This window comes from Pipistrellus kuhlii, unplaced genomic scaffold, assembly GCF_014108245.1.
Source record: "Pipistrellus kuhlii isolate mPipKuh1 unplaced genomic scaffold, mPipKuh1.p scaffold_m20_p_6, whole genome shotgun sequence".
In the NCBI taxonomy this organism is placed as follows: Eukaryota; Metazoa; Chordata; class Mammalia; order Chiroptera; family Vespertilionidae; genus Pipistrellus; species Pipistrellus kuhlii.
This window is the reverse complement of record NW_023425562.1, coordinates 46329840-46474018: the sequence shown is the minus strand read 5'-3', so window position 1 is coordinate 46474018 and position 144179 is coordinate 46329840. Positions and strand designations below refer to the sequence as shown.

Below are 144179 nucleotides of genomic sequence, written 5' to 3'. Positions count from 1 at the left end.
TGAGAGTAACAAACGATCTCTTCAACAGCAGTCATCTCCTCATCTTTTGGCCTCATCACCCCTCAATAACAACATCTACATTTTAAAAACATCAACACTGCTCTCAGGCATACTCCTAGGAAGTAAGAAAGAAAGAGAAAGAAGACTAAGACCTGTGTCTACCCCTTCAATCCAGAAGACAGTGAGATAGAGGAGAAACTGTGAAGGAAAAGGGTAGGTGCCATCACTTCCTGGCATTATCCACATCAGTTTCATCAAGATCTTAGAAAGTATAGTAAGCCAACCTCATTTTGCTGGTGGACAACTAAGACTCCAAGAAGTTAGATCATTTTTCCAAGGCCACAAAACCACAGGAGGAGGCAATAAGGCCAAAATTAAAACTCAATTTTGTTTCATTAATACCCAATGCCAATGTCAACCCAACTCTAATATTTTTGCCTCGATCCCTATCATGTACATTTCTCAACTCATGTGGAAGCTTCCCCCGGGTTCTATTCCAAAATAGCACCCAACCCCTTAAAATATCGGATATAAAGGTGTAGGGGCATTGTGCTTAAAGGTACTTTAGAGTCAATCAGTGGTTTTTCCTGAGCACCAGCCAACATCTCTTCTCTGGGCTACATGCAATGGAGAAGTACCTACACCTGGGGACTCTACTGTGTTTTCCCGAAAATAAGACATCCTCCGAAAATAAGATCTAGCGCATGGAAAGATAAGACATCCCCTGAAAATAAGACCTAGCGCAACTTTGGGAGAAAAAATTAATATAAGACACTGTCTTATTTTTGGGGAAACAGGGTACAATCTTATGTGGGACGTATACCTAACAGGGGGAGCAAGACCAGATAACATGGTCAGTATGTAACCACCGCCAAATTGTGTGGTGCAAAACATACAAGTAGAAAGAGTGGAGAAGCCCATGGAAGACATCTTGGAATAGATAGGACTTGATTAGGACCTCGAAGGATGAGGAGCCATTGAGTAAAGAAAAAGATAAAACAGTATGGCACTTCCATAAAAATTAAAAGTAGAATGAACATATATTCTAGAATCCCACTTCTGGGCATATATCCCCCAAAATGAAAGCAGATGCTTAGGGATATTTGCATATCCATGTTCATAATGACATTATTCACAATAGCCAAAAGGTAAAAGCAACCCAAGTGTCCACTGATAGTTGAATGTGATCTGTGTATACATATTTATTATTCAGGAAGGAAATTCTGACATATTCCGCAATATGGATAAAGCTTGAGGACATTATGCTAAGTAAAGTAGCCAGTCACAACGAGATAAATATTGTATGATTCCATTAATATGAGCTACCTAGAGGAGTCTAACTCATAAAAACAGAAAATGGGATGGCAATTGCCAGAGGCTAAGAAGAGGAGAAAATGGAAAATAGTGGTGTTTTATTTTTAATAGGTACAATGTTTTTTGTTTGGGATGATGAAAAAAGTTCTGGAAATAGTGGTTATGGTTATACAACCTTGTGAATATCTTCATGCCAGTGAATTGTATTCCCTTAAAATGGGAAAAATGATAAATTTCATGTTACTAGTATGTGTATTTTACCACCACAAAATGATTAATTAAAAAACATCTTTTTGCTCTATCCCTTTAAGTGCCAAACCTTGACACTATTTGTTTTTAGTGGAAATTTTCTCAAAGCTATGACACATGCCCCTGCCTTCTTAAGTAGAGCATAGCACATCTCCTGAGGGTCGGCAGTACCAGCTGCTTGGCAGTCTACTGCTTTAGTCTGTTTTCCAGTTTTTCTCCTTAGTTCCCTGCATCCAGCAGGCCAGCATTTCTCTTCAAGCAGCTGTTTTATTTTGGAAATCTACTGAGAACTGAGAAAGCAGAGAAACAAGTGTATTCAAATTGGGTGCAATGTAAGAATCACACAGACTCCTCAGAGAGATGTCTTCCATGCAGGCTCTGTACCTGTGTATGTAATTTCTTACTGTCTTCTCTCTTTTTGGGTGGTCCATGAACACTTGAGACTCAACATGACCAAAACCAAAATAATTACTTTTCCCCTCAAGCTTGCTTCTTCTCCAGGGCTCCCTCACTCTGCTGTCTTTGTGGCCATCACAACTTCACATTTGGAAGTGAACCCCTACCTCATAGTTTTATGGTGTCCCATTATTGACTTCTTCCCATTTTTGAAACTCTGATGAAGCCCTCATCACTGCTTTTCAAAATTATTACAATAGCTTAACTGCTTGTCCAGATTTTAATCTTGTTTCCTTGCACCTCATAGCTACAGACTATAATCCTTCCTTGTTATGGACACTAGACTTTTCTTTCAAAAGCATATCATGTTAGTCTCATGCCTGCAAAGCATCGATGACTCCTTATTGCGATGGAATAAGCCTAAATTCATTTCATAATCTGACCCCCTAGCTATTCTATTCTTTCAGTTCACCAGACATCCCACTTTTGGCAGGACAGTCCCGATTTTTAACAATTTGTCCCGCATCTCGCGGTGTTTTTAAAAAAAAGTTCAAAAGATTTAAAAGAATCTTTCCAAAAATCGGGACTTTTTTAAAACACCTCAGGACGCAGGACAAATTGTTAAAAATCGGGACTGTCCCACCAAAAGCTGGACGTCTGGTCACCTTACCTTCATCTCTAACCCCCTGCTCGCAAACCCTTACATGAGAGTCATAATCATTTTCATGAGCAGCGTACCTCCAAATTCTAACAAATATTTCTTTCTTTGTAGCATGTCTTTATGGATTCCACATTCCTCAACTCCAAATTCACATATCACCTTGGTGGATCCCACATTAACCTCTACCCCAAACTCTCTCCCTACCCTAAATTAACCACTCCCTCCTCGGACTTCCAACTGGTCACGCATACCTGGGGTGACTGCATTAGGAACTGCCTGCTTGCTCGGAAGGATGCCCTGGGCCGAAGGGCACATTGAATTCTGGTGAATTGCCTGACTCTTTCCCGATATGAAACAATGTCTTACTTAGTTTTGTACCCCAGTGCCTAGCACAGCGCCTTGAACAGAGAGATAGTAACTATTTGCTAAATTGAAATGAATTATTGAGACTGTATTATAAATTAAGCACCTGAATTGGGGATTACAAGAAAAAAAGAGGAAAGAAATTGCCTTGGAACTAGTAATAAACTAAATCTAGTTCATATTTTTGGCCCTTGCCAATGGTTAGTGTCTTGGGTTCAGGTCACGGGCATGTACTTGGGTTGCAGATTCCCTCCCTAGCCCTAGTCAGGGCACATACAGGAGGAAACCAATTGATATCTCTCTCTCACTCTCTCTCTCTCTCTCTCTCTCTCTCTCTCTCTCTCTCTCTCTCTCCCTCCTTTCTACTCTCTAAATGGAAAAAATATGGAGTGAGGATCACCAATAAAAATAATTAAATATTTATCTGAATTGGGGAGATATTTTCAGGCAGAGATCCTTTACCTATTGTTGGCATGTCCCCTCTTCCATGTATAATAACTACACCCTTGTACCTGTCCCAGGTAGGAAAACAGTGTCAGTAAACTTGCATTTCTCTATCCATGAGTTTTTTCACTATTACATCTTTGGAAGTTTCAGGGAAGCCCAAAGACAGGCAGACCTCAGCGACAGCGTGGGTTGGGTTCCACACCACCACAGCAAAGCAAGTCGTCTTTTTGCTGTGGAGGGTCTTGTCTTCAATTTGTAAAAAAAAAAAAAAAAAAAAGGCAACATTTTTAGCTGAAGCTTCACTTCAATAGAGTGAAGTTCAATAAAACAAGGTATGCCTATATTTAAGAAAGCAAAGTATTGTATGGTAGTCCTCACCACCTTGGATTACTATTGTTATTGGTTAGAATTTTTCTCCCCAGCTTGACTGAGCTCCTTAAGATCAGAAGCACTGTGCCTGCCACATATTAAGTGCTAAGCATATGTTTTACTGAAGTGCTGCATGGATGGGTGGATGAGTGGATGGATAAATATTTTACTTTCAACAATTGATATGAACGATTGCCTTTCTTACCTCCCCCACAGTCAGAATGGCGTGGCTCCATTTCTAAGCTAACCGGGAAGGACAGGCCTGCCTGAAAGCTGATACTCTTTCTCTTTTGTGGTCGCTTTCTCTATGCATCTTCCTCCTAAACTGCTTCAGTCTTTGAGGCTGGAAGATAAAGGGGAGACCATTTTGCTCACTTTTCAAGTTGGCATTTATGAAGAGGATTTCTAAAACTTAATGTCATTTATGTTTTGAAGGAGGTAATCTGCTCATGAAATTCAAATGGTAGAAAGGAACACAAATGAACGTATGCCCAGTTCCCATCTGCAGTGTAACCACTGGCGCCATCTTCTTGGGCTGCCTTCTAGAGATAATCTTACTTATAAAAGCAAACCCATATTTTTTTAAGCAAATGGAAATATATCCTTTACCAGCTTTCATCCCCGTGGGCTGCACATTATAATTATTGGGGGAGCTTTCCAGAAAATGCAAATCAGAATCTTTGGGGGAGGAACCCAGCCATCAGAATTTTTTTTAATTTACCAGGTGTTTCTAATATACATCCAGAGTCAAGAACCACTAAACACATAGTGTTTTGCAGCCTGATTTTTGTTCTTACATGTCTTCAAGATCCTTCCATACCATTATATGAGAATGAATTAAAACAACAACAACAGCCCAAGCTGGTTTGGCTCAGTGGATGGAGCATCGGCCTGTGAAGGGTCCCAGATTCAATTCCGGTCAAGGGCACATGCCTGGTTTGCAGGCTGGATCCCCAGTGGGCGGCGTGCAGGAGGCAGCCAATCAATGATTCTCTCTCATCTTTGATGTTTCTATTCCTCCTCTTTCCTATCTGAAATCAATAAAAATACAGCAACAACAACAACAAAACAGCTGCATAGTATTCCACTAGCTAGATAGAATATGAGGGGCATTTATGAACACCAGGTTGGTTCCAATATTTTGTTATTACAAAAAGTGCTGCAACAAATAACCTTTCACATCTGCCATTTTGCATATATGCATATGTATAATACAAATTACACATGTATCCGTATGTCGGATAAAGTCCTACAAGTGACATTGCTGAATCAAAGAACAAGAACATTTGTAATTTGCTAAATAGTTGTGATTTTGCTAACCAGCATGCTAAGTATATGATAGGTATTACTAAACTGGCCCGTGGGCTTCATTATTAATCTGGACTCACAAGGCGTTTTTAAAGTGGAAAAGTGTGACTCCATTTTGGAGATGTATATGCTAGGACATGATTACTGACTCTGGGCTTAAATTTCAAAAAGGGATCACAGGCACAGCTCCTTTGTCAGGGCCAGGGTTCCCGGGGTCTCTCCGGAGAGGGCTGGCTGGCCGCTCCGTTTCTTGTTCTCTCTTGTCATTAAAGCGTTTTGTTCTCAGAGAGGAAACAATCTGTGCTCTTTGATGTGGTTCAGAAAAAAGAGACCAACACCGCGTTTTAAAGTGCTTTGTGGAGGAGCTTCCAGAGGCAGCTCTTCAGAAGAAAGCGCCGAGAGAGAGCAGGGCTCAGATGCGAGAAGTCGTGAGTGCATTTGGAGCAGATCTGACTCCGGAGGAATTCTCTCCGTTCCGAAGAAAGCACAAAAGCCAATATAGAAAATGCAGACACAATTATTCTCACTCTGATGGGAATAACTTTCCAACCCAAGTAAATCTTTACTATGAGGAGATGCCAGAGGCTGCAGACAGTAAATCAGGCCCGGAATTAGAAACACACGCTGTACAAAGGCGTGCGTTCCTAGGAACAAAAAACAGATTCTCTTCTAGAAGTTTCTGCTTTGTAACATTTATCTCTTCTGACTTCTTCTTTAATCTTCCTTTCTCCTCCTCTGTGTGACACAAACAGAAACAGAGACATAAAGGCAGAGACATAGAAACAGATTTTTCTTCAGTATGACTTTTTGTTAGTTTGTTTTTTAACTATTTATTTGAGAGGGGAAGAGAGAGAGGGAGAGAGAGGGGGAGAGAGAGGGAGGGAGGGAGGGGGGGAGAGAGAGAGAGAGAGAGAGAGAGAGAGAGAGAGAGAGAGAGAGAGAGAGAGAAACATCAATTTGTTGTTCTACTTATTTATGCATTCACTGGTTGATTCTTGTATGTGCCCTGACCAGGGACTGAACCTATAACCTTGGTGTATAAAGACAACGTTCTAACCAACTGAGCTACCTAGCCAGGGCAGGTTTTTATTTTTTATCTTTATTTATTTTTATTACTTTTAAAAAATATATATTTTTATTGATTTTTCACAGAGAGGAAGGGAGAGGGATAGAGAGCTAGAAACATCGATGAGAGAGAAACATCCATCAGCTGCCTCCTGTACACCCCCTATTGGGGATGTGCCCGCAACCAAGGTGCATGCCCTTGACCGAAATCGAACCTGGGACCCTTTAGTCTTAAGGCCACCATTGATCCATTGATCCAATCTGGCCAGGGCCAGGGCATGTTTTTAAAATAGCTATCAGAATGTGCTGAGAAAAATGAGCCTTAGTAAAATACAATACATCATTTTCATGTCGAATGGAGCTTTATGGTATTCTTATATTTCTTGAAGAAATTCAAGCATCAGTCTTTAAATAGTTTGTTAGCTCAGGTTCTTTGATAAAAACGCAATAGAAATTAACTCATGAACTTCAGGCAAAAAAGGAGGATGTTATTTGAATGATACTGGGCAACTCACAGAATTAAAAACAGGAAGCAGGACCGATCTGGGGACCACAATAGCAGAGGCTCAAAAGGGCTTCCATTGGAGATCTTGCCATCTGGTGATTTTTTTTTTTCTTCAAATTCCCACGAAAAAAGAATCTGGTTGGTTTGGCTTCATCACCTGCCCACCTCCTGTGGTGAGAGACAGCTGGGTCTGATATAAAAAAGGGGTGTGGGAAATTGGGGAATAGGCCAGAAGGAGTGCAGTGGCTACTCCCAAAACACCCAGTAATTGATAATCATGTGTATTTGATCTGGGCTATCACAGTTTATGATTTCACTCTTCACGAAAATGGGTAGAAGTCCGATTCGGATTAGGACTCTACAAAAAGTTTTCAAAAGTCCCTTGTGAGGCTGAGAGGGTGTTGAACACGTTTCAGTTTCCTGGACAATGGCTATCATTTGTGTGTGTTTTTTTCAAGCGGGCATTTAAAAAGCAGCGTGCCCAATTTTTGTAAACCCAAGTCCATAGCACCATTAATTACAATAGCCAAAAGGTGGGTGCCACTCAAGGGTCCATCGGTGGATGAATGATTAACAAGATGTGGTATCCACATATTTTGGAATATTATTCAACCTTAAAAACAAGGAAATTCTGACATAGGCTATAACATGGATGAAACTTGAGGCCGTTACAGTAAGTGAAATGAGTCAGACACAAAAGGACTAACATTGTACACTCCTTCTTACATATTGTACTTAGTCAAGTTCATAGCGACAGAAAGTAGCATGATGGTTGTCAGGGGCCGAGGAGGGGTAGATGGGGAATTGCTGTTTTATGGGTACATAGTTTCAGTTTTGCAGATGAGAAATGTTTTGGAAATGGATGGAGGTGATGGCAGTAACACAATGTGAATGTGCTCAATGCCACTGAATTGTACAGTGTTTAAAATAGGAAATTTAATGTGTAAAGTGTATCACAATTTTAAAAAAGATAGAAAGCATGGCTGAGGGCAGAGATGCCTGCAGCAGAAGTGGGGAGAATAAAAGGAGAGGTGAAATGAAAGACTATTTCTCCCTTTTCTGTGACTTTCTACAACATGGTCGACTTGGCTGGTTCCAAGCATTGCACTATTAAAAAAAAAAAAAAAAAAGTGCAATTTGCAGAATTTAAAAAATGCATACATTCTAAAGAAAGATTTCAAAGGCAGCAAATTACTTCTTTTTTATATATGTTACCAATCTAGCTAGTAACCTGAACCCCTTGCATTGACCCAGGCGTGTCTCCCAGGAGCACTATTTCATTTCCTTTCTGAACTAACCCTCTGGGAGGCCATCCCTGCAGGCGGGTGCAGACCTGAGGAGGAGAGCAGCACTGAGGCAGCCAGATTTCTACTTCCTCTGTGTTGCAAAAGCAAAACAAAAGCACAAAGCAACAATGCATATGATTTAAATAAGTAACAACTGCTGGTTTTCATCGGAATAATTTACAGCTGGTCACGTGGTGAGGTTATCAGTAGTCTGTCATGGAGTTAGCTTCATACTGTGATTTATTACCCTCCCAGAGCGTGGTTTCTGGTTTGTCCAGCTGACCTCCCCACTTATGTGGCCTCTTTTCTGCACAGAGGCCCCCAGCCCTGTGCTGTTCTGTAACCACTCACATCTGTTAAGATCTCTTCTGGGACATCTTTCTATAAAGTCTTCTCTATAAAGTTTTCCTGGACCCCTTCAGCTCTCTTCCTTCAGTGAATTGCTACCACACTACTTACATTTTTGTTTTCATGATGCATAGGGGCTATCAAAGTATAAATTTCAAAAAGTTAAAATCCTGACTCTCAGATAAATCTGCATGTAAACCACTTGCGAGGGTGCCAAGAGGGAAGTGAAGCTGGTTCAAAGAAGTTCTGTGGGCAGAGGCCTGCGCAGGCAGCCAGGAAAAGAACCCTGAAATAACTTTTCCAAGTTACAGACAAACTGGCTAGTGTCCAGGAGAGAAATAAAACTAGACCTTGACGTGATCTTCACTAGTTTTGGAAATCTCCAAGTTAACATGTAACCTCAGAGACTTCTAGACCACAGTCATTAGTAACTAGAAAGAAAAACAAAAGTATATCTTCTAGAGAATGAAATAAACTTTAGAGGGGCCTTGGACTAGACAATACTCCCATATGATTTTTTTTCTATTTTTCAAAAGATTTTTTATTGCTTTTTAGAGAGAAAGAGAAAGGGAGAGGGAGAGAGAGATAAAAACATCAATGAGAGAGAATCATTGATCAGCTGCCTCTTGCACACTCCCTACTGGGGATGTGCCCACAACTAAGGAATCAAACCTGGGACCTTTCAGTCCGCAGGCCGATGCTCTATCCACTGAGCCAAACCGGTTTCAGCTATTTATCATTTTTAAAAATAAATCTTTATTGTTCAGATTATTAAAGTTGTTCCTCTCCCCCCCCCCATAACTCCCCTCCACCTGGTTCCCATCCCACCCTCTACCCTTATCTCCCCCTCCCCACTGTCCTCAACCATAGATGTACAATTTTTGTCCAGTTTCTTCCTGTACCCCCAAACCTCTTTCCCCCTGAGATTTGTCAGTCCACTCTCTTTCTATGCCCCTGATTCTATTATATTCACCAGTCTATTCTGTTCATCGGATTTTTTATTGACTTGATTTTTAGATTCACTTGTTGATAGATATGTACTTGTTCATAATTTTTATTTTTACCTTTTTCTTCTTCTTCCTCTTCTTAAAGAATACCTTTCAGCATTTCATATAATAGTGGTTTGGTGTTAATGAACTCCTTTAGCTTCTTCTTATTTGTGAAGCTCTTTAGCTGACCATTCAATTCTGAATGTCAGCTTGGCTGGATAGAGTATTCTTGGTTGTAGGTTTCTGCTAATCATCACTTTGACTATTTCTTGCCACTCCCATCTGGCCTGCATAGTTTCTGTTGAGAAATCGGCTGACAATCGTATGGGTGCTCCCTTGTAGGTAATTAACTGTTTTTCTCTTGCTGCTTTTAATATTTTCTCTTTGTTTTTTGCTCTTGGCATTTTAATTATTATGTGTCTTGGTGTGGTTCTCTTTGGATTCCTTTTGTTTGGGGTTCTGTGTGCTTCCTGGACTTCTAGGAAATTCATGAAAAACCTTATAACCATGGTTTTGAACTCTATCTCCAGTTGTTTGTTTTCCTCCATTTCTTTCATTTGTGATCTATTTTTTTGTCTCTGCATTTTCACTGCTTTCCTGAGTTGGTAGGGTAGCTTTATGTGCTAGGTGTCCTATATGGGCCAGTAGCTCGGCCTTCCCAGTTTCCTGAGGTGGACACTCTTGGTGCCATCTTTGTGGACTGTGTGTACAGCCTTGTTGTAGTTAAGTCTTGACTGTTGTTGGTATCAGTGGGAGGAGTTGACCTCCAGGCCAATTGACTGTGAGGATCAGCTGTGTTTATGCCAGGAGATAGCCTTATTCCATTAGACTTGCAAAATTGCAAAAGCCTCTGTGCTCAGCTTGGATGGGGCAGAGTTTCAGCGTGGAGCCTACAGCCTTGGCTTCCTGTCAGCCCCGCCCTATCTCTACAAGCACCTTTGAGAGAAAGGCGCCCTCGAGTTTTGCCCACTGCCAGACAGGCTAGTCTCTCCCACACTGAATCTGGATTCCCAGATTCTTGCCCAGAACATGGGTTCAGCACAGTCCGGAGCTTTAGTCTCTTTCCCACTAGGGCAATCCAGAGGCACAGTCAACAGTCCGTCCTCTGTGCGCATTCACGTGCATGCCTCCGGAGTTCTGCCTTTCATTGCTTCCTGAGTTTCCACCTTACAGCCCAGATTCCCCCCATATGAGCCTGAGTCCCCAGGGTCTCGCCCAGAACTGGGGTTCAGTGCAGTGGGAACTAGGGTTCAGCGCAGTCCAGAGCTTTTATCTCCTTTCCGCTAGAGAACGCCAGCCAGGCACTCAGTTGCCCCATCCTCTCCTGCTCCATCTTCCCCACATGCACACATCCCTGTCTTCGTACCTCAGGCTTTTATAGCTCCTTTGATTTTCCTTGTGGTTTTCTCTTTCCTTCTAGTTGTAGAATTTCCAGTCAGTCAGCTTTCCTGTGGTTCTGGATGATGTCCGTTTTGTCTTTTAGTTGTATTTTTGAAATTGTTGTGCGTTTAGGTGTTTACCTATGCCGCCATCTTGGTTTCTCTAAATTTTTATTTATCTTTACTAGAGGCCTGTTGCATGAAGATTCGTGCAAGAATAGGCCTTCCTTCCCCTGGCTGCCAGCATCAGTTTTTCTCTGGCACCCAGGATCCAGGCCTTTGCTCTGGCTGGAGCCTTCAGTCTTTGCTCCAGCCGGAGTGCCACTCCTGTAGCTCCCTCCACCCCCTACCCCTTCCCCTCATAGCCTGCATCCTTCCTTGCCTGCTCTGCACCTTCCTATGCAAATTAACCTGCCATATTTCTTGGGTTAATTTTCATACTCCTGATTGGCTAGTGGGCATCATGGAGATATGGTAAATTTGTATATTTCTCTTTTATTAGTGCAGATTGTTTAACGTATTACAGATATCCCACTTTTTTTCCCATTGATCTCTCTTCTCCCCACTCCTATCCCCTCCCAAAACCATCACCACACTATTGTCTGTGTCCATGGTTTATGATATGCTATATAATAAAAGGGTAATGTGCAAATTGTCCCCTTGACCAGGAGTTCAACCAGAGTTCAACCAGGGCATGGAGCTGTTTCACCAGCAGCCAGGGCTCCTCCCTAATTGGCCCCTCCCACCAACCACTCATGACCCCTCCCCCCTGCTGGCCTGGCTCAGTCTGCCCTGATCGGGTCAGGCCAGCCAGACCCCCACCTGTTCACAAATTCATGCACTGGGCCTCTAGAATGTTTATAAGTTCTTTGGTTGATCTCTTCCCCCTACCCCCCAACCCCTTTCCTCTGAGAAGCATTGATTGGCTGCCTCCTGCCTGACCCTTACTGGGGATTGAGCCCACAACCCAGGTATTTGCCCTGACCGATGACTCCTGGTTCATGGGTCCACGCTCAACCACTGAGCCACAGAGTCCTGGCTCCCACAGCTTTTTGAGTTTTCCAGCTGAAGCCCAGACACTGTAGAGCAGAGAGCAATTATTCCTGCTATGCCGTCTGAATTTCTAACCCACAGAAACCAAGAGTATTTTGTTTTGTTTTGTTTCAAGCTACTAAGTTTTGGAGTAATGTCTTCTGCAGTAATAGATAATTAATATACTATGTTCCTGGCACTATGGCATTGATAATTTCACATTTCCATCGGTGACTCAAATGTAAATGATATGGATGGCGTTCTTCCCAACTTCCCATCTTTTAACTGAGGGTAGTGCCCTGTCTTCCCTGGCCTTGAAGGAGCCTCCCAGCGCCCATATCTCAGTCATGGTGGTCCTTACTTGTAATTGGATGTGCCACAGCTTATACTCATAGCTCTGATAAAAGCCAAGTGTTTGTCCTGGAAATGAAGAGAAATTAGGGATGTTGAAGTAATGACTCTTTTATTATTATTATTATTATTATTATTATTATTATTATATTTTTATTGATTTCAGAGAGGAAGGGAGAGGGAGAGAGGGAGAGAAACATCAATGATAAGAGAGAATCATTGATTGGCTGCCTACTGCACACCCCCCACTGAAGATCAAACCCACAACCCAGGCATGTGCTCTGACAGGTAATCGAACCGTAACCTCCTGGTTCATAGGTCCACGCTCAATCGCTGAGCCGTGCCGGCCGGGCAAGAAAGTAATGATTCTTACTCTGACCAGTTTGGATCAGTGTATAGAGCATCAGCCTATGGACTGAGAGGTCCCAGGTTCAATTCTGGTCAAAGGCATGTACCTTGGTTGGGAGTATATCCCCAGTAGGAAGTGTGCAGGAGGCAGCAGGTTGATGTTTCTCTCATTGATGTTCCTAACTCTCCATCCCTCTTCCTTCCTCTCTGTAAAAAATCAATAAAATATATATATATTTTAAAAAGTAGTGATTCTTAGGAGGGTGGGGTGGGTGAGGAGATTGGACTAGGCCCGTGGTTGGCAATCTTCGGCTCACGAGCCACATGTGCTCTTTGGCCCCTTGAGTGTGCCTCTTCCACAAAATACCACGGCTTGGGTGAGTCTATTTTGAAGAAGTGGAATTAGAAGAAGTTTAAGTTTTAAAAATTTGGCTCTCAAAAGAAATTTCAATTGTACTGTTGATACTTACTTGCTCTGTTGACTAATGAGTTTGCTGCTCACTGGGCTAGGCTAAGGAGTAAAATTCAGTGGAGGATCAGATTAGATGAGACACATCCTTGTCTTGTCCGCAACATTGTCTAGGCCAGTGTTTTTCAACCTTTTTTGGGCAAAGGCACACTTGTTTCATGAAAAAAATCACGAGGCACACCACCATTAGAAAATGTTAAAAAATTTAACTCTGTGCCTATATTGACTATATATAAAGTAATTCTCTTGAATAGGAATCAAATAAACACAAAGAAAGTATTTTATAATTACTTTATTATGAAATATTAAGTAAACAAAATAGTGAAAAATTATAAAATTCTTGTCTTGTCTGCACCTACGGCACACCAGGCAACATCTCGCGGCACACTAGTGTGCCACGGAACAGCGGTTGAAAAACGCTGGTCTAGGCCACAATGTTTCAGCCAGTGCTCCATCCAATGCACGATTACATTTTAGGGGGAAATGCTTTGCTGTAGTGGAGGCATGTAGCATTATGAAGGTCTCTGCCTGAATTCCCCTAACCTCTCAATGGTCAATTGGACTTCTTTGTTTTCCAGCTCCTAGCTAAGAAGTTCCCAACTTGTGAGGTATGAGATTTCCCAAGCCCTCTGCCAAAGAACCTCAGTTCAGAAGAAAAATAAACTAAATAGACCTCTGATTAAGCCACTCATTAGAGCAGGCTGACTCGGAGCTTCTGGCTTCAGGGACACAGAAGCTGATTAAGTAGTCTTCCCAGAAATAGGCTTAATTTAGGTAAAGTGTACTTTCAGGAAGATTCTTAAGAGCATGTGCACAATCAGTTACTACAAAGAGCTGCATTTTAAGGATTCCATGATTAATATAATTTTACTCCTATTACCTGGAGCTGTATTTTTTTTTTTTAAGAGACAGAAAACAAAGGGCAACATAACATTGTTCTAAGAACATAGAGTCTGGTTTCTGCCATTACTAGCATTGTAATTTCTCTGAGTCTCAGTTTCCTTACCTGTAATATGGGGATGATGATAACCTGCCTTATAGGGTTATCCTGAGGATTACATAGGAAGATGCATGAAAACTCTTCACAAATGACTGTCACACAGTGAGAGAATAAGAGTGGTATTCATGCTGAAACCGGTTTGGCTCAGTGCGTCGGCCTGCGGACTGAAAGGTCCCAGGTTCGATTCTGGTCAAGGGCACATACATTGGTTGTGGGCAGATCCCCAGTGGGAGGTGTTCAGGAGGCAGCTGGTCGATGTGTCTCTCTCATTGATGTTTCTAGTTCTCTATCCCTCTCTCTTCCTCTCTGTAAAAAATCAATAGAATATATTATTAAAAAAAAAAAAAGAGTGGTATTCATGACTATTCTATATCCCCTTGCATTTACTCATCCCTGTATTTATTACTTGTTTTCCCACTAGAATGTAAAAACAGCAGGGACCTCTGTCTGTCTGGTCAGTTAGCTCTCTCTAGGGCCTAGACTAGTGGCTGTCACAGAATAGGTGCTGAGTAAATAAATGACTGATTGTCGGCGTACTTCTAGATCATTGTGTAATCAAACTGTTGCCAGTGATAGTGTCAATAATAACAACAGTTCAATTAATTAAACAAGAAGACAATGCAACTGAAGGGCTCTAACATCATGGTGACTTCTGTAAGCAAATCAAAATCTAAGCCTCTAAATGCCCCAACATAACAAATTTGAAACCTAAAGACATTCACTCACAGCCAACTAGCCTTTACACTACAGCCAATCAGTAAGTTCCTTGCTTTGCTTCTACCTTTTCTCTATAAAAGACTCTTCCCCAGCTCCTGTTCTTGGAGGCCCCCTAACCACTCTGGTTGGTATTGTCTGATTCAGATCAATTTTTCTCAAACTCTGGAATATTTTAATATGCCTCAGTTTGTCTTTTAAAACAGCTAATAACTTGGGGTGGTGAACACACAATATAGTGTACAGATGATGATTGTAGAACTGTCCACCTGAAACCTGCATAATTTTGTTAACCAGTGTCATCCAATGAAATTAATTAAATAAAAAAAAAAAAAAAAAAAAAAAAAAAGCCCTGGCCAGGTAGCTCAGTTGGTTAAGTGTCATCCTGTGCACCAAAAGGTCATCGATTTGATTCCCAGATAGGGCACATACCCAGGTTAGGGGATCAATACTCAATCAAGATATATGTGGGAGGCAACTAATTGATGTTTCTGCCCCACATTTCACATCAATGTTTCATATATATATATATATATTTTAATTGATTTTCCACAAAGAAGAAGGAAGAGGGATAGAGAGCTAGAAACGTCAATGAGAGAGAAACATCAACCAGCTGCTTCCTGTACACCTCCTACCAGAGATGTGCCCGCAACCAAGGTACATGCCCTTGACTGAAATTGAACCTGGGACCCTTCAGTCCGCAGACTGATGCTCTATCCACTGAGCCAAACCGGTTTTGGTGACATCAATGTTTCTTTATCTCTTTCTCTCCCTTTCTCTCTCTCAAAAAAGAAAAAAAAAAAACCCACAACTAGATACTAAGCTAAGACTTTACATTTACACACATGATCTCATTTAATTCTGACAATTCTATATAGATAGTCTGTCCATCCATATATATAAAAGCCTAAAAAACCGTCTGACCATCTGACGGGTGGCTAAGACACACAATGACCACCAGGGGGTAGACGATCTGACCAATAGCTATGACACACACTGGGGGCAAATGCTCAATGCAGGAGCTGCTAAGCTGCGATGGCTTGGCAGCTGCGATGACTTGGCAGCTGCGGTTCTCAGGTGACTCAATAGGAACTGGAGAGGAGGAAGCCCAATTTTGGGGTGCATCACCCAAGAACCACCCTCTTACAGTCCGGGACCCCTCAGGGGATGTTGGAGAGCCAGTTTTGGCCTGATTTTCCCCAGGCCAGGCTGAGGGACCCCACTGGTTCATGAATCCATGCACCAGGGTTCTAGTTCTGTATATAAAGAAACTGAGCTTTAAAGGCAGCTTTTTGTAATTAATTTTCATTTAAGTTTTATTGATTTGAGAGAGAGGAGGGGGAGATCAAATCCACAACCTTGGAAAATCGAGATGATGCTCTAACCAACTGAGTTATCCTGCCAGGGTAGAGGTAGTTTTTCCTATTCTCTAAGTCATAGGTCTACACGTTGATCTAAATTCAGGCCTGACTGCAGCACCTGTTTTCTTAAAGCTGTACAAGACTGTTTCTCTATCTAGAAGACAGTTTGGAAATCAATGTCCTAGACAGAGCAGCCCCTAATCTCTATTGTTGATGGAAAATCATGAATCCTGGTGATGGGAATTCCTTTGTTCTACTTCTAACTGCATAATTATGTTTTTCACCTTTTGTATCTAACAATGTTTTCACATCTTGAGAATAAGGGGGCTTACAGGTTCAGGGAGACACTACCCTTCCCAGAGTTAGTTAATTCCTAAAGACAATAGCAATTTACCTCAAAGTACAGCTTTCATATACAAACCAACTAATCTTGAGTCTATAGCCCCAGTGACTTTCTTATCTAACTCTTACACACCAAGTCAATATTTTCCTTGCCCTAATTCACCCCAGGGCTAGGTATCAGGCAACTAAAAACCACCACTATAGCCCACAGCCTGCTGGAATGATTCAAATTATAAATCCTACACAGTTTATCCTGTCCTGCCTCACCTTTCTTTTTCTTTCTTTCTTTCTTTCTTCCTTCCTTCCTTCCTTCCTTCCTTCCTTCCTTCCTTCCTTCCTTCCTTCCTTCCTTCCTTCCTTCCTTCCTTTTCTTTCTTTTAAAAAACACAATAGCTCTTCCGCCATGCTGCCGGCATGAGTGGGACAGGGCCCATGCTAGCATAGAGATGGCTCTTTTGTTTATTGCATCGGACTCGGCTCCCTGGTGGTCCTTGGGGATCATGACTGGAATCCCCAGCCAGGACCATGAGGGACCCCCATTCCGAAGAGCCTGACTGGCCGCGGTAGGTGTGTGTTTGTCTGTGTTTTTGTGTGAGCGCTCTGGAGGGACTGCCCCTCCATCGGGGCTCTTACCTGGGTGTTTACCGGCTGCTGCGTCAGCCATGGTTTGAGTCCAGATTCGAATCTGTAATAAATTCTAGCATGCTTAATCAAAAAAAAAAAAAAAAAAACACAATAATGGCACTGGCTTCACCTTTCCCCTTCATCCATTTGACCAAAACCTGGTGTTTCCCCTGTGCCCCTGAATGGCATGGCATGCCCTCTTCTCTCAGGAAATGCAAATAACAAAAATCTTCTTTCATTGGTGTTGGCCTCTATGGTCACTCAGTCCCCTCTATAAATTAAAATTCTGCAAGCACAAATTTTAAAACATTGGCACTCTGACTTGATTCAGGGGGGAATTGATTTAGGAAGGGGATACCTACAGACCTGAATCAATGCCTTTCAAAACTCCTTTTTTAATTTTCATAGTTATATGCACAAGTTTTTCTGTTTCAGCTCATTTCGAAGCCCATGACTATGAAGCAAATTATTAAAATCAGTTTTTTAATATAAAACTGCACCCATCAAAGTATTTCCTACTATATTTCTTTGATTATTTAAGAGTGTCTTTATTGAGTCATGTAACTGCTGAAGTCCAGAGAATTGGAGGATGGGGCAGAGGATGGGGATGGGCTAGAAGAAGTCAACTGGAGGAAAAGGGGACACTGTAAGGCAGAGTCTCCTAGTTTCCTGCTATATCTGTTTTTCTCATCTTTCCTAGTAATACAAATTTTATCTGGGGACATGGCCACCCAGGATAGGTTATCTTTGCTGACCTCCTTTGCAGCCAGATGTGGCCAATAACTAAGTTCTGGCTAATGGGAAAGATGGATAAGGTTGTATGGCTCACAACCCTCTTCTCTCTTCCTCATCATCCCTTCTAGCATCCTGATGTTTGGAATGCTGATGCCACCATTTTGGACCATAAGAACTGGTCACTGAAGACTTCTTAAAGCAGATTGCTTACTTGTCCAATTTGTCTATGTTGCTAAGCAACTGTTATTGGGGGTTTTCTCTCGCTCCCAGCCAAGCTGAATCATAATGGATTCAGTGGTGAGTTACCCAAGGAAGTGGCATTTAGTGATAAAATTGATAACTACATACATAGTTTAGCTGAGATTCCATTCTGTAAACAAGAAAGGTAATAATAATAATGGCTTGCTTTTCATTGTGTTTTATCATTTCAAAGCATTTTCTTTTTTTGTAGTTGATATACCCTCCACCCACTTCCCCTTTTCCCCAGGATTATTTTTAAAGCAAAGCCCAGATAACATATCATCTGCAAATGTTTTCACATGTATCTCTTAAAGATAAGGACAATTTTTGTAGCTATCTGCTTACATCTCTTTGACCTCAGTTGATGAGTTCTGTGAAAACCAGACTTCACCCTTTTCCTTGTTGTCTTCCCAGAGCCAGAACCAGCACTGTGACACCTGGGTAGTTTCACTCAGGAGGGCCCTGTGTTTGGTTTAATGCTCAGTGGTCGCAATCTTAAAATCCTTAATCATTTTTGAACAAGGGTCGCACATTTTCCTTTTGCCCTGGGCCCACAGATTATGTAACCAGTCCTGGCTATGGCTTAACCAACCAATAAACATCTGATGATGCAAGATAGGTGCAGCGCTGGGCTCTGCAAGGAATGCAGCACACTCAGGATCTTTACCCTGACCCGATCCTTCTTTGGCATTCCTTAGCTCCATGCACAGCTTGCAAGCCTAACAACAACTAGGTGTTATCTTTGCCTTCTCAAAGTTATCTTTGCCTCTCCCTCAACCTGCCATCCCCCACCATGCAAACTATCACCAGATCCTAACATTGGCAACTCCAGAAATTCAGTATAGGACAGGAAAGAAAGAGAAAGCTAGTTCTGAGCTGTAACTTTGCAGGTTGAGGAATTTTATCAAGTTATCTGAGGGTGACCAGATGTCCCCCCTGCCAAATCTCATGAGACCCATTCATAGACCAGAATGCCGAAGAATTCATATCCAGTAACAGCTCAAGTGGTCAAGCGGTTAATGGTCTGTGTTACGAAGCGAGTCCCCAAGAGATGGACCACCGGAGCCAATTTGATTAAGCATGCTAGAATTTATTACAGATTCGAATCTGGACTCAAACCATGGCTGACGCAACAGCCAGTAAACACCCAGGTAAGAGCCCTGATGGAGGGGCAGTCCCTCCAGAGCGCTCACACAAAAACACAGACAAACACACACCTACCGCGGCCAGTCAGGCTCTTCGGAATGGGGGTCCCTCATGGTCCTGGCTGGGGATTCCAGTCATGATCCCCAAGGACCACCAGGGAGCCGAGTCCGATGCAATAAACAAAAGAGCCATCTCCATGCTAGCATGGGCTATCCCACTCATGCCGGCAGCATGGCGGAAGAGAGCGAATATCGCCCAGTCCAGGAGTTTTATTCAGGTCGGTGATGTCACTGCCTCAGCTAACCCTGATTGGCCCCTCAGGACTAAATTCTAAAGACAGGGGACGGCCTGCAGGGTTGGTTCCCAGTCACACTCTGCTTGATGTGGCCCTATCTTGCCCATAATACAAAAGCAGAACTAAAGGTTATCTACAGTTTCTACCCCTGAAGCTACTGAGTCAGTGGGAGTCAATCTCCTGTAACTACCCTATTGTTTAAGCAAGCAATCGAAGGTAGAAGTCAGATAGCAAGGTTAAAATTCAAACAGCAGTTTTTACCCAAGTATGAGTGCTACCATATTTCAGTCTGCTGGCCAACCCATCAGTCTATTAAAATGGTAGACGCACAGGGAGGTGTTCTCCCTTCAGAGAGTCCATGGGGACTACCCCTTTTTTTCTACAAATCATTTTTTTTTTCTTTTTGGAGGCACATCCCAGCATAGGTATCTGTGTTTCATGCTGACCATGAGGGCACTCAGGGCCTGAGGATAGTGGCCTGGAGCTCCACAAACAAAACTTATATGAAATTCCACAAGGGCTCATTTCCTCCAGTGACTTTTATTGCATAGGATCATTTATTTTTTATTTTCATTTTTATTGATTTCAGAGAGGAAGGAAGAGGGAGAGATAGAAACATCCATGGTGAGAGAGAATCATGGATTAGCTGCTTCCTGCAAGTCCCCCACTGGGGATCAAGCCCACAACCAGGGCATTTGCCCTTGACTGAAATCAAACTTGGGACCTTTCAGTTCGCAGGCCCACGCTCTATCCGCTGAGCCAAACCAGCTAGGGCCATAGATAGGATCAATTTAAATCTGAGGGAGGGGCAAGTACTAGATAACCAACTCCTAAACCTGCTAACATTATTCAACCTGCGACCCATAGGTTGAGAACCGCTAGCAAGGTCGCCTAAGACCATCAGAAAACACAGATATTTACATTACGATTCTTTTTTAAAAAAAATATATTTTATTGATTTTTTACAGAGAGGAAGGGAGAGAGATAGAGAGCTAGAAACGTCGAGAGAGAAACATCGACCAGCTGCCTCTTGCACACCCCCTACCGGGGATGTGCCCGCAACCAATGTACATGCCCTTGACCGGAATCGAACCTGGGACCCTTCAGTCCGCAGATCAATGCTCTACCACTGAGCCAAACCGGCTTCAGCTACATTACGATTCTAATCAGTAGCAAAATTAAAGTTATGTAGTAGCAATGAAAATAATTTTATGGTTGGGGGTCACCACCACATGAGGAACTGTATTAAAGGGTCGCGGTGGTTGAGAACCACTGTTCTAGGGCTTTGGGACAACCTAGGGTGTGAGAGAGCTCCTCCCACAGGCTCTTCATACTCCTGGGCTAGGTTAAGGTCTCTGTCATAAAATTTGACAGCCATCGCCCTAGCCAGTTTGGCTCAGTGGATAGAGCATCAGCCTGTGAACTGAAAGGTCCCTGGTTCAATTCCAGTCAAGGGCACATTCCTGGGTTGTGGGCTTGATCCCCAGTGGGGACTTGCAGGAGGCAACCTATCTATGATTCTCTCTCATCATGGATATTTCTCTCCCTCTTCCCTCCTATCTGAAATCAATAAAATATATTTAAAAATAAAATTTGACAGTTATAGCAACAAACTGTGCTTCTGGAAAGATGTCAACTGGGCCTGCTATTATCTTAAGGCTTAACTGGGGCTGGGCAACCTGCTCTCAAGATGATCCATGTCCTAGCTGGTGTAGCTCAGTGGATAGAGCATCGGACTGTGGACTGAGGGCCTCAGGAATATGGGGAATCGATTCCAGTCAAGGGCAGATACCTCAGTTGCAGGTTCCTCCCTCAGAATGATGTCCACTGCTGAATTCAGGCTTGAGGTGAGAGATTAAATTAGAGATGGGCTGCAACTACCTACAACTGTTAAAAACAACTCAGCTTTTACCCAGCTGGTATGGCTCACTGGTTGACCTATGAACCAGGAGGTGCTGGTTTGATTCTGAGAGGGGGTATGTGCTCAGGTTGGAGGATTGGTCCCAGTGGAGGTCTTGCAGTAGGCAACCAATCAAAGATTCCCTCTTATCATTGATGTTTCTATCTCTCTTCCTCTCCCTTCCTCTCTGAAGTAAAAAAATATATAGACTTTAAAAAAAAAACACCACAAAACATCCCAGCTCCTGTGCTGGTTAATCAGGAGGCTGGGGCCAAGGCTTCATAAGCTTCAAAGCCACGCCGGTCATGTTGCCTGGGCCTGCTGATGCTGGGCCTGGCCGTCTGGGACTACGCTGATACCTCCAGGACCTCTGTCTTGAAGAGATATTTCAACGCTTTGAACTGTCCTCTGCTGAACCTTCCTCTACTCCCCCAGGCCCTCAAAGCTCTATTTTAAGAGCTTGCAATTTAAAGAAGTGAAGAACCAGCACATACAGAGGTTGCAAAGGAAAAAAAAAACGTTTTCTCCAGGGTTAAGCCACAGCCCGAGGTTGAGACTTGTTAGGGAGCCCACCTGCCATCCTTTTAAATAGATGAAAGAGTTTTCAGCCTCTAGCAGTGAAACGCTACATCCACGCCCTCCACCCCTTCCGCTCCCTCGCTTACACCCAGCTTCCCCAGCCCCCAAACCCTGTAATTAAAAAGGCTCTTTTCAGACTGGAATACAATCCAAGCACAATCATTATGAAAACCCTGCCCTGTTTCTGTGGTTACTGACAACTCTCTTTGTGTAAATATCATTAAATCAACCGGGGACTCCCGATTGTGGGACAATTCCTAGGAAGAGAAAGCTATGTTGATTTTAGAAATAATATTGCAAATCTCAGGTATGAGACCTCTTTGGATTAGAAAATAATATTCTTTACCTCTCTGAAACCACTAACAAGTCGACCGTGAACAATTGATAATGGCTTTTGTCACCAGCATCCTTTTTCTCTTATGGTAGCCTTCACTGTATGTCCCCTTCCAAAGAGAAGCAGAAGGCTTTCTTTGACAAGCTGTCTTATTTTCATGCCTTTGAGAAGACAAATGTAATTACTCTGAATCTTGCTCTAGAAACTATTTTCAATTCATTTTTATTGTATACATTTTTGCTACTTAGAAGCAATTTGCTTCTCATTTGAAGAGTAAAATGATTCTTATTCAAACTGTAAGCAATAGTGGGTTTTCCTCATTCCCTAAAAAGCTTGAAAAGTAAAATGATTCTGATGCAAAATTAAAGACAAGAGTGAGATTTCCCTGCATCTTAGAGTAGCATACAATCTAGAGTACGTAAACGTTTTATCTGGGCCTAGGAGTTGTGTTAGCTGCTGTTATCTTATTTTGCCCTTTAATTATATTATTTCTATTCTCATCCCAGAATTTCCAAAGTCCTTAACTGTGTCTCTTCCCTTGTGTCTTTTAAAAAATATATATTTTATTGACTTTTTGTTGTTGTTGTTCTGTCAACAACTCTTTTTATTGATGCCTATTCCAGGCTGGGTCGGGCCAAGAAAAATACAAGAGGAGAATGAGATTCAGTCCATGCCTGAAAGTCAGTCTAGAGGCAGGGATATTTTATTGACTTTTTACAGAGAGGAAGGAAGAGGGATAGAGAGTTAGAAACATCAGTGAGAGAGAAACATCGATCAGCTGCCTTCTGCCCCCCCCCCCTGCCCCCGAGGATGTGCCCGCAACCAAGCTACATGCCCTTGATTGGAATCGAACCTGGGACCCTTCAGTTTGCAGGCTGACACTGTATTCACTGAGCCAAACCGGTTTCGGCCCCTTGTGTCTTTTAACATCAAAGGATATAAATGGCTTAGACACTTACCGACCGTCAAATGCACAAGACCATATGGGTAATACCAGAAAAGGACGCTCTTATGACCACTCCTCTGTTCTGCTCTCGGAGCTTATGTCACTGTATGCCTTTCTTCGAGTGAATTAGGGCTCTTCCTGGTCACTGTGCCAAGTCCCAGGGACTGAAAACACGCTCCTCGGGAGCTTCATTTAGAGCACATGTGTCAAACACAAGGCCCGCGGGCCAAATCCGTCCCGCCAGGCCTTGCAATGTGGCCCGCACCGTGATGACTGCACTCCGCTGCGTTTCCATCACAATGACAGTTTATGACTGTTCAGTAAACCATTCGGCCCGCGATTTAGGCTGGATTTTAGATTTTGGCCCCTTCTCTGATTGAGTTTGACACCCCTAATTTAGAGGATTAACTTCCACTGAGTCATAGAGGGACCTCCCTCATGCTCCACCATGCTGGAATTCACACTTATATCCTAACTTTGCACATGGTTGCTGCAATCACTAACAGATGGTCAGGTCAGGAAGGTGGCAAACATCGAGATGAGGATAAGAGATCCTGTGTGTCACTGCCCAGGTACATCGCTGGAGTGGAGACTCTGAGCACCACTCAGCCCTGAGTTGCCCCCTCTCTCCCGGCTCCTCCTGCTCTCACCCAGGTGCTACCAAGAGCTAGCTTCTGCCTTGCAGTACTTCTATTGGGCCCTTTTCCTCCCGCAATTATTACAGAGTGTTGTTTCGTTGTCCTTTTTTTTTTTTTTTTTAAGCTGTGACTCCAGACAGGATCCAGTTTTACCATCTCTTCTCTGGGTTTTATGGAGACTTAGTTTACCCTTCTGTGTTAGCCTCTTAAGGCATTGCGTCAGTAAAGGGCGTGTTTCTTTGTCCTTATCCTGCACCAGACTCCAAGGTGTTATGGTCCTGGGGGTCCCCAGTGCCGGGATGCTGCTCCCCCCGGGGTGCCCATTTGTAAAGGTGAAGAGCAGCTCTCTCATCCGGGAGATCCTGGGTCCTCCCGGATCCAGGGAGAATCCGGGAACACTGATGCTGCTGAGCCTCCATTGGACCTGCTTTACAGGAAACAGCAAGCCTTCTGGTAGAATAATCTTCAGATAGAGATATCGATAGATGAAGAGTGCCTTAGATCTGAACCAGCAATATCTTCACCCTGAGTGAGAGCCGGGAGACCTAGGAAGGCCTCAGGAGGCTTAGGAGAGGGGAAGAGTATCAGACAAAGGGAGGAGAGAGGAGAGGGCAAAAGGGAAGAGGATTACAGAGGCACACCCTCTTGGGAGATTACACAGTGATTAGCACAGTGGACATGAATATTTATGAAGACAGCGCTGGTTATATTATGGAGGATCATTTAAATAATCATGAATATGTTTCCATGCATTTGGGCTAATGGACGGGTTTCTGTCTTTAATGAGGCATGGGTGTCTGAAGAGCCAGGGAGAGCAGAGAGAAGGGGATGAACAGAACAGAACAGGTCAGAGGGTTTCGGCGCCTGTTTTTCTCACTGTACCGCTCTCCCGCCCCTGAAGGCCTGTCTATTACAGACCTGAGGAAATGTCTCATCTGGCACCACTGCCTGCCCGTGCTTGCGCTAACATGGTTTGCTGATTCTTCTAAACCTGCCCTTCAAAGACGAGGTGGGGGGGGGGGGGTTGTGTGTGTGTGTGACATGATCTATTGTTCTCAGCCCCATCTACAGAGTGACTCCCAAGTACACAGGACATATGTCTTCTTGGCCTGGTCAGTTCTGGGTTATACCTACCATCTGCCCTTATTACTAAAAGATTGTCCCTTTCATTTGGAAAATGAACAGTTGGACATTAAAGCGTTTGAGGAAAGCACTCCCCTTATTTCTTTTACCTTCCGTCCCTAGCAGGAAGCCAGGTTCCTCGAAATGCTGGTGGTGATTTTGAAGGGAGGGAGCAATCAAAGGCAGGCAGGTGGCGGGTGGCAGCAGAGGCCTAGAGGCTGGGAGCCTTTGTGTTCCTGGGAATTGTTTCGTGGGCGGAGGAGGAGAGCGGGGGAGGAGGAGGGCTGCGGAAGGTTCAATCTCAAGAAACTGACGTGAACTCGCTTCTCAGGGAAGACGTCACTGGAAGCAGCCCGGCACTAGGTAGGGCATAAGCCAGAATGCCAGTTGTTTTCTACAAAGAGAACAGAGCTCCGTGGTCCAGACATGCTCCTGTGGGCGGTACAGGCAAGGGAGAGGAGAGGTAATATTGTGGACTCAAACCAGCTCTTCTTTTCCCCTCTGGTATCTGCTGTGTGGCCTTTGGCAAGGCCTTTAATCCTCCCAGACCCAGGATGCTGGGCTGGAGGCTGAGCTGTGAGGTCTAAGTGCAATAAGGAGCTACCCTAAGTGCCTGGCACAGGCAGCGCAGCCAGCCCGGGAGCTATTACTAGGTTCCCAAGCGGAAGCCCAATCATACTCAGTTGCTGGCTAGGCAGGAACTCTTTGGGGGAGGTGAGCATGATTAAGCTGGGCATCCTCTCCTGGCAGGGCTGCACCTTCCACATTAGCTGGTCCCTCCTGCGGGGAAGGTTCTGGGTTCGGCACCAGCAAAGCAGGCTTCCCGCTGGAGTTTATTTTCCCAAGGTTCTAAGCTAACCACTCGCCCCCTTTGATAGACATATTCTTTCTTTAGACATGCTAATACCTCCAATTAGATTACAGCGTAGTCTTGCTTTGTCTCTTAAGAGACTGGTGCTTATTTCAGGTCTTTTATATTACATGTTTTAATAATTCACCTCTAAGGAGGCACTTGTACCCTACTTCCTAGTTGTTTCAGGGGTATCCCAGTCTGGATACCTCCAATCTGGGCCAGTGCCCATTCATTTATCCACCCATGTGTCAATTCAACAAAGATATACAGAGTGGCCAGATTACTATGTGTTCAGAGATCATAATAATCTGGCCACTTGGTGTACTTTGCTTATAATTATGAAGTAGGATTAAGGCACAGCCAAGCTTAAGGAATCAGCAAGATTGCTCTGCTGGGTAACTCAGTTGCTTAGAACACCATCCTGATATGCCAAGGTTGCAGGTTCAATCCTGGTCAAAGTACATACAAGAAGCAACCAAAGAATGCATCAATAAGTAGAACAACAAATCAATGAATCTCCCCTGCCCCATCACGCCCCTCCCCCCACTCCTCACCCCTGCCACTCTCTTAGTCTTTCATTCTAAAATCAATCTTTTAAAAAGATATAAAGGAAATTAGCAAGATGGTGATGGAAGGAGACTTGACTTGGGGCAGTGAACACACAATATAATATATAGATGATTTATTATAGAATTGTATACCTGAAACCTATATAATTTTATTTAACAATGTCACTCCAATAAATTCAATTAAAAAAGGAATTAGCAAGAAAAAGCACGGTAACTTATTTGTGTAAAGGTAGATGTTTTCTAGTTATTTTGTTTATTTCTTTCAGCTAGGTGGTATGAGGGACAGGCAGAATAATATGAAAATTTGGCTTCCTTTTGGATGAAAACAAAATCCACACCATGACAAGAAGCATTTATTTTCTGCTTGCTGGGTAAAAGTTGTGCTTTCTGAGCTTCCAACCACCTTTCTGGCTTCCTGCCTCTGGAAAAGACCCATAAGAGGAATGCCATGGGTCACAAGAGTTACTTAGCTGAGTAAATACACATGAGTGATTGGGGGAGAATTACAAAGTCTGCCCTAAGTAACCGAGTCAAAACTAACAATACTCAGTTGTCAGAACATCAGATGAAGCTACTCAAACTATCACCCTTGGCACGTCGTCCAAGTATTTTAAAGACTAGCTGTTGAGGACAATATATGATGGGTATAGTTTTGTTTTCTAACTTATGGGAACGGCAGCTTGGTAGAGGACTAACAGAGTGAATGCAGTTGGGAAAGAAAAGCTGGTGATTGTAGATGGGGGATATTGGGCAAGACAAGGAACGGACAGGGGTGTGCTTAAAAAAGGGGGATTCTGTTTCTACTGCCAAATGTATGGCTCAGTTCTGATTCATATCAGGATTTATAAGCTGTTCTTTGCCCCGGGTTTGCCAGTTTGGTATGTACTGGTGGTCTTAATCCAGTATCTGGACCAGAAAGCAAATGTTTTTATCCTTGGAATCCCCGTTATAATTGAAAATTTTCCAAGGAGACAGCAGAAGCCAGATGGGAATGTGGTATGTATTGCCCTGTTAACACTGAGCCCTCAGTTGGTGCTGTATTTGCTTTGTGCTTCCTTCTGAACACTTATGAGTGCCTACTATGTCCCAAGGCTGCATGCAGAAAACTAGATGTTGGGAGCAGTGAATGCAATAGAGCAGTGTTTTTCAACCTTTTTTGGGCAAAGGCACACTTGTTTCATGAAAAAAATCACGAGGCACACCACCATTAGAAAATGTTAAAAAATTTAACTCTGTGCCTATATTGACTATATATAAAGTAATTCTCTTGAATAGGAATCAAATAAACATAAAGAAAGTATTTTATAATTACTTTATTATGAAATATTAAGTAAACAAAATAGTGAAAAATTATAAAATTCTTGTCTTGTCTGCACCTACGGCACACCAGGCAACATCTGTGCCGAGGAACAGCGGTTGAAAAACGCTGCAATAGAGTATACCTTTGCCTCAGGGAGTTTCTGTTCCAATGGGAGGGAAAGGAATAGAATTGTTGTAGGTGGGGTCAGACCAAACCTGGGTTCAACCACTTTGGTACTTGAGTTCTTGCTAAGAAAAGAATTCAAAGTCAAGACTCAAACTTGGTAGAGGAAATTTATTTAGGCAAGGGAAGAGAAAGTGTACTGGAAGAGAAATTTTGAGCCCACTGCTCAAAGAGCTGCCTGGGGAGTGGACTAAGGCTACTTTCTTCTTAAAAATGACCTATCAGGGCCTGCCTTCTGTCCTGGCATGGAAGTGAGTGGGGCTTTATTCTTCTCTAAGAGTAGGGTCTATCACATGACTAACCACATGCCAGGGGAGCAAACATCAGGAGAATCTGACCTTCATGACCAGAGGCATTCTAGAGTGGAGTGGGGGTCTTAGAGGCAAGCTCTTGAATACCTCCAATATTTGCTCCACCAGTTCTTTTTCACTCGCAGGTGTCTGGAATGTTCCACCGTGGTGACCTTTTGTAACTGGTCCATCGCCCTTGCTCTGCTCATGTCTAATTGCCTACCACATAATCTCAGTTGCCAGATTTAGCAAATAAAAAATACAAGACACCCAGATAAATTTGAATTTCAGATGAACAATAAATAATTTTTTACTGTAAGTAGATTCTGAAGATGACGTGCATTAATTTAGCAATCTTAAATATAATGTAGTGGGACAGATGAAGCAGAGTAAAAGGCTAAATAGGGATGGATGGGTGCAATTTTAGTGAAGGTCATCAGGGAAGCTCTGACAGGTGACAATTGAGAAGAGACATGAATGAAGTGAGGGTGGGTACCAGGCAGGCAGGTAACTATGGAAAGCTCATCCAAGGGAGCAGGAACAGTAGAAATAGGTCCAGTTCCAGTGTCCAGAATTGGTCTCTGCACCAGCAAGCTTTTAATAACTGATACTGAAAAACAAAATTAAACAATAAATTTAAAGATCAAATTGGTTTATCCAATGACTCATGAAATGCCAGTAAGATCATCTAACAAACAGAAAGAAGCTCCAAGGAGCTGTACAAAATGGAAAGCAAAAGGGGGCGGAAAAAGGAAGTTACCAACACAGTGGATTGTTTCAAGAAAGGTCACTTTTCTTTGTGGGAGGTGGGGTGGGGGGCTGTGGGTTTGGGGGTGTCTGTCATGCAGATTGCTTCACTAGTGCTGACCAGGTAATTCCAGATTGGCTGATAAAAGGTCAGATTCCTGGGAGAGGCTGAAACTACAGTTAGGGTAGAAGTTCAGCCATGGTTTGCTGATATGGGGCTCAGCACAAGTGATTCCATGTTTGGCCTGTTGTCTCTTATTCTTTAACACTGAAATGGGCTGGTGTAACTCTGAGTCATTCCACATCTCTAATACCCCTTCATATTAGATGCCAATTCTACAATATGCTTATCAAAGTCTAAGTGGTCAGGGGTGAAAAAGAACAAAGAATGGGAAAGAAGCAGAGTAATATGGGGGAGTGTTGAATGGGACCTGAGAATGGACTTTAGCCTCAAAGGTCTATACCAGAAGTTTTGAGGGCTCTTTTGGGGCCTTATGCTAGTACATTGCTCTGTGCTAGAGAGTGCTGCTGGGGTCTCCAAAGGCAGGTTGGTAGGCTTGCTTTAAACCCAGTCATACCAGCATAATAGTTTGGTATGTGTGAGTGCCCCTATTATTTCCACGCTCGCATGTACACTTCATGGCCATGGCATCCATTGTCAGAAAGTGCCCTGGATCCCGTTAAGAATGTTTTATCAAATGCCATCTGGAGACCCTCAGCTCTAAGGCAAGGGGGACTTCCCTGGCTTTATATTTGTTCAAGGGATTTTGCTATTTAATTCTAAGTGCTTACATATTCACATCTTACCTAAGACAGTAATAAAAAAGGAAACTTTTTTCTTCTGTGACAAGTTTCCTCACAGAAACAATGGAAGTGTTTTAACAGAATAAACAAGAGAATAAAAATCAAAACAGGTTTTTTCCCCAGATCTGCCTTGTGTGCTCCTCAGATCCTGCCCATGTGACCATGGCGGATTCCTGCAATGGCCTTGGCTTTTCAGATGGCAAGAATTCCCTCCTCTTTTATGGCAAGACTTGCTAAGGATTTGCTAAGGATAAAGGGATCAGACATTTTTATTGATATTTTTCTTATTTATCCAAGAGCTTTATTATATAGTGGGTTCCAGAGAGGAAGGCTTTGGGCTACTTCTGTGTATGCCCTCATTTTTCTCTCCAGTCATGTGACATGGTGACCTTAGGCAGGATAGATGAGATGGAAGATGAGGCTGGAATCAAATGAGTAAGGCCTTGCCTGGCCAGCGTGGTTCAGTGATTGAGCATCAACCTATGAATCAGAAGGTCACAGTTTGATTCCCAGTTCAGGATTTCAGGCTTGATCCCCAGTAAAGGATGTGCAGAAAGGAGCCAATCAATGATTCTCTCTCATCATTGATGTTTTGATTCCTCTCTCCCTCTCCCTTCCTCTCTCTGAAATAAATAAAAACATTTAAAAAAAAATGAGCAAGGCCTTCAAAGGGGCAAAATTGAGACCCCAAACTGGATACCATCTTCCCACAGTGGGCGTAGAAAACCAAAACTACAATACATCTTAGAATCTATGTTAACATGACTTGGCTATCCTATTTTCTTAATTAACATTTTTTATTCTTCCAGAACTACCTGCCCAAGGAATTGGTTTGATTGTTTGTTGTTAGAGAAACTTCTCCAATAACCTGGTATCTCTTCAATTAAAAAACACAATAGTTAGTGCTCTAAGATTCTTTAAATCCTTCACCTCAATGTCCTCAGCTTCTTTGTCCACCAATCTTAAGCTCTTACATCTACCAGCTAATTTCACCTGAAACCAAGCTTCCAATTTCCAATAAATTATTTTTTTAAAATATATTTTATTGATTTTTTTACAGAGAAGAAGGGAGAAAGATAGAGAGTTAGAAACATCGAGAGTCATCGATCAGCTGCCTCCTGCACACCCCCCACTGGGGATGTGCCCACAACCCAAGGTACATGCCCTTGACCAGAATCAAACCCGGGACCCTTTAGTCCCCAAGCCGATGCTCTATCCCTTGAGCCATAACCGGTTTCGGCCCCATAATTTTTTTTTTAAATATATATTTTATTGACTTCAGAGAAGAAGGGAGAGAGAGTGAGATAGAAACATCAACTATGAGAGAGAATCATTGATTGGTGGCCTCCTGGACACCCCACACTGGGGATCGAGCCCACAACCCAATGCCCTGACCAGGAATCAAACCTTGACCTCCTAGACTGAGCCATTTAGATTGGGGTTCCAATAAATTCTGACCTTACCATCCTCCCTCTGAGACACTGCCCAAGTTTTTTGAGGTGGTGTTTTTTTTGTTTTGTTTTGTTTTTGTTAATCCTCACCTGAGGATATTTTTCCATTGATTTTTTTATTTATTTTTATTTATTTTTTTATTTTTATTTTTTTAAGAGAGAGTGGAAAGAAATGGGGAGAGATGGAGACAGGAAATATTGATGTGCGAGAGACACATCGATTGGTTACCTTCTGCATGCCCTGTCCAAGGCCTGGGATCGAGCCTGCAACCAGTATACATGTCCTTGACTGGAATTGAATGTGGGACCCTCCAGTCTGCGAGGGGACACTCTATCCACTGAGCCAAACTGGCTAGGGAGGTGGTATTCTTCCTCCTGGCCCTAGTAAGTTTTAAACACATAAAAATCATGATGGCCATGGTTGGGGAGGCAGCTTTTGAAAAGAGGGCCTTTTTTTCTTTCTTGTTTTGCTTTTGTTTGTTTGTTTGTTTGTTTGTTTTTTAATCCTTACCCAAGGATATTTTTCCATTGATTTTCAGAGAGGGTGGAAGAGAGAGGGAAAGACAGAAATATCGATGTGAGAGAAACATATGGATTGGGTGCCTACACATGCCCTGACCAGGGCCTGAAGGAGGGGTGGGGACCTGTAACTGAGGTACATGCCCCTGACTGGAATGGAACCTGGGACCCTTGGGTCCACAGGCTGATATTCTATCCACTGAGCCAAACTGGCTAGGACAAGAGGGCCTTTTTCTTAGGAAAGAAATAGCATAGTTTATGTGCATTGAATGTGCTCATCTGTTGCTCAAGGGCTGCTTAGTGAGGAGAAATTGGTTGATAGGTAGTTAGTGATTAGTTAAGAAGTCTCTTTAAGGAATCAGGTGGGAGATTACAGCTTAAACCAAGACATCAATGTGAACAGGAACAGAGGGCAAGTTTGCTGAAAAGGCTGTAGGACGAACTGGCAGCTGTTTCCTCTTGGGTGTGGAAGGAGTGTGGTGTGACTAGGGTTTGAGAAGGGAGTGTGGTGCCATGGTGTGACACGGCTGCAGTGGAGGATGGAACAGGAGGAGGTATGCTTTTATTTATTTTTTAAAAATATATATTTTATTGATTTTTTACAGAGAGGAAGGGAGAGGGATAGAAAGTTAGAAACATCAATAAGAGAGAAACATCGATCAGCTGCCTCCTAGACACTCCCCCACTGGGGATGTGCCCGCAATCGAGGTACATGCCTTTGACCAGAATCGAACTTGGGACCTTTCGGTCCGCAGGCCGATGCTCTATCCACTGAGCCAAACCGGTTTTGTTGGGAGGTATGCTTTTAGACCACTTGAGTGGGAATTAGTTGTCAGTCATTTGACAAATCATTTACATTTGGAATTAGGGGCAATACCAGGGTCAGAAACACAGATCTGGGAATCCAGAATAAAGAGATATTTGAAGCCCTGAGAGTTGAATGTGTTTTCCCAAGAAGTGAAGATTTAGAAAAGAGGGTCAAAGATGGAACATTGAGAAAAATCCCTGTTTTACACAGGAATGCAGAAAAGTCCTCTGAGAAGAAATGCTGAGAAGGAATGGTCTTTATGGAAAGGGGGAAGGTGTCCTGGAAGTTGAGGGAAGAGAGAACTTCAAGGAAGGGCTGGTGTGAGGAGCCTCATGCAGAATTCTCAAAATAGAGAAAACCTTTAAAGGGAGGCAGCAGCATAAAAAGGGGCCAGAGGGTTTATTTTATACCCCAAGAAAAAGAGTCTTGATTTCTCTTGACTTATTGTAATTTGTGTTTAGTGCTAAGAGTAGGATGGACCAGGTAAAAGAATCTAGACAGGTGGGTAGCACCTAGAGGGGCTTATGTGATGCTCTCTTTGCATAGCTGCTGAGTAGTGTGCCTACGGCCTGAGGTAGCTCAACTGGTCACGGTGTGATTTATGTTCTTAATTTCCCATGTGCTCCAATTGAGTTGGCATAAGCCTGTGTGTGATGGTCTGGTCTGGACAAGGTGGAGTAAGGTCCGAGAAGAGGTGCTGCTGGGAAGGGAAGACCAGGGGCTCCAGTTCACTGTAGATGATGCAGTCCAGTCAGTGTTTACATTTGGTGAGAGGCAGAGGCGGAAGCTCAAAAAGGGTGTTATGATGATTATTGACCCGATATTTGGAGTTGGTTTATTCATTTTATTTCCCCCAAAATAGACCATCTGGGAAGTGAAATGAAGGAATATCAGTTTCCACTGTGTCCAGCCAAAGTTGAACTCGCCCACCCAAGGACATTTTTCAAACTCAGTGGTTTTTGGATTCTTGGTCGATCACATCTATATATTCACTTATATAATAAATTAAATGCAGGGAGGACTATCCTAAGATCTTATGTACAGTACAAATTACATACAAAAATAGATGTCAAAGATATTGCAATAGTTGAGATTATGATGACATTAAGAAATGTCATTGAAATTTAATTTTCTTTATTAGCAGTATAAAGTATTATGCTCTCATTTAAATTCTTAATATTGAACATGCAAGTTTTGGGAGGGAAATCTAAATATAACATTGTGATAAAGTGATTTGAAGGTCTTGTTCTAATTTGAGTTTTTCAATCTTGGTTGTTTTAAATGCTGACATAATGGGAAAAGATGCTTCCCAAAGTTAAGAACCATTGGAAGAGATGGGTTATTTTCACTACTCACTTAATAATGCTAATTTCCCAGTCCCACCTACCAACTATGCAAAAGGTTTACTTGATATTTGGGTGAAGTATCTCAATTTACTTAAATGTCAGTCAATTGTTCCTGCAGTGTCAACTAGATTGGATTTACACAGGTTAAACAAATAGGTTCAAATACACTGAAAAGCTTCATATGTTTCTTTTTTTTGTAACAGTTTAGAAAATACTGTTTATGATATTTTAAGTGTACATATCTGATAATTATCAAAGGTAATATTCATACTTAATTTTTAGCACTAAATCATAAGTGGTTTCCCAACATCTGTTTCTCTCTCTTTTTTTTTTTAATCTTTATTGTTGAAAGTATTAAATATATCCCTCTTCCCCCATTGATCCCCTCCAGCCTGTCCCCACAACATCTGTTTCTAAATTGCTTTCTCCATAGCCTGACTTTCTTCCTAAAAGCAATCTCTTTTTTTGTGGTTAAATATTATCTTTACCTCAAAAAGACAAGCTACATATTTTTGTTCTAACAAAATATCTGCCAGATAGCATATTATAAACAGCATTTGCCAAAAGAAAAGGTCAGCAAGCTTGAAACTACTCTTTTTAAAAGGCAGTGAATAATGTTAAGCTCTTTGCCTTCACATAGCCAGCAAACCACTGTGTGACACAAAAGATTGTGATAGTCATGCCTCAGCTTTCAAAGTGCAGCCAAGAGTTCTCTTAAAGGGACTCTTGTGAAGTCCTTCTTGCACTACCTGCCCCTAAAAATAACATGAACCTCACGGATGATCGGTAGCAATCTGTGAACTCCTGGCTTCAGTTTCTTGACTGTGGTGGCTTATTTGTGAATGATTCATTGAGGATTTATTTTTTTGTGTTGGAATTTTTGTTATTTAATAGCAGAATTTTAAATTCTCGTATAAAAGCTGCTTCTTTAGCTATTATTGTCACACAGTTAAAAAAAAAAATAAAAAAAAGTTTAGCCCAACCAGCATGGTTCAGTGGTTGAGCATTGACCTATGAATCAAGAGGTCAAGGTTTGATTCCAAATCAGGGCACATGCCCAGGTTTCGGGCTTGATCTTCAGGGCGGTGGGAGGGGGTGCAGTAGCCAACCAATCAATGGTTCTCTCTTTTCATTGATGTTTCCATCTCTCTCTTCCTCTCCCTTCCTCTCTGAAATCAATAAAAATAAAAATAAATACTTAAAAAAATCTGAATCAGTCCAATCAACTTTGCTCAGTAATTAAGTATGGACCTATTGACCAGGAGGTCACAGTTCAATTCCCAGTCAGGGCACATGCCCAGGTTGCAGGCTTGATCCCCAGTGTGGGGCGTGCAGGAGGCAGCTAATCCTTGATTCTCTCTCATCATGGATGTTTCTCTCTCTCTCTCTCCCTATCACTCTTTCTTCCTCTCTGAAATCAATAAAAATATATTTTAAAAAATCTATATTATTTTGGTTAAAGAAACCATTTACTGTTAAGAATATATAACTTCTCTGCTAACTATCTTATTTAGTGGTTCATAAAAAATAAGTTTTTTTCAGGTTTGTCATCATTGGAACAGGATCAAGCATATACTCTAAGAAATAGCATGTTAGAAATAGCTATACTTTTCTTTCAACAGTAGAGCAATCCTCCCACACTGTGTAATTTATTCTGATACATGTTCTTCAAATCTACAGCAATATTTTCTAAGCATCTTCCAACTGTTTGCTGACAAATGAATGTATTTTATTTTGCAGTCATATTTTCTGGTTGTTTTCATATTTTAACATTTGTTTGCTTCTATTTGTGTTTTCTACCTTTCTAGAATTAACCAATGTTTCCCCAGTGCTATGTGGATTTTGGTCTTTTGGCATTAAATATATCATTAAGTTTAGCAAACATTATAAAGTATTTCATCTTCTCATCTCTAAACATAATTGAAAGAAAAACCTGTAGGCATTTAATAAATTTTGATGTTCTGAACACCTAATTCCTTCCTTCCTTCCTTCCTTCCTTCCTTCCTTCCTTCCTTCCTTCCTTCCTTCCTTTCTTCCTTTCTTTTTTCTTTTTTTCTTCTTTCTTTCTTTCTTTCTTTCTTTCTTTCTTTCTTTCTTTCTTTCTTCTTTCTTTCTTTCTTTCTTCCTTCCTTCCTTCCTTCCTTCCTTCCTTCCTTCCTTCCTTCCTTCCTTCCTTCCTTTCTTTCTTTCTTTCTTTCTTTCTTTCAGTACATTTCCATTGATTTCAGAGAGGAAGGAAGAGATAGAAACATCCATGATGAGAGAGAATCATGGTGGATCAGCTGTCTCCTGCAAGTCCCACCCTGGGGATTGAGCCCACAACACAGGCATGTGCCCTTGTCTGAAATCCAACCTGGGACCTTTCAGTTCACAGGCCCATGCTCTATCCACTCAGCCAAACTGGCTAGGCGCTAGGGCATGAACACCTAATTTTCAAGTATGTCTGTGTGTGGTGGTGTTGGGGAGACTTCATTGAGCCAAAGTCCTTTATTGTCCTTGACCTCACAGGCTTTGTGTTTCATGGGGAATAAGCCAAATCAACCTTAAATGTCACATGGAAAGAGCAACTAGGGACACATGTCAGGGACACCCATAAGCAGCTTGTATAAGGTCAGGGAAGACTTTTCCAAGTTAGTGACATAAATTTAGACCTAGCGATAAATGGGAGTTAGATGAAGGGGATTGGAGAAGGGTGGGGAGAGTCTTCCAGAAAGAGAAAACAACAATATGAAGACCTGACAGTGAGAGCAATCAGGTCTCATTCAAAGAACAAAAAGTTCAACAAGACTGGATCTTGGAATGTTGCTGACCCCAAGCAATGGATGAACAGATTACTCCTACACAACGTTTTCTATGAAAGAGAGGCTAAGGGACAGCTTGGCCAAAGTGACCGGGCAGCCTCAATTGCCTGCCTCTTTGGGCTTTTATTAGATTTTTAAAAAAAAATATATTTTATTGATTTTGCACAGAGAGGAAGGGAAAGAGACAGAGAGCAAGAAACATCGATGAGGGAGAGTCATCGATCAGCTGCCTCTTGCACACCCCCTACTGGGGATATGCCCGCAGCCAAGGTACCTGCCCCTGACCGGAATCGAACCTGGGTCCCCTCAGTCCCCAAGCCAACGCTCTATCCATTGATCCAAACTGGTCTCGGCTTTATTGGATTTTTTTAAATCGTTAGTTACAATCAGTAGGGTGAGTAATCTTGGGAGGACACATGTGTTTACATTGTCCTCTAGACAAGGGCATCCAGGGATTAAGCATAAAGATTCCAGTAAACACCCTGGGGTCTGCACATGCACAGACTTGTGTGGAAAGGTCAAGGAATAATTAGGGGCTCCGCCTTCAACACTCCCTTAAATCTTCCCTAAGTCGGAATTCTGATAAACAGGCCTGGCGGCCTTCCACACACTTCTCGTTTACCAGAATGTCCTCCTTACAAACTTCCCAACCAAGTTTCCTGTGCTCCACAACAGTAGTGAAGAGGGAGAAGTAAGAGATGTGGGCAGGCAAATGGGTTGAATTATGGAGAGGCTTCTAAGTCACTTTTATTGATCTGGACTTTTTCTAAGAACAATAGAGAGATATGAAAAGGTTTGATCAGAGGGCTTACAAGAGGATATCTTTAGAAAGTTTCCTAGAGTTTTCAGTGTGGAGGATGTATTATAAGTTGACCAGGTTGGAGGCGTGGAGATCAGTTAGTGACCGGTTCCAAACTGAGATGATAGGCCAGAGGTTGAGTCAGGGTGATGGTCCTGGAGAGAAGGAATTCCAATCAACAGATAGTTGGGAGATAGAATCTACAGACATGGCGATGGAGTAGATGTGAGGGAGTAAATGCCACTAGACAGTGATGTCGATGGGACATGGTTTTTGCTTGATGGATGCCTGGGGCTGAGTTTCTTGGATATAGACTCTGGAAATCCACCCGTGAGAGAGGCAGAATGAGGCAGAAGGAAAAGTTGACTCACAATCCTATGGACACTGAGACCTCAGCTGATTTACTAGGAACTCTGGAGCTTGGGTGTCCATTCTGAATGGGTCCAAATTAAGGCAAAAGCACCTAGCCTTTGTATCTCTATATTATTTGTGCCTGCTCCCTGGGTGTAAACTTGGACAAGGGGTGTAAACTTGGACAAGACAGTTCCCAGGAACTGACACAAGACAATCTGCAGGGAGGGGCTCAGCTGTGAGCAGTCAGCAGCTAATATTCTTAGCAACTAGGGCTTGGGGTGTACACCCTGAAGAGAGGTTCTAGGCAAAGCACTACAGTATCTATGACATGGCAAAAGATCTTTCGTTTACTTTAGGACATGCTTTATTTTTGGGACCTATAGGTTTATTACCCATTCCTTAGTTCACACGTAACTAGTTAATTTCAACTATGAGATGTGCAAAGCATTGTGCTAACTGGTGCAGATGGTGGGTTTTAGGGGTAGATGCAAAGATGAAGATTCATGTACACAGTGCCCAGGTCACCTCTGTACTGCAGGGGCCCAATGAGATTCATTCTCGTGTGGAATTGAGTCCCATTTCCTGTGTATTCCCTTCTCCTTGAAAGATCAAGCCTGGTTGCCTTTCCTTTTCTCAGATACCTTTCTAGCTTTCTCTTCCCCTTTCTAGGTCTTGAAAGCGTAAGAAACAAGCCCTAATACCAGTTCCTTTCCAAGAAGCCCAGAGACAATGTGAAAGTCACAGAGGGTTAAGGAACTTGACACATTTTTCAACAGACCTTGTCCTTTGAACCATAGTTCCTACAGAATCCTTTGCTGGCCCACATTTTCTGGCTCTTGTCTGACTTTCTAGAGTTCAGAAAACAATTCATTCTTTTTTTAAAAATATATTTTATTGATTTTTTACAGAGAGGAAGGGAAAGGGATAGAGAGCTAGAAACATCGATGAGAGAGAGACACATCGATCAGCTGCCTCCAGAACACCCCCTACCGGAGATGTGCTCGCAACCTATATAAGATACCCTTGACCGGAACCGAACCTGGGACCTTTTAGTCCGTAGGCCAACGCTCTATCCACTGAGCCAAACCGGTTTCGGCAAACAATTCATTCTTAAACATTTTTTATTTGAGAGAGAGAGAACCACTGATTTGTTGTTCTACTTATTTATGCATTCATTGGTTGCTTCTTGTATGTGCTCTGACTGGGGATTGAACCCAAAACCTTGGTGTATCCGGATATTGCTCTAATCAGCCTAACTATCTAGCCATGGCTAAAACAGCACTTCCTTTGGTCCCTACCTTTCTCCTTCATTGGGCAAGGCTGCCTTTCCAGCATTTAGGCTTAAAGAGACAGTAGGAGATAAAGAATTGTGGATCTATCCCATAGCCAGGACTTAGGATATCATCGAGATAGGCCCAACGTTAAATAGCTAAATTAATGAAACAAGGAGGTCATTAAACTGAGGTGGCTCTGATACTGTGGTGACCTCCACAAACAAACCCAAATCTAAGTCTCTAAATACCTCTGTTGTAGAAGACCGAAGAAACCCAAGCAACACTTAGAGAAATGGAGTTACACAGCTTTATTATTCCGGTGGCCTGAGAGGAGTTGCCTCCAAAGTCTGAGAAAACCAATATGGTGGAAGCCCTTCTTTTATCCCCTTTTGGTTTCTTTGGCCCCCAATTATGGATGGGGACTTTCGGACTTTTCATGGGCTTTGCAGAAAGCCCCTTGGGTTGGGATGGGGGTCTTGAGGTCAACTCTAAGGGCCTGGTCTGGCGCCAGCGCTGATAACCTCCGGGGGGCGGGGGGGTTGTATTTGTTCCTGGTTTATGGCCTCTGTAAAATGTGAGCATTTAGGTAACAGGTCTTGCAAGACCAGATTGTGGGAAAGAGGCAGTGACTTAATTATAGGTTATAAGAATGTACATTAGGTTTCTGGCACAGATTCAGATGCTAGCCCCCCCAGAACATCAGGGTTACATTGGAATTAGCCTTTCGCCTCAAGATTACAAAATCAAAACAACTAAGGACAGCCAATCACAAACAGCCAACTAGGATTCCGCTGCAGCCAATCAAATAATGACTTTCCTTTGTTTCTGCTCCTTCCCTACGCCATTCATTCCATGGCTTCTTGTGGGTGGAGCGCCCCTAACCACTTCTCGGCATCTCCCGATTAGCATAGATTTTTGTTCAAATAAAACTCTTAATTTTTTTTTTAAACAGGACACAACCCCCATCCCTTCCAATATCTGGGTGAAATCAACTAACAAAGGATAAGGGAAATCCTTCCCCAGACCTCCCCTCAGTTTATTTGTTAGGCAAATAGTTGTTCAAATCTGGTTATTATTTCTTTCAAGAGTATGTTTTTAGAAAATACAATATATATATATATATATATATATATATATATATATATATATATATATATATATACTGCTCCTACTACTAGTTTGATGTTAAATACAAAAGATCCATTTTCTTTCCCTGTCCCCTCCTCACCCCCCGTGTTTTTTTTTTATTTATTTTTTATTCTGCTGGCTCTTCAGCTAGAGATCTTTAAATTATAATTCTAGTGTCACACAGTATAATAATTCCTTTAAAAACATGCCAAACAATTGAACATAATGAACTCTATAAATGTGTAGGCCTCGCTTAGTTTTGAGCTAAAAAATGTGTAGCTCAAGTCACAAGGCTGTGGGTGAGGAGGGTCTGCAAGGACTTTTGATGGTGAGATAAAGAAAAGGCTTTTCTTGTTGTTTTTCTACTCCTTCCCCTCAAGGAACACACCTTTGTGTGCTCTGCCTAACAAAGGAATTTCCCAATTTCATAGTGGAATTTGGTGGGGGATGGGCTGGCGGGAGAATGTGTGGACTGATAACGATATACGCCTGCAAAGCTGGCTTCAAACCACACAAGGATTAAAAATAAAGCTGTGATTTTGCAGTACACTGATTGGAGGAAAAACTCTGACATTGAGCATCAGCAATAAAAACAGCAACAACCAAATCCGAAAGGGTTTGGGATTCCTTTAGTTTCTATTTGGTTTCTTTGTTCTGTCTTTTCTTATCTACAGCACTCAAATAATAGCTTATTTCATTTTTGTAGTCAAATTATTTCTTCTATTGTTGCCCAGAGCGAAGTGGTGCCCAAGATAGCCTTACATATGTAGAATAATCGAAGGAACATTTGTACTGATTTTTTTGGAGGAAGAGTAGTGGTGTTATTTAAAAAAGAAAATCTTACACTAAAATCTATTTTTCCTGTGACGTGGACTTATTTCATCAAATAGACTAAGATGGGTGCTTTGCTTTTTACTATTGGTAAAAATAGATTACTCTACCTGGCAGAGGGGTTTCTCTGAAATCCTCTTTGTAAACATAAAACTGAGATAATTTACAAGAAATTATCTTTTACCTCGGGTTGTTTATATATATATATATATATATATATATATATATATATATATATATATATATATATATATTTTAAAGCAGATGCAATGTTATCTATTGCCATTTTGCAAATGATGAATTGTGCTCTCAAACTAATTTCCTCCAGCCGAGGCTTGACCAAAACACTGGGCTTTGCGCAAAGCCCTGCTCCAAGAGTATTTGGCATTATGAAGCCGGGGGGCAGTTCCACACCCAGGACACTTTCTGATAAGCAATTCAGACTTTAGTGCAATTCTGATCATTCAAACACTGCTGTGCTGTGCTTTCAGTTCTTTAAGGGAAGGGAGTGGGGGAGGGGCAAGATTGCATTTGAAGTAAACAAAGATTTCAAATCTAGGAAACGTAGGATTTACTCTGGCATGCACATTATGAAATTCCATATATTGTACTGTGTGTAGCGTTATCGAGATTTCCGATAGGCAAGTCTCTGGATTCTATTCAATGCATATAATGTTTTCTCCACATGCATATTAATAAGGGCCCACTCTGAGGAGAAGAAAGAAGGCCTCCTCTCAAATGAAATCAAGCCCAGGTAAAGCTGAAACTCAACCCACAGAGTACTGGCACCGTTTTCAGGCTAAAAGAAGATGAGATTCAATTTCATCATCTTGTAACGGTGATAAATGTGAGGCCGCTGCTGGTAAAATTTGCAGATTACATAGGTCTTTCTAAACACGTGGAAATAGGCCCCCCAATTTACGTGCAACTCCAAACAATTTGCCGTTTGAAATGAAAGACCAACAACTCTTCAACTCTTTGGTGAGACAATCGTCTGGTTCATTTACATGAAAAGCCTTAAATAGCAAAAATGCTACTTCAATTTACATCACACCGTGTCTCCATAACGAACAATGGCTTCCTCAAAGGCAGTTAATGCAAAGGAGAGGCACACTGAGATTTAAAAAACCGACTTCCCAGCACTTTGCAAATAGTAAGCAATTAGCCTAATTTAAAATAAAGCACACAAAAAGCGCTTCCTATGCTGGGCGTTTTCACTGCAATGGGAGTGAGCCTTTTGAAGAGGTTTTGGTGATGTATATATATATATTTTTCAGATCTTTCTGTTTTGCACTATTTCTAGGGTACACACAATGAGCTTGGCAGAGGTTTTTCTCTCTCGTTTTAAAAGACCCCATTGGGTGCAGGTGTGTGAGCCCCATAGGAACTAGGACACAGGGCTGGATACATAGCAGTCCTGACGTGGTGGTAAGATATTGTGTCTGTCGGATGTGTTGATTACACACCTTTGTGGGCTTGGCGGGGTTTATTTATACATATGTATCCTTTTGAGTTCTGTGGGCTATGACCACCTGCTGTATGCACAATACGTGCTTGTTACACCTTTGCACACCACCTCCCTTCTTGAATTTAAAGACCTAGCTATTACTTCTTGTTTACTCAATATCATTCCCCCATTTAAGGAAAAAAAAAAGGAAGAAAAAAAAAAAAAGACATAAACCGAACATGCCATGTTTCAATTTGGCCCCAGTGGCTTTTTTCTCTGAAAGCAAAACGTGTTTTTTTTTTACACCAGGGCTTTCTCTCCACCCCAGGGAGGGGGGTGTCTTCCATGCTTTGTGGCTCCGTTTAAGGCGAAAAGGGCTCCAAGTCGCTAACTGGACCGAAGGGGAGCCCCTTCTCCCGCTTCCAGGGAGCATCCCCCATTGAATGTCTCCGAAGACATGACAGCGTGCTCTCTTCTTCCTTGTTTGCCACCATTGCGAGGAGAACACACACCACCTTGGCTTCCAGAACCTGGGTCGAGGCTACGGTCTTTCTCCAGCAGCTCTGCCGAGGCCTTGCTTGCTTCCACTCCAGTAAGTTGCGGCTTTTTGGGGCCATGGCAAGGACTGGGTGAGCCTGACATGTCGTTGGAGAGAGAAGAAAAAAAAAAAAAAAAAAGAAAGAAAGAAAAAAAAAAGCAAGCAGCCCTCCCTCCATCCCCTCACCACCACCACCAACCACCCCGCTCTCCGGGGCGAAGCTGCAGCCCAGCAGCCCCAGATGGGCGAGACTTGGCAGGTCCGCGGGGCTCCCTCTCGCATCGGCGGCGGCGGCGGCACCACCGGGGCGCCCGCCGGCCGCGGGGCTTCGCGCTCCGGCTCCCGCGACCCAGCCCTCCCTTCCCCCCGCGGCCGCCCCCTCCCCCTCCGCCGCGCTCCCTTTTGTTCGCTCGCCGCTCCGGCCGAGCCGCCGCCGCAGGGCCCGCACCCCCGGCCCTAGGCCCCGGCCCCGCGGGCCGCCCCGCCGCCGCCAGCGCGCGGCCTAGAGCGCGGCGCCCGGGAGGCGCGGGGCCCGGGCCGGGCGCACGGCGAGGCCGCGGCGGCGGCGGGGCGGCCGGGAGCCGGGAGCCGGGAGGCGGGAGGCGGCGGCGCGAGGCCGCTCCACCTCGCTCGCACGCACACACCGACCCCGGCGGCCGCGGGGATGCAGCGGACACGCCCGTAGCATGGAGCCGCCGCCGCCGCCGCTACGACGACAGCAGCCGCAGCCCCAGCAGCAGCAGCCGCCGGCGGCGCCGCGCGGAACAAAGGTCATCCGAGCTGCGGCCCAGGCGCCCGGGCTTGACCGCTGCGAAGGCCAACCCGGGAAGGGGTGGGTGTGCGCCCGGGGGAAGGGGTGCGGGGGGGCCCCCCCAGCGGCCGGCGAGCGAGGAGGGGCGCACGGGTGGGCGCCGGGGCGAGGAGGGGCGCGGCCCCTCGTGCGCCCCGCGGCTCGGGGCGAGCGCGTGAGGCTCAGGCCCTCTCTGGCTTGGCCGCCGCGGCCTGGCCCACCCTGGCCTCGGGGACGCCGGCCTTCGCGGCTTGGCCAGCTTTCTTGGGGGGCCGAGGACCGGCCGGTGTTGCTAGGCCCCACACAGGTTCACTGAGGGGGGCCCCACGTGAGCCAGGGGCTCGCCTCCTCCCTGCGGCGCCGGCTGCGCACAGGGCTTCCCGAGGCCTCGGTGCCCCCTCTTTCTCACTGCCCCTTCGTGCCCCCCCTACTCCCACCCCAGGCATCTTTTTTTTTAGTCGTCTGCCCCGAGGTGAAGGGATTTGGACGTCTCCCCCCAGGTGCCTGAAAGAAGAGAAGGTTGGAGGAGGAGGAGGAGGAGACTGGGGGGGCTGCTGGCGGTGGTGACAGGGTTGGGAGAGAGAGAGAGAGGCACGGGAGGAGGGGGCTGGGTGGGGTGGGGGTGACAGGCAGCGAGGAGCCTGGTCAACAAGCCAGCACCACTCAGCCAGGAGGCCGAGGCCGGCTCCCGCAGCCAACGCGTCCAGTGTGAGCAGACACACATAGATTTGCTTTTCTTGGGGGCTCTTTGTCAGCCACCAACACAAGGGAACACACACTGACACACAGGTACACACAGATCTGAGCCAGGTTGTGGGAGGTAAGTGGGGGAAGGCGGAAGGAGGGGGCCACAGGGTCTGCGGTGGGCTTTGGGGTGGAGGGGGTGGGGGATGGGCCCTCAGGGGCTCTGGAGTGCTTGTGAGGTGGGCATTTCCAAGCCTGGGTGCTTGTGTGGTGGTGGTGGTGGTGGGGGGACACACGATGACCTTCCCCTCCCCAGGAAGACCTGCAAGGGAAGAGCAACCCCCTGCGAGAGCCCCCTGCGCTGATGATTTTCAGGGACTTGTTGGCAACTCAGGGAGGGTTGCCATAGCTTTTTTATGTAGGGTGACCAGAACCGGCTGAGACTGGTTTGAGGCAGATCAGCTCCTGAACACAATGCAGTCACTGAGCTCCTACAGTGGGATAGCAGCTTCCTCCCTTCATGGCAGCCAAAAGCAGAGGCGCTTGCAGGAAGGTACCATCCCAACACAGTATGTGAATGCACACTTAGACACCACACAGCACTGGTATGTGGCTAATGGAGTCCTGAAAGAGCCTGTGTAGAGAAGATGGGGGAAATGTGCAGGTTTGCAAGGTCTGAGATTACTTGGGCTTTTCCTGCCTTTTTCTTTTGCTTAAGGGATGGACAAGGAGCTGAGATTTATGACCCTTATTAAAGAAAAAAAAAAAATGTGACTTGCTAGGGTGGGGACACTTGGTTTATACCTCTCTCTCTCTCTCTCTTTCTCTCTCTCTCTCAATCTCAATCTCTCGTTTTTAACAAAACCAAACCAGAATGAACTGATGGATTTGTAATGGTAGTTTGTTGCTGGAGATTGCTACTTTGCATGCTTTTTTTTCTCTTGCAGGGTATGTTCTGTTTTGTGCTTTTCCTTTTAGAAGCTACTAAAGGGTGTTGGGGATACTTCTGACTATTATGAAGGCCAAAAGGTAACAGTATTGTTCTAGAAAATGAGCATAAATGCTTTCCAGTGATGCTGTAAGGCATACATGCTGTCTTTTTTTTTCCCCCCCCCTTGTAGGCCTGTTGACTGTGGCTGCTTTTAACCCTTTCATCTTTGCAGAGAATGCCCGTGTGACAGTAACTGAGCACTGTTCCAAAGTCTTTCCCAAAGGTCAAGGTTCACAAGGTGAGAGATGATATTTTGAGCATGAATTTAAGTATTTATTTGAAGATCCATTCAGACACAGACTGACAATAGATTGGTACTCTGGAAGTAATATTGGGCTCTAACTGTTACCCACCTATAATGGGATTAGAGTGACTTTATGATGGTATTCCTGTCCAGGCAAAATCAGAATGACCTCATAAAATCGCCTTTGTCTAATCATTTAGAAGATTCAGGCCTGGAAAGAAGCAAGCTTAGGGGATGGTAGGCGGCAGGGCCTTGTAGAGAATGCCCTGTTTTGCATTAGACTAAAGCAGCACACATGTAGTATTTTCCTGATGATTACAAAGGATGATTACAAAGAAAGAAGGACTTCACCAAATCGAGGCAGCTTCGCCACCTTTTTGGGATTTGAGAAGTCTTAAGGTAGATTTGCCTTTTGTTCATTCATCACCTTTTTTTTTTTTTTTTAAACCTTGCTTTCTGTTAACCTGAAAGGTTTTTCACTCGGAGTCAAGTGGTGGAATGGCTTTTATTGATTTTGGGGGCTGTTGACGGTGAGTTTGCCATTGGATTATTTGTGGCATACATTTTAATGTGGAATCCTAATGCTATACCAGGAAGAAAGCGGGTAGTCTGGCTTCCTCTGTGGAAAGATGCCTGTTAACTCCAAGCTTTACAGCAGTGGATGGCGGAAAATGTCTGCTGCCTTACGAGATGGAGGTTAGATTCGAGCTGGCATTGTTGTGCACCCTCCAGAATCGGTTTTTGCAGAAGCGAGGAGGCCAGCAGGGATGAATGTAGGCAAGGGAAGAACAAAGGCAGTGGGAGCTTACAGGGGAACTACTAAACGTTTTGCCTGGGGGGGTTCCTTATGAAAAGAAGGTCTACTTCCCCAAACAGGAAACCAGCAGCTTCAGAATCACATCCAATCTGATGTCATCAACAGATAGAACTGGTTCTGTCTTCTGGTTTGGTAACAGGACAGTCCAGGGGAGGCCACACAAGACATGATTGAAAAGAAATTTCTCCTCTACTGTGAAGAGAGGGCATTTTGTTCCTCTTCGCGGTCAGCAGAACTGGGTCTTTTCAGAAACGCTGAGGATCTTAGAATTGGTTGTGTTCTGGCAGTTGGTGGGCAGAATATCTGCCCTGGAGGGTGTCAAGTAGGCAAGGGTTTTTATTGTTCAGAAATATTTCGTGCGGTTTGCAGAGCATCCAGTGTGTGAAAAAACTGGCAAAGGGAAAAGGGAGTGTATGGTTAGCTCAGAGTACGTTGTGTGGTATTTAATAGAGATAAATGTAATCTCGGACTGATAGACCAGTAAATGGCTTACGTGATGGAACAAAATTCATGACAAATCACTGTGCTGAAATTGGTTTTCAATTCTGCAACGGCTTGGGCTGCCAGAGGTGCTGTGTCTGAATGTGGGCAGAAATCTGCTTGCAAAGCAGATCCTGGTCCATGTTGCACATTGTGCTGCTCCTGCTTTTTTGGTGCCAACTAAAACTCAGATGGCTAATATGATAAACCTTAATGAGCTTGCTACAATAAACTGTTTTATAATTTAGTCCTTCACTCTTGTCTTGAGAAAGCCAGTGATTTTCACGTCACTTTGACAGCTAAACCCCCCCATGGTAAGGAGTCTTTCTTGGTAATATGTTTAAAAGCCCTTTTTGTAAAGCATTGTATGTCACAGAATGTTCTGGTTTACTCTCTCTGTGGCTTTTGGCTTTGTTCCTCCCCCTCTCCCAGAAGGCTCCTGAAAAAGAGCATTTGTTTTGCATTTAGGCCGGTCTTTCCAGCTGCAAATGCAGTGTGAGTGAGGTTGGAGAGCTGGTTCTCCTGGGCTGCAATCGGGAAGCTCATCTTGGATGGAGGTCTGTCTCAGGTGGCGGTCCCCTGCTGAGCTCTAACAATGTGGCAGCCCAGGGCCCCAGGGGAGAGGATCAGAGTTTCCTGGGCTTGGGAATGTGAATGTGTGTGTGGAGAACAGCAACAGCATTAGCATTCCCCTTCCTGGAAGAGGCCGGAGGGAACAGGGTGGCACCCATACACGGGCTGGGCCTGGGTGTTGCTGTCCCCCGTCGCCTTGGAGGCAGCCACACCTGGAGCCCGCAGCCCCGGCTTCTGGTGGGGATTGCCTGCAGCAGTCCCCAAGGCGGCCATCTCTGCGGGAGGAATGTGTGGGTTTGGCTGGAGAGGGTACACTGGAAAGAAAGTGTCACTGGCCGTTGAACCCTTTGCTTGTTTTTGTCATTTGCCTACTTAGGATCATTTTTTCCATGTGGAAGAACATTGGATCCAGGGCTTTTAGAACTCAGCCTCCTGGTTCTGGAGGGCTCTGCCATCTCCTTTTCCCCTGTTTTGTCACAAAGAGGTTCCCCGCCCCCACCCGCCTTGACTCCCTTTTAAAGGAAGGTCTAGGAAGGAGGCAGCCAGCACGGGAATGGGTTTTCTGCTTTAGCCCTTTGACCGGGATGGGTTAGGATTTTAGGATTTCTAGTCTCCCAACCTCTTCATTTTTTCCCCTGGAAATGCTTTCTTGGGCATTGCTGTGGGGTATAGTCTGTCTTCTGTTGGTTTTGAATAACCTTGCCTGTGTCCTTGGTAGGACTCCATCTGGCTGTGTGTATCTGGAGCAGAGTTGCCAATACAAGGGAAATGGAAGTATCTGGAAAAGATCTGGGGTTACTCCCTCCTCATTCCCTCAGTATCTCTTCCTAATCAATACAATTCCATAACAAATCAATAACCTCTGCTACGCCCAAGGTTAAGGAAAGCCACACCTTTGTGTTAGAGTTAGGAGAGGATCTTTAACCTAAAGTCATGACTAAGTAATTAAAAATTTTAAATTTACATGTAGTAAAATTTATTGGTGGTGTACAGTTCTCTGGGTTTGACTAGTGTATAGCACTGTCTATCTGCCACCACTGTCTATTAATAAGTAATAGTTCCCTCGGCCCCAAAACTGTCCTGATGACCCTTTGCAGTCAGACTCATCCCCTGGCAGCTACTGGTTTGTACTGTCCCTCTGTCTGTATCTTTTCCAGAATGCCACACAAATATTTGAGATTCATCCATTTTGCTGTGTGTATCCATACTTGGTTCTTCTCTATTGCTTAGTTGTAGGCCACTGTATGGATGTACCTCAGCTTTTTCTTCATTCAGTGGTTGAAGGACATCAGGGTTTTCCCGTTTCTGGTGATTGTGAATAAAGTTGTAAACATTTGCATACAGGTTTTAGTCTGAACATTAGTTTTATGTCTCCTTGGCTGGGTCATATGGTAAGTACATGAGAATTAGAAGTTTGAATGAAAATAAATTCAGCTCGTCATAGCTCACACACACAAAAAGGTCTAGTCAGCTGCAGTTAAGACTTCTCAAGTAGGAGATTGTAGCAAACATTATCTGAAGACACATGAGAGATGACTGAGATAATAGACCACTCACTAACAGGATGACATGCTTTATAACCCAGAACTAATCAGAATTAGCCAAAAGTGGAAACAAAAAACTGCAAGTGGTAAGATCTCCTTTGTTTCCTACAGCAGTTATTTTTAATCTCTTCAGAAACATTTGGCAGTTTAATTTTTGCATTTGTCTTCAGGTTCAGTAAAACACCAAACAATAATAGAATCGAACTTTTGGAAAGTGGTACCAAAGATCTTTGTTGACATCTTAGTTGTGCAAACAACTTAATTATAAATTGTCTGATTTATTGACTACCAAAATATTGGTGCTTTTTTAACATTTGAGTTATTCAGCTTTTATGCCATTTAAGGAAGTAAAAAATACTTAAGTAATATCAAAGCAATGAAATAGGTAGTTTTTGGAGGCAGGTTCTTTTTTTTAGAGGATAAAATAATGTTCAGGATTGGGAAGAACAAATAGACCAAGGTATGGTGATGTAGAGGCGGGAGAACCCTGAGAAGTAGGGAGTGATGTTAAATTGGGGATTATTTCACCTACTTAACAGATACTGTTTACTAATGCCCCATGTTGTGCTAGACACTGGGAAGTACCAAAGGGAAAGGAATTCAGAGAAAAATAAGTGGGACGTAGCCCCCAGATGCTATGACAAGAATATGAATAGGCCACCCAATGCCATGTGTCCAGAGAGGAGCCCTTGAAGAGGTAGCTTCTGAGCTGAACCATGAAAGACCAATAAGAATTTGTAAGGCAGGCAAAGACTTGGGGGAAGAATGAGAGTCTGTCTGGTGGAACAGTGTGTCAAGGGCACTGAGGGAACTTAGTGTTGACTGGTTTGGGGGGAGTGTGGTATGGGAGAACAGAGGAAGCTTAGGCAATCAAGGTCAGACTTCCAAAGGTCATTCTGTATAGTCAATTTGAGTCCTGGGGTAGTTGCCAGGAGGATGGAATGAAGGCTGTCCAGGCGGGAGGCAGGGAGGTCAAATGATGGGACCAATGCAAGCAGAATCCAAGAGAAAACACCAAGGCGTGATCCAAGGTGTTGCAATGGGGAAGGAGAGGTAGGTGGTGATTTCCTCGGGGTCAGGCAGGCCTATGGTTGTTCCCCATGAGATGGGGGATGAGGTACGGGGGGTGGCAGAAGAGGTGGATGATGGCTCTCTGAGGTTACTTGCCAGTGGTTGTTTATGTCTCTGAGATCCTGAATTAGAAGACAAAATAGATTTGGAAGGTGGAGTTGGAGGGGCTTGATACAGTGAGTTCAAGATTGGGTTGCCTGTGGGGGTGACTTTTATCTCCCAGATGTGTTTGGGCTGGAGGTCTAGATTGGAAGTATTTAGCATAGACCAGAAATAAATCTTAAAAGGTGGAAAAGGGTTGGGTTTAATGATTTATACGGTAAAACCGTAAATGAAGTAAGAGGATGGCTGAAGAACTTAAGATACATGCTTCAGGAAGTTGGAGGGCCAAACATTGCCAGAGAGGTAGAAAATTTTAGTAGTTAGTATCTGCAGACACTGCAGTCCACCATGGTGGGCCTTTCTATATGTTACGTTATTTATACTGAAACCATGAGATTAGCTACATATTATTATCCCCATGGTGCAGGTGGGGAAACAGACAAAGATCCTGGCCAGAGTCTGCCAGCTCATAGATGGTAGTAGAGGCAGAATTTGGAAGGCTGCTCCTCACCTACCAGGCTATTCTGCATGGGGGAGCATAGGTCATGGGGAAATCCTGAGAGTTGCTTAGGGGTATGGAGACAAGAGGGGGGAGTTGGAGAGAGGGCTCAGGTAAGTGCTCAGCAGCACTGATGTGCAGGTTAGAAGTGGCAGTTGGTAATGGAGACGGTTGAGTCCCAGTAAGAGCCCTTATAATTAGCCAGATTTCCCTGACTTGAGTCATCATGGAGAGAGAGAGAGAATCTGTGTCAACACCAGAGACGGTGCTAGAAATAGCATGTTGAAAAGACAGACATTTTTACTGGTACTAGGGTGAGGATACAAGTTGAAAGGGAGAAGGAACAAAGAGGTGTTTTGTTTTGTTTCGTTTTTGAAAGGGATGAGAAAAAGTAAATTGAAAGTGATGTTGAGAAAAATCTTTTGTTCCAACAATAAACAAACATTGGTTAGAGAGTTCTTTGAACCATCATCTACAGATGGAAAGTTCCAAATTCTGATTTAAGAATGAGGTGTGCGAGCAAATTCTGCTTAATCTAAACCTGGAGACTGAAATAAGAAATTTTTAGGCCAACTCTGGTCTTTTTAACTGTCGCACATAAGTAGCCTCTAGTCAGTGGTATTTAGTGTCCGAAATGCAGGCTTTGTATTGTTTTGTTTTCAGTCAAATATTATTACAACTTTACATAATTAGAGATTCCAAGCATCTTGAAGGATTTATGGAAGCCTAAAGATAAAATCAAGATGTTGTAGGTCTTGAATGTTTTCCTTTTAGAACATAAACTCCTGCTTTCCAAAGGCCCACTCAAGAACCTAATAATGGGTGTTGAATTTGGTAGTTTTCTTCTATCTCTCTCCCTTCCTCTCTGAGGAACAAATTCTTTCTAGAGATCTGAATGATAAGAATTAGATTGCAGAACAACTTACTACGTTAGAAAATTCAAATACAGTGATTGAGCCCATATTGGGGTGAGAGGGAAGGGCATCTGTTTTTAGTAGCGGGCAGCAGGTTTGAAATAAAAAACCCAGCACTCTTCCAGTCTGAGGCTGTTGTATCATTACTTTCTCTCTGCTTTCCAGAATTTATAATATGTATTTCTGCTAGCTCATTTATAATCCTTATATCATGTGAACCTGAAACTATGAGTTATTCAATGAAGCCTCACTCATTGATGAGCTGGTCTCTTATACTTGCTGATCTAACATAGCGAGAATGCCAGAGGTAGTTTGAGGTTTGTAGCTTGAGAACTGATTATGCCTGGCGTTCTGGTTAAAGCTGGGGGATAAGGCCATGGAGATTTTCAGTTGCCTCTGCCTAGTCCTCAAATGAAACAGCAATCTGAATTCTGCTCACTAACTAGCTATGGGACCTAGAATGAGTTACTTAAATAAGCCATACTTTTCTGGAGGGTTATTAGGATTAAATGCATATAAAGTGTTAAACAGTGTGTGTGGTAGGTAGTAAACCCTTTATTATTTATTTATTTGTTTATTTATTTTAATATATTTTATTGATTTTGTACAGAGAGGAAGGGAGAGAGATAGAAAGCTAGAAACATCAATGAGAGAGAGTCATCGATCAGCTGCCTCTTGCACACCCCCCCACCGGGGATATGCCCTCAACCAAGGTACATGCCCTTGACCAGAATCGAACCCGGGTCCCTTCAGTCCCCAAGCCGACGCTCTATCCATTGAGCCAAACCGGTCTCGGCGGTAGTAAACCCCAAAACCTTGGCTATTCTGTCTTCTGCAGCCTCCTGTTTTTGGGAAAGGGCTTTTGCTCAACATTCCCCCCCCCCCCCCCTCAGTCTAGGAGTGTGTTGTTTCTTCTGGCCTTTCTTTGATCTCATAAGTGTATTTATTTATTTATTTTGACACCATAGAAACACATACAGTGAGAGTGTCTTGCCTTGTCTATAGGTCTTCACTTACGGCTTCCCTGTATCTGGTTAAAAAGTGGGCGAAATGTGGGCAGGAGGTTACGTACTTGTTCCTACTTGACTATAGTTTCATTTGTCGGTGGGAATCTTGCATGAGTTTTGCAGTTATAAATCATGTACTTCACGGTTCTTAGCTTTTTGAAAAATTCAGCCCAGTGAGTGGCTATAGTCAACATTGTCTGTCCGTTGGTGTAATTTACGTTGATCAGAATGTTAAAAAACAACCTGGTTGTGAAAGTATGGGGGGTTTGCCAATGCCTTTGATATGTCCCTTTCCCCTGGCGCTTTGCTTCCCATGTTTTCGACAGTGACCAGATACTCATTATCTGCTCATTTGGGTTTGGTGGTGATGGAAGTTTGAGTGTAGAAGGCATCAAAGGGATCTAGGAGGAATTATTTTGTGTCTAGAACTGCTCCGTGTAGTATGATAGGCACCAGCCACATAGGGCTATGGGGCACTTGCCATGTGGCTAGGCCTAACTGAGTTACACACACCAAGTTTTGAAGACTTATACACACACACAAAAGGAAAATAATCTCATTAATAGACTTTTTAGTTTGATTGCATGCTGGAATGGCACGAGGACTGAAAGCTAGGAACTCTGATGTCCTTTTGCACTCACTCAGCTTACCTGTGCTCCCTCCAGGGCCCCAGGCCCTAGGTTGTCTGTGTCTCTGCCTCGGTGGAACTGTGTTCCCTTTCTTATGCATATGGCCTTTGTTCAGACATCCTCACAGCCATTGAGTGAATGAGGAAAGCAATGAGAAATGATCTGTATGTGTTTATTAGCTAAGTTTAAACAAGCTGGAGGCAATGAAAGGGTCTGCCTTTCTATGGAACATGCTCTTGTTTTTTTCAATGATAAGTGGATTTTCCTTAGTTTGTCCTATCTTTCATCTCTTCTGTTTATAGGCTAGAATACACAATTTCTATCAATAGATGCCCCACTGTCTCAGGACTGTGGTCTGTAGCTTTGCCTTAATTCACTCTTGTCAAGAAATAACTTGCCCACAAGTGAATTGAATTTGTGTTCTTAATTTTTATACTGTTTTCTGATATGCTTACTTGGATTCTAAGGGTAGAGGTGGGGGGAAGAATACAAAAAAGGAAAGATTGACTCTTAGGTAGAGATTTTGATAAAAATTTGGGGTAGAATTGTGAAAAAGAAGAGGGATGGAGCTTGACAAAAAGAGAGAGAGAGAGATGATCCAGGGAGGGAAATGATGGAGAAGTTTAACATTTGGCAGGCGAGAATTCTACCACTGAACCACCAATGCGCACAGAAGTTTAACATTTGGCACAAGAAGAAAATGTGCAGAAGACACTGAGCTTAGTTTTCTGGCTAGGACAGAGATTTTGAGCCAGGAAATGAAAAAACAAGAGTCTCAAGGAAGATTAGCTAAAGGGTGACTTGGCCGCCCTGGAACGGGCAGCTCAGGACACTGTGTTTTCCAACCACTTCTGATTTCTGGATAGTCAGGACTCACAGCGAACCTGACAAATGAAAGTCTTAACCCATTTTATGCTTGAGGAGTTGGAGGCTCTGAGAGATGAACAAATGTGCCATAGGTTGCCAGCTAGTGTAGGGGTTGGCATTCATACCTGGGTCTTTCTGACCCTGAAGTCTGTACCTCAGTATAGTAGCCAAAGTGTATGAACTCTTCAAAAACAAAAGTCTACTGAAAAAAAAAAAAAAATCTTCACCTATCTTTATTGATTTTAGAGGTGGTGGGAGGAGAGAAGAGAGAGAAACATTGATGTAAGAAAGAAACATTGGTCAGTTGCTTTTTGTAAGGGCCCTGACAGGGAATCCAATCCATGACTCTTCAGTGCGCAAGATGATGCTCCAACCATCTGAGCCACACTGTCCAGGGCTGAATGAGCTCTTTTGAGTGTTGAAATTGGATCCTTTCTCTCTTTTCTATTGACACAAGAGCACAAAAACAATGTGTAGCTTTCAGTATTTCTTCCATTAATGCATAGCAAATGCTGATTGAGTAATGCATTAGACTGAGACACTAGAGGTAGGAAATTTGGCAGAATAGCCAGTGGAATAGTTAATGCATAATGATCAGGGTCTTATGGGTGCGTAGATGTGTATTTGAAGCCTCTCGTAGGTTAGGGGTATGTGGCGTGTGTGTGTGTGTGTGTGTGTGTGTGTGTGTGTGTGCGCGCATGTGTGTGTGTGCGCGCGCGCACGGTTTGAGGAGTCTCTTAATAGGTATATAATCCTCCTGGCAAAAATGCAAGTCTGGTCTATCTGGCCAATGTTAATTTTGGGAAAGATTAAACACATAGTTTAGCAGTTGAGTAATAATAATTATGCTTTAGTGGTTTTGATGTAGATGACTCATAAAATTTAAAAAAAACTCTGTTCCTCTAATCTTGAGCATTAGGATATTGCTGACCTCTGTTGGAGTTTCAAATTTAGCCTTAAGTTCTTCGGTTACATGGTGCTCTAATTTCACATTCGTAGAGGCTGAGACAAATTTGTTCCGCATCTTAGGAGACCTCGCCGGGCTGCCTTTCTCCAAGAGGCACTTCAGTGAAGGACGCTGTCATACTCCATATGGTTGCTGGGAATTCCTGATGGCCCCTGTCTTGTTATCATTACCTATTTAGGAGCATCAGTGTTATGGCTTGGTTTCTTCTAAGTTCTCTCTATGCTAGGACCCTATTGCTGATCTTGATACTATAATAACTCACATTAGTAAGTACTTAACTGTATTCCAGGTACTTTGGTAAGTACCTACCTAGGTTATTTAATCCTCACAATAACTCCATGAAGTAGATTTGATTTTCTTTTTCAATGGAGAAGACCAGCTTAAAGAAGTTAAGTAACTTGCTTGGAACCAAGGAACTTTTAAAGGAAAGAGACAGGACTTGGTTCAGTTTGTTTTATCCCAAAAGCCCATCCGTTGGTCACTGCAGCGCACTGTGGTTTTACAGGCACCATTTTTACAGCTAATGGGGCAGAGACTCACATGTCTTTGAGGTTCATAGCCACTGCTGCTGGGTCAACCAATGATTCCCTTTGTTGGCATGATCCAGTAGGGATGTCTTGCTTGTTCCCAGACTCTGCTGTGGCCATGGCTACTAAAAATAGGTAAACATTGTTACCTTGTTCCCTTTCCCGATTTTCCTTCCTTCACCATTTGTTATGTGTGCATGTGCATTTTACAACACATTTTCCTTTTTAAAAAAAATATATTTTATTGATTTTGTACAGAGAGGAAGGGAGAGAGATAGAGAGTTAGAAACATCGATGAGAGAGAGTCATCGATCAGCTGCCTCTTGCACACCCTCTTCTGGGGATATGCCCGCAACCAAGGTACATGCCCTTGACCGGAATCGAATCTGGGACCCTTCAGTTCCCAAGCTGACGCTCTATCCATTGAGCCAAACCGGTTTCGGCCACATTTTCCTTTTGACAGTACTCACTGGACCAGCCCAACAGGGCTTTTGTGCTCAGTTTTATTGAAGGCAGAGCCCCTGTAGAAATGCCTGTTTATTGCTCTTCCTCCTTATGTTTAGGTGTATTCCCTTGGGCTGATGCAGGGGTGCCCCTGGAGAAACAGAGGGTTAGCGTTGTTCAGAAATATGGGCAGGAAACGTCTCCCTCACTCTCTACTCCCTAACCATCTCTCAAGAGAGTACTTCCTTAAACATGTTTCAAGTGTCTCCCAAAGGTGTCTCACCTCGAAAGCTCCCAGCCTCACTTGGGTAGTGCTTAGCCTGGATTTCCCGTAAAGAGGATGCATGTTGGGACTTCAAAGAGGCCTGGAGAAAAGAAGGCCGTGAATATGTGTGTGTGTATTTATCCAGCATTTCCCAAATTCCTAGACTGTAGAATCAGTTCCTCTGCCCTGCTTTTGGTGGGAAGTTTAGTAACAGGAGGAGCATTCCTGGGTGAACATTGTTCCAAACTGATGGTTGTCTCAGGTGAAATGAATGAAACTCTAGAGAGGGCCTTTGAGTAGAACATAACGGTTGACAAAATGATGTCATTAGTTCTATTTCTCTGTTTTTTTGTTTTGTTTTGTTTTGTTTTCTGATATCTGTCTACTTTAGGAAGAGAACTTTTAAATAAATTATTTTAATTCAACAGTCAGTAGGCATGCTGTTAACATCATAACTTTGGGGGATGATTTCAGTCATAACATATAGATGAAAGTACCACATTTCATGATCCCACCTTTAAGTAAAATAGTATCTGGCAAGAATTGCTTAATGATTAGGCGATGGCCTCATATGGCAATATAAGAAGGGTTGTAATAACTCTGTGGGGAGTCCATTTGTCCACACCCAGCCTCAGTTGGAGGGAGAGGGCAGGGGTAGTGGTGGTGAGCTGCACCCACCTCTGTGCTAGAAGGCTCTGGTGTGGACGACGGGGGGAGCAGGTTAATTATGATTTTAGGAGGATTAGGGCTTGGTGGGAGGAAGGAAGGGTGAAAAGGGGAAAGTCTGTTCCCTTAGGACAGGATTTTCAACCTTAGCACCACTGACATTTGGGGCTGGATAATTCTTTGTTGTGGGCTGTCCTATGCATTGTAGGAGGTTTAGCAGAATCCCTGGCCTCTACTTACTAACTCACAAGATGCTAGTAGCACCCCTCACCCCTGCCAAGCTGTGATAGATAACCAAACATGTCTCTGGACATTGCTAATTATTTATCAGTGTGGTGGAGGGGCAGAATTCCCCCAGTTGAGAACCTCAGTCTTAAAGCCTTGGGCAAGAACAATACTTCCAAACTTTCTGAATGAAATCCTACAAGAAAGACCTCCTAAGGAAGCAAGTGACTTTGAACTGTAAAACCCCAGAGAAGTGGAGAAGAGCTTCAGCTACTCGTTTTCTCTTCCATGCTTCTAGTTCCAGAAATCTCAAAAATGTTTGCAGCCCTGGCCGGTTTGACTCAGTGGATAGGGTGTTGACCTGTGGACTTCAGGGTCCCAGATTCGATTCCCAGTCAGGGTACGTGCCTGGGTTGCAGGCTCGATCCCTAGTAAGGGTGTGCAGGAGGTAGCCAATCGATGATTCTCTCTCATCATTGATGTTTCTCTCTCACTCCTCCTTCCTCTCTGAAATAAATAAATAAAAAACATATAAAAGTTTGCAAATATTTTAAATTTAGTATTTAAAAGAGAGAAAAATTACGCGTAAAATCAGGAAGAACACAGCCAAAAGTAGAGCTGCTGGTTTGATTAGAGCATTTCAGGGACAAAAGCCCTGTATAGGATTTAGGATTTATGTGTAAAAATTTAGAGGGCTTCAGCAGGTAACCAAGGAAAGTTACTTTGAAGCTCTGCATATCTGTACTCAAAATATCACTTCTAATTTAGAAAATCTATATTTGCTTCAAGCTATAATTGTAGAGATGCTACTGAAAAATGTGGCATTTGTAAAATTCCAAAGGAATGCTTCTAAATCTTTTATGAGTTTTCCTCCTAATCCGAGAATCCTTTTGTTTTCAGTATTTAAATGGATAAGTGAGTGATTTTTTAGTTTTGAAATATTGGAATTCACCAAACATGCTTCATTAAAAAAAGAAAAAGAAGAAAAAAGAGGCAGTCTGCATCCAACAGGAAAGGAATTTAGACTTTTCCCCCTTGCTTTCTCATTGTGAAACTATTTGAATAACCCAGTTCAAGCAGAGGCTATAATGAATTTTCCTGAAGTTTATTAATGGTGACAGGTTCAGCCCAGACCCTTTCAGAGTTTCTCATTGATGAATTAGTAAATTCCGGCAAAAGGGTCTTGTAGTTAAAAGATGCCTATCCATTGGAAAACAGCTCATACAATAGTACCTTTGATGGAATTTGCCAAGATTGATGGTTTTGACTATCTTTAAGTTCAGAGGAAATTTTAACTTCTAACTACGTGCCTGTAGATATCAGATTTTGAAAATGCACACCTACACTTTGGTGGATGAATTTTGAAAAACATAATTCCCTTGTCAAAATGATGTGTATCCTAAGCCTTTCCATGAATTTCACACATATATTTTATGTATCTATATGTAAACATATACAAATGCAATTGCTTATTTAAAAATTTTTAATGTATATATCTTTATTACCTGATCCCCTCCAATGGTGTATCTTGATTGTTCAACATCAGTATCTATAATAGCTCTACCTTACTTTTAATGACTGCATAGTACTCCGTAAAAAAGATGTAGTGTAAACAATGAGTGTACTTAAACACAGTGTAACTATACTTACAAATGATTAAGATGGTAATTTTATATCATGTGTATTTTAAGAGTCTCATGCTCTACCGACTGAGCTAGCTGGGCGAGACAGCTATATCATGTGTATTTTACCACAATTAAGAAAAGTAATGTAGCATAACTGACCTATTAATTGCCCTGTTGGTGGACATTTATGTATTCTCCAGGGTTATTTTTATGCAGGTGCCCCTCACTGTGGAAGGTTTTTTTGTTTGTTTTTGCTTGAAAATATTGCCTCTGTGCCCTAAGATAAGGCAAATAGGACCCTTGCCCTCTTTTCTTTGGTGTAACTAAGGAAAGATCAGGCTTTTTCTTTCTAGACTTGAAGAGTGTTCTAGTTGTGGGGGGTGCTTTTGGAGAGAGAGACTTCTACAGTCATCTCCGTGGCTGAAGATTTTGTTTCATTGGCTCCCACACTGAGTGGGGGCCTGGACAAGCCCTGCCCGGAGCAGCTTTTTACTGTCCCAAACCAGTTATCTGCAGAGATGGTTAACCCAGGAGATTTCCTGCTTCCCAAAGGCATTCCTGGAGGTGAAATGAAGGACACTCCTAGGGAGAACACAGCCAGACAACTGGGTGAGAGGGCTTATTCCATACGACAGCTGTGCAGGCACGAGGAGGCCCTGGGCAGGAAGGACCTTGCCAGCTGTTCAGGTCTGTGTGCCATGGTTTGGTGCTTCGTTAGCGTCTGTGCTTGATTTTTTAGCAGAGCCATCTTTTTTTTTTTTTTTTTAATATATTTTATTGATTTTGTACAGAGAGGAAGGGAGAGAGATAGAGAGTTAGAAACATCGATGAGAGAGAGTCATCGACCAGCTGCCTCCTGCACACCCCCCACTGGGGATATGCACGCAACCAAGGCACATGCCCTTGACCGGAATCGAACCCGGGACCCTTCAGTCCCCAAGCCGACGCTCCATCCACTGAGCCAAACAGGTCTCGGCCAGAGCCATCTTTTGACATGTTAACCTGAGGGCAGTCCTGCCCTTCAAGTTTACATTCTGCTTTCTAAAGAAAAACAGGGGGCATGTATTTTGGGAAGCTTTGTATATTCAGTACTAAGTAGATATCCCACTGTTCCAAGAACCTTAGCGCTCTTGGTAAGTAGCCAGCATGGTTCTATTTTCGCCTCTGGAGCAAGAAAAAGAAAACAGTGGTCATGTGGAATGACTGCAGATGCTTAATTTGGGTATGTTTGATGCAAGTTTAGTCACAGGATGATCCAGCAAGCACCCTGCATGTATGTCATGGTGTGTGAGGGTGTCCGGTGGGAGAGGAGAGGATAAAGACACTGGTCTGCTGCAGCAGTGAGGGCCCTGTCACCTTCCATCTGGGCTTGCCCAGAAAATCACAAAGCAAAGCAGAGCCCCCGAGCCGGAGCACGCAGGAGGGTCTGTGTCCTTCGGGACTAGCAAAAGTGTCCTCTTCCAAATCCAAGTCCCTTTCAGTGCTGGAGCCACACTGAGCCCGGGGAAGCTGTGGTCAGTCCCACTTCCTGAGGAAGTGACTGAGGTGGCCAGCTTTGGGAAGGCTGCCTCACCCAAGAGTCCCACAGGGCAGCGGAGGAGAAACTGCATGCAAATTGCTTTTCCTTTGAGCAGGGCTTTGGGAGTAAAGTATCCTCCACAAATGGGCTTTTTGTTAGGTTAGTGCTGACTCTTACTGCCCTTCTCTAATCTCGTTGCCTTTTGAGGTTGTCAAATACCCCCGGAAATCAGTACCTCGACCCAGAGAACTTTTGGAATTATGCTTTGACGTAAGTTATGAAAACCCAGTATATTTTAAAGGAGTTTAGTCACTTGAATGCTAAAACACAGACTTTATGGGGTGTTTAATTTTGTACAAGCAGATTCAGGATAAAAGTCTTGGTTGGTAGTGGAAATTGGGCATTTTTGGAACTTGCTTGTGATTTTAACGAAAAGAAAAATCAAACTAAATTAGTCCACTCCATGTGAATGTAAAGACCACTTCAAATGGCCCCTGTCATGGCTCAACATCACGTGTTTGCTAAATAAAATATTTTCATTTTGAGTTTTCTTTTTAAAAATAAGAATGTATATGATTCACAATTTTCCTTCTCTTTTCCCCTTGTCAGCCAATTATGAACCATATTCTCTCATTGATGCTTCATTCCTCCCCACCATTTACATAACACTGAGTCACAAGCCCTGAAGTTAGCTAGGTAGAGGTGACTGCTGGGCTCCCTGTTTCCGGGTGGCTGTCACCAGAAAGAGGACAACTTCTTCAGGGTGAACCTTCACTTCATCAGGTTGTCGTTTTTGAGCCATGCACTATACATTGTTGTTATATCCTTTACTTTTTTACTTGCCTCTTCATATGTACCTTTTAATTAAAAAAAATATTTTTAATTGATTTCAGAGAAAAAGGGAGAAGGAGAGAGAGAGTAACATCAGTAGTGAGAGAGAATCATTGATCAGTTGCACGCCCTCTACTGGAGATCGAGTTCACAATTTGCGCATGTGCCCTGACTGGGAACCAACCGTGACCTCCTGGTTCATAAGTAAACAACCACTGAGCAATACCGGCTGGGCTATGTTTTTGAATTTTTAATTAAAATCCAGTTATTAAGAAAACAGCACTCAGATTAACTTGTACTTTCTACTTAAAAGGACGTTTTTCAGATGTGGAGCAGGTGCTTAAGAAATCCTAAATCCTAAATAAAGTCATCAATTCTTACCTATTACGATCTGGGCTTATTTAAGCATTTGCTTTCCTTCTGCCCAAAGGGCAGTTGCTGTGCCTTGGGCTCCAGTTTTCTCCCTGCTCTTTTACATGAGAGGGTGGCCATTACCTCTTTAATGACTTCTGGTTACTTTTTTGACCTTCAACTGTACCTAGTATCTGCTTGCTAAAATCCCCAATGATTCTGAATGGCACTGTTAAAGAAATTCATTCTCTCTCTTTCTTGAAAAATTTTAAATGTAATAGGAGGTATGATGTGAATTGCATGTCAGGTACTACCTCTGTTCTCACTGATGGTTTTAAATGTGAATGTCTCTTTACGTGCTCTGTTTCCTCCCTCTCTTCTGTTTCCTCTTCCCCCTCTCCTCCTCTTTACCCGGACCTGTCCCTTCTGGTAGATACAGGGCTCCTTTCTTTAGAGAGGGACCTGAACTTAACATTTAAAATTCAGATAAAATAGATTATACTTTATAAATGGGGTTAAAAAGTTTTCTTATACTTGATTTTGCATGTTTTAAGACTTGTTACTTAAAATGAGAACCCTAATATATAAAAAGCCAGGGGCCATCATGATCTAAACAACCGGATGGACAACCAAATAGCAGGCTGGTAGGGTGGTTAATGAGGTATTACCAAACGACTAAATAGTAAGCTGCATGGGGCAACCAGGCTGGCAGAGGAGGGGCAGTTGGGGGTGACCAGGCCAGCAGTGTTTGTGCGGGGTGCAGTTGAGGGCAATGAGGTCAGCAGGCAGAGGCAGTTAGGGGTGATCAGGCTGGCAGGGGGGCAATTAGGGGCAATCAGGCAGGCAAGCAGGTGAGCAGTTAAGAGCCAGTGGTCCTGGATTGTGAGAGAAATGTCCAACTGTCTGTTTAGGGATTGGGCCTAAATTGGCAGTCAGACATCCCCTGAAGGGTCCTGGATTGGAGAGGATGCAGGATGTATGAATTTTGTGCACTGGGCCTCTAGTTTGTTTATAACAAGTTTGACTAAAGCCATCATACAAAGTTGACTAGCTACCTCATTCTTTCTGACCATTTTTTTTTTTTCTTGTTGACCATACCTGTTTCTTTTTTCATCTTAGCATGATATGATATTAAGTGCCAGTCGAAATCAGTTTGCCTTCTTGAACTTTTGGGTTCACACTTGCCTTGAGTTGGGCAAATAATTTATTGTTCAGATAAGATTTCCTTAAGGCTAAGAAGCCTAGTAGAAATGAAAGAAAAAGAGTACTGAAATATAAGACATATGGGTAAGTATATGTTCTCTCTTGATGGGTGGAAAGACAGAAGTTATTCTCTGAGACATGTTAAACATAAAGGTTATATTTAAGAGCACAAGTAAATGATTTTAATGTTCCCGTTTCGCTCATCTTTCATTTTATCACATGAGTTAAAAATAAATCTTCAGAATTTTAAAGCAAATGGGTGAAATTCAACATTGTATGCCTTAAAGGTTATTTTTTGAAGTATTCTTATTTTTATAAGAATTCTCAAAGGAAGGGAAGTTCTCTTGTTTCTTGCTTTGGCAAAATTTCTTTAGAAAATATAAAAATCTATATTTCAAAGGGTACTATTGAACAAATGTATATGTTGAATTAAAATGGACATATATCTGTGACATGATGGAAACATACACAGATATAGGATACATTGTTAAAATTATATACAGTATGTATATTTATGATTACGTACTCATTTAGAAGTCTATATCCCAAATGTTTGCAGAGCTTATCTCTGATGAGTGGGCCTTCTGGAGACTTACTTCTATTGCTTATTCTTCTGGGGTTTAGAGTATTAGCAAAAAAGCATATACTAATTATAATAAAAATGTTTTAAAAACCCATGATTAGAAAGTATTTTGAATACATGGGTGGCCTGTTGGCTAAATATAGCTCTTTTTAAAGATGCTACCTGGACATTCAAGTTAAGAGTGATTCTGAGATTTTGGTTACATTGAATGCAAGGTCCTAAAATGGGGGCATGAAATAGACAGAGGAGGCTGGATGTCATTACTGAAGCAGAACTCAACAAAAGAATTCAAGGTTCTGCTACTGGTGGGTGAAATGATGTACCTACCATCTTTACAGTGTTCAGCACATAGAAAGTCTTCAGATATGCTTGTCAAACTGAGAGCAAGTTGATTATTCTAGGTTATCAAAGCAGCAATTTCTGATTTGTGTTCCAAAGAAAAGAAAAAGAATAATTTTTTTCTGAGAAATAAGTTAATGGTTAGCTTTCAGAAATGAGATAATTGGGAAGTTGTATACATTTTTTTTATTTAATGTACTAGAACTGTTTGGAGGCCTAACTTACCCGTGGAATGGTTGGTTTTAACACTTATCTTTAAAGGGTGTGGCTTATGACTCTTGTGTATAAGCAGTGATTGCATGGGGTATTATGGTGGCACATTTTTACCTAACTGCCAATCAGTGAGGTGGTCCCAGAATACCCTGATCCTTCTGGAAAGGCCCCAGAATGTTCCCTGGGTTGATTGTGGCCTTTTCCTTGTCTTTTACTAGCTTTGGTAGTGAGATAGATTTGTTTCCTCCCGTTCCGATTCTGACCATTTAGGGAAGGAAGGGACTCCATAGCTCATATTTGTCTAGCCAGTATCTTTGTAGATTGTTGCTGTTTTCTTGTTCTTACTGTCCATCATTTGCCTGATCATTCTCAGCACTGTTACAAAGAAGTATAAATATATGATTTTTTATCATAGAAAGCCTTTCCTCTATTTAGGAAGGATTTAAGTAATAAAACAAGTGAAAACAGTATTCTTACTATCAAATCTAACAAATGATGGCTAGTTTCGGCATTAACTTATAAGGTTTTAAGATGACTGACCTTATTCTTCCCTAAGAAGTAAAGTAATCATTTGCCTTTTCTGCAGTTTTGATCCTTCATTTATCTACTTTACTTCCATCAGCCTTGAAGTCTTCCTCAATTGTCAGGCACTCCTTGGCATTTTTGTTTTTTGTTTGTTTGTTTGTTTTTCCAGAGAGGAAGAGAGAGGAAAAAATAAAAATTCAATGATGAGAGAGAATCATTGATTGGCTGCTTCCTGCACCACCGCGCTGGCGATCAAGCCCACAACTTGGTCATGTGCCCTGACCAGGATTGAACCATGCTTAACCACTGAGCCATTCCATCTGATATTCCTTGGCATTTTATGATCAGAAATAACATCCATTTTTTTCTAGGTATTTTGGCAGTTTTACTTAGGTTCATATTGTGCGTTGCCTGGCATATTTTAGAAGTTAATGTACATTAAGGTTTTGGGGGCAGTTGGAATCATAAGAAGTGCCTTGTGGGACTTGGAGAAAAGTTACCATCCTAAAGGAAAGGCCCAAAGAAATTGTGCCTGAACTTTTCCCTTCTTCCCCCATATCCCTGTGGCAATGGGCCAAAGAACAGAGGCTGTAATTGGGCTTTCTGTGTTAACTGTCACCAAAGTTCAACCCAAATTGGATTGCCCCAGTTGGATTGCCTAATCGACTGGCATGGTGGTCTCTGCAGGGGAGTGTGCACCTCCTGGATGCCCTACCGTCTCTGCTGCTGTGGTGGTGTCTCCTCATTGGCTGCACATGAAATAGACTCATTTCCTGAAGGTGTTCTTTCCCAGAAGGCACACAGCACCTCTGAGGTGCTCTTAGGAGAAAAAGAGGTCTGGAGGGCAAGTGTGTTTGTAAATATTAGGTACTCCAACCCTTTATGTTTCAAAGTGCACATTATTATATTAAAGATCTTAAAAGGGATGGGGATAAAGATTAGGGAAATCTTTTGGTAAGGAAATCAGTTAAAACTTTAACCATTTGTCCCTAGAATCTTCCTTCTCTCCTTATCTCTACCAACGGACATATTTTAGGGTACAGCTATGAGGAGAGCATTGGCTCAGCTTTATACCAACTCACCAGCTCATTGCATGCTCCTCTCAACTCCACCATGACATTGTAGTAGCTTGGAATGTATCGTGGTGGGAGTATTAGAATCACAGAAATGAATAAGTGCTTAAAACCAAGGCTCTCCACCCCTCAGACTCTGGTTCTTAAAGGCTAGTAATACTCTGCTGATACTTATCAACCCAGTTCCCTAAAGATGTTGCAAAAGATTAGCAGACATTAGAATACATTTCTGAAATCCACTTTTTTATAATCCTCACCTGAGGATATTTTTCCTATTGATTTCTAGAAAGAAGGAGGGAGGATGGAGCGAGGGAGAGAGAGAGAAATATCGAGATGAGAGTGACACATCGATTGCCTCTCGCACAGGCCCCTATGGGGGTTGGGGAACCTGCACGTGAGTTAGGGGCCCTTGATGGGAATTGAACCCACGACCCTTCAGTCCATGGCCGACACTAACCACTGAAAAAACTGTTCAGGGCTGAAATCCACATTTTAAAATTCATTGTAACTTGTCTTCCTTCTTCATTATGACTTAAAAAAAACACACACAAAAACCCATATACAACCTAATAGTTTTCATATCAACGACTCATAAGTATCTGATAGAGTCATAAAGACATCACTCTCAATAAAATGTTTTCAACAGCCCCAGCAAACACTGAACCATTTAAACAATACCCCTTCCTTCCCCCTTCCGTAGGCCCTAGTAATCTCTGTTCTACTTTCAATGAACTTGCCTGTTCTAGGCCCCTCATATTAAGTGGAAAGTGCAGCAGTGTTTTGTTTTCTTTAAAATATATTTTGATTTTTTACAAGAGGAAGGGAGAGGAATAAAAAGTTAGAAACATTGATGAGAGAGAAACATCGATCAGCTGCCTCCTGTACACCCCCTACTGGGGATGTGCCCGAAGCCAAGGTACATGCCCTTGACCGGAATCAACCTGGGACCTTTCAGTCTACAGGCTGACGCTCTATCCACTGAGCCAAACCGGTTAGGGCAAGTGCAGCAGTTTTTATGTGACATGTCTGCCATCTGGGATGGGAAGGTGTGGAAGTGGGGTTAGCATACACTTGGAACATTTTTAGCCATAAGCATCTGTGTGTGGATACCTTTATTTTCTTCCCTCTCTGCACACATTTTGGTCCTTATGAATTTAGCTCTTACTGTGAGCTACTTCATGTCCTTCTTTAGAGGCATTATATAAATAAAGCAACACACGATGTACAGAACTGTTGAAAAGGCCAATACATTGGACGGATTGAAGCCGGTTGGGATTAATCCAGAAGAGACTTGTCTTCAGGAAGCTTTGAATAGGAAGATAGACTAGGCTGAGGAGCTGAGCATATGAAGATCAACCAGCAAAAGAACAAGCTGGGAGACAGGGTCCCAGCCTGTGTGACCTTACCTTTTAAAATGGGCAGCCTGCTTAGTGAGAGACATAAAAGACCACACAGGCTATGTTCTTCAAAGGCCATGGCTTTGTTTGGGGGTCAGGTCTGAGGTTGTAAGCCTTTTTCTGTTTCTCCCCCCCATGGTTTGAACAGAGACACAGAAAATTCTGAGTTGGGATTTCTCTTTGATATTGGTCCTAGTCTAAGGGACCAATTAATATTTCATTGTATTATATATGTTCTTAGATTTGCTAAGTTGGATGAAACAGTTCAGCTGTTTCTGAATTAAATAATTTTATAAGCTGTATACTTAATATAGATAGATAATGTAAAAGTAGTTGAATGCTGAAAGGTTTTCTTCTCCACTCTGTATTTCCTTCCTTTTACTTTGAACTCTCACTGAATAAGGATCTTCTAAATGCATTGAGGTTGGGTAAGAGAGACCTTAAAAAAGAAAAAATACATTTAAAAGTTCTTCTGCATATTCATGAAACCTGATTTTTGTAATAAAAATTGACTTCCTGGATTTTCAGTTATATGACATTTTGTGACAAATAAAGGCATTTGCTGTATTTCACTCTTTTGGACTACACTAATGCAGTAACACCCTAAGGGTTCCAATCAGTGAACCATTTTCTTACTGTGACGGCTTTACATTTGCATTAGGAAAACCCACGAGTATGTTTTATTTGGTTTTGGGTAAATGAGACTTGAGGAGCAGAGTGATTTTTAAGTTGTTTACATTGAGGAATAGATATGTAGTTAAGATGGTTACTTATCTATTTTTAACAATTTTAATTTTTTTTTTTTTTTGTCAAATACATGTACATAGATTTTTAAAAAATCGAACAGTATTTTCCAGTCCTCTTCCCTGAAGGCAATTAATTTCAACCCTTTGAAATGAACTCTTCTGTTAATTGACTTTTTAATTTCTAAATTATACACTTACTCTGCTAAATTTGGACTTCTTTAACTGAGTTGTTAGTTCCCGACTATCTGTTCTGATAGAGGTTGTGAGCTGGGTCTACAGAGGCAGAAGGTCTGGGTTCTGTTCCATCCTCTACCATTTCCTGGCCATATGTCCTTGAGCAACATACTTACATTTTCTCTGCCTAACATATAAAACAGGAATAATAATAACAGTGATGGCCTCAGGCCTGCCCTTCATGTTGCAGGGGCAAGAGTACAAAGGGAGACCAGATGGCTAAATATTTAAAGGGAATAATGAAATATTTAAAAGATACATTTAAATATTTAAAAGGTATATGCCATATGCCTAAATATTTAAAAGGTTTAAATCAGGCAGTATTCGTGGCCTGGCCCCATCCCCACCCAAGCTTACTCCTCAGGCGTCTCCCTCAAGACCCAGACTCTGAAGACACCCTCATCCTGGGACCAGCGCTGTGGCTGAGTGAGTCCAGCCCAAGTGGGATCAGAGCCTGGTTCCGGTGGACCCAACTGCAGGCAGACAGCTTGGAGGGAGGGCTGGTTTCTTCATTCAGGATAATCTTGAACTCCCCCACAACTGACTTTTCTGACAGGATTTCCAGGCATTGTCAGCACCTCCCCAAACCTGTACCATCTGTGCCGAGGGCAGTCAGAGAGCCCTGGCACCTGGGACAGGGGCAGACACACACACACACACACACACACACGCACACGCACACACACACACACACCATCTATTTCCCTTTCCTTTCTCTTTCCCACAGTCTCCATTCACACAGCCCCTTTCCAAAATAACACCAATTAACAGAACTGTTCTGTGCGAGTGGAAAGAAAAAACAAGTCTGTTTTTGTCTGTTAGATCATGGGTTGTCTACAGCCCCGGCAGGCTCAGGGCAGAAGCTCTTCTGTCTGGAGGCAAAGGTACTTACTTAGTGCCCCCTGGGCCATGGTGAGGATTAAGAAGTTAACTCAGGAAGAGCTCTCATAACAGGGTCTGGGCAAGCCCTGCACCTTGGCTCGTGTGTAATTTTTTGGTGTTCTGTTTGCTATGATATGGACTGACTTCATTTGCTTGTGCTGGGCCATCAGAGGTAGAGGATTGCCAGATTTAGTAAACAAACAAAAAAATGTAAGATGCCCAGATAAACAATGGGACATACGTACACTAAGAGATTAATTGTTGTTTATCTGAAATTCACATTTGACTGGACGTCCTGTGTTTTATCTGGCAGCCCTGTGAGGGCCCTTGCAATCCCAGACTTAGCTCCTTTACTGGTCTTGGGAGATAGTCCTGTATTTTTTCTTTATAATATCCTCTCTGCATTTTCTCTTTCTGAAACTCTTATTAGTCAGATGTAGGACCAACTAGATTGAATTAGTAATTCTTATTCCTTTTCTCTCCTGTTATCTGGATCTCTGTTCTAATTTCTGGATATATCCTGATTTCCTTTTTTTTTTTTTTTTAAACCTGTTTTATTTTAGTTTTTAATATTATTCTCTAAGTTCCTTCTTGTTCTTTGAGTTCTTCTTCGTCATAACTTCCCCTTTTTTTCTCTGCGGATACTACTATATTCATATTCTCCCCGTCTGTGGCAGCTCTGTCCTCTTTCTGTTTGTTTATTGTTGTTTATTTTGGTCTCTTCCTGCTGGAGGCTTTCACACAGGTCTGGCGATCTTTAAGGCTGAGACTGTGAAAAGCTGGTTGGAAGCTCTGTCCGCACAGGTGAGACCTAGTTTTGGGGGGCTTCTCTGATTATTTGTGGAGCTGCGCTCTTCAGTGCCCCACAAGTCAGCATCTGGAATTTTTCCCCTGGAGCTTTTCGTGGGAGACTTGGCCATTTTGCCTGGGGAATAAACTTGGCTTGTGGCCTTAGAGGTGGAGGAAACTGGCCAGGCTTTCTGCTTATACCTCACTGCTGCTTGTCCCTAGCTGACCCAGGTTACAGAGGGTCAGAGGTCATACGAGGGCTCCTTCCAGGCCTGACTCAAATCCATCACCATGGCTGTCTCAAACAAGATCTTGGGACCCAACTCATTTCTTTCTTTTTTTTAAAAAAAATATATGTTTTTATTGATTTCAGAGAAAAAGGGAGAGGTAGAGAGATAGAAACATCAATGATGAAAGAATCACTGATTGGCTGCCTCCTGTAAACCCCCTCCCAACTGGATGGAGCCCTGACTGGGAATCAAATTGTAGTCTCCTGGTTCATAGGTCCATGCTCAACCACTAAGCCACACTGGCTGGGCCTAACTCACTCCTTGACTCTGCTGGCTCAGCGGCCACTCTCTGTCCTCTTCCTTGACTCTTTTCTCACTGCGTTTTGGGCATATGGTAATTTGGGCAACAGTTTTATTGAGAATGCAGCCACATACTGTACAATTTGCCCCTTTATGGCTTAACATTCTGTGGTTTTAGTCTATTTAGAGGGCAGCCATCTCCAGGCCATTTTAGGACCTTGTTATTACTTCAAAAAAGAAGCCATGTGCCTTTTAGCTATCACTCCCCAGTCCTTCCCTCCCACCCCCTTTCAGCCCTGAGTAACCATCAGTCTATCTTACATATTTGCCTATTTTTGTCTTTTAAAAAAATACTTTTAATGTCATCTTTATAGAATTTCAGAAGGGAAGGAAAAGAAGCCCATGAATTCAGTCAACATTCTTTCATGGGGGATTTTTGCCCTGTATAAAATAGTAAAATACCAACAACATTGTACCTGCTCTCTACTAATGCATTCTGAGGTCTGACTGAAGGACCCGCTGACAGACATGGGAAGTTTCCTCTTCTGTTCTCCTCTCTCCCCCATCCCTCTTCTGTCCCCTCCCTCTCTCTCCCCCTCGTTTAATATCCCTGTCTGACTTGAACTTCTGACTTTTTGGAGCTGGGAGTTGCCAAGCCCAGATCAGTGGCCATCATGTCCTCTTGGCTTCTAGCAATTTTCACGTGCTTCAAGAGTATTTGGTCGTTGACTTGGGAGCTGGAAGGCCTTATTTTGAATCTGCCCCCAAGTGTCTCGGGGTTGAGGAAGTGGAGGCTGCGTACTTGGTGCTGTGTGAAAGTAGTTGTTGCTTTCAGTGACTTCATAGCCATGCATTCACATAGCTCTCATGCTCTTTGGAGGGCATTTCTATGGGCAGTTTTAGAAAATGGATTTTTGGGGTCTGACTGAACCAGTTAGGGAGAGAAGGCAAATAAACAACAGCACCTGTTATAAACGATTATGATTACACCCGTGGGAGTGGAGTCACACATTAGCAAGGTCTTTGGGATAGTCCTGAATTGAGTGCTAACCATTCTTGGGGCTGCTGCTGCTGGGAACCCTGTCCCCCATTCTGGACCTCTGGGATTTCGGTGTGGCTGCTACTTTTGCAGCTGCCTGGTGGTGGTCTTCCCCTCTCCCACCTCCAAGGCTGCCTCCCTTTTTCCCAGCAGGAAGGGCAGCTGTTCAACTTTCCAGAGAACTAGCTGGCGATGGGTAGGTGCCTCTACGACAGGGCAAGAACTGCATAGCCCACGTTTGCTTGACTTTTCTCCAAGCCCAGTCTGTCCATTGCTGTTTTTCTGTCGCTTCTCCTAGAATGTTGGTTTAGGACTTGTGGCTGCTCATGCAGTCAGCGTTTGTGGGGCCTGGTCTGAGCAGCTGCCAGTCAGCAGTGAGCATGCTCTAGAGGCGGGGGCTGGGCCAGGGTTAGGCCAGGAGCAGTGGGGATCACAGCCAACCTTGGTTATGCTTGACTGGGAAGACAGTTTCGAAATTAAGAAAAGGGTCATGGGACAGTCATTGGGAGTATTTTGCTTTGTGAGTTGAAATTTTACTGCCATTTAAGAGGAAATTGCATTCCTTCCATGTGTGAACTCCAGGCGACCCTGCCAATGGCTGATCCCCGGAGTAGCTTGGGGGCACATCCACATTAGGACAAAGGCCATTCATTTTGAAATGAAATGAAGTGTAGTAAGAAACTAGTGCCATCGCTTTGGGTGGAACCCAAGAATGCTCCTCTTCCTTCATCAAACCATCATCATCACCTCAAACTATTTCATTTTCTTTTTATTGTTGTTAAATTCACTTTATTTTTAAAAACTTATTTTTTTCAATTATAGTTCACATACAATATCATTAATTTTAGGTGTACAATGTAATTAGATATTTATACACTTTTCAGAGTGATCATCCAGTAAGTCTTAGTACCCACCTGGTACCATATTTAATTATTACAATATTATCCTATATAATAAAAGGCTAATATGCAAATTGATTGAACTGCAGAATGACCGGTCACTCTGATGTGCACTGACCACCAGGGGGCAGACGCTCAACACAGAAGCTGAACCCTGGTGGTCAGTGCGCTTCCACAGAGGAAGTGCCGCTCAGCCAGAAGCCAGGCTCACAGCTGGTGAGCTCAGTGATGGTGGTGCGAACCTGTCCTGCCTACAAGGCAGCACAAAGAATGTCCGCTTGCCAGGGGATGGGCCTAAGCCATCAGTTGGACATCCCCTGAGGGCTCCCGGACTGAGAGGGAGCAGTGCAGGTTGGGGGCCCCCCCTCCCACACCCCAGTGCAAGAATTTTATGCACTGGGCCTCTAGTTGACTATATTCTCTATGCTGCACTTTATATGCCTGACAGTTTGTACTTCTTAATCCCTTCACCTTTTCCACCCATCCCTCCATGCCTTCCTCCAATGTGGTGACCTACTTCACTTAAAAAAAAATTTTTTTTTTTAATTTATTGATGAGAAGAAGAGAGAGAGAGAAAGAGAAACATTGACTTGTTCATTTATTTATGCGTTCATTGGTTGACTCCTGCATGTGCCCTGACTGGGGATCAAACCTAGAACCTTGGTCCTAAGAAATGGGTTCTTCATACTTGGTCGATGGGAGTGTGTGTGTGTGTATGTGTGTATGTTGCATCCTGGGTCTAGAAATGACACTCCAAACAACTGAACTATCACTGGTCCAGGCTGATTTACTTCACTTTCTTGTTTCACAAACATTTATTTTATTTCATATTTTACAGTTTTTTTCTACTTTTATTATTTTAACAAATAAACAGAGGAAGAAAATATTTTAATGCCTATATGTTTGGTGCTTTCCATATACTGTATTTTTCGGACCATAAGACACTCCGGACCATAAGACACACCAGTTTTTAGAGAAGGGAAATGAAGAAAAAAAGATTCTGAAACAAATAGTCTCCTAAAATATTTTATGTGCATTAAAACCCAACATCACAGTCATAAACACATGTAATCAACCCTGTAAAGTAAACAGCAGCATTTAGAACCATTTTAGAGCCGGGCAAGCACACAGAGACCACACAGAGCCAGGCAAGTAAAAAAACTTTTTTTTAAAGTGTATGTGTAGGCTATATTTGGACCATAAGACGCAGGGGCTTTTTCCCCCCACTTCTGGGGGGAATAAAGTGCGTCTTATGGTCCGAAAAATACGGTAATTCGTTTTCACTTATACAACACCCTATGATATGGCTATTATTATTAGTTCTCTTTTATTTAATTTACTTTTTAGTTCCCATTTAAAGATGAGGAAATGGAGGTTTTTTCTTCAGAAAAATCTGAGAAATGGGTTCTTCATACTTGGTCGATGAGGGTGTGTGTGTGTGTGTGTGTGTGTGTATTGCATCCTGGGTCAAGAAATAGTGTGGCCCACAAGGAAAGGTGTACTCACAAAAGGGAGACTGAAGCAAAATGGTGGCTGGCTGGGCTCTGACTGAGTGGGGTCCTTGGAATTAGGCCAAGGAGTTTGGATTTAATTTGAAAGGTGATTTGAGGATTTTAAAAAATTTTTTAAGAGAGAGAGTGGAAGAGAGAAGAGGGAAAGAGAGGGAGAAATATCAATGTGAGAGAAACACATGGATTGGTTCCCTCCTGTATGCTCCCCACCAGGGCCCAGGCCGGGGAGGATCCTGCAACTGAGGCACGTGCCCTTGACCAGAATTGAACTCAGGACCCTTGAGTCAACCTATCCACTGAGCTAAACTGGCTAGGGTGATTTGAGTATTTTTCTTAAAATATATTTTTATTGATTTCAGAGAGGAAGGGAGAGGGAGAGAAAGATAGAAACATCAATGATGAGAGAGAATCATTGGTTGGCTGCCTTTCTGCATCCCCTATTGTGGATCGAGACCACAACCCGGGCATGTGCCCTTGACCGGAATTGAACTAGGACCCTTTAGTCCGCAGGCTGACGCTCTATCCACTGACTTGTACCAGCTGGGGTGATTTGAGGATTTTTAGTAGAGGGAGCGATAGGTGTGATTAAAATAGAGTTTTAGAAAGACTGATCTGGCAGTTCTGGCTGATAGAATGAAGAAAGCCGGGGTGTTATATTTGTCTGAAAATTCGGTCCAAAACTAGAGGAGGGATGGGGATTAAAAGAGGATGGATTCAAATTACCTTGCCAAGGAAAATGGGCAGGCCTCCGTGAAAGGGAAGAGTTGGAGGTGAAACTGTTAGTTAAGTGACTGGGAATGGCTGTCTGGAAAGAGGGAAGTAGATGGTGAGTTCAGTTGCAGATGTTTTAAAGGAGGTAGTATATCTGGCAATAAATATCCCCCAGGCACTTTAACTAAATATTTCAGGAAAAAACAAAATTTGAATTGAATCTCTGAAGCAAGTGATTGTTATATGAAGTGTGGGTGTTTAGTGAATATAAATATCAGAGCTCTAAAGTCTTAATATTAGATAATGTGTGTATATAGAAATGACCTTTTAGAGGTTTTTAAAGAAATTTGCAGCCAACAATTGGACAGCTCAATTAGTTGTTTTTTTATTCCTCAGCATGTCTTCAATTAGTAATATTATTTTGTATACTGTTATTATTTTGTATACTCTTCATATAAAAATTAATGATAGCCCCAGCTGGTGTGGCTCAGTTGGTTGAGCATCATCTCATGTACCCAAAGGTCACTAGCTCAATTCCTGGTCCTGGCACTTACAGGAGGCAGCTGATTGATGTTTCTCTCTCTGAAATCTATAAAAACATTTTAAAAATTAATTGTATGCAGTTAAGATGGCAAGTTTTATGGTATGTGTGTTTTAGTACAATAAAAAAATTAAATGTTTATCTTTCTCATTCCTGGCTGAGTAGCTCAGTTTGTTAGCACATCGTCCTGATATGCCAAGGTTAGATCCCTGGTCAGGGAACAAACAAAAATCAACCAATGAATGCATAAATAAGAGTAACAACTAATTGATGTTTCTCTCTCAAATCAATAAATTAAAAAAAAGAAAAGTACCTCGCTCAGTTTTCCTGTGTGGGGCCATAAGTTACATTGGTTTTGTGATATATGTGGATTGCAGTATATGATTGGGAAATTATACAAGAAAGCATCATCGGGCAAAAAGAGAAACCAAATAACCATTTATCATGTCTGGCTACAGACTGGGTCTGGCTGTCATTGCTAAAGATCCCTTGAGTTATTTTGTGTCCAGAAAGCGTGGAGAATGCAAACTTCTGGAAATTCCGTTTCTAATAAACCTCGGTTTAAAAGTTGCTAAGTTGTTTGCATTACTTAGTGGCTGACCTTGAAGCAGCTCACTGGTAAGAGGATAGATAAAACGGGAACCCAATCTCCACATGTCCAGAGCTGTTATTGAAAACTTAGGAAGTATTTCTTGTTGGTAGTGCCCTTCACCAATGTTCTTTGGAAGCAGAACAGTTGCAATTCCCATCTTCTGCTCCTGTCAGCTCTTTGCATTTTAACTCTCCCCACCCTCTTAGCTATTCATCATTTCTCTCTTACCTTTTATAAAGTCCAAAGTCCACGTGGCTGGCCTGGGCCTACTTGGGAGGACGGTTAGGGGTGACCAGGCCAGCAGGGGAGGGCAGTTAGGGGGCAATCGGGCCGGCTGGGGAGCAGTTTGGCATCAATCAGGTTGGCAGGGGAGTGGTTAGAGGGTGATCAGGCTGGCAGGTAGAATCGCTTAGGGACAATAAGGCAGAAGCAGGTGAGTATTTGGGAGCCAGCAGTCCTGGGTTGTGAGAGGGATGTTTGACCGCCCGGGTAGGCCCAGGAGAACATGCAGAATATAAAGCCAGCAACTGGAACGGTGGCCTTGGAGCAAAGGTAGATGACGGTTTAAAGGGACCCGACCCCCCCCCCCCCCCCCCCCCCCCCCCAGGGAGAGGGGCACAGCCAGAGTCGGAGAAGCCAGCGCTGTGGAGTGCACGGGAGGAAGGAGTGCAAGGGAGCAAGGATGGGCTGCTGGAGAATAAAATGCAGAGAGAAAGGTCAGAGGTAACACACAGGCAAGGGGAACAGAAAGGGGAATGGCCCATTTGGGGAGTGTCCTGATACTTGCTTATTTCATTTAGTAGCTTTACACTATTAAATTGCATCTAACTTTATTTTGAAATAATTTTCAATCCTGGAAAAGTTGCAAAAGTAAAAGTTTTCATGTTCTTTTTACCCAGTTTTCCTTAACTGCCTGCATAGTTATAACACACCAGAACTGAAAAAAAATAAAAAAAAAATCATTAGTATAATACTGCTAACTAGATTACAAACTTGATTTGCTCCCTGTAGCCTCACAGCATCCAGTCAGAATTTTGTTTTCCAAAGTGGCTTTGGTTGGTTCTTTTCTCCCCTACTCTCTTCAGCGTGGTTATGTTGTTCACTTGTAAAGTAGTTAGGTCTTCATTCCAGTTGGTCTTTCATTTTGGGCCTTCCCTCATATCTGATTGCTTCTCTCCCCCCCCCCCCCCCCACTCTAGTTTACATACAGTAAAATCCTCTGGGTTTTGATAAATGCGAACAAGTGTGTACCCACCCCCACAATTGCGATAGAGAACAATTCCATCACTCCCCATTTTCCTCCTTACAGAGTGGATTACAAGGGGCCAGGAAGGAGCTGGGAGGGGCAGGGATTGAGAACTTGACTGAGAAGGCAGCATGTTGGTGAGACAGCACCAAGATAGAGTCACTAGGTGAAGGTTGAGGGAGGTCTCCTCATGCCAGCAGGTAGAGGTGATAGCACTGACAAAAGGCACAGGAGGAGGGTGACAAGCTCATGGAGCAGAGTCAGCTTGGACAGGCCAACTGCAGGACCAGACAAGATCTGTAGGAAGGAAGGGTGTGGAGAGAGGACCTTCCTGAGGCCTGTTGTCTTGGAGGTTGACTGCAGGAAGAAAAAGGCCAGGGTGGGCAGGAGGTAAGAGGAAAAGATTAGGAACAGCTTGTGTCTCCTGGCAGGGTGGAGTTAATACTAAGGAGAAGAGGACTGTGGGGCTTAAGTGGCACTGAGGACTCCCAGGGAATACGGAACAGGGATTTGCACAGCCTCCTCCGGAGGTTGTCTTGGCAGCTGCAGAGCCCAGGGGACAAAGCGAAGGCTCTCTTTATGGCTGAGCTTTCCTTTTGACCTATGAGTGTTTGGAGCTGGGGGTGGGGTGGGAGTGGGGGATGAGAAGTAAGTCAGGAATTGCAGATTGAGCTGATAAGGCTGAGGAGTGTGTAAGGATCCTTTGCTTGTGGTTACCTGGTTCCCTCAGGAGAAGAATGGACAGAGGAGGGCAGGGTAGGTTTTGAGGTAAGAGTGAACAGCCACAGGGAAGGGCTGGGCTGGTTTTATTCCTGTGTTTCCCAAGGTTGTGCCCTGTTTCCGGGACTCTGAGTTTATATTTCCAGAAGCAGCTTGAACTTTCACATCAGTTCTATTTCAGTCAGGAATATTAGGTATTAGCTGAGGAAGAACACGCCTGACCTTGCTGAAGTGTCTGTATATGATATGTGCTGCCCTCAGAATTTAGTGAATGTTTATTTATGCCCATTCTGACTCACAGCAATTGTATTTACTATTTTCTTTTTTAAAAAAATGTTTATTTATTGCTTTTTAGATAGAAAGAGGGAGAGAGAGAGAAACATCCATCTGTTGTCCCACTTGTTTTTGCATTCATCAATTGACTCATGTATGTGCCCTGAATGGAGATCGAACTTTAAACCCTGGCACATAGGAATGATGCTCTAACCAACTGAGCTGCCAGGCCATCGTTACTAATTTCTTGTTAATGCATACAGAGCTAACAAAAAGCATATTCTGTTCCTTTCATCTGTGCATGAGCTGACTTCACAGATGGTGTGTTACCACGCATGCGGATGCTGTTCAGAAAATGTTCTTCTGCCCTTGGGGGCAGTGTAATGGGTCCCCACCCACGGGGCTGGAAGATGATGTGATGTGTCACACAGTTCTTCGCAGACCTACAAAGTGCTCCCTGATTGTCAAAACTTACAAAGGTCTGATTGGTGTGGAGGACAAAAGAAAAAATGAGCACTTTCTTTGGCCTTTGTCATTTGGTAGGGGCCTTCAAATGACATGTAATTCTTACATTCCTTCTGTAGTTGCATTTATTATTGCTTATTATTCCTCAAAACTATCCACACTTAGCCATTCACGTATGTATATGTATGTGTTTGTATTATTATTATTATGTATTATTTTGAAACCCAAGAATCCACCAGTTTTAGGACACAGTGTCCTCACCTCCCACCCACTTTTCTAGAGAGAAGCAAGGCAGAGGTTCTTAACATCTTTTTCAGTAGCTGATCAGATTCTTTAAAAAAACAAAGCAAAAACACACACACCTCAAAACTGATGTGTGTTCCCCGGTGATTTAGAAAAACGGAAAAACGAGGCAGGCCTGTGTCACTGAACCTGCTTGGTATTTGGAATGCAATTGGAGGGACTCATCATTAGTTCAGATTGAAGGGGAGTATAAGCAAAAGGTCAACTGGGAAAAAGAGATGTGATTCCTCTCCTCCCCTCCCTTTTTCTTCTTTTTTGTGGTTGAAGAGATGTAATGGTAGAGGGCCCTGAAAGTTCAAAAGATGAAAAGATTGGTGGATGGAGGAAGCTCAAAGGTCTGCGTACTAGTGTAATGGGAACAACAAGAATTTGAATGTGGAAGGCCAGGAGAAACCAGTCCCTTGAAGACATTTAAAAACTGGGGTGCTGCACTCATTTTCGATGAGGAACAAAATAAATGGTAAACATTGCATGTCATAAAAACATTTTATATGTGAAGTAAAGATAATAAGGATAGAAACATGAATTAAATCACTAATCTGTTGAGGGCTTCAATGTCCAGTTACTGTGCAAAAAAAAGTGATATAGACACCAAAAAGAATAATGGTATTATTACTGTTATTTTATGGAGAGTGTGTATAATCCTATATAATAAAAGGCTAATATGCAAATTGACTGAACAGTGGAACAACCAGTCACTAGGGGGGAGATGCTCAATTCAGGAGCTGTCCCCTCGTGGTAAGGGTGCTCTCACAGGGGGAGCACCGTTCATCCAGAGGCTCTGCCCTAAGGATGTCTGGCTCTCTCAACTGCAAAAGGGCGCAGGCCAGTCTGAGAGATCTCCCCTCGCCTCCCCCACACCCTCCACTAGAGCACAGATTTCTTGCATCAGGCCTCTAGTGTTGTCATGATGACCAATAGACTGATTTGTTTTTCTTTAGGATTGTTATGATTTAGAATTTATTGATGTTTGGTAAAGAAAATGTTAGCTTCTCCATTTAAATAGGGAAGCTGACGTGTTTTCACTGCTCAGAATGACTTGCGTATTCATTTTGGAGGCAGAACCTTGGCTGGGTTTGGGCACATGTCTTTGGGATTATTGAAGTTAGCAGCCATGGTTAAATAATGCCTAAGCCTTTCACGCTGTCATTCTCCAGTTGGAAATCGGGAAACAGCTCTACGAACAGTCTTCCCCTGTTTTTTTATTGCAAAGCGTAAGTATGAGTAAGGGATGAATAGGTTTGTCTTGAGGCTTTCTTTTGATTTGATAACTTTTGACTTTTGCCAACAAAGATGAAACAGCTTTTTGTAATTTTAAGAGGCTTTGGTAGGAAAGGAAATATTTTGTCTGTGTCATAGGAGGGAATAAAGAGATCACATGATGCACTTGAGGTCTTTCAATTTCCTGTTCTGTAAACAGGCCTAGCCTTTCCCCCTAGATATTTTCAATGTCTTTGGGTAACAGGACATTCTACATTGAACACACTCCTATTAGTGAGTTATAGGTTATTGAAATGTGATTTAGCCTTACATTAGAAGACAAGTGCCTTTGAAGGAAGATATATTTTACAGCAAATAAATGAAATGAAAGACATTTAGTTAAAATGACTAAAGCTAATTCTGTTTGAAAATCAAGCTTTTGAGGCCAAGAGAAGCTCAAATTTTGAGGTCTTGTTATGTTATCTTTTAAAAGACAACTAAGATTTATTTTTGTAATGCTTTGAAGTAAAGGAATCTATTTCTTAGGAATTGGAGGGAAAAAATGAAAAGAATTTGCAAACATAAACATTCCTCTTTGTACTTCATATAACTGAGAAATGAAGTGGGAGTTAAAGTTACTTTTTCTTCCAAGTGGAAAATTTGCTCTCGCCTTCCCGAATGTGGGAAGGTATAGGACGATGTGGGTATGAAAAACATTTCTATAAACCAACAAAAGAAGTGTGAAGTTACAGAGCGGTATTTATTACATTAATTTTACAACCCTGAGAGGCAACTCCGCCCGCATGGTGTGATCTCGGGTTTCAGTGGGACGCGCTGTCGATGCCCCACTCAGTATTCTGTGTCCATTGTGCACTTCCACGTGGCAGTCAGGATTCCATTAGGTGGACTAAGAGGCTTAGTTTTTTAAACCACAGCTAACTCCCTCTTACCTCTAAGGATGTCTCATTGCTCTACCCTTGGGTTCACCCTTTTCCCTCAAGAGAAAGGATAAGGTAGTACCGGAGATTGAGACAGCAGGGTAGCTGGATTACTACAGAGAAAAGAGTTGTTCCTGAATCAGGAATGTCTTCTCAGCCCCTTGGGGGTTTTGCAGGCTGGGGCTTCCCAAACCTTAACTCTGCTTTACTTGGGCAAATGGGAAAAGATACAGGCAGTGTGGTGAGCAACATCCTACCACTTATGAAAGGTTTTCTACCTGCTCTGGGGCACCTGAGCACAGACAGGTCAAGCAGGTCCCCTCCATGTAAACAGAAGAAGGAGATACTAAGAACCATGCATTGATCTTCCAACTATTGGACTGCTGATCTGAACTGCCAGTCATCCAAAGTTTCATGTGGTGACCTTTTATCATTTCTTATGGTTGTGTCTTAGGCCTACTACCTGTAAGTATTTGAATTGTCTCTTATGTTCTTTTTGCTCCTGAACTGATAGCCCTCTGGGATGAATGATGAGAGGGCAAATGACATACATCCAGGGTAGCTGTAAAGAAAGGATGGAGGCACTTAGAGGACCCAAACCACAACTGTGACTTCCAGAGCTTGGTCCAAGCTGTGGATAAGTGGTGCTTGGGTTGGGCATGGGTCATGATTCTATGAAAGCAGAGTTCTCAGAAAACTGATCTATAGCTTGGATCACCGTGGTTGGGAAAGAGAGACCACAGGGATGCTTTGCTGACTGGTTTTATTGTGAGTATTCCATTTAGAAATTGCAACGTGTTGCTTACAAATAAAAGTGGTGACATTCATGGATTATTCCTAAATGGGTGGACTCTTAAGTAGACCTATTATCTGACTGATAGTTTCTTCATTCCCTATATTTTGCAGTTTAAATTTCAACTTCATTTTAAAAGAAAATCATCACAAACTTTCACACTGGGTATGATTTCTTACAGATACTTTCACATCAGTATGAGCTTAGAAGTGTTGTCTTGTTTCCTCCACACCTTTTTCTTGGCTGAAGTGTTTGATACTGGGGATTCGTTATTCCCCGTGTGGTCCCGTAGCCAGCCGCCTGAGAAAAGAGTGTTTCCTTTAAATGGACCAAGCAGTCTAGAGAAAAGTGTGTGGGGCTTCGTTAGGTCTCCATTAACTGAGACGTTGTGAGTGGAAGGTGAAGTTTTTTTCCAGCTCCTTACGTGAGTGTTTATTTCATCTTCATCAGTAATTTCTCCCAACGGGATTCTTAGAAGTGTTTGGTCATGTCCCAGAGGGAGTGAGTATGCTGAGGGTGTCTTAGCAACTGATGATGAATTTATGGAGTTCTCATTGGTATGTACCGTATTTTTCGGACCATAAGACGCACTTTTTTCCCCCCAAACATGGGGGGAAAAAGTCCCTGCGTCTTATGGTCCAAATATAGCCTACACATATACTTTAAAAAAAAAGTTTTTTTACTTGCCCGGCTCTGTGTGGTCTCTGTGTGCTTGCCCGGCTCTAAAATGGTTCTAAATGCTGCTGTTTACTTTACAGGGTTGATTACATGTGTTTATTACTGTGATGTTGGGTTTTAATGCACATAAAATATTTTAGGACACTATTTGTTTCAGAATCTTTTTTTCTTCATTTCCCTTCTCTAAAAACTGGTGCGTCTTATGGTCCAGAGTGTCTTATGGTCCGAAAAATACGGTATGTTGTCACCTGAGTGAAAATTCAGCTTTGACCTTTGTGTCATCACTTTTCTTAGGGATAAATGATCTTTTACTTGTTGTACAAGAAAGTAAATTATTACCTAAGTTCTGCCATAAAAATGTGGAAGACCACTTCTTAGTGATTTAAAGGAGGAATAATAGAAAAATTGAAGAATCAGTTAGGCTAATTTTTCCATTGAAAGTTGCCAAAAATCAGCTGTAACCCTCTTGTCTTCTGACCTTGATTGTTGCCTTCTGTTCTTCCCTTTCCTATTTTTAAAAAATATATTTTATTGATTTTTCACAGAGAGGAAGGGAAAGGATAGATAGCCAGAAACATTGATGAGAGAGTATCATCGATCAGCTGCCTCCTGCACACCCCACTGGGGATGTGCCCGCAACCAAGGTACATGGCCTTGACCAGAATCAAACCCGGGACCTTTCAGTCCGCAGACCGATGACGATGCTCTATCCACTGAGCCAAACCAGTTTTGGCCCCTTTCCTATTTTTCATCCCCTCTCTTCCCTTTCCTTCTTTCCTTCTTTTCCTAGATGCTTGCCTCCCTCCCACCACTGTAGAAGGAAGGAACCTGCCCAAAGATTCCCTCACTTCTTAGGGTCCAGACCTGCTCTGTTATAAATCTAGTGTTCTGGCCTCTGACTTGTGGTTGGTTAGTTATCTGCATTTGCAGTCTGGCAGGTGCTGACAGTCCCATCTGGGTAAGAAGACACGAGTGCACACGCTGTAGTACATACCAGAAAGGAGCGTAATGTGCAGGGCTTGGGAGGACAACGATCGCTCTTATAGCAGAAGTTTTATCTGAACCCCACGATCATGCATTCTCTGCAGTGGGGTAAAGGGCACCCTTTAGATACCCTCGGCACTTCATGTATGTATATATTCTTCATCTTTAGTAACAGCTGTGACTGTCCATTTTTCTAAAATTGTCTATCACCAAGGCTTTGTGGACACAAATGGGTGCTGAATGTTATGCACCCATATCCCGCTTCGGATAAAGGAGAGGGCCTGCTCTCCCACCTCTGCAGTCCTCAGGTCTGCACCGAGCATCATTTCACGGTGGGATCTTTCTCATCTGCCACAGCCGCTTGCACAACTGTGTCCGATAGGTGGTAATTAGAAAGTAGTCATGTGTCACCTCAACCATTAAAACCCCTGGGCTAGGGAGGGACAAGGAAGGGATGTTGGGCTTTTCTGCCAAGATGGTGTTTTTTCCTAACAGAATAGAGAAAACTAGGACTAAACAAAAACAGATGGGATCAGCGCCTAAGGGTTTTTAAAAAACCCAGGTGGAACTTGACTAGCAGTAGCGGAATGCTTGTTTCTTCTGTGGATAAATGGCTGTCATTGTTTTTTTATTTTATTTACATTTCTTTTAATTTGATATTCCAAATCTGATGGTGACTATAACAGTGATTATTTTGCCAGTGGGAGTAAATGCTGTCAAGATCAAAATATGTTTGAAGTAGTTTTTTGTGAGGATGCGATGAATCCAGTGGTAAATGATAAATTTTCTGGTTGTTACACCAAAACCTACTTTTCTTGAGGTAACAGCTTTGATCAGTTCTATTCAGAGTGGTGCCATACTGATCATGCGGTGTGCGGCATTTTGGAAGAATTCCTTTGAAGCTACAATTATCAAGGCTTTATATATGTCCTCTGAAAATGTGTTCCCTTTGACTCAGAATTTTTCTGTAATTATAATAATTGTGCAGTTACCGACTTGCTCTTCTTGGGTAATCATCACTGTGCTAGTGTAAATCCTGGAGGGTGTTTTTCTTCTCGTTTTGAAATGCCAGTTGCTGATGGAATTATTCTGTTTGTTTAACAGAACATCTGATCCAATTCATGACCATGGGGGATATGAAGACCCCCGACTTTGATGACCTCCTGGCAGCGTTCGACATCCCAGATATGGTCGATCCTAAAGCAGCTATTGAATCTGGACACGATGACCAGGAGAGCCACATCAAGCGAGAGGACGACTCCCACACGCCATCCTCTTCCGACGTGGGTGTCAGTGTTATTGTTAAGAACGTTCGGAACATTGATTCCTCCTCCGAGGGCTCTGAGAAAGACGGCCACCCCACGGGCAATGGCCTACACAATGGGTTCCTCACAGCGTCCTCTCTGGACGGCTACAGTAAAGAGGGGTCAAAGTCCTTGAAAGGAGATGTGCCTACCTCAGAGGTGACTCTAAAAGACTCCGCTTTCAGCCAGTTTAGCCCTATCTCTAGTGCTGAAGAGTTTGACGATGATGAGAAGATAGAGGTGGATGACCCCCCTGACAAAGAGGACTTGCATTCGAGTTTTAGATCGAATGTGTTGACGGGGTCTGTTTCCCAACAGGACTACGAGAAACTGAAGGCGCTTGGAGGGGGAAACTTAAGCAAAACTGGAATCTCTACTTCAGGCCATGCAGACAAAAACAAAGTTATCAAGAGAGAAACAGAAACAAATTCTATCAATCTGAGTGTTTATGAACCTTTTAAAGTCAGAAAAGTGGAGGATAAATTGAAGGAAAACTCTGAAAAGGTGCTTGAAAATAGGGTCCACGACGGGAAGCTGAGCTCCGAGAAGAACGACACTACCCTTGTCGGCGTGGTTCCGTCAAGGTCAAAGCCATCCTCTAAGCTTTCTTCCTGCATAGCTGCCATCGCCGCTCTTAGTGCTAAAAAGGCTGCTTCCGGCGCCAGTAAAGAGCCAGTGACCAATTCACGGGAACCCTCTCCATTACCAAAAGAAGTCAATGATAGTCCTAGAGCCATTGAAAAGTCTCCCGAGTCCCAGAGTCTCATCGATGGGACGAAGAAGGTGTCCCTGAAGCAGCCGGATAGCCCCAGGAGCATTTCAAGTGAAAACAGTAGCAAGGGATCTCCGTCGTCCCCTGCAGGATCAACACCAGCAATTCCCAAAGTCCGCATCAAAACCATTAAGACGTCCTCTGGGGAAATAAAGAGAACAGTGACAAGGGTATTGCCAGAAGTTGATCTCGACTCTGGAAAAAAGCCCGAGCATCCAGGGCCTGTGTTGGCTTCTGTGACGTCGCTTCTGTCATCCCCAGCTGCAGCTGCCGTCCTTGCCTCTCCCCCCAGAGCGCCTCTGCAGTCTGCCCTTGTCGCCAACGCGATTAGCCCTGCAGAGCTGACCCCCAAGCAGGTCACTATTAAGCCCGTGGCAACTGCCTTCCTCCCAGTGTCTGCTGTGAAGACAGCAGGATCTCAAGTCATTAATTTGAAGCTCGCTAACAACACAACGGTCAAAGCCACAGTCATATCTGCTGCCTCTGTTCAGAGCGCCAGCAGCGCCATCATTAAAGCTGCTAATGCCATCCAGCAGCAAACCGTTGTGGTGCCGGCATCCAGCCTGGCCAATGCCAAACTCGTGCCAAAGACTGTGCACCTCGCCAACCTTAACCTTCTGCCTCAGGGCGCACAGGCCACCTCTGAGCTCCGCCAAGTGCTAACCAAACCTCAGCAGCAAATAAAGCAGGCAATAATCAATGCAGCTGTCTCACAACCACCCAAAAAGGTTTCTCGAGTCCAGGTGGTGTCCTCCTTGCAGAGCTCTGTGGTGGAAGCTTTCAACAAGGTGCTGAGCAGTGTCAACCCTGTTCCAATTTACATCCCCAACCTCAGTCCCCCTGCTAACGCAGGCATCACGCTGCCCACCCGTGGCTATAAGTGCTTGGAGTGTGGCGACTCCTTCGCTCTGGAAAAGAGTCTGACTCAGCACTACGACAGACGCAGTGTGCGCATCGAGGTGACATGTAACCACTGTACAAAGAACCTCGTTTTCTACAACAAGTGCAGCCTCCTCTCCCATGCCCGTGGGCATAAGGAGAAGGGGGTGGTCATGCAGTGCTCCCACTTGATCCTAAAGCCCGTCCCAGCAGATCAAATGATTGTTTCTCCACCAAGCAATACTTCTGCTTCATCTTCCACTCTGCCAAGCTCTGTGGCAGCTGGCACACACACTGTAACAAAAATCCAGTCTGGTATAACTGGGACGGTCATATCGGCTCCTTCAAGCACACCCACCATTCCAGCTATGCCTCTAGACGAAGACCCGTCCAAGCTCTGCAGGCATAGTCTGAAATGTTTGGAGTGCAACGAAGTGTTCCAGGACGAGACATCACTGGCTACGCATTTCCAGCAGGCTGCAGAAACGAGTGGACAAGTAGAGTATCATTTACATTTTGGTGTTTCAGTGATGAATCTGTAGACATGAGTGTTCTATACGATGCCCTTGGTTTTGGGGGAGGAGCTCAGTTAAGTGGAAGGGGGTGTGTGGATGCGTGTGGATGTATGTATGCACATAGACGAGAGAAGAAGCATTGTTTTCATAGAACAGAACAACGTTGAAACGTGAATGTTACTTTAAAATGTTTTCGGGGAAGTTGATTTCTCCTAAACAGATAGAAACACTCTGTACTAGTTGAGTTATGGCACCTACAATTTAGGGTCAGTAACGGAGTTCTTAATTGTTGGATCATTGGAATATATGTAGGGAGTCTGAGATCTAGCTAATTAGAGTATCATCCCAACTCAGGCTGCATCACCAATTTCCTTAATTATTAGTGACAATATTGGTATTTTAAAAATTCCTGTTGTTACTTTAATTTACTGTCTTTTTGTAGTCAAACATACCTAATTGGTATCCATTTTATGGTTTGCCTGCTTGGTCCTGAAGAATATTCAGTAATATTTTTTATTATGGCCAATTTAAGCTACGAGTGGGAAACCCATCACCATTGAATAGGAAACCTTTGCATTTGTTTGCAGCTTTTTTGTTGTTTTAGCGAATTACAGGTTGATGTTGGTGAAATACATTTCACAGTGGACATCAGCCAACTTATCCCTATTGTTGCTTCTCTCCACGGACAGTTTTTGGCTCTTAGATAAAGGTGTTTTACAAATACATGATACCTATCATTTGGAAGTAGCTGGACATATTGAATGAAACATATTAGCATAGAGAGATTATGTGATTTATTGTCCATACTAGAATTGGAAATGGGTGCTATTTGTGCTAATATACTCTCACTCAAACTTCTGTTTATGAAGTTGCAATGGCAAACCGATTTTTCTTTTATTTACCTCCAATATCTTCATGATAGTTTCCCAAGGGCTATGATTACATTGAGTTCTTTGCAGTATTTTGAATTTGGAGAATAGAAGATCAAACATACCTCAATAATTTTAATCTCTTGGGTTTTCAGTTTAGTGGAAATGGAAGTGATGAAGAGTTTTGAGAACATTCTTACAGCATTGGATGTTAAATGTCTCATTGGCTCTGATAGTAAAACACTCAAAAGAGTAACATGCCCACCAAGTTCAAGAAGATAGTGATTGATGTTGCTCTTTCGTTTGTCCTAGTGAGAATGCGTGGGCTCTGTATGAGCACCCTCTTATCTTGTCCCCACTTTATCAGCGGGGTAATATTTCTTTCCATCTTAAAAGGAAGCAGGAAACAAACAAACAAACAAACAAACTCATGTCTTTAGTTCTGTTTGTTCTGTTGCCTTTTCCCCACCTAAAGTCTCTCCCACAGTCCAGGAGAGACTTTATAATTGTGGCTCTTGCTGGACTAGCCTCAAAGTTAGCAAAGCTACAGTGGTCCTCTCCCATCCATGTCCCCTGGTGTGGCAGTGGGAGGTGGGGCTGAAGACAGGAAGAACAGAAGAAAGAAGAGAGAAAACCTTCATCTCATCTTCTCCAGCTTGCCATTCACATGACCTTTGGCCAGTTCATAATTTGTGAACTTAAATTCAAATGGGGGAGACAATCCACTTATATAAAGTCTCTTCTCTGAGAATAACATTTAAAAGGGCTAACCCCATCCAGCAGCGGACCGTTGCTGTGAATTCTTACAAAACTTAGAGGTTGAACTAATGACACCTCAGGTACCAGTCTTCCTGAACGCCTTCTTTCTTCTGTTGTCCTTACATTCATGGATTTAAACTTACATCCGTTTCTCCTTTAACCTTCACCTTTTCGGTAGCTCACAGGTGAATTGAGAAAGAGTAGAGGACCTCACATTTGTAACAGTCCTCCATGTCTCACACCCTTCCGTCCTTTCTTGAATGGGACCCCAGGGCAGTTTAGATACTGTGCCTGCAGTTCCCCAAGGTTTCTCCCGGGCAGGGTTCCTTAGGTGTTTGCATTAGGGGATTTGGTTTGAGAATCATCCACACGGATTCCTGAACCGGCCCTGCTGGCTCTGTTGATTCTGAAGGTTCAAGTGTGTGATCTTGGGCCTCTGTGAGACCAACAGGTCCATCAGCCCTCACTAATTGCCTTTCGACTTAACTGGGTCTAGAGAAAGGTGTGTTACTTGACTGGCAGCAGGGATATCCCCCTCTCCCTCCCTTCTGCCCAACATCTACTTAGAATTACCCTGATGATTTCAAAATCTTACCTGATTATGCTGAAATTATCTGTGCTTATGTCCCAGGTCTTCTCAGATCATTCCATTTTTAAAAATTAAATATTTTATTTTGAATATTTTAGAATCATGCGAGAAATAATAGAGACCCTGTATACTTTTTTAATCCACTTTCCTCCAGTGGTAACAAAATATAGGATCTATATAATAAAAGGCTAAGTGACCATTACAGCAGAACAACTAGAATGACCAGTCGCTATGATGCACACTGACAACCAGGGGGCAGACATTCAGTGCAGGAGCTGGCCCCTGGTGGTCAGTTCGCTCCCACAGGAGGAGCGCTGGTCAACCAGAAGTCGTGTTCATGGGCTGGCGAGCACAGTGGTGTTGGCGGGAGCCTCTTAGTTCAAAGCTAGATGAATGGTAAGAAGCAGCGAACAGGTGGCTGGTACGGAGTGAGAGGTCCTGGACTGCGAGAGGGCACAGGCCAGGCTGAGGGGAACTCCTCCACCCCAGTGCACGAATTTTGTGCACCAGGCCTCTAGTAATATCATAACCAGGATGTTGGCATTGATGCAGTCAATATAGAGTATTTCCATAACCACAAGGATCTTTCATTTTTTTTTAGAGCCACCCCACCCCTTTTTAAGCCGTTTCTAATTTTTTCACTTCAAGAATGCTGTGTAAATGGAGCCAGGCCATTTATAACCTTTTGAAATTGACTTCACTTGGCACCATTCCCTGGAGATTCATCCAATTGTTGCATGTATCAATGGTTCATTCCTTGTTATTGCTGAGTAGTATTCCATCATGTGGTTGTACTACAGGTTGTTGAACCATTCAGTCATTGAAGGATGGATGATGGCTCCATTTTTTCCAGTTTGGGGCTAATATGAATAGAGCTGCTATAAACATTTGTGTTCAGGCTTTTGTGTGGACATAGGTTTTCATTTCGCTTTGATAATTGCCCAGGTATGCAATGGTTGGGTCATATGTTAATTGCATAGTTATATTAAAAACAACAACAACAACACAACTCTTTTCCAGAGTGGCTGCACCATTTTATATTCCACGAGCAGTGTCTGAGTGGTTCGGTTTCTCTGCATCTTTGACAGCATTTGGTGGTGTTTTTCTATTTTCTCCACCCGATAGGTGTGTAGTAATAGCTCATTGTGGTTTTAGTGTGCGGTTCCCCAATAGCTGATACTTTTGAACATTTTTTCGTACGTTTATTTGCCATCTGTATATCCTTTTGGTGACATGTCTCTTCATGTCTTTTGCCCTTTTCTGATTAGGTATTTCCCCCCACCGTTGAGTTTTAAGAATTTTTGATATTTCTAGATACTAGTCTTTTTTGTTGGATATGTGGTTGCATGTTATTTCTCCGTCTGTGGCTTGCCTTTAAAAAAAAATCTTTTACAAGGTCTTTGGTAGAGTAAAAGTTTTTCATTTTGTTGAAGTCCAATTTATCAATTTTTTCTTCATAGTATGTGCTTTTTTCAACTATAAGAGCTCTTTGTTCTTGATCTGAAGTTTTTCTCCCATGTTTTTTCCTAAAATTTTAGGCTTTACATTTAAGCCTGTGATCCATTTGGGGTTAATTTTTGTATAAGGTAGAAGACTTGGGTTGAGGCTTGTTTATTTATTTATTTTTGCCTATGCATGTCCTCTTCCTCTAATACCATTTGTCCAGAAGGCTGCCTGTCCTCCATTGAATTCTTTTGCACCTTTGTCAGATTTCAGTTGGACATATTAGTGTAGGTATTTCTGAGTTATCTATTCTGTTCCATTGATTTATGTGTCCATCTCTTCACCAATATCACCATGTAAATTATAACTATAAAATGCCTTGAAATCCAATAGACTGACTCTTCTAGCTTTATTCTTTTTTCTCAGAAATTTTAAGTATTCCAGTTTGTTTGCCTTTCTATATAAATAAAGTTTAGAATACTCTTGTCAGTATGTATAAAAAAATCTAGTTGGGATTTTGCTAGGAATTAAATCTGTATCAGTTTTGGGGAGAATTGATATCTTTACTTAGGTTGAGTCTTTCAGTCCATGAACATAGAATGTTTATTTACTTAGATCTTTTTTTATTTCTTTCATTATTTTTTAATTATAAGTCTTCTACACTGTGTCATTCCTTGGTTCCCTGGCCAGCTTGCTCATCTCCAGCCTTTCAGAGGCTTGTGCTTGCTTTATACACAATGCCCGGGAGATTTAGTTGTGCTTAGTGGAAGGAATAAGGAAAGGGACTTATCTCTTTTCCTAGAAGTGAAAGTTCCACTCTGTTGTTTAAATGTCTGAAAGTAGCTGCTGTTTTCAAGGAGAGATTCAGAATTACTATCAGTGGACTCTGCCCAAGGCTTCAGCCAGTGGTGCTTAGTTGTTTTGGGAACTAAACAATGGAGGACAGCATTCCATCTGACTCCCTCAGGCTCTCTTCTGACTCAGACATTTCCTCTGCCCAGTGCACATCCCCTTTTCCTTAGTCCCTTCTGTAAAAGGTTTGAGGTCAAGCTCTTTTCCCCCTGTTGACATCTGTGGGGTCCTACCTCGGAGACCTCAACCTTCCTCTAATCTCTTCTTGGTTTGGTGCAGTCACCATCTTCCTTCACTTTGTATCTTTCATTTTCTATTCATGTATATTTGGACTCCTGTTGATGGTTTGACCAGATCCTTTTCTGAGTTTTCTAAGGGTACGTGTTTGAACCTAGCAAAGATCTCTCTGGTTGCCCCAGCTGTGGCTGTACATGCCAGATATCCTTCGCCATCTTGCGTACCTGTGTGGTTAGCTTTGTGGGACTTTGCCAGTATGTAATGGTAGAGTAAGGCTTTGATGGCACTTGCTGAATTCTGACTGGCCAGCAGCTGAGATGTTCTGTGAAAGCAATGATTGTCTAGAGCACATGTGTCAAACACAAGGCCCGCGGGCCAAATCCGTCCTGCCAGGTCTTGCAATGTGGCCCGCACCGCGCTGTCATCACTGCACTCCGCTGCGTTTCCATCACAATGACAGTTTATGACTGTTCAGTAAACCATTCGCCCGCGATTTAGGCTGGATTTTAGATTTTGGCCCCTTCTCTGATTGAGTTCGACACCCCTAGTCTAGAGGGTCAATGCCACTGGGTTACTATCTGGCCCTGTGCTCAGAAGCCCTCAGGGGCAGGTCTATGCTAAGAGTAGGATATGAATATATGTTTTAGCTGGAGTTTGAGTTCAAGTTGTGGAATTCTGTCACACTCTGGTACATGACATGGGGCAATACTTCATGTGTGCTTACTGCCGGGTTAGCTGTCCTGCCTACATCTGTCTCTCATGGGAGCAGGCAGCTGAAGGAGAGGACGAGGTGGCAGGACATTGTGGGGGGATCACTTCCCTTCCCAGCTGCACCAGACCAAGCAGTGCCAAGAAATGGAGCACACGGGCACTGACCGGACTTGGAACATCAGTTGATCTGCCCTGGTTGGGGTTTGTATGCTGACCTATATGATTACTGACCCCTGCTTTGGGACACATTGAATACAAGAGTGGGTGAAGGGGCAAGAGAAGCTTTCCTCCGCTCCATAAAGTATTGAAGAGCTGACAACTTTAGTTTTAATAATTAATATTTAGATGTGTTAGAATGTCATCGCTTCACCTCTCTGAAACCAGGGCTAAATTTAGCCAAGTACAGACTGGCGGTGCACTCAGTGACCTCTAAAAAACAGGCAAAATCAGTTTTCTTGTAGAGTCTGCATCAGCCATAGAATTGGATGCTGTAGGTCCTTTGGTCAGCCCTTGTGTTTTCCAATTGAAGACACAAATGCCCAATGTGTGGCATAGTTGGGACTCAAGGCAAGACTTCTGTATTGCTGGTTCGCTGTTCCTTCCCTGGGTCATGCTGATAACCTGTGATATAGACACAGCATTTTACAGGGTGGCACCATTGGAATCATTTGAGAATTGTCTCGTGGGTTACATGCAGACCAGTTGCAAGAGTGCACGTGAAGGAAGGTGACTTACTGTCCTGTCCTCCCTCTCAGGGACTCAGTGTAGTTCAGGAACTTTCTGGGCATCGTTAATACAATATACCAAGTGCATTACATTATCTTGAGCAGCCCAGCCAGATCTCGTTTCTGGAAGTATTCTGCTTAGGCAGCTTCCGGGAACTGGCGCCTGCCTGGGTTTCCTCGCCCACCCCAAATACCATTATTAGCTGTAGGCTCAGGACTTTGAGATTTTGGCCCTGCTCTGAAATGCTTCATTTTAATTTTAGTTAGGCGAGGCCTGTCTCAGTTTATATTTCAGTGTTATCAACCTGAACTTAACTCTGTTCTCCACTGATTATCATCTGAATGGATTCTGTACATTGACCATATTTTCTGAAAATGTGCCCATTCTACTGTCAACTATACTAGGGATTTATTTTTATTTATTTTTTTTATTTTTTTTTTTTTAGCAGAATAAGGGGAAAAAACATCACAACCAAACCAGCTCTGGGAACAAAGGCATATAGTCATTTCTGCTGTAATTCTTATTTCCGTTGCAGTGAGATTGGAAATGAAATGCTCTCTCTTGGTTCTCATTGTGAATATGTGTGAATGTGGAAACCAGAAAACAAATGAGTGTGCTTCATTGTTGTTATTATTTTTTTGTAATAATGCTGTAGACAGAAGGCTATAGAGCTGCTGTTAAAGAGGCAGAAACAGCTTACTTCGCCTCTGGGCTGGCTGTGAAGCTGACTGTTTTGACCTTTAGATGCAATGTCTCTGGCTGTCTCTCGCCTTTGGTCTCTGGAATTTACGCATAAATACATGCTGTGCTAACTCACTTGTCTCTCACCTTTATTACCTTTCCCCTTGTACCTATTTTTCTCCACAAAATATGAATGGAAACACAGGATTGTTTCCTTGTTACTCGGACATCCCTGAACCTTAATAGGGCCGTAGGTTGCCCTGCCTCACAGCCCATGGGAGAGGCAGCCATCGATTTTGGTGCCAGAGTGGGCAGAGAAGGCGCAATGCATGTAGTTGTCAAGTGTAGATCATGATTACTTTTCAGCTTTGTTTTCCTGTAGCTTCTCGTGCTTCCTCACTTGAAAAGTACTATCTTTCCTGAAAAAGTAGCAGTTTTCTGAGCAGATGAGTCTGCCCCAGAATACAAATTAGCTTAAATTCTGAAAACATTCATCCATTTTTAGATGATGTAAATAAAATATCAAGACACTTGACACCATTTAAGTACTTTTACTCTTTTTTATTCAAAAGACAGGTATTGTCACATTAAATTGCTTGGTCCTCTTGTAAAAGGTCTCAACTTGTAGGGAGTTAGAGTTTTAAGATATATTGTAGTTTCTTTGTTTATATTAAAAACAGAACGAAGTCATGTCTTTTAGACCACAGAAATCCTGGCCTGCTCCTCTGCCCTAATACGTCCCCCACATCCGGAGAAGGGGGTCAAGGAGCAATGAAGGCAGAGGATCCCAGAGAAGCTAATGGGACACATGCCTTTGATCACCATTCTCTCAGGAGCAGGGATAACAATACTGTCTAAGCAGTCATGGTGACTAAAATCCAAGGACGTTCAGTTAGGTGAACTGTACTTAGTGACTTCAAAGCTATGGATGTCACACCAACCATCTAGGAGAAATGTCTACAACCTAAACAGCATGCTTTTTCTCAGAGCAGAATGGAGGTGAGGAGCGGCAGCAGGGATGTGGGAGAAAATACAGTGCGTGTGCACGGATGTATACACATCTGTATGTGCACACTGAACCTGAGGTCCTCAATCAGCGCAATTCCCAGTGGCCGGTGCTGCTCCCTTTTCAGTCATGGCGGAATATGAAAGCATCTTGGTTTGAGGCTGTAGTCCACACCAGCTCCCACTTTTTCCTGGTACTTCTGCATCTAAAGAGGGTGGGAACCTCACCCAGTGGATGTGGATCGTGCACATTCCTGTAGCTGGTCAGTGGCTGCGGCAGTGCTGGGGGTTATAGCTGGACCCAGCTCTCACAGAGCCCCAAGGCGAGGGGTGGTGGGGGGGGAAAAAAGGGGGACCACCCTGCACATTGTCAGACAGGAAGAGCTGGTGTGAGAGAAGTTGGGGTTGATAGGGTGGTGTTTGGGTGACCCCAAAACTCTAAACATTTTTCAGTGTTTGTAGTCACAGGTTTCTGTTGTAAAGAGCACTTAATACTTACAAAACCTATTTTGAATTGAATAATTTTGATATTTTATTGTTAATTTGTTAGAAACAAAGCTTTTTCACCACCAACACATTCATAACTTTTTATATAGTTATATATGTTTTATAAGCATATAAATGTCCAATAGGGAAGAGCATTTACACAATTCATTGTGAATTTTATGTGTATTGTGAAGGCTATACATATCTTGATGAGGGATAACATGAAAGATTTTTCAGTTTTTACGGAACACATACTTTGTCTCCTTTGTAGATTTTTCTTTTTATTGCTGTTTTTTTCTATTATAAAAATAGTTTAACCACAATGCACTTGACGAAAGAGAAGCTGTGGAGGGAGGGGGAGCACCTGTCATGCTAACATACTGGTCACTGTTGGTACTGAGGGGTATTTGCTAAAGTGTTTCTCCTGTGTATTTGTGTTTGTTCATTCCTTGTAACCCCCATGACACCCCCTCACGAGCACTCCGTCACAGGCCTTGGAAGTAGTCAGCGTCCAGTCACATCCTGGTTCTTACTAACTGTGGGGCCGTGGCAGTTTCTTAACTTCTCAAACCCCATTTCCTCATCTGTAAAATGACATAATAATGTCTACTTCATACGTTATTATGATAACTAAATGAGATGTTGTATTTAAATGTATTTATTTAAAATGTGTAGCTCATTTGACTTACGGTAGAATGGAGTTAGTATCTATATAAATGAAATATGATTTGACTTTAGTATAGAATATGTTGATTTTATTCCTAAGTAAGTGCAAGACATTCTAAGATGTTGTGGAAATTCAGACATTATAATTCACTGCCTGAGATTAATGATTGTGGTGAAAATAGAAAATTTTAGTCCAGAGAAAGAGATGAGTACCTGTGATAAGGTAGATGTCAACAGGATCTAATAATTAACAAATCTGTTGATTGGTTTTCTTTGGCGTAGCTTGTTTTAACCTTTGGTATATTGTTATTAGAAAAGGAATGGTATTTTTTAATGATGCTAACCTCGTCAAAGCTGCCTGTAATGTGCTTACTCTGTGATTATAATAAACATTTTGTGGGATAAAATTTGTATTTTAGTTCTTTCAGGAGAAAAACAAAAAATTTTCAAGAGAGTTTCTGATTTTTTTTCTTAGTCTGAGTTGCTCAGAAGTTGAAACATTCATTTTTGGACTTGATTCAAAAGCTAAAAGAATAAAAATTCTTTAAAAAATGTTGTAATTCTTTTGTCAGTCAAAAGATCATTTTAAATCTTAGCTAGAGTCTATGTTTTGAGGCTTTTAAGAAAACAGACTTTAATGCAAATTATACATTTTAGAAGATAGTAGACACTCATTGCATGAAGACCCAAATAGTATTCAAATACATTTATCTTGTGCTATGTTAGGTTTACTTTTGGAATGGGAGTACTAAGCCCTCAGTTTATATTTACTTTAAGTTTTAAAAATATGCCATGTGTAGTACTTACTTCTAGGGGATGAAAAATCGTGTTTCAGTTTTCCCTGGTTACTTAATGATTCAGAGCCTTTCCAAAGAGGATTTCAGTCTCAGTTTCATTTTACATGTGATTAGATTTTAAGCTCTATCTAAAGTTTCAATTTAATAACTAAATTTACATTTCTGAACTTGACTTCATTGGTTTTACTTATAAGTCATATAATGTCCACTTCATTCATTTAAAGATCAATGTGCAAAACCCCCCCAAAAAACAACAACAACAAAAAACCCACAATAAAACAAACCCCAAAAAACAAAAACACAACTAATTGCTGTGGCCATTCTTTTGCATCCCTGTCTTACAGATTGCAAACCACTGATGTGATGTAAAATGTATATATCTAATCTGGATTAGACTCTAATTCATTTTTATTATTTTAAAGAACGTTTTTTTGAGTTGTGAGAACTGTGACTATTGTCAAGATAGATGCCCATAAACTTGTATTTACACATTCATGTTGATTTGCTCACATAATTGGCAAGAACACCTCTCTGCTACCTCTTCTTTACACTTAACAAAATGCAAAGGTAACAAAATTGGAACTCTGCCTAAAGCTGACCTTCTCTTCAGACTTTGGCATGAGCCTGCCTACTTAGTAAATGTTATTTTTACTTTACAGGGTAAGGAATTTTTCATTGAACATGTGACTTTCAGTTTTGCTTTTTCCTTGGGCTTAGAACCAGTTATCGTCGTATTTGAAATGACCGCTGTGTAGAGATTTTGAGGTCTAACCAAGCTTCTTTGCGTGCTAGAAAGTACTTCGTAGGACCAACCCTGTCTCCCCCTTTGGTTTATTTAGAAGACTTGCACTATCTGCCAGATGCTGCTTCCCAACCAGTGCAGCTATGCATCCCACCAGAGAATCCATCAGCACAAATCTCCCTACACCTGCCCCGAGTGCGGGGCCATCTGCAGGTCGATGCACTTCCAGACCCACGTCACCAAGAACTGTCTGCACTACACGCGGAGAGTTGGTTTTCGGTCAGTATTTCGTCGACTTAACGCGCAAGTAAAGCTTGTTCACTTACTAACCGCACAGCATTTGGAGTGGTCTGTGCATATTGTGTTCAGGGTCATGCAGTGATACCTCGATTAACAGATCCTCTGGGGACCGAGCTCCTCGTTTGTGGTAGAATTGATCTGTTTGAATCCTTGAATGTGGGCTTGGCCCCCTGGCCCACGCACACCTGAGGGTGAATGGAACCTTCTAGGCAAAAGTGTGCATGTATCAGGGTTTGCCTTTGATGGACTGCTCAAGCTTTACTTTCTGTGCCCTTTCCAGCATACTTTTGTTGTCTTCCTTTGCATTTTAATTCCTGTAACAATACCATGCATGTCTGTACATCTTAATCTTTCCTCTCTCAATCAGAAAGGGTGTGATGGTTCCTTACTTTTACTTTGTCATGATAAAGGATTGGGTGTATGTTCTCTTCTAATGTGGCTCTTGGTGGAAGTGCCTGCCACCCCAGGTAACCTTCTCAAGTCCTTCTTCTCCATCACCTCTGCCCAGGCTTCTTCCTCTCTTCACACATCTTGACTAGAACCCCTTTCACTGCCCACTAAGATGCTCAGATGTGTCTTTTGGAACATATGACAAATCTCATGTTTAGTTAATATCGATTGATGAGTTACTTGAACTTTGTTCTCCACTTTGTGACCTTTAGAAATGCATTCCTGTGCCTTTTATATTTTGACCCAATGAAGGCCCACCAAGAAAACCAGTTGTTGAGACATAGTGTCTTTGTTAATAGAGGTATTACTGTACTGTGTGTTTGTCTCAAACTTAACTGTTTGGTTGCCTAGTGTCTTTTAAGTTAGACTGTTAATGTACAGTGACTTTTTTTTTTTAGTTGTAATACAGTTATAATCTATAAAAATGAAGTCCAGTGATATATTAGATAGTTTTATTTCAGTTAAATTTTGATTATGGCATCATTATTTTATATTTTAATCTCCTGCCTCCAGACCTGTGATGCACAATATTTAATGAGTTGGGGGTTACCCTAGTAGAAAACCTTGGGTTTGGAAGTGAAGAAACCAAGAGTTTGTGGGTACCAGTTCTGCTAGTCATATGTTAATCCATGTGTTATCTCTGTTCTTCGGTGCCCTGTCTATGAAATTGGTGTGATGCTTCCTCCATCTCCACTGGGATGATACAGAGTAAAACAGGAATATCCAACTGCATGCTAAGTGCTTAGGGAGAAAGTTACACACAGAAGGTGCCCTTGCTTCCCCAGAATCTGTACACAGTTTTACCGTGGTTCTTCCCCCACGTTAGAAGGTCCCTGTACTGGATTCTTTGTATAATGCTCATGGACAACATGTTTTGAGTGCGCTTCTTTTAACAGATGCCAAACTTTCTTCAGATGCTTTATTTTTCTAATATAATGAAAGTAAACTTAGTTTGGAACGACTAAAGAAAGTGAGACATCTGTAACTTTAATTATTCTTGGTACCTTTCCTAATTAAAACAGAGACTCTGAAGCTCCCTTGCTTTTCTTTCCCACCCCCCTCTTTTGCCACATTCACAGAGTTGCTTTTATTTGGGGTTTTGAATTTTACCCCAAATTTTTTGTGTTTAGTGTAGATCCTTCCCCCCTCCCCCCTAGACATGAAGCTTATAGTAGCTGTAAAAATACTATGTATTTGTGTATTCTGAAGTTTAGCTCATGTTTGCCTTTTTAGGTGATAGAAAAGAATTTGATCTTACTGTTTTTAAATTAAAAAATGTTTTTATTGACTTCAGAGAGAGGAAGGGAGAGGGAGAGAGGGATCAATGATGAGAGAGAATCATTGATTGGCTGCCTCCTGCACACCCATTACTGGGGATTGAGCCTGCAACCCTGGGCATATACCCTGACCGGAATCAAACGGTGATCTCCTGGTCCATGGGTCAACGCTCAACTACTAAGCCACACAGGTTTGGCTTGATCTTAAAGAAAGATCTTGCTGTTTTAAATAAAGGTCCAGTCTAATATTGAACTGGGGCTCAGCAACCCCTCGGCCTTGTATGTTTTTTTTTTTCTTTTTGGCTTTCTAGGTTTTTTGTTTGTTTTATTTTCTTTTGGCAGAGGAATCTCTCTGACACAGCTCCAGGTCTTCTTTTGTCTCTTTCAGATTCAGTATGCCTCATTTTCTTTCTTCTTGATCATATTGCATCTTCTACATAATGAAGGGGGGGTCACTTCTAGCTTATGGTTAATTTGGTAAAAGTCAAATATTTCTCTGGACTTTCTTGCTTCTTGATCCATTGAATCTGAATCTAGAAAGGGAATTTTTATTGGATTCTATACTGTATACATTTTAAAAATAAACACATTATGATAAACTTAATACCCAGAACACAAAGGATTTAAATATCAACAGACTGATTTTTAGTAGTATTAGTATACTGTGTGGCCCCTTCAGATTCTGACTTCTGTTTGTCTTACCTTCTTCTTGCTACCCTGAACCTTTCTCCCACTCTAGGCTGGTATTTTGCAGCTCTCTCTTTTCTTTCTTTCCTTCCATTGAAGAGGGTTTTCCTTTGACCTCCATGATGCTATTGGGACCAAGCTTTAGCCACCTCCTTTATCAGCTGTAGGTTCTTTAATATCCTGCTTATTTTCTTGAGGATTTATTCTTTCACTCCATGCAACTTCAGAGAATGAGCTCTTTGTTCCTTTAGGCCCTTTCTTATTTTTTTGCCCTTTGAATACCACCCTTTTACCCTTTGGAAAAAACCTTTTGTCTATGACTCACGGTGTAGAGGATGCTTCTGTTTCATTAGAAACCCATCTGGTTTTGTTTTATGTCACCTTTCTCTTTCATGGGGTTCACAGGCTTCTGGGGCTGGGAAGGACTAAATAATAATAATAAAAAAAAAGATCTCATTTTACAAATGAGAAACCAGCCCAGAGAGGATCAATAATAACCTGTTCAAGACAACACAAGTTCAGGTTAACCCAGAATAATTTCAGTATGTTTAGCTTGGGTGGCTTTATTGCCTAAAATAGTAGTAGACAAGATGGGGGAGCTTTCCTTAATGATTCTCCTGTTGTTATTTAGTGTTGTTACTGTATTTGCTGCTGAACAATATGCTTTAAGCCATTTAAAATGCTAATGCATTAATAATGGTTTTTATAAAATGCTTGCAAAGCTTAACATGGCACGCTTTATAGAACATTAGTCATTCAGAGCATGCCATTCCCCTGAGGCTTTGTGAGTATCTCCAGGAATTCAAAAGGGGGATCTAAGAATAGAAGTACCTTAGATTAATAGAGCCGCCACTAAGCTCTGCCTCCTGGAAGGCGGGCCCTGTCTGCAGTCTTCATTCCTCAGATCGGCTTTCCCACTCACATAGTTGATGTCAACAGAGAAGGACAAGCAGGTCATCAAATGGTCACACACACTCACTGTTGCTGGGAGTCCTTGAGTGTTAAAGATGGGGTTGGGGAGAAATGTATCTCTACATTTTACAGTTATTTCTGTAGGAGTAGATCAAAATGAGGAAGAAGCTAACTGAATTACTAGAAATTCAAGATGTAAAGAGGTTAGCTAGAGAGATGATTTATTTAGACATGTTGGTTTTTTGTTTTGTTTTGAATTTTATTGTTTGTGTCTTTTCTTAAATTGGAGTGGACTTAAATTTATTTTTTAGGAGACAAACTAGGTGGTTGACCTTCGCTACCTAATGGGTCCCTTAACCTCCAGAAACATTAACCACAGCAGTGTGGACCAGGAACAGTGAGTGGCCTTGGCCTTGGCCCCAGCACTCACGTGTTCCTCTGTGCCCCTCCATGATGACACATAGGATCAGATAGGGAAGATTTCTTCCATTGGATATGCCATTGGGTAAAGGGGGTGGGAGGAACCTCGGGGCCCTCGTGTCATAATCCAGCATGTAGGAGCCTCCTCCAAAGCCAGGAGTCAAGACAGGCTTGCTGTGCTCCTGACACCTTGATCATGGGCCCCATGATCCACTGGTCTCACCACAGTCTGGAGTCTGGACATCCAATTCTAGAAACTTTCAAGATGTTAAAAAAAAAAAAAAAAAATAGACCTTTTGAGCTTTACCTTTCTTCTTCATATCTTTCTTCTTCCGTGCATAAAAATAATTTGATGTTCTAGCATTAGAAAAAACAAAGCTTACTTCCAGAAAGCTATTAGGAACTTAAAGGGGTGTTAAAATGTGTTCATTTTACTCAGTTTTTACCCAGCTAAGTTACACCCATGTAATGGTCTTGTGCTAATGACTCTGTGTTTATTTTTCTAACAGATGTGTACATTGCAATGTTGTGTACTCTGATGTGGCCGCACTGAAGTCTCACATCCAAGGTTCTCACTGTGAAGTCTTCTACAAGTGTTCTATTTGTCCAATGGCGTTTAAGTCTGCCCCCAGCACACATTCCCATGCCTACACACAACATCCTGGCATCAAGATAGGAGAGCCAAAGTAAGTCACACTGCCTTTTGACTTGTACTCCACTACTTTGTTAGAGGAGGCAGGAGTTCCATGGAATACAACTTAAGACAAGGAAAGCGATGTCACCAGGCAGATTCTGATGCTCATAGCTCCCTAAATCTTCCAGTTCTTTCCGGGTGACATCTTTGTCCAAAATGTCCCATATTATATTTATGCTCTCGTCATCAGTTTTTAGTTAAATAAGTGAATACAAATTCTGTCTTTTTTCTTAGATAATTTTAACACGTTCTAGGAAAACTATGAAAAACTGCCATCCTTCGATGTTTTCATAGTTTCTCAAAGTATACACTTTTCATAGGAACATTTATAGGACAAAGACAGTGGTTATGGAATCTAACTTCATCGCCAGTGTATGTCCTTGATTACTAAATTTCATGTTTGCCTTAATCTCGCTTTTGGTGTTACCAATTTTTGCTTTTTGTGTGTCTTTCGTAATGAAGTGGTGCTTCAGCAGACAATTGTGGGCTCCCTGCCTGCGATAGAGGTGGCTTCAGAAAGAAGAGGGAGTATGGGCACCAGAGTCAGAATCCCACCCCCACCCACCAGCTGTGTGAATTTGAACCATCACTTACCCTTGTCTCAAACTCCATTTTTTCCCTGTTAAGGGAGGGCAATGCTTATGTCCCAGCATTTGAGGGAGGATAAAAAGAGGTTAGGTTCAAAATGCCTACCTAGCACATGGCCCCCACGTCTGGAGAGGAAGGGGGGGCTGTAGCATTAATTCCTTCCCACGGTTCCCTGCCCCCTGTATTATTATGGCAATGTGGACTTGGATGATTATGCGAGGCTAGATTGGCAGCCTCATATCTGTTGTTATGTATTTGCCAGAATTCCATAATCAAGGAAGATTTAGGGAGAAAGTATGTTGATATGCCATATTACATATATTTGGCTTTTATTATAATTTTAGTTTTGGGGAAATGTTATTGACTAAAACTACAGGAATGACTATGTTTATTAAAAACTATGATAATATGGAATTTTATTCTAATAAGACCTTCATTCTAATCTTTTTAAATTCTCAAAATGAGATAGATTGTAAATCAGGGGATCCATATACAACTTGGTGAATTTTAGTTTTCAGTGTTCAGGATAGCAAGATTTCTGGACAGTAATGTAGTCATTCCCTCCAGTGAATAAAATTTTAGATTTTTTTTTTATTCAAATAAAACCAATTCATTGCTGAAATATATATGAAATCTACATAGCTGTAGATTTCACTTGAGGGTGAGGGGAAGAGATGTGAGAGAAACATCGATCAGCTGAGGCCTAATTGGGATCAATCCCACAACCTAGGCATGTGCCATGACTGGGAATTGAACCTGAAACCTTCTGGGGTCTGGGACGATACTTAACCAACCAAGCCACCCGGACAGGCACATTACCAGATTTATAATAAGCGTTTATGTGGTGTTACTATGTGCCAGGTGCTGTCCAGTGCTCTGTCTCTTGCTCTCAATATAAGTCAGGCATGTATAAGTTGCCATATACAAGGAAACTTAGAACACGGTTTCATCTTTTCTGGGTAATTTGAGATCATTTTCAGTGTCTATTACTGGATTTTATGGTGATCCAGTTTGTGTCTGTTTGCTTTTGTGTTTTCCTTGACATCTTATAGACAGCAGTTTCTTTTTGCTGCTTTGGGCCGTCCTTTTATTTGCCAGTTCCAAATGTATGTAAGTGAGTAAACGAGAACTCCAGAGTTTAGAATTGTATAAGAATAGAGAGTTTTTGAACAAGTTCCTAATGAAGAAAACACGTGCAGAACCACGTAGTGGCAGGGTAGAGGACTTCGGAGTGGGCCATAGAGGAGTCTGAACCATGGTCCTGGGGTTCCCGGGCACTGACAGACGCCCTAGCCGAGCCTCAGTGTCCTGTGACGCGGCTGCAGCGTGAATTCCCAGGGCAGCGTGTGGTGCTCAGGACACTGCACTGCACCCAGGTGAGTTCAGTCTGTGATGGAGGAGGCTTGTGGCAGGGATTTCAGAGCTTAAAACCTTTATTCATTTGTTTCACACCCATTTCAAGAGCAGCACTCTTTTCTGGAGAGTTCTGGTTGCTACCAGTGGACTTGGGTGTGGGCATTTGGTTTTAACTTTCTATTTCTTCTTCCCTTCCTCCCTCCCCACCTGACTCTTTCTCCCCTCCTTGGTTATAGTCTAGTTCCTCTGCCATCCACTGAGCCTCATGACATCCAGGGACTAAGCACACTTTCAGGTTTGCCATTCCCACATCCCTGAGGACCCACACCCTGCATTCCTCACTGTCTCCTCACCGTACTGCACCGTTTAGATCACATGTGTCAAACACAAGGCCCTCGGGCCAAATCCGTCCCGCCAGGCCTTGCAATGTGGCCCGCACCGCGCTGTCATCACTGCACTCCACTGCGTTTCCATCACAATGACAGTTTATGACTGTTCAGTAAACCATTCGGCCCGCGATTTAGGCTGGATTTTAGATTTTTGGCCCCTTCTCTGATTGAGTTCGACACCCCTAGTTTAGATGGTCTGTGAGCACTTCCCTCCACTGCCGGGCAGACTCCATTGTGTTTGCTCCATCGTCATATTCTGTCCTCCTGTGTCTGAGGCTCCCGTGAGGTTCATCGGTTTTTCATTGCGTAATAGTTTCTGTCCTACAGGGAAAAGCTGGAAGAACACTCTGGAGAACCCCTGCGGTCCCTCCCCTCAACCCCCTACCCTCTCCCCGGATTCCCCAGTTGTCAGCATCTTCATTTCATTCATTTCGCTCCTTCTCTGTGTCTGTCTTTCTCCTGTGTAGGAATCTTGGGCTTTGTGACATAAAGATGGGAGTGTTTCCCGCCTCTGCCTCCCAGTCAAGAGTCAGAGTCCATTACGTTCCCAACCAATTCACAGAGCGCATGAAAATCTCTCTACTGGTTGAGACAGTGTCTTTTATCCAGGACTTTATATTGCACTTAATCGTCCTGTCTCATCAGCGTTCTTCCATCTGAAACAGCTGCTCATGCGCCCAGGAAGTGCACCCTGGGCTGGAATCTTCTCTGCGTCACACTGGGGACCCGCAGTGCCTGCCTGTCCTTGTCATGCTGATGTCATTACCGCATCATCTAGTGCAGCTGGTGGCACATTTCCCCTTTCTGTTTAGAGCAGTTTATGGGGCAGAATTCTGATAATACGTTAACAACCTGTTCCCTTGAAAAAAGCCCAAGTAAATGATTCTCTGTTTTTACTTTCTTTGCTGTTAAGTAAAAGGCAACAAATGAAACCAAACAAACCTGTACTCCAAAGGGAATGGAGCATATATAAAATGAGCTATGCCATTTGTCATGAAGTAGTTATTTCCAAAAGTAAGAATAGAATCCTGAGAAAATTCTTAGCTTACATAGTCATCTTACTTCTTTTCTTCAGGCTGTTTTTTCCCTTATTGCTGTGTGCTAATTACAGAAACACCAGGAAATACAGATAAGCAGAACAATGAAAGGAATACGGGTACTGCCATCCAGCAGAGATGATGGTAGATATATGCCTTCTGTTCTTTTTCTACATCCCCTTAAAAAGTGCAGCCACATCATACATACTTCTTTTACCGGTCATTTTAATTTTCATGAAAATCTTTCCATGTCATTGCATGGAAAGATAATCTGCAACATAATCTCAACATTTTTACACAATTGCTCTTATTTACTAGACTGTTTAAAATTCCAAGCTATTCAGACAGTGAGGGAATGATCATTTTTGTCACGTCTGGTGAAGTTAATGATGACACATTGGTGTACCACCTTGAAGCAGTCTGGTGAAGTTGTGTCTGACCTTAAAAACTGCCCCTGTCCCAATCACAGGTTCTTGTACTCTGTGCCAAACTAACATGTCAAGGCCTTGTAAAAACATGTCATAAATTTAATGGGAGGAAGAAAAGAGTTAAATCTGTAATTTTTGGACAAAGACTTGCAGAGTGAGGGTGGAGGGTACATGAGAAGTGCTGGGTTGAAAAGGCCCTGAGAGGAAAGACAAGTGGATACAAGAGGCATTCCTTTCTTAAGCTTTCCTGCTGAAACATTAAGCGAAACCTCAGCATTCCCTTTTCATCTCTTTCATCTTCAGTCACTGTTTCTCTGCCATTTTTCAAAGCTGCTCCCTAAGATTTTGCGCCTTTTCTCATCATGCTTCAAGGGAGACAGAGGTCTTCCAGGGCCTCCCCTGAGGACCAGGGTGACTTGGAACAGTGGGCGACCTACTGTGGGCAGGGGTATTCACAGGGACCCGTCAAATTCACCGGAAGCGAAGGTTGTGGCCCGGAGTCTAGGAACATTCACTGCTCTAGACAGCTCTGGCCTGAGCCTCTGAGGGAGGTGTCATCGGATAGAATGTATTATGTCCTGAAGGTAAGGTGCATAACTAAGGTGCATAACTAACCTAAGGAGGCTGCTTGGTGGTAACATGAGGTACGGAGATCTATTGTAGTGGACAGTCAGTATTTTAAGCCAGTGAAAGCCCAGCACACACTCAGGTGTTGCAGTGTGGATTTTCTTTTCTGTGGGGCTTTCTTTGTTAAGAACAGAATGTTGACATTCAAGTGTAAGACTGCTATTAAGTCCAGGTGAAAACTTGGCACAAGTGACAGCTTGAGCTGTTATGGGGCTGTTATGGGAGTGGGCCTGCTTACTGCATTCCTCAAAATCCTTTTCAGGTTAGGGTACCACCATTGAGCAGCATTCCTTGTCTGATCTTTAAAAAAAAAAAAAAAAATGGTGATTTTGCTTAGTGTTAACTGCCAAGTGGAGACCTTATGAAAACCTGTCCATTGTAGATCTGTAAGTCCTAAATGGTCATTCACTTAGACGTCTAAGCAACTGTGCCCAAGTCCTTGCCCAAAATACTAAGATTGATCTGCATTTGAGTGATGTCAGTTGCCTTCAAAGGTTTATTTCAATGCTAACCTGTTTTGTTCTTACCGTGTTTATGTGTTCTCATTGCTGCTGCCTCCGGAAGTCTTGAGATGAGATGAAAGTTCCTTTGGTTTGAGCGGTGGGGGCTGACTGACGTGTCCATGCACTTCTCTGTTTTAGAATAATATATAAGTGTTCCATGTGCGACACCGTATTTACCCTGCAAACCCTGTTGTATCGCCACTTTGACCAACACATCGAAAACCAGAAGGTGTCTGTTTTCAAGTGTCCAGACTGTTCTCTTTTATATGCACAGAAGCAACTCATGATGGACCATATCAAGGTGTGTGCGTCTCTCTCGTGTCTTTTAAATGAATCCCAGATCCATCCATTGGTCCTAAGTCACGGGTGAGCAGCAGATTACGATAAGGCATGTGGGCTGTCAAGGGAAGGGATGGATGCTGGTCGATGGTAATGAGCAATGTACATGTTCACTCCAGTGAAGGGTACTTTTATCCCCAAGGCCTGATCTGCAGACCATGAAAGGTCAACACAAAGTAACAAATGCATGCACGGATTTTAAAATCATAATAAAGTGATAGGGTTCTCTTTTTCTATAGGTGAAAATGATGACTGTGAAGTTCACTTTTTTAGGAAACTTGGTGTGGTAGAGGATTTAGAAATAGAAAGGGACTGACAGATTGTCTGATATGTATAAATATTGATGTATTTTGAAAAATGAAGGTTTTTTCCCTTGAAATTAAGCGACTAAATTTGCATTATAATTGATGCTCCTGCATCTTTAGTCTCTTTTTCCCCTTCTATCAAGGTTGCATGTAAGTTGACTATGAAATGTCCAGGATACAGCACAGGGCTGTAGCACCTGGTGGTATTCAGTTAGTGAAATGAATAAATGTCCAACTTAGACGACTTACTCTTAACCCCTAAAGGGGACACTTAAATCTCTTTACAGCCTTTTAAGCTCACAAAGGCCTGAGCTTGGTCCTAGCCTCTTAGCTGTCCATTGGTAGGTAAAATAAGTTTATTCCTATGTGAGTGGGAGAAAATATATATTACCTCTGAGATTAAAGTGATTTTAACTGTTTTTAAAAATTTAATTCAATATTATCATGAATTCAATCTCTTTCTCCTTAGTTTTTCTCTGTTTTAATTCATTACACAAAAAGGTCCATTTATTAAAAGAACAAATTAAGTCTAAATTAGTTTAGTCTCACTTTAAAGTTTAGTTAAATGAATGGACAATTAAGCCTTGAAATTTCCCATGTTTCATATATGTGAGCATAGTGCCTATTGCACAGGACTTCATGTCTGCATGAGTCTGCGCACTAGAGGCCAGGCGAAGGCAGTGGTGGTGTGACATATTCTTAGGGCCAAGAAAGCGCATGGGCTAGGTGGTGTGTTTCATCACTCTCACTTGAAGTACAGTGCACTCCTCATAAGATATTTAAATTTTTTGCTAAATTTATAAAACTGTCTTGACAGTGCATAATGAATGATCAGGGGAAACTAAAAACTGCTAAAAAAAAAAATAAAATAAAATGTAGAGACATTGGGATTAGACCCAGATATTTTAATATATTATATGGGGGAGGGGACGCAAAGGAAAGCTACTCCTTAAAAGACTTTTAAGGTATTTGCTTTCTGGAAGTCACCTTTACACCTGGAAGTGGGTCATCGATTTGGTGGCTAGGGTCTCCCCTTGTGTGAATAGTGAACTTGGAGGAATACAAGGTCCCAAGAAATGGAGGCTGATGAGGAGTGGTAGAATCTGTGGCCACAGGAGGAAAGCATTGTTTTTATTCAACCCAACTTTTATAGGACATGATATGAAAATAGTGGGAGTGAACACTCACTCATTGGTCTCATTTCAAGTATGTTCTGTGCACTTGAAATCCTGCCCCGCCTCGGTGTGCTTGGGATGGGTGAGAATGAAAATCAAGCTTTAGGGGCAGCCTGTTTTTGTTATTTTTAAGATATGTACCTAGCTCTTGTGGATTTATTTTCATTGCCCAATGCCCGTGATGGTCAGTCTGTCATGAGGAAGACGTTGGGAGGAGTCGCACAGGAGCAGAGTTTTCCCACATGCCTTTCAAGGCAGGTCTCTAGCTGCCCAGTCTAACCCAGTGCTTGCCACTTCTTAGTTCCAGTGAAATGCAGATTTATTCCACGTTGGCATTTACGTTCAAAGGCAACTTTGAAGTTACAGTATTCATCTTATTTATTGTGACTGGAGCTAAGGAAAAATCAACTCTGAAAGAATTAAAGTCATATTTTTGTTATTGAAATTTTTGTTTTAAATAATCTGATTTTCACTTACCATTGCTCTCTTGTTATAGCAGAAGTTTTTGCTGCTTTTCTGTAATTTCTATAGCACCATAAGATTATTTTATAAAGGAATACTTTAATACTTCCTTCAACTTCTCAGTAAAAATGCATTTGCCTAGAAATGTAGGGAAAGCTTATTAGGTCTTGGATGTAGTTTGGGGATGTAAAATGGTTAACAGAGTTAAAATAGGGCTTCTGTTTTGTAAAAAACCGGAAGCCTCTGCCCTGCATGGTGGAAAGGAAGCAAAGCACAGTGTTAGGGAGTCTAGACATCCCGTCTCACCCCAGGTTTCTCTTTGCCAAGGAGTGTGGGATATGCCGCTTAGGCCCCTGTGACCGGGTGGACCTGTAACCTCAGCTCAGGAGAAAGTTATAGAACCCCTTTCCCTCTGGGGTGAGCAGAACTGAGGAAGGCCGGCTACTTCTTGGCTCTCTTTAGGGAAGACCCGGCCTGAGAACGTAAGCAGGAGTCCTGCCTGCACTGGAGGGCCTCAGAGGACAACCCCCCGCCCTGTCTTTCTGTAGCCAACAACTTGGAGGCTGGCCACAGCCTGGCCACTGTTGTAAGGAGAGGCTGGAGGCAAAGAGAAACTTCAGGGACGCATGGGCTGGTGCGCTTCCTTTGTTCTTGCTCCATGCTTCTAGAACACAAACAAGACAAAAAGCAATGGGAGCCAGTCTTCAGAATCAAACGCACTCGTTTTACCCCAGTAGAACTTGAAATCCTGAGCATTTAACTGAAGATAGCTGTTGAAGATAATGAGGATAAACAGCTAAGCAGTTTAAGAAGGCTTTTTGAGTATCTACTGTGTATAGTTAGTTCACAAGTCTGCTATCAGGAAGAAAGGATAGATCTAGACAGGGTGCACAGAGATTAGAATTGCCCCCGAACTCCAGCAAACCCCTCAACCATTACAAGTGTTCCAAGAATATGAAAGGGAGGAGAAGGGTTTGCTGTTAGCATACGGGTCTTAGGTATTTGTTAAAGTTGGTTAAGTGAGGGTCTCGAACACCTACCAGTATGTGAAAGTGAAATGTTCTTTCCCAGACGTGCTCTGTTACAGGGAAGACCCCCTGTGCTGACTGGGTGTGTCAGGAATAATCTGGATTCAGTACCGAAGTCCTTCTTTAAAGAGTTTTAGAATGGCATAAGCAAATAACTTTTCAAAAATAGTTTTGAACTAGAAATGCATATTTCGTTGACATACAAATACTACTACTTTATCTTTTTAGAGCATTATTCTGCTTAGGTTTTCTTCTTGATATGTGACTATTTCTGAGTGAATGTAAATCACATGTAAACGTCCTATGCATTGAGATAACCCACATGCGCTCTCTTAGTGGTGTGATTTGTGATAGATATTTCTTCTCTTTTTGTGACATAGTCTATGCATGGATCGTTGAAAAGTATTGAAGGGCCTCCAAACTTGGGTATAAACTTGCCTTTGAGCATTAAGCCCACAACTCAAAATTCAGCAAATCAAATCAAGGAGGACGTCAGATCCATGAACGGGAAAGAGAAATTGGAAAATAAATCCCCATCTCCTGTGAAGAAACCAATGGACCCCAAGAAAATGGCCATCCTCGGGTGGACGTGTTGGGAGTGTGACCGCCTGTTCACGCAAAGAGATCTTTACATTTCCCACGTGAGGAAGGAGCACGGGAAGGTACGCGTGAAAGCCCCACCCCCACCCCCGCCCCCTTGGTGTAAGGAAGCGCACCCACCCACAGACCTCCAGGACTTGGGTTCTTGGCTTGCCTCTGTCAGTAAGTAGTAGGGTGACCTCAAAAATCACTCAGTGTCTCTCAGCCTCGGTTTCTTTATCTACAAAAGGGGCATATTTAAGCCCTTCCAATCCTGTTCTGGATTTTGCTAATAATTTCCATTACTTTTACCCACCAAGGCTGGCAGTGAGCTATCCACCACATTGGTGAGGAAACTGAGAACAAAGGTGTGAATTTACCTTTTAGCCCCATGACAAATACGGAAGAAAACAGGAGGGAAGGAAGTGGATGTTTTGAAAACTGCTAGTAGCATTTTATGACTTACGTGATTATTTCTCGAGTTTGGTAGTAGGAAGAGGGATCTCATCCGTAAAGTATCTAGGAGAAGCTCTGGAACTCAAAAATCACTGATAAATCTGAATTGCAATATGTATATTTTTTCTCTTTTTAAAATAATAAATACACATTTCCAAGTATTAAATTTTTAAAAAAATGCTCATTGTTAGACTTGAACTAAATATTATTATGATCTTCTCAAAGTTGGTTTATTCTGGTCAGGATTCAGAGAGAGTCTGCTTTACATCGGCTGTTATATAACTTAAATGTCTCTTATTCTATAGCAATTTTATTTTATTTTTTAATGTGCTGTTGAGTTGTTAAGAAAATTGCGTATATGTCACCCGAGTTTCTGAATTTGGGTAATGGCTTCCTTTTGATACTGTTTGACTTGTTTCTCTTTATCCCATAGTTTCTAGAAATTTAATTAGATTCAGGTTGAATTTTTATGTAGGAATACGTCACAGGTGCTGTATTCTTTATGTATTGCACCCACAGGTACATAGTACCAGCTTGTCCCACTGGTGATTCTAAGATTGATTAGTGGCTTCAGAGACATTACACTGTAAAGAAAGAAACCATTTTACTACTTTAACTTAAACCAATAAACCCACATAGTTAGTTGACCTTGGGGAACCTGTGTAAAGAGCACCTAAGAATTGGTTTGTAATTAGAATGTAAAGATCCCTGTCACATTAAGCGCTTTAAGCATTGCTTTGTAATCTCATTTGTTGAAATCATTTATTAGAACTACTCATGAAGCTACCGTTTTACTACGTCAATCACAGTGATCATAAATGGCATAAAAATGTTTTTATTACATTTGGTCTAACTGTACTTAATTCAATATCTCTTCATATAAAAATGTGTTGCTTATAGAATATATATGGCATTAATAGCCCATGGTTTATTTCGTCATTTCAACTTCAGACTCTAAATAGGCCAGAGCATCTCAGAACTTGGGTTGTAAGCATTAGGCAGTTTTTGAGGGTCAATGCATAATAAGCCATCTATGTAAATACCAGTAGTTATTTTACAGCCGATGTGTTGATGATCCTAGAAGTCTTTCCTTGGCACCCAAACCGATTTCACAAATGTTACAACAGGAACAGATTTATTAGCCAGCATCCAGTCTTTGCATCTCTTGTACATTTGAGACTTCTGTCACGGTCTTAGACTTTTCAGAATTCTTTTGTTTCTTTATTTTTTTCTCCCAAACTGTCTTTATCTTATACATATGACAATTACTGGATCTAGACTATAAGATGAAATGTAACACTAAGTTAAACTCTTTGCTTTGGATGGCAGCATGGCACCCGCCCGGACCTGGATGTGTGTGCGCCACACGCTGTGCGGCCATTCATCGCACAGGAAATGTTTGGCTTAGTAGGATTTTAGGATTAGCTTTGAAGAAGTTGGGACCCTGCCTTTTGGAATAAGGCACATCAGATTAGATTACAGTTTCACATTTGGTTCACATGGCCTTCTGAAAGAACTAAAGGGAGGCGGGGGAGGGAAGGCAGTGTCTTTTTCAATGAGCTGGTGAACTGAAAAGAATGTTGGTTAAACATGAGTTAGAATCTAGCCTGTGAGTTCTGCCACGCTGAGCCAGTCTGGAACATCCGCCTCCACACACCTACCTGCAGACATACTTGTATCTCTTCCCATTCTTTCTTCTTCCCTCCTGTCAGAATGCATGTGTCACCTCTCTAAACTTCAAATCTGCACTTAGTCTTTCCTCCTCCTCCCCAACAGCCAAGCAAGCACTTTCCCACTTCCACTTCCTCCTGATCGGACCACCGTTGGGTTTCAGGTTCACCTTTGTCAACAAGCTCACCTCACCTATGACCTCATTGTTGAGTCCAAGGGAAATATTTTGGACTTGACCTCTACTGACTCCACTGCACTATTTCACACAACTGGCAGGTCTTCCTAAAAGCATTTTCTACCCTAAGTGTTGAACACTACACTCTACTGGGTTTTTCATGGTTTCTGTCCTGGAAACATTTGTCTCTCTGGGGAATTTCAGTTACTCTCATAACTTCACTTCTCATGTAAATGTGCAGATAACTTCCAAGTCTGTCTCCAGCTGTGTTTTCTTACCTGCATTCCATTCTCTGGAATCTTGCTGCTTATCAAGTGCTTCAGCTTCTTGGATCACTCACAGAAGCCTGAGTCCTGCCCAATAAGGAACCCACACCCCCGGCCCCCAAGCTTCTGCAGTCAAGAGCTTGGTATCCCACCTGACATGGTGGTTCCTTCCTTCCCTCTCCCCATCCATTCACTTACTCCCCTTTACCTCACTCATTTATCGTTGTTCTTGCCTGGATTGTTGTCCTCACTGTATCCCCAAAGAGGTTTTTAAAAATATATTGTATTGATTTTTACAGAGAGGAAGGGATAGAGATAGAGAGCTAGAAACGTCTCGATGAGAGAGAAACATGGACCAGCTGCCTCTTGCACACCCCCTACTGGGGATGTGCCCGCAATCGAGGTACATGCCCTTGACCGGAATCGAACCCGGGACCTTTCAGTCCGCAGACCGATGCTCTACCACTGAGCCAAACCGGTTTCGGCCCGAAAGAGGTTTTTAAAGTGCAGTTCTGATTGTGTAAAATGTAAAACAGAGTGATCCCTGTTGCCCACAGAGTGGTCCAGTGGCTTCCTGGCTGCCTTCTCTGATCTACTCTTTTTTCTAGTCATATCTTTTCATTTCTCAGGAGGCTAACTTATCTGAACCCTTCAGGTGTCAGCCTTGACATCAAGAAAGCTTGTTTCCCTCAGACTGAATCAGGCCTCTTCCTGCATTTTCCGTGGCAGCGTGTGCTGCCTACCAGGAATATGTGCTTGCAGCTCTGCAGGGGCCTCTCCCATTAGACACTTGAGGCTTTCTTCCTCTCTTCAGTTCTCACCATAAAGTCTCTGGGAGCTTCTCCCTAGCACATAGTAAGCCTACCCATATCTCTTGAATTGGTGTGTTCAGCATGGGTGCTGATTTGGAAGACATGCAGCGTAATTTCCTCTTCTTTTTAAAAATGGGAGTCATACATGCTTTATTGAGCTCACAGTGTCCTCTGCTGTAGGTACAGGATCTAGGGAACTGCGTGTGAAGTGATAAACAGTTTCCAGACAGTCCTTCGGTGTTTAAAATGAACGAGAAGTATTTATGAAACAGGCTACACACAGTAAGGGATTTGAAATGTATTTGGCTCAGTGCCTCTGGAGAGCCTAATTGTTTGCTTCACCAGGCTGGAAGTTGTTGGAAAGATCTGGTTTTACTGGGTCACCGAGGGAAATATCTCTATTGTGACAGTATGTGAATGTTCTGAGCCAGTGAGCTAGAGAGGTATACCAATGGATGGTTTTGGTGCCTTGTGCTAAATCGGAAGGTGATGATGACAATGATGATGACAGGTTGGCGAACGCTGATTGAGGGCTTGCCACGTGGCATGCATGCACTGTTTATTATCTCATCTATCCATCACACAGGCTCAGGAGGTACATGCCGTGCCTAATCCCATTTTATAGACAAGGAAAGGAAGTTTAAGAAAGGTTCAGTAATTTATTACCCCAGGTTCTGCAACTGGTAACTGGCAGACGTGGATTCAATCCAGACTCCTCAAACGCTCTACTGAATAGTCTGCTCTTTGCAGAGCAGAAAAGCTTAGTATTTCAAAGATTGCTTAATTTTATTCTCATTGAATTTTTCAGTGTGGAATTGGAACAGTTAGCAAATACTAGTATGACTTTCCATCTATCGTCACTTTGATTGATTAAGGTTATGGTCAGTGTTGGTTAAAATTGTTTATGCTGTCATCAAATGAACGAATGTGTGTTTGTAGTTTTGGGAGGATGTTGAGTGTAACAGCCTTATATTCTTCACTGGGACCTGCCGCCTTGCTGGAGAGTTGCAGTTGTAGCTAATAGGGCTTTGCTGTTGCTAATTTACCGTCGGTCTCCCTGTGCAGTTACGGATGCTTTGGAGAGGCTCAGGCGGCTTAGCCGCTGCCTGGGACGACTTTGGGGCTGGCTGTCGCTGGAGCTGGCTCCCTGGGGCACAGAGGCTCTTCCTGCAGGACTTTCAGAGAATTCTAGGGAAACACTCAAGAGCGAGGCTCCCGGCTGACTCCAGGTGTTCTCAGTCAGTGCTGCGGAGTGAATGCACCACAGTGCTGGTGAGCCAGGCTTTTTCAGATGGACAGTATGGCCAGTTAGGCTCACCTCTTTTTTGTAACCAAAGATCACAGCTCACTTTTACCTTGCTGCTGGCAGACAGGAGCCTTTGGCCTGAATGACAGCCCAAAGGGACTGGGTCAGCACAGACTGGTTAAACAGGTATTAGGAGATCAGTTAACATGCTAGCGCTACAGATGCCAGGTGTGTCTTGCTCCTGTGGCTCTGCAGTTAGGCCTCCCCAGGTGAGTGAGCAGTAGCTGGCTAGAGCCGGAGGCAGTGAGGAATGTGTTTACAGACAACACGCAGGCTTTTGCTGTGAGTGCGTGCCCCCCCCCCCGGGACTGCTGGAAGACTCTTCCCAATGGGCCCTTTCTGTTTATCTCTCACATGGACCTCGGCCTCAGGAGGTAGAGACTCCCCTGATGCTGGTCTGGTGCCATAGCCAGGAGAAATAGGAGACTTGGCTGCCGTCGCTGTCTGCTTTGGGTGAATGTACTCAGACTTGCTGGCTTAAGAATATTCTTATTAAAAACATTGCCTACAGCCAGCGACTGACCTCCTTGCTTTCACTGTCACAGTTTTCCTCCTCTCTGCTTCCACTGTCAGTGGCTGCCGTGGGTCTAGCTCCTTTTCTCCCTCTTCCCCTTCACTTCTCATTTGTTGGAGGTTGCATTTTGTTGACTCCTCGTGTTGCTGAGAACTGGAAGCTTGCCTTCTGGCAGAATCTTGGCCTCTCCCTGTTTTCTGCCCCAGACCCAGACCGATGCCCCCAAAGCTTGTTACCTGTCAAGCCTCATTCCCTGGCTGTTCCCAGGCTCTCTCCTGGTGTGGCCTCCCTGGCAGGTGGAGTGTAGATCCTCTGGGGCAGAGGGAGGAGGAGGAAAGTAGCTTCTTTTATGACGCAGAGAACCCAGGTTTATGTGGGATTAGGTTCCTTCATTCATTGGGTGCTGAAATCTCACCAGGTAGTATCGGTCTAATTTCATAGTTCTGTTATTGCATGGGTAGGCTTTTATGTACTTGCCCAGGAATGCAACATTAATTTATAATTTCTTTAGGAAAATATGTTCTAAATCCAACTGGCAGATCAGGTTTTTAGATTTTAAGAATTTAACACATGATTGTGTCTGTAAGTTAGTATTACCCCAAAGCCCCCCAAAACCAGACAATAATTTTACATGCCACAAGTGGGGATGTGAAAGAATTAAGGCCATTCTGGCCGAGGCTGACTTAATAGGGAATTGTAATATCGACAACACTGGAAGGCACCTGAGGTTTCAAATTCCCGCTCAGCTCACAGGTGGGAAAACCTCAGACCCTGAAGGATTGCAGGCCTTTTCCAGAATTCAATCCTGCGCCAAAGGCTGCCTCAGAACCCAGAGGCCTCCCCTCTGTCTTAGGGTCAGGTGTGGGTTCTCCAGCAGTCACCCCAAGTTACGAGTGGGAACAAACTCCTGTTTGGCAGGAGAAGAGCGGAGCCTGGTTTGAGCCTGGAGCAAGGCAGAAGATTCAGTCATTAACACAGCATGGCCACGTGAATGCCCGCTGGGTACTGCATGGTCTGCAAATAAGGAGTTAGAAGGTTGTCAGGAAGAAAGAGGCTCTGTCCTTCATATCCACTCGAAGCCAAGCAATTGCAAAACTAATATCAATACTAAGACAAGAGGGACTCTGCCAGAGTCGTCTGAGTGATTCTCCCCCGGTGGATAGGCCGGGCCAGGCTGGCTCCCTGGTAACTCTCGTGGTATCACGTGCTTCACACCTTCAGGCCATTAATTAACACGGTTTATTTAGACAGCTGGGACATTACTATGTCACTCAGGACTGCCATCAGTCAGTTTTAAGCTTAGTTGTTTTTTTTTTATATTTGTGCTTGCTTGTTTTTTTAAAGTTATAAGCTTCCTTATAGATCATCCATGATTATCTTTGAAAGGACCGACTAGTTCTTTTGTCTTGATTTGTGGAACTATACTACAAAGAGTCTACTTAGGTCTTCAGTCAGTATATTTTAGTTTTTTATTCTGTAGCAGTATTTTCCATTTTATAAAATAGGGGTTGTAGGAAAAAATCTTTTCCAATGACTTCATTTTCTTAGATTGCTTTTTAATTAAAAAAAGCACAAGGGTCATATTAAAAATCACATGAGAAGAAAAAACATTCTGTGTATTCCTTCCCTCCTTGACACCCTGGCAGACATTTCTGAGACTCACGGCCAGGATCCCGTCAGCTTCGTTAGGAAGCCAGGCCTTCTTTCCGAACTTGCCTTTTTCCCGTTACTGGACACCTTCCTGTCCCGGTTTAGCCTTTCATTATGGTGCATTGATTATAGTTCTGTGTGTCACCAAATGGCACGGACAGCGACAGCTGGTCCTCAGGACATGTTCTGAGCATGTCCTTTTACTTAGCTTGATTACCTCCTTTGTTTAGATTTGGTTTTGAAGGATGGAGACTTGCCTCTGTTTTCTTTTCTTTTTTAAATTTCTTTATTGATTAAGGTATTACATATGTGTCTGTTTTCTAAAGAATATGAGAGAATGGTCTGAACTATAGTTGATAGCCAAGCTAAGTCATTAATGTTTTTGTAAATAATTTGTTGAAACAAGGCCACGCCCATTCGTTTACACATCCTTGTTTTCGGCTGCTTTTGAACTACAAGGTGGAGGGAGTAGTTGCAGCAGGGACTTTATGGTCTGCAAAGCCTAAAATATTTACAATCTGGCCCTTTCCAGAAAAAAGTCTGCCAACCACTGTGTTTAAATATTTCCCCAAAAACTCTCAGTTCTAATTTGTAGGAACTTGGATCATTTAGTACTAAAATCATTTAGTATTTTTCTTGGTGCTTTCACACGTGTGTAAGTTGAGTTTCCTATTCTGTGCTCGTCTATATACCCATTTATTTATATATTCCTGGATGTAGTGAGACAGGAACTGGAAAAATCTCACTAGTGTCCTAGGTATTAAGTTCTTTCAGTAAGAACTTTCAAATTTATGTACACAGTATTCCAGACTTCAGGGGAAGGCTAACTGCCTGTGTGCAAAAGACCATTTTCTAAGAGAGCATAGGTGGGTTAGGTGAGCAGCTCTATTTCTTAAGATTTACTATCTATAACTATAGGGGATATTTACATAAAGGGAGTGGAAGCTTTACAGTTTTGAGGGCACATACTGACTATTCCGAATCTAACATAAAAATAGAAACTGGAGGGGAGAAACCAAGATGGCGGCATAGGTAAATACCTGAACTGCTGCCTTGCACAACAATTTCAAAACTACAACTAAAAGACAAAACGGACATTATCCAGGAAGGCTGGATGAGTAGAAATTCTACAACTAGAAGGAAAGAAAGAAGGACACTGAGACTCAAAGGAGATGTGGAAGGCATCGGTACAGAGGTGTATGCTCATGGAGAGGGCTGACAACTGAGTACGTGGCTGGCTTTTTCAAGCTGGAGGGAGACAAAAGCTCCTGACTGCTCTGAACTCCAGTTCCAGGCGAGACTCTGGGGACCCAGACTTATATGGGGAGAAACTGGACTGTCTGGCAGCAGGCAAAACTTAAGGGCGGCTTTTTCTCAGAGGTGCTTGCAGCGATTACTGCAGGACACTGAGACCCAGAGGCCTCTTAGGGCAGAGCTGACAGGAAGCAATTGCTGTTTGCTCCTACCTGAGATCCCGCCCCATGAAGCCATTGCTGTTTACTCCGCCCTGAGACTCTCACCCATCCAAGCTGAGTGCAGAGGCTTTTGCATATGAATGGCCTGGTCCTTTGAATTCTAAACTTACCTAACAAACTGCAGCTGAGTCAATGAGACCCAGAACATCCAAAAGAAGGCCCAAAGCCCTGCAGCAGCTTGCATTGCTTCACAGCTGGGCCTCATCTGGGCACCTCCATATCCAAAACAAAGAAGAGAAATCTGCAGATCTCTCCATAGTTCCTGCTGGATGGCTTCATGCAGAGGCTAAATTAGCACCTCCTTGGAAATTCAAGAGCTAGTGTACCCAGGGATCAGAGTAGGACCATCCATATTACAACTCCTCAGATCCATAAGGGACACACTCAGAGGGAAGACTCAGTGAGCACGAAAGCCCCACGGAAGCAAGTATTGCCTCATAAGGATGTCTCCAGCACAGAAGTTCTCCCAGTGTAGGCACAGCTGATCCTCACAGCCAATTGGCCTGGCAGTCAATTCCTCCCAGTAATACCAATAACAATCAAGGCTTAACTACAACAAGACTATGCACACAGCCCACAAAGAGGTGCACCAAGAATGTCCACCTCAGGTAACTGGAGAGGCTGAGCCACTGGGCCCTGTAGAACACCTAGCACACAAAGCCACTATCAACTTAGGGAAGCAGCCAAAATGCAGAGACAAAGAAACAGGTTACAAATGAAAGAAATGGAGGAAAGCAAACAAATGGATATAGAGTTCAAAACCATGGCTATAAGGCTTTTCGAGAATTTTCTAGAAAAGGCTGATAAATTTAGTGAGACCCTCGAGGATATGAAAAGGACCAACTAGAAATTAAGCCTACACTGACTGAAATTATTTTTTATTTCAAACAAGAGGAATCCAAAGAGGACCACACCAAGACACATCATAATTAAAATGCCAAGAGCAAAAGACAGAAAGATTATTAAAAGCAGCAAGAGAAAAACAGTTATTTACTTAGAAGGGAGCACCCATATGACTGTCAGCTGATTTCTCAACAGAAACTATGCAGGCCAGAGGGAGTGGCAAGAAATATTCAAAGTGATGAATAACAAGAACCTACAACCAAGATTACTCTGCCCAGCAAAGCTATCATTCAGAATTGAAGTGCAGATAAAGAGCTTCACAGATAAGAAAAAGCTAAAGGAGTTCATCATAGCCAAACCAGAATTATATGAAATGCTGAAAGGTATTCTTTAAGAAGAGAAAGAAGAAGAAAAAGGTAAAGATAAAAGTTATGAACAACAAATACATATCTATCAACAAGTGAATCTAAAAATCAAGTAAATAAGAAATCTGATGAACAGAATAAGCTGGTGAATATAATAGAATCAGGGGCATAGGAAGAGAGTTGACTGACAATTCGCAGTAGGGAGAAGGGGTGTGGGGTTGCGGTAACAGACGACAAAAATTCTACACTTATGGATGAGGACAGTGGGGGGGGGGGCGGGTAAGGGTAGAGGGTGGGGTGGAAACCAGGTGGAGAGTTGGAGGGCGGGGAAGGAGGAACAGTTGTAATAATCTGAACAATAAAGATTTATTTTATAAAAATAGAAAGTGAAACACCTGTGAAACATTTCTTTTTAAATTTATCCTGGTGAGAGTTTCAAGAATTCTCAGAATGAAAATTATACCTTGTATCTATTGAATAGCTATGCTAATGATGTTGCCTGTTTCTTCAGTGAATTTCTTTTTAAAAAATTAACTTTGTTGAGTTATAATTTATAGGCACTCAGCTCATTTTTATCCTGTAGGAAAGCTGAGACAGACTATTGTTTTTTTTTAACATGTTCATGTTTTCAGTCTATACTTTCTTTCATCTGTCAGCTGCTTGAATATTACAGGAATAATGTGTGCAATTATGATACTCTTTAGAACAGTCCATTCATTCATACTTAGGAAATATTTAACTTTTAACCATGTTTGTTCTTTTGTATGTACATTTCTTTTATTCTATAAATATCAGTTTGCTGTGGAGTACAAATAAAATATAAAATATAATTCTTGCCTTGAAAGTGATTACAAACGGATAGAAGAAAAAAAAAGCATAAAAAATGTAAAAGTAAAACTAGTAGGAATTTGGGTATAAAGCCTGAGTCTTGGAGGCATCATAAGGTATATATAATTAAATACCCTGTTTCCCCAAAAATAAGACAGTGTCTTATATTAATTTTTTCTCCCAAAGTTGCGCTAGGTCTTATTTTCAGGGGATGTCTTATCTTTCCATGTGCTAGGTCTTATTTTCGGGGAAACACGGTACTAAGTGAAAAGTGCCTTCAGTTCAGATTTCGGCTCGGTTCTTGCAAAGGCCTTGTAAATAGAAACAGAATGTAGTTCAGCCTGGAAAGTGGTTGGAGGAGGATAGAGTAAAGTTAAAAATGAAAATTATGTGTGATACGTGGAAGAGAAGAATTGGATGTAGGCTGAGGGTACTAGGTTTCTGGGATTTGAGCATCCTGTTTCTTGGGGGATGGTAGGGTTTGGGAGGTGCAGGGAAGGCTTCACTGAAGAGACACTACCCGGAGGTATTGAAGGATGCACAAGGGAATTTGCCCCATGCACAGAGTGGCAAGAAGAGTGCGGATGTGGCACTAGCCAAAATGACAGGCTGGGTGACTGCCAGGGGGTAGTTCTGGAGGACCATGCCCTCGGGAGGATGTGAAGGGAGGATGGGGTGGTGAGTAGCCAGAGAACAATGGCTGGGTTTTAGACAGAGAAAGGACATGTTGGGTTGTGTGTTTCCAATGGTTGGCTGTGGTAATTGTGTGGGATGTGAGCAAGAGGAGAGGATGGCTGGAGAGGTCGGGAAGAAGCTGAGAGGTGAGCTGGCCCGAGGGTGGAAAGGGTCTGAATGAGCCTCCAGGGAGGGAGGCTGTCTCGGAAGGGCAGGGGAGGGAGGTGTCGTATTGAAATGTGAATTTGAGAGGCTTCAAGTGGAACATGTATGAAGTCCTAGGAGACATAGTCAAAGTGATGGGTTGAGGAATAGATTGTGGACAGTCTTGAAAGTCAAGAAGTTTGAATTTCTGCTTAACACCTGAGGAGATTCGGCACAATGAACATCCACTTGCACGTGAGCTTCCCTCTCCCTTGTGAAGGGTGACTGTCCCCCCAGGAGGACAGCCCATGGTCTATGGGCTCCACTCAACTCCCTTGTGGACCATGGGAGGACATCGCAGCCACACTCCTGTCCTCTCTCCTGCATCTTCAGCTCTTCCCTGACTTTCTCAAAATCACTGAGGGCCATGGGACCTCTTGTAACCAAATAAGGTTACCTTCCTAATCTACTTTTCTCTGCTTCCCTTTACCACAAACCTCCCTGAAATTGCTTTCCGGCTGGGACTCCCCATGACTTCTCCATTTTATGAATTTCTTATCACTCCACCAAAATCACTTTTGTCCTGTCCCAGGTGGCTCAGTTGGTTGGAATGTCATCCCATGCACCAAAAAGGTTGTGGGTTAGATTCTCAGCCAGGGCACATAAATAGGTTGCGGGTCTAATCTCCAGTCTTGGTGGGTACGGGAGGCAACCAATTGATATATTGAGGTTTCTCTTTCACATCAATCTCTATCTGTCTTTCTTCCCCTTTCCCTTTCTCACAATTAATAAACATATCCTCGGGTAAGGATTAAAACACACAGAACAGCCTACTCTTGTCGGACTCCCCAGTGACTCCGTGTCACCGAGCCCAGGGGTCTTGGCTCTCTCAGCTATCGTGTCTGACCTGTCTGAAGCAGTTGTCTTTTAGTTCTTTTCTCTTAGTTCTTATCCTGCCTCATTGACCACACTTCTCAGTCTTGCTCATCTTTCTTGCCTTATGAATGTTGTGTCCATTTACGCTCAGAAAGTTCTCTCCCAGGCCCATGATTGTAAAAGCCATCCATCTCCTAGTACTTATCTCCTAATGATTTACAGATTTATTTCTCTGGCCTGGACCTCTTCCCTGAGTTCAGACTAGAATTTAACCACCCATTTAGCATCTCTACTTAGAAGATCTCCAATAGGCCTCTCTCAGACATAACCTTTGGTCTCCCTCCTTCCTTAAACCTGCTTCTCCCCTACTTTCCTAGTTAGTACCAGGGGCCCAGGCCAGAGAATTTGGAGTGACACTTGACTCCTCCTTTTCTCTCCTTTGTCACCCACATCCACAAATGCTATTAGCTTTCTGCATTTGATGTAGATATGAAATCCAGCCACTTACCATCACCTTTACTTTCCAAGCCCAGGACACGGCACACCTGCCCCAGATTGTTGCAGACAGCCTCTGCACTGGGTCTCTGCTCTCACATTCGGCAGCCAGAGTCACCCGTTGAAAATATATTGGTCGTAGTATTCTGCTCAACCCTGTAGTGTCCTCCCATCACACCGTGGATGATCCAAAGCCCTCGCCTTTGTTTAAAAGGCCGTACAGTCTCCTGTCTGACTTCCTCACCTGCCATTCTCCCCACCCTCACGCAATAGAAAACTGCAGAGAGGATATGATTGGCCAGTTCACTGGAGAAATACAAGTGGTTCAGGGATGAACAGACAGATGTCCATATCACTAGGCTTTGAGGAAAAAAACAGAGTGCAATGTAATATTTTACCCATTACTTTGGCAAGCGATGGATGATGATCTGGTGTTGCAGATGTGTAGTGAACAATTTCCAACTTACATTGGTGGTGTCCTTTTTGAGATCAGTTTTGCAAGAAGCTTCAAAGAGCCTTTACATTTTTACAATTTCTAAACTAGAAAGTCTACTTTTCGTAATTTGTACAAAGGAAACAATTGGTTGACTACTGAAGTTTTTATTTGTAATTATTGGAAAACAGAAGCACCTTAAATCACTAATAGAAAATATCTAAGTTATGGCTCATTTATACAATAGAGTACTGTGCATGCATTGAGAAGAACATAGAAACATCAAAACGTATAGCTGTGTGTGTTTTCCAAGTGAAAAGAATCAGGATACAAATCAATATGTATAATGTAGACTCATTATAAGTATACATAAACATGTTCAGAAAAGAAATAAGTGGTAAGGATATATAGCTAAAAATTGACTTCAATTGGTAAGATTAGAAGCAATCTTTACTCTTATTTTGCAATAAGCATTTGTTATTTATAATTGGAAGAGATAAGAGAAAGGAAACAGGCTGCATTGTCTAGATGCACCATATATTCTTCACTTGGCAAACAGAGGCTGCCTGGCAGGAATTCCTTCAATTTCCTGGTCCCTTCCTCACCCGCCCACCACTGACCACAACAAGCATTGCACCTGTCTGAGCATAGTGCCTTATCTCCGGCCACAGGAAGATTGGTTCTTCCTTCTGTCTGAATTCCTCCCTGCTCATTGACTCATCTTTTGCCTTTGTCCTCCGTATCTTCATGTTGGTGGCTTTTCTTATCAGTATTTGAACATGCTCATGGCTCACCCATTTTCCACAATCTAAGTAGTGCTTGCTTGCTCTGTGTCTAGCACTTTATCCTAAATTTGTTACTCTCTGATTACTTTGTAGAACTTGCTCATAGTATTCTAGTAGATTATTCTTTTCTGTATTCATTCATTCACACAAGTATTTTCTGTGTGCTGAAGGCCAGGGATATAGAGATGATGGCTCACAGCTTCTGTGTTCAATGCGATTACAGGGGAGTGAAATTCACCCTGAAATAACCCCCCCGCCCCCCAATAACTTATAGTGTTTAAGGCTTTTCTTTGGAGGAAGAGATATACTAATAGTTGTTTCATCTGTTAATTGAATTTTTCTTTTTTACCTTAGTACTATTAAGTCATTAGATAAATACTACATTTTAAAAGCACAATGAAATACCATTGACAACCCTCTATAATGGCTACAAGAAAACAAAATGGCAACACCAACTATTGGAAAGGTTGTGGAGCAGTTGGCATCCTTATCCATTGCTGGTGGATAGGCCAAGAACAGCCAATCTGGAAAACAGAGTGAGAGTTTCTTATTTAATTTACCACATGACTCAGTAATCCCATTCCTCATTGTCTACCCAAGAGAAATAAAATCATGAGTTCACACCAGAACCTATACATGAATATTCATGGTGGTTTTAATTCATAATTTCCCCAAACTGGAAACTGCCTCGGCGTCCTTCACCTCGTAAATGGGTAAACAAACTGGAGAGTGTTCATACAATGGAGAACTGCTCCACAGTGAGAAGAAGTGGGCAGCCGACACACTCAGCAGCATGGATGAATTACAGATGTACTGTGCCCAGGGAAGAAGCCAGACTCAAAAACCTATCTGTTGTGCTGTATGGTTCCACTTGAGAGGGAAAGCAAACATGTAGGATAGAAACATCAGTAGTTACCAAGAGCTGGGTATAAGAAGAGGGGTTGACTATAAAGGGTACATGGGGATTTGGGAACGATGGAATTGTTCTATATCTTGATAGTGGCAGCAGTTACTCAAGTATACCCATTTATCAAAACTCCTAGACTATACATAAAAAAGAGTGTAGTTTACATTTTGTGGCTTATACTGTAGTAAACCTGACTTCACATTATTTTTAAGGCAACCAAAATTTTTTGATATGTGTCATATTCACGTGTTTCATAAATCCAAACAATATGAGGGAATAGAGTGAAAAACCTCATCCCTACCCTTGCTACCTAAAATCACCAGGTTTCTCATGCATTTTGAAGTTTCTCTGTATGTAAGTATCATCATATATTTATACTAGAGGCCCAGTGCATGGTCCATTGGACTGGCCTGTGCTCTCTCGCAATCTGGGACCCCTTGGGGGATGTCATACTGCTGGTTTTGGCCCGATCCCCACAGGCCAGGCCGAGGGACCCCACTGTGCATGAATCCACGCACCAGGCTTCTAGTATGCATATAAGACCTTTGGTTAATCTCTTCCCGCACTCCTCCTCCCCCCTTCCCTCTGAGATTCATCAGTCTGTTCCATGTTTCAGTACCTTTGGGTTGAGCGTCTACCTCTCTGGTAATCAGTGCACATCATAAGTACCGGTGGAAGGATAGGATGGTTCGTTAGGCATATATATATATATATATATATATATATATATATATATATATATGTAATATATAGATGTTCTCATTTTTATGATTCCTAACAGAACACAGCTTGTTAACATAAATTTCCATCTTTTCTCAATATCATATATGTTACAGTTCTTTTCATACCTGTGCATTTAGATCTTCCATTCTTTTCTGTTGCCACATGGCACAGATGTTGTTGTGTAAGGGTTTAGACTGTATTTGACCAAATCTCCTTTGATGGACCCACATTTGTTCTCCTTTGTTCATAGTGTTGCAGTGAATAACTGTAGATGTAGGCAGTGCTGATATAACTCTTGTACTGGAAACAATTTGTTCCAATGCAATTGATACATCAGGGGACAGTTGTAGCATAACCTGAAGTCTGAGTTTGCTCACGTGTAATTTCATTTCTGAGAAATGGTAGGTGAGTATGGAAAGCTGGATTGGAGTTGTGTAGTAATATGCAAAACACACCCCCACCTCAGGCTTCCACCTGTGACCCCATCTCCCTGTGCTGAGTCACACTGATCCACATCTGGTGTAACAATTTCCCTTCTACCCTTCTTCCACCACTTCACAAAACTCAAAGGCCACAGCCCTTGGACCCCACCTCCACAAGCAAACTGCAAGTCTTTTTCAAGGCAAAGTGTCGTTTTGATGTTGCATTATCTATATACTAGAGGCCCGATGCATGAGGATTCATGCAAGAACGGGCCTTCCTCTCCCTGGCTGCTGGCACTGCCTTCACTCCGGCCAGAGCTGCCTTTTAGCTCTGGTCCAGAGCTGCCTTTTTGCCTTCCCATGCTGACCAGAGGCCCAGAGCAGCTGGGGCGGTGCGGAACGCCTTGCATCGTTGCCATGGCAATGACACAAGTGCCTTAGCCGCTGGGCACCTGCACATGCTAATTAAACCTCCATCTTTGTTGGGTTAATTTGCATACTCCTGACTGGCTGGTGGGTGCAGCAATTGTATGGTCAATTTGCATCTTACTCTTTTATTAGTGTAGATTTCTCAATCTTTGACATGTATAAAACGATGTCACTGATGGTGGTTTTGAGTATGCCCCTACGCTTAATTTTGGATGGAAGCCCTGTAGTTTTTAATGACTGATGTTGCATAGTGAAGTGATTTATAACGTGTTATATGTACATTGCATCATTATCACAGAACTGATTGTACCGTGTGTGGGTCTATCAGCAGAATAGATTTCCAGGTGGTGGAAAGGCACAGAGTTAGAAATTATATTCTAAGGGATTGCTGCTGTGATATGCTTAAATTATGCAGTTGATTTTTCCTTTTTCATAGAGGGTAGAGCTGACAAGTGTCAGCATGGTTTGGGAATAATTATTCCCCTTAATCTTGAATTTGTGGGTGTTTCTGGATGCATGAGGGCCAGTAAAGAGGATTTTTGCATGTTGGGGCGAGGCAGAGCCTCAGGAGGCAGGAAGCTCAGGAAGAGGGGAAGAGGATGGCTAGCCAATTGCATTTGTGAAGATGGGACTTTTCTCCCTAACTTCTTGCACACAGAGAGGCCTTCAAGCCAGGAGACAAGAAGGGACTAGTTCTCAGCCCGGAGAATTACTGCCTGTGACAGAGCCAACCCCAGACACATCCACCAAGTGCCATAGAAAACAATGGGCTTCTGGGCCTTTTAAATCCCGGAGTTCAGACTGTGAGGCCCAGGCTGGAGCATTCAGAGCAAAGAAATTTGCTAAGAGGAACAAATACTTTCTTTCCCAAAGTATGTGAAGATAAAGAGTCGACAACTGGAAAACAGGGAGGACGTGGACCCAAGAGTTCCATATCTTACTATAAGGTTTTACAAAAGTGTCCAGACCCTGCCAGCTTATTATATTTGTTCAGCATTTCTTCAGAGAGTTCTAAGCAAAAACAAAACAATTAATCATTGAGTGGGAAAACATGCCTATTTTCTAACTTTAGTTTTTTCTAACTATAAAAAGGCTATGGTTCCCTTAATATCAGCTTACCCTGCATTGGAGCCAAAAGGAAGTAAATGACCTTAAAAGTTTGAAAATAGAACCATGATAAACTTTACACTTTCTTAATACTGGTTTCTCCCCCATTTTTGTTTGATTGATAAAAATTGCTTTCTGTGTTATAAAGTAACAGTGTGAACTTTTATAATGTTGAAGATGTCGTTATAAAATTAGTTAAGTTAAAGCATCTTAAAATAAATTAGCATTTATTTAGCAAAGAAAAAAAGCATTTGTTGCCCTAACCAGTTTGGCTCAGTGGATAGAGTATTGGCCTTCGGGCTGAAAGGTCCCAGGTTTGATTCCAGTCAAGGTCATGTGCCTGCGTTTCAGGCTCAATCCCCAGTGGGGGGGGCATGCAGGAGGTGTCCAATCAATGATTCTCTCTCATCGTTGATGTTTCTATCTTTCTTTCTCCCTTCCTCTCTGAAATACATAAAAATATTTTTTTTAAAAAGAAGAAGAAAGTCATTTGTTTAGTTAGGTACTGTGAACATGGCAGATTTGATCTGGAAACTGGCATTTAAACTTGCAATTTTCTTGTCACCAGTGATTTTGAAACCTTGCTCCATTGTTTTGGGGCGTGCACAGTTCATTTCTGCATTTAAAAAATAAAAATGATGAAAAAGAACAATATCTCACATTTTGTCATCTCTTTGAAAATAGTAATTACTGATTCAGCTAAACTGCTCTTCATTTAATTTATTACCCACTGAGGATTTCTTTATTGAAATTTCTCTATTAAAATTTTGGTTTGCTATTAATATACTATACCATAACAAGAAATGGAATTTAAGCTCTTCATCTAAAAAGAAAATGAAATGTTCATTCCTCTTAGGCCTCTTTTCCCTTGTATGGTTAGAAACATTCACTTCAGTGCCTTCATCGGTAGGCATTTTTGCTTTTCGAAATATGTCCTGTGTTGGATTCTTCCAGGCAATGGTGATATTGCCATTCTTATGTACAAAGTTCAAAGGGAATAGAGGTATTAGTAGGTATTTAAAACTATTGAAGCACTGGGAACTGCTCATGACTGACGGTTCTACCCTTACAGCTGTATTCTCAATGTAACGTCATATTTGTACTCAGCCCACCTAAATCTAAGAGGCTGGGGTTTACGGTGGTTTGCTTTGTGTGACCACAGTGCTTTATGAAGGAATACCTTTGGGAGGAGGGACAGCGTGCTCAGAGGCACCAGCTGCTGTTGGCTTTGTTCGCTCTCTTTCCCACAGATTACATGCTTAGGAGAACAATGCAGGCAGTGGGCCGGCCTTCAGCTCCAGCAGAAGAAACGTCCTCCTTTGCCTTTGTCTGGGTCAAGACCCTTTTGAACACCTGCCAGACTGATTTGCTTTATTTAAAAGACAATATTTTCCACTTCTTTAAGATGGAACTTGGATGTGTAACTTTACTTTTATTAATAACGGAGCATCTATGGAGGATTTCTGTGTCCCAACCTCAGTGTTAACCTTTACGTTACCTCCTCAGAGGTGGGATCACTTGTGTGGCTGCTACTTCCAGGGGGAGTAGATGCTTAAAACTCTCAGGCACTTAGCTTTGCCTACCGGTTTCACTAGGACATGCTTGTCATGTGATGTAAAAGCACTATTAAAGATATATTTATCATTCCTTTATCACTTACCAGTTGCTTGCTCGCTTATCTCTTTTTATTGCCAAAAATAGTAATGTTATTTGAGAGAACATACTCCCATGAGAGGTTTAGGAATAACTTCAGCCTTATTTTTAATAAGGGTTGAGCCAAATTGTGTTTCATTTCCTAGGCTGACAGTTCTTTCTAGATCTGATTGACTTATGATACGTGGTTTCATTGCAGATTGCAGTACTTATCACACCCAAAGAATGTGTTGTAAAGTTAAGCCACTCGTTTTACTTAATAGGTTTAATGTGGAAATATGTCGAGGTAACATAATTATGTCTTAGCCAAAGTGGGAAACTTTTAACTTTGAAATTTTTATATAACTCTTGGTAGCTTTATCTTGCGCTGTCCAGTCTTCCCCTCAATTCTCTCCCCTTCTCTCTCCCACCTCTCTTACATATACCAACAGGCAAATCTCCATAAAGTGGTTTCAAACATTTGTGTTCTTGATAGAACCAAATGGTATTATTTAAAATAAAAGGCCTCCTGGAAAACTCTTTCCTTATATAAAAGGATATTTCCTTAATCATTAAGTGGGAGAAAGTTAAGGAGTTTAATTAAAATGACACATTGGATAAGATGACATATTCTCTCTCGAGATCATGAATTACATAATGAATCGATTTGGTATTTACTGGAGAATTAAGTTGCTTTAAAAAATAACATTCATTATATTTCTTTTGCAAAGAACATGTATGTAATGTTTTCTCTTAAAATAAATGAGTGTTCAATCAAAAACAAGTGTTTGGGGGAAATGTATTTGTAATTTTTTTACTCTCACAATAAAGATTGCTGCATTCTGTAGAAATTAGCCTCTTCGTGGCTACTCCAGCCCATGTTGCTAACAACAAAGTCTGAGTATGTAACTGACACTCTCAGGAAAGAGCTGTTCCTAACGAGAACGTGTTTTCTGTTTCTGTCCTCTGATGGCTGTCTCTCCCTTCTCCCTAACACAGCAAATGAAGAAGCACCCGTGCCGCCAGTGTGACAAGTCCTTCAGCTCCTCACACAGCCTGTGCCGGCACAACCGCATCAAGCACAAAGGCATCCGGAAGGTTTACACCTGCTCGTAAGTTCTGGCTCTGATGGGGGAGCACAGAAAGGGGCTGAGCGGATCTCACCGAGCTCTTCCATCTGTGACCATTCCTTTTCCATCCCCATCCTCTCTGCTCCACGGTGTACGGATTTCATTTCTTAACTGAATTCTGCTGTTTTGACATGCAGCTTCTTCTTTAATCCTCACTCCAGGATATTTTACCAGTGATTTCTTTTTAATTATTATTATTTTTTATTTTTATTTTTTTAGGGAAAGTAGAAAAGAAAGGGAAAGACAGAGTTTCATCAATGTGAGAGGAGCACATCGATTGGTTGCCTCCTGCACGGGCCCTGGTTGCCAGGCCAGAGAGGAGCCTGCAACCAAAGTACATGCCCTTGACCAGAATCAAACCCAGGACCCTTGGACACCCTATCCATGGAGCCAAACCGGCTAGGGCAACATGCAGTTTCTTGATTGGGCTGTAACACTTAAAATGTTGAACTAGAAAGGAGCTGTTGCTTGCCCAGCCTGTGTGGGTTTCTGTGTTCTTGGCTGTTAACCCACGGGTGTCCATTTTATCAGTGAGGATTTCGGAGAAGTGATTGAGTCGCAGTTGCAGGGTGGAGTCAGTTTGATTGACTCAGTAGTTCAGAGAGGCCCTGATGGGCTTGGTCATGGTCCTGGAGTCAGTCCTGGAGACAGGGTCCTGGAGACAGTTGCCCATCAGGACAGCTCTGTCTCAGTATGCTGTTGGCCAAGACACCAAAAGCATGGGACTGAGTGGCCAACACACTGGATAGTCACACCACCAGAGATGGTCATGAGCTACTAAGTGTGTGATGATCTGAAATAGTTATTATCAGTGAAAAAGCTTTATCCCACACTCAAACTGGAAGCTGTACTGCCTGTCTGAAGCTCGTGTGCACCACGTGGCTCCGGGCACCGTGAAGGTTGACTGTGGGGCCAGTGGGGCTTGGTTATTAGGGAACGTTTCTTGGGTAGGAAAGCGGGGACGTAGACTCTCCTTCAGCGACACTGAAGCTGGGAGTGATTTTGGAGAGATGAGAACCTCTGTAAAAAGGAGCTGTTGAGATTATATTGAAAGAATCAGAATTTAGAAGGAAGGCCCGGACTGGGAAGAAGGCCTGGAAAAGGAAGTCTGTCAGGGCATAATCCAAGTCTAAAAAAGACTCCTTCTGCACCAAATCAGACTGATCCTATATGGACACAAAAATAGTCAGAAAACTTTTTATAAAAGCGGCTCAATTTTTTTTGGCATAAATTGTAAACTTCGATTTTAGCAAAGTTGCTACTTCACTGTGGAGCATTGGTGTTCACTCAGGTCACCGTGACCCCTCTGTGTGTGCTGTTGGTGGTGACGGTCTTTCAGCCGTGACAGCGACCCTCACTGCGAGTTCCTTTTCAACAAGCCGTTACCCCCTTGTCTTTGGCTCCACAGGCACTGCCCAGACTCCAGGCGGACCTTCACCAAGCGGCTGATGCTGGAGAAGCACATCCAGCTCATGCACGGGATTAAGGATCCCGACTTGAAAGAAATGACAGAAACCACCAACGGGGAGGAAATAGAAATAAAAGAAGATACCAAGGTCAGACATGGCAGATGTGCTCTTTCTGACAGAATTGTGTTGACTTGCTTTTTTCATTCATTCTTTTCATTTAAAACTTTCTCCAGTTACACGATGTAAAAAGTTCTGACTATGCATAAAGATATGAAATGCTAGGCGATCTTCCTCTATACCCACTCTGACTTTTCCTCTTGCTCCTAAAAGGTAATCTTTGTTAAGTTTCTTCTGTGTCCTGCCAGCAATAGCTTTAGGGATCTACGTACATAAATAAATTTTAAAATTTGACGTTGACTCAGAAATTGCCTCTTAGCCAGAAGGGAGGTGTGAAGCTGGAAACACAGTGGTTGTGATCGGGCCCTAATAAAGGTTGTGGTTCCTTTTCTCTTCTCTTTGTAATGAAAGAAGACGAAATGGCAACTGCGTGCCTTATGCTTACATCAGTGGACAGTGAACTTGGATTAGACAACAATGTCTATAATAACCTGTGTACATGGCATGTGGGTGCCAAGAGCTCTTAGGGTAACCAAGAGTCCAGCTGATGGTTAAGGAGTCCTGCTGTCTTTGGCACGGTGCCGCGTCTGGAACGTACCTGGGTAAAGCCTGTGTGTGTTTTCAAGGAGTTACTCATTGAGTCGAGGCCAGACAAATGTTGCATCAATTGTAATTCTTTTCCTCAAGAGATGTCCGGAGGGGAGAGGGAGGGGGAATTAAAGAGTGTTTCTCTTCAAAGTGTAAATCTTTTGCCTTTTTAGAGAACAGAGGTGGAGGGGCAGGTCAAGGTGTATCAGAGGTGCCCTGTGAACAAGGCAGAAAAGTCGGGCCATGCAGCTGGGAGGAGGGAGAGTCCCTTTGGTTTGGATTTTTGGAAATCTCGAAATGAGGGATTTGATGCGGGTCAGATCTAGAAAGCTGGAAAGGGAGGAGAAAGGTATGACCTGTTGGGGGAGGGTCGGGAAAGAGCGATTACTAGACCTCTGGGGCTTCCAGTGACTCTCCATCTCAGTCACAGAAAAGACACACCTGGCTTTTTCCCTGCTTCAGTTCTTCAGTCCCCCAGCCCCTGACTCCCTTTCCTCATCTCTGCTCTCATGGGTCACCTGCTCCGGCCCCGCGGGCCTTTCTGCTATTGCCCCGGCACAGGCCCTGCCTCTGGCCTTTGCTTTGCAACAGCTCCCCGTGTCTGACCCCTTACCGCGTGTGGTCCATGGCTCATGTCCTCCTGCAGCAGGCCTTTGTCTGATGTCAGGCACATCATGTGTAACTTAACCCTCCCCTCTCCTTCCCCCAGCCCTCCACACACGCTGTTTTCCTGGGTGTGACACTGTAGGTTGGCTCCTTGGTTGCTGCTTGTCACGCTCCGTTGGAGCCCACCTTCCATCAAGGCGGGGACTTGTTTGTCCCCTGCTGGGCCCTGGGCTGGAGCGCTGCCTGGTGACACGGGAACTCAGATTTGTGGAGCGGGTGAAAGGCCGGAGCCATGACAAAACCCCGATCCTGGAGCTCACAGCACACGTTTCCCGGCAGCTCCAAGTCCAAGGGAGCTGGTCCCTTGTCATCCGTCCAGCAGAACGGCTTTCAGTTGTGTCTTTTTTCCCCCCCAAAGGTTCCCAGCCCCAAGCGGAAGTTGGAGGAGGATGAACCAGTTTTAGAATTCAGGCCTCCCAGGGGAGCGATCACTCAGCCACTGAAGAAGCTCAAGATCAACGTGTTTAAGGTCCACAAGTGTGCCGTGTGCGGCTTCACCACCGAGAACCTGCTCCAGTTCCACGAACACATCCCGCAGCACAAGTCCGACGGCTCCTCCTACCAGTGCCGGGAGTGCGGCCTCTGCTACACGTCACACGTGTCGCTGTCCAGGCACCTGTTCATCGTGCACAAGCTGAAGGAGCTGCAGCCCGTGGCCCAGCAGAACGGGGCCGGGGAGGAGAACCAGCAGAGCCCGCCCAGCCCCGAGCACGAGGGCGCCGACGGCCCTGCGTCCGACAGGAAGTGCAAAGTGTGTGCAAAAACGTTCGAAACGGAAGCTGCCTTAAACGCTCACATGCGGACACACGGCATGGCCTTCATTAAATCCAAAAGAGTGAATTCGGCCGAGAAATAGCCACAGACCTTCCCAGAAGGGGGATCCCTGTCCACATTGGAATACAGAAGACATTTTTGTTACAAGAAGTTTGCAGTATAATAGTTAACAGTACTGTCTAGGCTGTTGCAATATATTCTCCTTCAACATCCCCCCTCCACCTCGTCGTGTATATCCTCGATAAGTATTACAGCAGTATTTGAGTTTAAAAGAGTTTGTATATATTTAAATGGAAAACTTTTTATACTCTTTGTTACATGTTTGTATCAGTATTTAGTAGGAAATGTTTTGAGTTTGGGGTTTTTTTTGCGGGGGTGCGGTTAGGATTTTTTCTTTTTGTATTGTTCCTTTAAAACAGAGTTCTTAGTAACAGGGGCAGTTCCTGAATTCAAATAAACCATTTTATATGTAATGGATTTAAAAGGGTTAACTAATTACAGGCCAAGGTAAGGCCTTTTTTAGTGTTTTTAATTTTTAAAATTCACTACATACATTGTAGGGGATCGTTGGTCTCAAAACACCTAGGGACTCTTAAGTGTCTTAGCACCATGCTCAGCGTGCCCGCTCCGGTCTGCGAGTGCACCCCTCAGGCAGAGCGCACTCCGAGGGCACGCGGCATCTTCCGGGCCAATCCAACCTCTTTAAAGCAGCAGCCTTGCCGGCGAATAAAAACTTAGGCCAGAAACCCAAACGCAGGGGGATTTCCCTATCTCCATCGTACAGGGGTGAAAGGGTATCTATACTCTGGTCGGATTCACAAGGCTGGCTTCAAGAGCACAAGGAGATAAAGTTACGAAAGGGCTGGACTACTGTAAAAGTTACACATAACGTCGTTAGACCAATAGATTTCTATAGTCAAGTTTTTGTCATGTAATTTATTAACTATTCTAAAGACACAACTAAAGCTATCAAGTATTTCTCTGGCTCTTGACAGGAAGTCAAAATTCCTAGTTGACTAACCCTTGGCTGTCTGAAGAGTTGGCGGTTTTTTTTTGTTCTGGGTGCTACTGCCAAACATTCTGGTACTTAGAGTTGGGATGCACTACTCCAACCACCGACTTACCAGTGCAGCAGCGCTGAGCCCCGGGTTTAGTCCCTCACTTCAATAACTACACTTATTGGGGGGAGGAGGGGGATCTCTGCTCGCTGGGAGCACAGTGGAGTCCTCTTCTGTCCTTTCCATTCACAGTTCTCTGGGAGAGTTCTATTTTTTTTGTTTTGTTTTATGTTTTCTTTGGCATTTTTATATCTTGTATTTATCCCTAAACATGTTTTGTACTTTTTTTCTTTTCTTTTTTTTTTTAGGAAAAGGAATTCTTTTGTGTACATATAGATACTTGCATGATATACTGTAGTCAATGTTCGGTTCCTCAAAAAAGGTCTTGCTGCTGTCCAGTGTTATGCACTACATCCAGAAGAACTGTATTCAACACATTTCATCTGTAAATAAACGTGGGACATTTGGCCCTTGTGCTTCTGTGAGGGAGTTATTGATGGTGGGACTGTGACGTCTTCCTGAAGCTCAGGAAGTGATTCATTTCAGGGACAGGCTACAGGATATTGCAGAAGAATGGCGTATTCATTCTCATTAGCAATCAGCTGTTTGTCACTTTCTTGTTGATGCCATCAGGACACCGATGTAACCCAAGGGCATGATTAAGTATTCCTCAACTTGACATTCAATTGCTGTTACTTGTTATATTTATACTTGTATTGCTCTGAGTTGTATTCATAGCACTTTCATATGTTTTTGCATTGGAACCTTGCAATAAACCTGTGTGGTGGGCTGCACAGGTCTGACTAGCTTAATTTTCATGGTTGAGGAAGCTGAGTTCCGATTAAATTCTTTACCTAAGCCCTCATAGTTGGTAAGTGGCTTTGCGTATTAGAACCCATATTCTTGCTCTAAATCTAGTCTCGCTCTATATGTTTATGTACATATTGGCAAATATTCATTTATTCAACAAATAAAAAGTATGTGCAAAACATGCTACTAGAATTTTTGTTTGTGGCATTGTGGCTTTTATAAGATAACCTGGAAGTTGATTTACTCTTAAATACTTAGGAATGCTTGTGCTGAGATCCAAAATGAAGACATGAAACCCAGAGTAGAAAAAGAATACAGGATGCTGTCTCCCTAGGAGATTTGGATGGTTCAACTGAAGAGGGAATTGGTGAACTGGAAGATAGGTCATGAAGACATTACCGAGAATACAGCACAGAGATGAGATGAAATATATGAAAAAGATTAGAAGTCAAGAATGACCTAAGGAGAAGATCTGACAAGTTTAATAAGTATTCCAGAGAGGGGGGAAACAATTGGGAAGGGACATCGTGGAAAATTCTTAGCTCCAACGAAAGACATGAATTCTTCATTTAAGATGGTGAACACTGAGCAGACATCCACATTGGAACTTGTGAATTCTACCTGTTCTTCACCAATTGTAGATGCTGGGTGTGGTTGTAGGTGTGGGCATTTGAGAAACAGGATATAGTCATACCAAAGGCAGAAACCTGGGCTTGCTTCATGAATCCTTAGGAAGCCATTTCCTCTGGTGGGGCTGTGGTTGCTGAGGCTGACAGAGTAGGCTCAGGACAGGTTGCAAAAAGCCTTCAATGACGGACTAAGGAGTTTACTTCAATACAAATTAGTTCTTTGGACAGGAGAGCGACATAACCAGATTAACTGGTAACACTGTTTAGGAAAGATGGTGGGAGAGTGTGTATCAGGATAAGTTAGGTTATACTACAGTTGCAATCCTAAATCATTTTTGTTGTTAATCTTCACTTGAGGATATTTTCCCATTGATTTCTAGGGAGTAGAAGAGAAATAGAGAAACATTGATGCTACCAAGATACAGGTTCTTGACCAGAATCATACCCAGGACCCTTCGGTCCTTGGGCTGACGCTCTATCCACTGAGCAAAACTGGCCAAGGCACAACCCTAAATCTTAACAAGATATATTTCCTGTATTCAATGTATTTCATGTCCATTGTGGGTTGATTGGAACATTGTTTCAAATCTGCTTGTTCTCTTATCCCACTGTCACAGAGGGAAAGGGCAATTAAATGCTTTGACCCCAAAAGTGGCACATGTCAATTTTCACAACTCCAGTCACAAAATCATAAGAAAGACAGGAAGCGCAACCCTACCAAGTGTCCAGAAGACAGAGCTGGAAATATTTGGACAACATTAATGACCATGACAGGAATAAAGTTGAAATCAGTGTAGCAGGGGTGCTAACACATGGCATGAAGGCTTAACCTAGGAGTAGCCTTGGCAGGGGGCTGCAATTGTAGGTAGCGTTTCAGAAGTAGCACCAAGAGAGTTTCATGCTGAGGGAGACAGAAACAAAGAGGATTTGCCTGGAAGTCCAAAGCTAGGTAATTTTTTAAAAATCCTCACTCAAATATACACTTAAAAGGAGGGAGAGAGAGACTTAAAAGGAGGGAGAGAGAGAAACATCTATTGTCTTCAGTACATGCCCTATCCAGGGATTGAACCAGCAGCCCCAGGTATGTGCCTTGACCAGGGAATCAAACTGGCAACCTTTCTGTGCACAAGAGGATGCTCAACCAACTGAGCCACTCTGGCCAGGGTCCTAGGTGATTTCTTAAGAGTTTTTAAAAGGTTTACATTACTACTTGGATATGTGAAAGTCAAAATTAGAGCTAGGTATGGTGAAGCTTGCACTTTAGATAAACATACAAGGTGTGTTTTTTGTTCGAATGTGTGGTTGTATGATTTTATCAATCATCAAGTAATGGTGCTGCAGTAAAAAAGGCCAACAAAGTGACAAAGACTTCTGATGAGAAACACGAAACTAGACCTAGACTACATGGCATGGACCGCTTCCTCCCAGAAACATTTTCTGCAAATTCCTCACTCCTTCTCCTGTCTACAGAGTAAGACCCTCCCCACTCCCCCGCCCAAGCTCTGGCTGGTGCTTCTCTCCAGGGCTAGTGGGCTAGTGAGTTGCAGCCTAAGATCATTGACCAACAGAGAAATTTCCTGTTGAAAACTTTGGCCAAGACTAAGATATTATTTTCTATTAATATATTCATCATGCTGTGATCTCTTAAAAGGAGAGAAGAGGAAAAAGTGTGTGAAAATAAAGTATGGCTTAAAAGAACCATTCATCTATCCCAAAAATGGTTTAAAAATAGAGGGGTGTGTCAAATGTGGAATGCTATATGCACCTCTTATTTATACACACATCCTTCAGATACTGTAAGTGTACTAGACTGTAGTTCCTAATTTTAAGCCTACACCTCAATTAGATTTAGTGACTTTAAGAACTGGGCTCCAGCTCATGCATGATTCATTCTTTGCTTAAATAGACACTTGCACCTTTTTGTTTACTTCAGGTTTCTTTTTGAAATTATAAATCTCACACCCAACAGAGGTCATCATAAACCTTTGCGATATGACAATGCAAACTTACGTTTCTGCAAAGAGCCTCTCTTCCAGCTACCACAGTTCTGCACTAGCCACATGTTACTCTAGCACCATTACCCCAAACTTCTTCTGAAGAGTCAGGCCTCAGTCCAAATGTTTGGGTGTGAGGCTGAATTTGAGTCAACATCCCCTTCCCACATCCACTTCCCCTCCCTACTATCCCAATAGATTTTGGTGAACATCTTAGTAACGGCTCACTTGATTGGACGATGGAGCTTTCATCATCTTAGCCTATGGTTTTCCTGGAGTTTGCTTACTCACATTTGCTGCCCTTGTTGGAAAGGTAGATCTGGGGGTGCCCACCATTAGATCCTGTATGAATTAGGGTCTTAGCAAGACACAACACACTAGCAAAGGTTTAATTTGAAAGAAATTCAGGAGGGGACTATATACAGAGCCACGGTCAGGACCAAAGGATCCTGGGACCCCCCCGGGATTAGCCGTGGTGGGGAGCCAGTGCCACCCTCAGGGTCAGAGTTGGTGTCATGGACCAGGGCCTCTTCATAAGCCAGAGCCCCATAAGCAGGGAGGGTGTGGGAGGGAAATTACAGGAAGCTGTCCTGTCACACGCAAGGATTTCCTGCCTGCACCTCCCACTGGCCAATCTGTAATGTCAGCAAGCAGGGCACAGAGGGATGCAATATGGATCTGGGGTACGGGAGGGAATCATCACAGTGACCACAGATGTCTAGCGCATGCTTTCAGAAGTGCCTGCTCTATGTCTGTCTTCTTGTCAACATGTATTTTACCCCCTGTAGGAAGGCTGTGAGCTGGAACAGGGCACTTTGTGTTCCATTTTAATCTTTTCTTTCTAGTTACCACACCAGGTTTACCCTGGAATTATACCCTTTCCCTAGTAGCTATATTTTACTTAAGGAAACAGAAGAGCACATTCTTTGCTAGTTTCTAAATTTAATCTATGAGGTTAGCTCTGACTCCAAGCAGCACTATTTATAGTGTTTCGTAGCATTAAAGGACCTGGTTATTCCATTTGCGGGGCTGTCTTATTGCATGCTGCTGACCTGGAGCTTTCCTGCTAGTGACAGAGGTGAGTTACACCACTGTGGCAAGTCTGCTTCAAGCACGATGCTTTGCAGGACTTTATTTTTATCTAGGGAAGCTCCATGGTCAGAATCCACTGTGTCACACCCCCAACGCGGTTCCAGAAGGAGTTTAGCCCAAGGGTAATTTTCTGACCTTCAGATCCAGTCAAGTTTAATTGGGTTGGTTATTTCTGGAGAATACATGTCATTTGTTTGATGAAAAAAGAACAAGGAAGGCAGAGGTCAGCCGGTTGGAGAGGATGGTGTGATGTTGACAAGAATAAGGAGAAGCAAAGCTGCATGTGCCAAAGGGAACTGCCGTCTCTTGGGAAGGGTAGATGTCTCTAAGTAGCAGGGGTAATGGACCTTTTCTTGATTTTTGTCAGTTCAGTACTGATTCCCTTCCAGTGTTGCAGATTCTGCCATTGTATGACTCTTGGCAAGAAACGGACCTTACTCTGGCCGGGTGGCTCAGTTAGTTGGAGGATTGTTCCCATACACTGAAAGGTTGTGGGTTCGATACCCAGTCAGGGCATGTACCAAGCTTGTGAGTCCATTCCCAGTCGAGGAGCATATGGGAGGCAACCCTTTAATGTTTCTCTCTCACATTGATGTTTTTCTTTTTCTCTTCCTTTCCCTCTCTCTCAAAAAAATCAATATGAAATGTACCCTTGGGTGAGGATTAAACTAAAGAAATGGACCTTGTCTTCTGCTCCGGAAGCCAGAAGGCCACTCTCCCTGACCCCTGGCAGCCTAACCTCAGACATGGGATGGCCAAGACCTGGCCTGAACAATGCTCCTGCTCGCGCTCTCCAGCAGGCGATGCAGAGGCCGGCAGTTTCAATGGATTCCTTCTGGTGGCAGGTGGCAATGGGCGCAGTGGTTACGGAGAGTTACCTTGGGAGCTGTACTTGCTGGTGAGGAAAAAGAAAGGACCAAGATGTGGGGGGAAGGAATGTGGGCCTCCCTCAGCCTCTCTGCCCACTGACTGCTTCCAAGGAACCGCTGAGCTTTCTTAGACCCGGGGTCTGTGGCCTCATGGTGGGACATTCAGAGCTTAGACGCCCCCTTCCCTCTGAGACTCTGTCCCAGCAGCGTGGCAATATCAGTTCCTGTAGAAGAGATTTATCAGGAAGCGAATTGTGTGCCTATCAATTACCCCCCCCCCCCCCAAGCAGACCTCTCATCCCCCACATCCTGTCACCTCGCCAGCCTCTTCTTTTCCCACTTCTTCCTGATTGTTCCTTCCATTCACTCTGCATATTCCCTTCCCAGGACCTGGATCTGGACCTGGCTGTTCCCTCTGCCTGGAATGCTCTTCCCTACATTGTTATTCTCACAAGGACTGTTTTCACTAATTTCTGGTTGGCTCAGAAGTCACCTGCTCAGAGACAGCCTTTCTGGTCACCTTGCTGGAATGTGCCCACCCCACCAACAGCACACACCACGCTCGCCATCTCCTTCCGCCGCATGATCTTCCTTCCTGGCACTTACCACTTCTGACATTTGCTTATTTGAGAATGGTCTGGTGTCCCCTGGATAAAGGTCCTGGGCTGGTCCATAGACTGCCTGCTTTTTAATCTTCGGCCGCCTTTCCCTCTCATCGCAAAAGGTGTTTTTCATTCTGCAGCCATTAGCTGCCATTTCCCCAGCAGATGGGTCGGTCCTTGTTCTTGTCAGCAAAGACAAATCCTTGCTTTCACAAATTCATGCCAAACCATGAGATGCCTAATGCTTTCTCCTTTTCTATAGAGCAAGTGACTTAACTCACATGACTGTGGTATTAGTAACAACATCGGGAGCTGCTTGCTGCTGCCACAGGAATTGATGTGAGGGAGGCTTTTTCCCCCCTTTTTTTCTGTCATTCTATGTATATTATTGATTTCAGAGAGAAAAGGAGAGGGAGAGAGAGAAAGAGAAAAACATCAATGACAAAGAGAATCATTGATTGTCTGCCTCCTGCACGCCCTGCCCTGCAGTGGGGATTGAGCCCTTGATTGGAATCGAACCTGGGACCTTTCAGTCCTCAGGCCGACGCTCTATCCACTGAGCCAAACCAGTTTCGGCCATTTAGGTGGTTTTGATTACTAAAGATTAAAATGTGGCTTTGTGTTCTGCTCATTGTATATCCTCCCCTCCCCCAGCTGACAAAAGATGAAATATTTAACACCGAATTCTAAAAGCAATTTAATATTTTCAATGACTACACTGTCTCAACAACTGGCTTGGAAACTAATCCAGGTTGTAGAGGCTTTTCTGTCTGATCACCCAGGGCCCTCACCAGAACACGACGACACCGTGATCTTGGACTTGGAGGTCCCAGAAGTGCGAGCAATAAATGCCTGTTGTTTATCAGGTGCCCAGGCTGTGGTATCCTGTTCAGCAGCCCAGTGAACTCAAACAAAGGGCGGGGGGCTGGGAGGGTATAGCCCCTGGGAAGCCAGGGACCGCAGGAAGTCCAGGGGAGTCCCAGCTACCCGCAGGTGCAGACTCGTTTCCACAGTGTCAACAAGGTCTGTGTCATATTTTCACTGTCGTTAGGGAGGTTGCTATTTAAAGGAAGCCTTTCTGGAAAGACAATATTTACACCCTCAGAAATCCAGACCCACACATGCCATGTTTTCTTCAAGCAGATGAACACCATCACTGTGAACCTCTGTCAGCCTCATTTCCTTCCCAGGATGTGCCTCCTAAGCCCCAGGAGAGGACACGCCTGCGTACTGGTCCCACGCCATGCGGCTCCTTCCGTGGGGGAGGAGTTCATCCCTCCCACACCGGGCTCTCAAGTCTGCAAACACATTAGCAGATGCACGAAAAACCCAGATGACCACGGAGAAGCCCTTCTTCGCTGGTCACGTATCCAAACATTTCATAGGCTGGATTCATAATCATTTCCGGAGAAAACCAAATATTGCCACTTAACATCCTCGGTATATTTTTTTGAACCAGGGGTATACGCAAGAAGGGCCAACTAGAGAAAATCCAGCCTCATCCATGTTAATCTGCATAACTAAAGGAGCCAGGTGGTCGGCGGCCCCACAGCCACGGCACCACTTTCCTCAACAATAACAAGTTGTGCATAAATCGGTTTCCATGGTTTGTTCATCTCGGCCGGCCGCTTTGCAGGTGGCTGAGGAGACACAGCTTGTCGCTGCGTGTTAAGGACCGAGCGATGTCACATTCCCTCCCCCCTGCCCCCAACATGTTATAGACCAGTGTTTCATCAATATAAGGCTCTTTGTCTAAGAGGGGAGCTTTATCCTGACAAGTTAAGGGACAATGATGGCCCCACCGTTACTATTTGTTCTGTTTTCTTTTCAGTTTGAATTACCTTTTGTTTTTCCTGCAAGAAACATTTCTCTCAAGTGCAGGCGAGACACTGACGAATTCCTTTCTGATCTGAATTCAGTGGAGCCCAAAGAATACGCTCTAAGAAGTAAGTGGGTTTCCCTGGCCCGTCGGGTAGGTGAACACAGGGCAATCTAAGGTTAGTGCTGGGCAGCCTAGGAAAACTCTGGAGAATCTAAAGCACAGAACCCAATGGGGAAGACAAGACAAACCTCAGTTTACAAATTGCACCAGGAATCGAGGCAAGGGGGAGGAATTTTTCTTGCAGAAGGCAATAGGGATAGTGGTATGAATTCTAGCCAGGAGTCTCCTAAAGACCAAGCTCTGACTTAGATGAAATGGTCTGTAGATTGTATGATGCTGTTTGTTGTTATTGAAGTGGATAACGTTCCTCTGGCGTGTAAGATAGCTTGCTTTGTTTCTTTTTCTAGACATTTCACCCGCTTTGGAAGGAATCAAGCAAGAATGGATTCCTTCATGATTCAGGGAACCAGTCTTGCCTGTTATATGTTCCATAGTCAGCTCGGAGGGTGTGTGAGTGAGCGGACTGGCTCAGGCTGGAAAAAGTTTGACTGTCGCCAGACCTCTTTGCATGGGATATGGATGGATGTCAGGCAGCCGTATTTATTTATTTTTGTAGTTTTCCCAAAAATTAGTCTCCCAACTAAAGGGATACGTAACTTTCCTGCCAGAAGGGGCAGGAAATTAGATTTTCTTTCAATGAGGTAATCTCTGTGGTGAAATGATTAATTGTTGATGCTGATGAAAACCACCAAAAAGGAAAAATGTAGAAATTCACTCTTTCCAAACCCAGAAAACCAATCACAGTGATTTCCATTTCCATTTTGACCACATTGGTTTTGTATTGGAAAACAGTCAGTAGCATAATACACATCATACAGATAAACAAAGTTTGGGTTTCCTATTGGGTAATACAAAATAGCGCATGGTTTGAAGCAAATGCCATTCTACAGTTGATTGGGTGTCCTAATATTTAATGAGCTGGTGGGAAAAGATAAATTATAAATTAATCCTCCTAATCCCATGACTATTTTCAAGTCCCATGCTG

The 144179-nt window shown here is 42.9% G+C and overlaps 1 protein-coding gene and 1 pseudogene across 19 annotated transcripts; one reads left to right on the top strand and one right to left on the bottom strand.

The window, feature by feature from the left end:
* Window positions 1-23855: 23855 nt before the first annotated feature.
* Window positions 23856-23966, bottom strand: LOC118708571 (annotated as a pseudogene).
* Window positions 23967-43477: 19511 nt separating this feature from the next.
* On the top strand, window positions 43478-136258 carry ZNF532 (zinc finger protein 532). 19 transcript variants are annotated; one of them, XM_045574812.1, is made up of 12 exons: window positions 43597-43729; window positions 45319-45400; window positions 45535-45600; window positions 84041-86388; window positions 97067-97248; window positions 101525-101701; window positions 106776-106938; window positions 110327-110611; window positions 126463-126546; window positions 130514-130626; window positions 132053-132200; window positions 133783-136258. In XM_045574812.1, the coding sequence occupies exons 4-12, from the start codon at window positions 84058-84060 to the stop codon at window positions 134278-134280; spliced, it is 3981 nt and encodes a 1326-aa protein (XP_045430768.1). In that variant the 5' UTR covers window positions 43597-43729; window positions 45319-45400; window positions 45535-45600; window positions 84041-84057; the 3' UTR covers window positions 134281-136258. The 19 variants fall into 19 exon arrangements, with proteins under 19 accessions (XP_045430770.1, XP_045430768.1, XP_045430761.1 ...); XM_045574805.1 differs by having other exon boundaries at window positions 45493-45600; XM_045574809.1 differs by having other exon boundaries at window positions 43649-43667; window positions 45493-45600.
* The last annotated feature ends 7921 nt before the right edge of the window (window positions 136259-144179 follow it).

Coding starts and splice junctions, on each gene's coding strand:
- ZNF532 (XM_045574814.1), top strand. CDS start 84,058: ATGACCATGGGGGATATGAAGACCCCCGACTTTGATGACCTCCTGGCA. Junction 101,702..106,775: donor ATCAAGATAGGAGAGCCAAA/GTAAGTCACACT, acceptor TCTCTGTTTTAG/AATAATATATAAGTGTTCCA. Junction 132,201..133,782: donor AAATAAAAGAAGATACCAAG/GTCAGACATGGC, acceptor TCCCCCCCAAAG/GTTCCCAGCCCCAAGCGGAA.